The sequence below is a fragment of the Rhinolophus hipposideros genome, assembly GCF_964194185.1.
Source record: "Rhinolophus hipposideros genome assembly, chromosome: 18".
Lineage (NCBI taxonomy): Eukaryota > Metazoa > Chordata > Mammalia > Chiroptera > Rhinolophidae > Rhinolophus > Rhinolophus hipposideros.
This window is the reverse complement of record NC_138064.1, coordinates 42441422-42563317: the sequence shown is the minus strand read 5'-3', so window position 1 is coordinate 42563317 and position 121896 is coordinate 42441422. Positions and strand designations below refer to the sequence as shown.

At 33.7% G+C, this 121896-nt stretch overlaps 1 protein-coding gene across 2 annotated transcripts; it reads right to left on the bottom strand.

The window, feature by feature from the left end:
- Window positions 1-1710: 1710 nt before the first annotated feature.
- On the bottom strand, window positions 1711-69960 carry HGF (hepatocyte growth factor). Of its 2 annotated transcripts, none has more exons than XM_081079258.1 (18): window positions 69659-69960; window positions 62706-62871; window positions 59074-59186; window positions 57332-57446; window positions 52864-53006; window positions 46720-46840; window positions 45255-45373; window positions 32829-33003; window positions 29313-29440; window positions 21361-21463; window positions 17894-18027; window positions 12885-12923; window positions 11570-11666; window positions 8958-9032; window positions 7957-8103; window positions 7053-7159; window positions 6784-6929; window positions 1711-4267 (listed from the first exon to the last, which is right to left on the bottom strand). In XM_081079258.1, the coding sequence occupies exons 1-18, from the start codon at window positions 69744-69746 to the stop codon at window positions 4091-4093; spliced, it is 2193 nt and encodes a 730-aa protein (XP_080935384.1). In that variant the 5' UTR covers window positions 69747-69960; the 3' UTR covers window positions 1711-4090. The 2 variants fall into 2 exon arrangements, with proteins under 2 accessions (XP_080935384.1, XP_080935385.1); XM_081079259.1 differs by having other exon boundaries at window positions 52864-52991.
- Between the last annotated feature and the right edge of the window lie 51936 nt (window positions 69961-121896).

The window sequence follows — 121896 nt, the reverse complement described above, 5'->3', positions numbered from 1 at the left end:
TAGATTCAATACAAAATCCTAAAATTCTTAACACTAAAAAAGAGAGAGCTGCACAATTTTTACAAAAATTTACAAATCTTGGGTTATACTGATAAACCTTCAAAGAGATGAATTATAGAATATTAACAATTATAAAATATATAGGGTTTCATTATATGTAAAGCACTGAGCAAAATAAAGAATATATAAATATTAATAGCAAGACATTGCTGATTTCTCCAGGAGCTCAACCTGGGTGGAGGTGGACTTGACATTAAATACAAAGCAAAACAAAATGAAACAGATCTCATGTAGTCACAGGCAGACTGTTATAACAAGTGTAAAGAAATCTCCAGCAAACCCTGCAGTAAGCTGAGGAAGTGATTTCTAGATAAGGAAGCTAAGGAAGGATTCACAAGGGCCATTACATGACATTTGATGGTTTTTAGGAGTTAGAGAAAAGCCCGATGTTGTCAGGGACTGTTTGAATGCAGGCATGAAATTTCAATGCAAAGTCATGTTCAAAATGATGAAAAGGAAGTGATGAGTGTTCAGGATTATTTGGGAGAGATAAGGGTCCAAAGTTAGTCTGGAGTAACATGATGTCAGATTGATAGGTTTTGTTTGACGTTTACTTTTTTGAGGCAAAAACATACATATAAGTAACCTATAATCTCACAAGTCTTTTGAATTATATAAAGTAGAAATGTCTTTCTTTTGCCCAGTGTTTTCTGTCTTGCTTTGATGTGTTTAGGCAATAATATATGCTTCATAGTACTGTAAACTTTGTCCAAATTACTACAAATACTATTTTTAAAGTCACCTTTCTTAAACAACACATGCAATGGGGATATTTGTAAATGTAAGGGGCAAAAGAAAAATATAGACTGCCTAGAATAATACATTTAATCTGAATTTTACATGAAAGGGTTGTAATTTGGTGAAATGACATAGAAAGTACTTTTAGGACTGTATGGACTAAGGATGGTGCCTGTGTAGACAAATAATGGAACGGAATGAGCGGATTCAAATATGCCCACATATATCACTATAGTAAGAGAAGGGGATCATTTTGATAAAAATGTTTTATTAATAATAATAATAATAATAATAATAATATAATCATGGTTATAAAAATAACAACTTTATTAACTACAGACTCTTTATATACAAGTCATAACCACAGTGTTCCCTTTTTGGGAAAGCATCTTGCTATACCACTCAATAGGCAGCTTATCAATTTCCTATTTACACACAACACAAACAGTCATAACATCCACAGTATTCCATTTTCAGTTTCCTAAAGACAGAAACTTTCTGTGCAAATGGAAATGAACTTACTTAAAATTACACTGTCAAGATTTATAAGGTCCAGAAAATTTTAACATTTCCTTTTCATTAGTAAATTCTTAGTTCAAAACTCAGTTGAATGTTGAAAGATAACTTATTTTTGGACTTTATCATGAAAAGTAATTTATGCACACAAAGACTTTTTATTCAAATTAATTTTATTTTTCAAATGAGTTTGTCTATATATATTGTCGATATTATTGTTTGAAAGTAATCAATTTTTGAACCTCAGTTAATCAATTAAAATTTTTTAGTATGAGATCTTATTAAAATTCTTTACCTCATAATCTTTATATTTCAAAACCAGTATATCTTTAAAAAAAAGAAATGTTTGAACCAATAAGAACATGCCTTACAGTCATTTTTCACTTCTTGACAGTGTTTTGTTTTGTTTTTTATTGTTGTTGTTTTTTTTTTTGTTTTGTTCCAAGAGAATGTTGTGGCTATAACATTCACTTTGTACAGTACCATTGGTACCAACAAAAAATATTCACAGGAATAAGTGAAATACAATTTTGCTATCATATACCATTATTGTTATTTTTCTTGCCTTCCAGTGTCTCGATTTTCCCATGGTTTGAAACACTTAGATAGCAAGCCAGAGCCTGTTAATACTAGAGATTGATTCAATATAAACCATTTTACCGAGGACCTGCCCACAGCAAATAGGTAAAAGTCATTACATATTTTACAATAAAATTAAAGAAGTATACAAAAGGATTATTATTCCTTCTGCACAGCAGAGGCATTATGACAAATAGTTTAAATTGACATTACTATTCCTGGTAGACATAAGAAAATGTCCACAATTATAACAGCATATATCCATCAGTCAAACAGCCAAAACAAAAATAGCACTGAAAACTTCTAATTTAAAAGATATTTTTGTCCATGACTCAAAATGAAATGATTTTTGGATAAATTGGATTTTTCATTTTTTTGTAGTTTATTAAGAAAAGAATGCCCAGGAAATAGTATCTTTCACCAGAGGAAAAAACATGACTATACCCTGTCCTACCACATAAAATCATGTGGATCTTGTTGCTCTTGTTTTCATTGTCAGTTCCACCCACCTCTGTCTATTACAAACTTTCCAAAGAGAGAACTACTTTATATATCATGTCTGATGGTTTATTGGCGGTGTTGTTTTTAACCCTTTAATAAAATCCCTGGCCTTAGTAGAGATCTTTTAAGAAAAACGAGTTAGAGAAATGGGAATACTGGATTTAAATAATTCCAATAATTATTTTTTAAGATTTTTTTTGTACAGGAAGATGTTTTAAACATTCGGAACTTATGCTATTACTCTGTTATTTCATTTCATGACAAATACATGATCTTTAGCTAATCATGACAAATACTAAGTATAATAAATATGATAATTTGGCTATGATGATACAGAGTACAAAATTTGAATGAATATTTCCCATCGCATTAGGAAAGATCTATATAAAATGAAGTAAGATAAAATGAAGATATCTTGCTAAAATATCTCATTCAGGAGATTCAACTCTACTTAAAAAACAATAATAATTGAATACAGAGTTCAGACAAGCCATTTTCTTTCCTTTTACACTTTTCCTTTGCTTGATTAAAGTTTTATTAGGCCAAAAGACTTCTAGGTTGAAAAAATATTGTTATTTTTTCTTCAATATACACTTTAATGCATAATTTGATAAAGGGCTATTTGCAAATCTTTGGCGATGTGGAAATTTTCCTCTGAAACAATTTTTAAAAATTGAGGGTGAGCTAGAAGTCAATTACAGCTGCAAGTCATAGAATTAATGTACGTAAGTGCATTTTAAAAACATAAACAATTTTAAACTTCAGTTACACATTTATCTTTAGGAAAATACATCAAAAACGGTCTTGCATTAAAAAGCATCCCTAAATTTGTAGGAGATAAATAATACTAACACACATTAGAAACTACAAAAACTAACTAGGATGAGAAATATATGTAACCACCTAGATTAGATGTTATTTAACTTTGTGGGTCATGAACACACCTTAAATGCTAACCAGTAGAGGTAATCTGCAGATTATATATGGAGGATGAGCTAGTCATTTCTATCTTGGACCTTTTTTAATATTTCTACTGGTTTTCAGAAATTTCTATTTTTTTTTCTTAAGGAAAATCTGTAAGTACACATTTTCAGAATATTTAAGGGTTACATTAGATACACCACAATTTGAACTCTAGTGCACGCACATGTGTACCCAGGTATGTGTATATGGGTACATGTTCTTGTAAAATGTATGTGTACCAGTATTACAGGATACATGGTAAGGAGAAACAAATGAAATATAATGTATGGCATATGAAAGGTAATATAATTTAATATTGAGTTACACTTTCAGGAAACAAGGTATAAATTGTTTTGTGAGGTTAAAATAATGTTTAAGTTATGGTTTATTCATTATTAAGAAACTAACTTTGGAAAGCAGCGTAGAGAGATTAATTGATCTTTTCCATTAAATCTTTTATCACCCAGCAATCATTCCTTTGCATTTTTAATCCATTCAAGTATCTTCAGGAGATATGTTACTACACTTGCATGTACCTTAAGTCACTTCAACATTTACAAAGTAACACTGACAAACAAAAGAAAACACGCATAAATATTAATGAGTATCTTAACAAACATGACACTCAAGTAGTTGTCTTAGGATTGTTTTATGTGACATTTTAATTCCATGTTCTCTGAATCTTCATGTAAAAGAGTTGTTTTGATGGAAGCTTCAGTCACAGTTACACCAGCTATAACTGTGGTACCTTATAAGTTAATATAATTTTGTGTATCCATTTTGCATAATATGCTACTCGGACAAAAATGCCAGGACGATTTGGAATGGCACATCCACGACCAGGAACAATGACGCCAAGAACCATTCTCATTTTATGTTGTTCACAAACAAGTGGGCCACCATAATCACCCTAGGGAAAAGACGTGTTACATTAGCAACAACAAAGTATTATTTTAGAAATAAAAAAATTAATAATTCATCAACATTTTGTATATAGATTTGTATCTTAAAGGTACATATATACAGAAAAAGAGAATAACTGCAACTGAAATATGAAGACATAAAATTGATGTATGAGACCATTGGTTATCTTTCTATTGAATTAGCCAAGTAAGACTGAGATAAGTACAAAAGTTCAGTGTTCTATCATGTGTAGTATTTATTTATGAATGACATATTTTCCAAAATATTCACTCATCTTTTAAAGTGGGTTTTGCCTTTTTGAATGCATACTAACTCATAACCACTAAAAGCTATTTAAGAAGATAGATTTTATGTTTATTTTGATTTTCTTCTGATGTTCAAAATTTGTTCAACACAGAAAATTTGGAAAATGTAGAAAAATGAAAGTACAAAATCCTCACAGGTAGCCATACAGTTTTAATGAATTAACTGCCTTAAATATTTTCTTATTTCTAAAATGCTTTTTTTTCCCTTCCTCCAAACCTGCCCCTTAATTGATCTTAACAAGTGAAATAAAAACTGGCAGTTTATAAAATGATCCTATTTAACGTTTAGAAGTTGCTTTTCCAGGCATAAGGAAAGAATGTTTCTGCACTTACTGTTTTATTAGTAGTTAATATAGTTATACTTATACCGCCTATTGTGGAAGGCAGCCTATGATTTTATGGCAATTTTTATATAGTAACCCTGTTGTATCATGAGATACAGATAGGGGATAGATGAAAGATGAATAGATTGATTTGTATGTATATTTTTATATACAAATATATTTATACACATTGCTGTATATAATCATTACAAATGTGCTGCATCAGTTCCATGCACCATGTAGCCTCCTAAGATTGGGATGACGGGCTTTTGACATTCTTGTATGAAGAAGAGTTTTTGGGACTATCTTAATTTTCCCACAACAGTGATCTGACAAGATAAAAATAAACAACTGAAAAATTTACTTCTGTAATACAAGTAGAAAGAGAGCTATCAATATTCTATGAAAGGGGGAAAAAATCAAAGCAAGGGTAAAGTAGAAGATAAAACAGTAAAGAAAAACAGTTTATTCTAACAGACTTCATATAAACTATGCCATGTGAGTTAATAAATTTGGTTTTTAAATAAAAGCACCAGTGATTAGTGATATGATCTCTTCAAAGCAGTTCACTTTGGAAAACTTTCACTAAACATAATGCTATTGCTAGATCTCAGAACTTCATGCTTGCAGGGCTCTTAGGGTAAGGAAGGAGGGAAAAAGGAAGGGAAGGAGGGAGAGAGGGAGAAAGGGGTAAAAAAGCAAAAAAGGAAGGACAGAAGGAAGGGAGAGAGGGAAGAAGGGAGGGAGAGAAGGAGGGAGGGAGGGAGGAAGGAAAGGAAGGAAGGAAGGAAGGAAGGAAGGAAGGAAGGAAGGAAGGAAGGAAGGAAGGAAGGAAGGAAGGAAGGAAGGAAGGAAGGAAGGAAAGGAAAAGTTCCTTCTCCTAGCAGATTTTCACTTGTTATAATGATTACAGTAAAGCTGACTTACTGGGGGGAAAAAAATTAAAAGTGGTTATAAACACATAACCTGTTTCTAACCACATCATTTAAAGCTATTCTAAAAAAGATATTTAACTTAGTAAACATTGTTTTTGTTTTCAGGAATAAATCTCAGATACACATACATACATACATACATACATACATATATATATATATATATATATATATATGTCAAACACAAGCATTTCAGTACATATTTATGCTACATTCTTAGGGCATTTTCTGTATGTCAAAAGACATTTCACTATTATTGAACTCATTCTATGCTTTGCTACACATAATATTCTATAATTCCACAGCTCAGGGATTGGAGAGCATGTCTCTTATGTTTAAAATACATCTAAAATAACAGTTGAACAGCTTGTCTATGTAAAACAGGGATAGGAACACTGCCAAATTGAAAGAACAGTTGCCTAACAAATGACAGTGTCCAAGCTCTTACATTCACAACTCTGACCTTCTGGGTTTTTTAAATAGAATTTGTTAACACACACATAGACATATACACACTGGCTTAACCAAAAATACATTTAAAAGTTTAAAACCAGGTTTGTATTTCTTAATAAAATTATTAATATAGTTCATTAAGGGAGAATTTGGGAAGATCACATAAATAGAACAAAGCAAGCTATTGTATCAAATTCATATTATGTAGTTCTAATTAGAACAGCTATCCTTTAGTGTTCTGGCTGTATTAGTTTATTTTATTGAGAGATACATGTCATCATAGTTTCCTGGTAATGAAATGGATAGCCTCACTGTTCAGTTAAAAGAAATATAAAAGGAAAATACAGAGTTATTTTTTCCCAATTCCTCTTTGAACATGTTGGTGTACAGTGATTTTTATTTGAGAAAAATAGACAAAACAAACATGAGAAACTGTACTATTCATCACATACTCCTTATTAAAAAAAAAAAATACTCCCTTTTTACCTCGCATGGTCCTGTTACAATATTTTCAGATCCAGCACATATTTCAGATTCATTCAAAGTCACCTTCCCTTGATGATATTGGCTGCATTTCTCATTCCCCATAATAGAGAGATGTGCTACTCGTAATAGATCATCAGAGTTGATCACTAGATTAGTGCAAAAAATGTACAGTTAATGAGCACAAGATAAGGTGACAAAAATAAGAAACAAATACTATCTTTTTAAAAAATAAATATGATATCGCCTTATCTTTTTTAAAAATAGCTTACATCCAGTGTAGCCCCATCCATAAATACTGCAAGTGGTTTTTTCAGGAATTGTGCATCCATAATTAGGCAAATCAATTGTACTAACAAAATCATCCAGGACAGCAGGTCTGAAAAGAGAAAACATGGTGTAGTACTCTGACTGGATTCAACACAAAATTAATATGTTAAAATGTATTGTTAATATTTAATGACATTTAGAGAGAATAAACGGTTATGTGTCTTAAAACAGAAAGAAGAAAAAGGGAATGTCTAATATATAATGCAAAAATCTATGCCATGTTTCCCTGAAAATAAAACCTAGCCAGACAATCAGCTCTAATGCATCTTTTGAAGCAAAAATTAATACAAGACCTGGTCTTATTTTACTATAATATAAGACTAGTATAATGTAATGTAATGTAATGTAATATAATATAATATAATATACTATAATATAATATAATATGTAATATAATATCGGGTCTTATATTAATTTTTTCTCCATAAGACACATTAGAGCTGATTGTTCGGCTAGATCTTATTTTCAGGGAAACACAATAGTAGGTGGTAGAGAAGTGAGTTATTTGCTGATATTTGAGAATAAATGGTCACTGCTCTTTTTTTAATCATTATTTTACCAGTTAAAGTTATCATATAACCACTGCTCAGTAAGCTTTGGTTTTAGAGCAGGCTGATTAGACCACTGGTCCAACTTCATTTATTCATTTTAGAAAATTTTGAAAATGACTCAATGTGTGCGTGTGTTTACACACACACATACACACATACACACACACCTATGAAACGTGACATATGCTTTTATAATAAAACTACATGAGAGAGAAAGAATAGCCACATAGCTGAAGAAAAACCTTCAACAATTCCAGTCACGGTTAAAAATACAAAACCTTTTAAAAGAACTAACCTAGCAAGCTTCAGCAACACCAGATCTGATCCTTCAGGCCCATATACCAGTTGGGAAACATTCAGAACCTGTTTGCGTTTCTCATCTCCTCTTCCATGGACATCATGAATTCCAAGCCAAGCTTCATAATCTTTCAAGTCTTTGTTTCTAAATAAAAAATCAAAATGTAAAACATAACTTTAAATTGTACAATACTATTCACACACATTGTTATTTTAGCTTATAAGGACAGATAAATTACCTAAATTTAGAACTTGATTCAAAGTATAATGAACAGCAACACATTTGTCATGCGAAATTCTGACTACTATGAACACATAAATATAGGAAGAACCTATGAATTTGTGAAAATCTAAATGGCTATTTCAAAAAACTTTTGATTATGGTTGCTAGAGAGTAAGTTATTTGTGAAAAATTTTAAGGTAAACTACATCACGTGAAGTATAATATTACTGCAAATTATCCTTTTTATCTCAGCTGTGTATGTTTGGTTTCTTAATGAGGCTTGCAGACCTGTACTAACAAAATCAGCGTAAACTTGATGAGAAACAGCAAGTAAGCTTACAAATGTTGCCTCCATATATTTTCCTTAGGCTAATTTTCATTGAAAATATTCCCAGGATGATTCTGAGGCTGGCTTTACATAAAAAAGTAGAAATGAGGATTGAAAGAAATTTTTTGAGAATTTAGAAAAATAATTTTTGTCTAAAAATATAGAGTGCAAGTATGAGGAGGTTGGAGTAAAAACTATTTATGTAATTCTAGCAATTTTTTTCCCCAAATGAGAGTAATGCCAATTGTGGGAAGTATTACCCAGTAAGTAAATATTAATTAAATCAAAGAAAGTTTAGTTAGCCAAATCTGAAAAATAAATTAATTTGTTTACCCCATGCTGGTAAAACTCTGTTAAATGAATACACATCCTAAACCTAAAAGCTAAGTGAAAGCCATACATATTTTTAAATGCTCAAAACAAATAATTGGTTTCAGAAGTACTTTACCGAGAAGGGAAACACTGTCTTGCCGTTAGAATCCAACTTTCCTTTATCAATGATCCTCCGCAGATATGTTTATTTCTTTGAGAAAGAGGAAAGAGAAACAAGTAACATCTGTGCAGGAAGGTTGCCTGCCAATTAATGCAAAACCTATGGCGACGTTTGTTAAAAATAAATTCCACTGAGAGAAAAATGTAGAAATTAACCCAACCAGAATAAAAGGAGTAATCCTTATATATCAGAAAGATATTTGGTGATTATAGTTATTAGCACTTTTCTTCATAATGTAATTACAATTTTATGAAATCAACTTTGTTTTTATAAAAGGAACCCTGTCACTACACATTAAGATCTCTGCATTGTGAAAGTATGTGCTACAAATATAGGATAATTAGAATAAAGAAAAACACAAGCAACAGAAACAATGTAGACTTATTTTAATTTCAGTGTTTGATTATGAAAAATGCAAATTTGAGTTTTTATTTAAACCCTAAAAATCATGTGGTGATAGTGATATATAAAATTTGCACACTACCTCCTTCTTTCATTACCATTATTTAGTTTTGATATGTTAATTTATAATATTACTGAGTTTGAGTAAATTTGTTCAGATTAAGACCAGCAATATATTATTTCATTTATAAACTTAAGACAATTATGCAAGACATATCATGTAGGAAATTATAAAATATTTGTAGAGAATAGTAAATACTAGTACATTTATTTGATGATATCCCTAATCTGTAAATCCATTATTTTTGGCAGAGATGTGAAAAAAGTACAACATTTCACAATTTACATTTCCAATGAGTACAGATGTTCAGTGCTTGAGAGAGTAATAGAAGAAATTTCCCAGACTAAGACCACATTTATGGCTTGTACCACACAGGAGGATAAGAGTATATATTGAGTTTTAATTTCTATTCCTCTCAGTATGTGTTTTGGAAGAATAACTAAACAGCTGCTGTTACTAAGAACTTGGATTTAAAAGAAAAACTATTTTTTTCTAAAAGTTTGTAGTACTCTGATTTGATGAAAAACAGTTTCACCTGCTTCTTCATAGAGACTTTCAAAATAGTATCTTTGTGTAATCTCCTATTGGTCATAATAAATTCAGAAATGCACGCCTCTTTTTTTCCTAGATTTATGAGATTTGCCAAGAATCACTAATTCAGAGACGTGGATTCGTAAACCATTTTCTATAATAAAGAAAATGAAACACTCCCCCTAAATTTTATAGTCTTCGTTAAATCTTCATATTATACAATTAGCTTTAATATTCTGTGAGTTTCAAAATTCTATTTCAGTATTACACACCTAGGAGAATTACACTATACTTTCAACATACATATTTATAAAATTTGATGATTTACTCTTCTAAAAAAAGACATACTAAAAGAGAATTTTAGGCCATCTTCTACTTGGTGTATATCAATGGATATAAATTCTATGTTTGCTAAGAATTGGCTTATTCATAAAAGAAATTCAGTTATAAGTTGTCTCTATTCTACTTTAATATCACTGTGATTTAATTGTAGTAAAATTTATATTTTCTTACTTTACTCTAGGAGGCTAGAGGTAAAGGAAAAGGGAGGGTTTCCCCAAACAGGAGATATTTGAGTTGGTATTTGAAGGATGAGAAGGATTTTCCAGGTATAAAATACGCAACATGCAGTAGAAACAGCAGCACAACGGTTCGTAGGAAGCAACATAGGGTGTCTTGAAAACAAGGGAAAATGTGGCTAGAATTCAGGTGAATTTTTGGGTATGTTACGTGATGAGGTTCCACTAGAGTTAGATGTTGAAAAGGATATTTTAACATTTTGATTACCATATGGTGTAATATATGTAGTATATGTAATATATGTAGTATAATATATGTAGACAATTTTGAGATCAGATTTTAAGTTAACTCCCATTTTCAATATTTAATTCTTGTAATATTGTTACTAAGCTTAATTATTAAGCTTAATAACAACACTATATTTTGCAGTGATTTTACATAGAACGTGTCATTGATTCTTAAAAGCACTGAGAAATAGACATGTCAAGATTTTTTTATCCATACTGAATATTATAATAAACAAGATATGCAACCATCACTGTTGTTTGTGAATATTTTTTCTTAATGATAACGTATTCTAGAATTTAAATTATGGCTATTTAATTAGTATGAGACTGAAAAAAGTAAAAAAAATTATAAACAAATATAAAATTTCTGATAAGACCATGTGTAGGCATGTTAGAAAATAAAGTCAAAATATCTTAGTTTAGGAAATTATTATAATAACATATGCATTATAACTAGTATGGCAATATCAGAGTATAAGTTCTCTGTGTAGCTGTCTTTTGATTAATCAGAACTTGTGTCACATGTAAAACAATGCCAACACACATGTGACCTTTGTGAACATTTCAAGTCACTATCTCTGGAGGAAAAAATTGCAAAATCTAGGGCTCTTTGGCAAGCAGAGTGCCATCAGCCCCCTCCTGTGCCCATCTCCTATGGGTGCCCATCTGGAGGGCACAACCTGCATGACCACATATGGCCGTACTGCTGGGAATATGCCTTTTGCAAATAAGCCAAATACATATGATTTGTGTCTGTTAATAATTACCTGTATTTCAAACTAACCATCCATCCTACATTTGTTCGTGTTGGAATTCCATTTACAACTCGCAGTTGTTTTGTTTTGGCACAAGATATTACAGGATCTAAAAAGAGGACAAAACACAACATTTTGACAAAAACATTTTGAAATACTCTTCCTCTCGGCTTTCTTAAATGCAGTGGTAACTAGATAAATGTAACTATTGTAATTGTGTCAGTAGAGCATTTTTTTTTTTGGGGGGGGGGAGTAAATCTTATTACTATGGAGCCAAATCAGGCCCAAAATGTTTGCTATCCTCATTTAGGTAGATGAGTAACACAGAAAAACGGATCAGCTCAAGGTTAACAGCGTTGCCATGACAGTGACAGTGGCTTTGCTCACCCAGCACTATGTACAAGTTCTTCAGATCTAATGCTAATTGTATTTCCCCCACCAGCCTCAATGTGAAATGAAACACTATTAACTATAGTGGTTATTTCTAAATGTCAATGGAAATCAATAGCTTGAGTGAAAAAAAACACCTGTATTTGGTTTATTACTTCTGAAATTGTAAAGTAAAAATGCAGAGCCATTTTGAAAGAGGTTACCAACATTATATTTACTGAAACTGTATCCAAATGACATTATTATGTCTAAATCACTATACCCAAATGACACAGTACAGAATTCTCTCAAGTAAACATTTCCTGACCTTCCGCTGTGTCCCTTGCCTTATCCTTTCTACTCCTGCCCATGGTCTAAAATAGATTTCCAATAGTTTCTTCAGCTTGGAATAAAGCACGTGGTCTTTTAAATCAAAACGTTTGAATAACTTCCTTTAGCCCAAGAAATATGTAAAAATTAAAAACATGCAACTTTCAACAGATTGTCTTAAATTCAGGATTAACTGAATCTCTCAGATTGCCTCATCCTTTACCTAGTAGAGTGCACAAAGAGCGTTAAAGACAGAGGATGATAGAGACGCTGCGTAACTTTGCAACCTTCAGGTTTCATTTTGACTTTTTCATCTTTGTTTAATTTAAAGGAAATGAAGGCTCATATATACATTTTTGCCTGAAATTAAAAGCAAGATAAATGCTTTCTCAAAGTTAACTATAATATCTATTTTCTGATAGAGAGTTGAATTTTGGTATTTATTATACAGTTGCCTTTGTAACCCCATTACATATGCACATAGAAAAAAATTAAATAAAAATAAATAGATTAATTTACTTTTATGATGGAAGTTAATATAGAGATAAGATATTTTTCTATGAAGAAAATAATGACATTTCTGACAGTAGAGACTCAAATATACTATATATTTTGAAATATTACTTACGGTCTAAATTGACTATTGTAGGTGTAGTATCACCTTCACCTGTAAAAATAAGTACATATATATAGGCATAATCGGTAGATACATATTTCTGTTATATACAACCAAAGCTATATATTAAAATTCAAATATCCATAAATTGGATCATTTACTAAAATTCTTGACATTTTATTCAAAGATAAAATGTAATAATACTCTTTTGAGTAATTATGTATCACTTTTACTGGACAATGTTGAATACACATGCCTACTGGTATCGGGTGATATGAGGAAAAGGCCTGTGTTATGACTGGAGACTCCACTGGCTGCCTCAAGGACTGGCCTCATTCTAAAAAGATGCCTAATATTGTACACCAGGAACATTTCATTAAATAGCGCCAATGCTCACTATTGCTTGCTTGTGCCATTCATATAGATAGACTATGGTTTGTTTGTTCTTTGCTGTAATTTGGCACATTTATATTTTTTTCTGAAAACTACTTTTTTAAAAAATATGGTTGAGTATAATTGAAACTTCATAGGCTTCGGACAACTTCAAAAATTCCAAAAGACAGAAATCAACATTATATAGGAAAAAGAGGGATAATAGAATATAATTTTGCTTTGTTAGAATATTTCAAAGATTGTTTTTTCCAGATGGTAGTAAAAAAAGAGTATGGAAAAAAGAGAACACCAGAAACTGGAAATTAATTCTGACTAAAACCACATAACTCACTCCTTTTTCATAACCTCCCTACTGGGGCTAAATTGCTACAAAGTGAGGCTTGGAAGATACTAGGATTTGAAAATACTTACACAGTAACGAATGAGGCACGAGACACTTCCTGCAGTTTAATGTCTGACTGTTCAGAATTGATGGCATAGAGTTTAGTTAGGTACTGTTTAGACCCAGCTGGTTGTTAATCCCTGGAAATGCCCTGAGCTCAAATAAACTGGCAACAAAACAATAATGGCATATGGATTCCTTTGTAATAGATGCAAATTTAATTGCTATTTATGGAGAATCTCCAAAGAATTAATACCTGTTAAAGAGTTTTTCTTAAGTTCATTTACCAGATCTAGACATTTTAAATGAATAGGGAAAAGGCAAACATAAATTTTATTTCTCTTTCCCTTTAGCTTATCCTGGAGGAGGGTTTTATCTTAGAGCTTAGGTCAGTGCTTTAGTTTATAATAAGTACAAATAAGAATTGAGGCCGAATATGGGTCATTAAAACATCAAGGATATTGGTTTTTCCACTCAAATCAATTACTAGAAAATTCTAAAATAAAAAAAAAAAACAACAGTTATTTATTCCTTATGTTGTCCTTATGAGAAAGACTAGATTATTTATATTGCATATCAAGTTTCCTGTTTCTGAGCATCAAGTTAATAGGTAAATAAAGTATTTAGTTCACCATTGTATCTCACTAAAATATTTAACTTTAAAAAATGTGTAGATATTGTAAATTATGGACTTTAATAATTAATTAATAATTAATATTATACTATTGGATATTATTTCTTGAGAATATATATATACATACATATATATATATATATATATATATATAGTTCCTCTGAGCCAATATTTCTCACAATTTAGAATAAGCTAAAATACCACTTAAAATCAGATTTCTGGAGATTCTGGGTTGAAGGCTGAATTATGAATTTTTCAAATGCGTCCTAGGTAGTTGTGCTGCACGCTACGAGCAAAACCTTAAAAAACTGCTCTCTCAACATTTTTCATTTTCATTTTACCATCAAATACTATTCTCACTTTTTCTCATTTGCTTTTCCACCACAGTACTCAATCTGAAAAACTATATATAACACAAATCTTATTTTGTATTGATTGAACTTTAATTTAAAGAAGGAAAACAGGTCAATGGTAAAAGTTATACCTATGGAAAAGTAGTTCTGTGTGTGTGTGTGTGTGTGTGTGTGTGTGTGTGTTTGTATGGCCTCAGAATCAAATACAATCTTGCTGAAAACAAATGAAATCTTTCAATATATTCTTAAATGTTTGATTCGGGTTCAAAACTTTATGAACCTCACATATTTCTCTAGGCAGATATCTGTGTTCCCATCCTCATTATATAATCTAATGTTAATATGTATTTCTTAAATGATTATATTTGCAAGTATTTACATAAATGTCTCGTCTCTACACTGAAAATAATTTGAAAGTAAGAAATATTGTTTATATTGATGTATAACTAACATGTTATATAGGGCTTTGCATACAATAGAGTTTAACTTCAAATTGTTAATAAATGAATGAATAAATAAATAATAAATACAAACAGAAATGGATATTACTTGCCCAAGGCACTTACAGTAATAGAGCTAGAATTCTTAGCCAGGAACCTAGAGTTGAAGCTCTTAACTATACACTCTCCGTAGTTAAAACTTAAGATTTTTCAAACGGGCATTGAGTGTATATGGGCATAGACAAATGTACAGTTATTTCTACAGTTTTATTTTTACATATTTGATAATCTTAAAATATATGTTAAATATTAATTTTGTACGTAATTTTATAAAGGAATAAAAATCTTTAAATGTTTTTTATGACAAATGTAGAGTGCAAAAATGACTTATACAGTCAGTGCAGTTAAATAAATAAGAACTCAGATCTTCTAAAGATAAATGTTATTAGCCTTTCACCAGTGGGAAAATGTAAATAAATCCTGGCTATAAATATGAGTTAGAAAAATGACAGTGTAAAAATATTTATTGAAATTAATGTTCAGAATACATTGAAATAAAAATGAGTTATCTGCAATAGCATTTAATCAAACACAACACCTTGAAGACTTTCAACTGCACATTACAACTTTTAGTTTTAAAATGTTAGTTGAAAATGTTTTGAAAACTTTAAAATTATTTGAGTCCTGTGTCAGTTAGAGTTATAATATAAAGCACAGTTCCCTTAGATTCTACAGCAACATTTTCCTCTATGTGCTAAAGTTAAGCTACTATGATTTTTATAAATCTGGAATTCTGTAGGGAAAGAACTAGAACCTGTTATAAAGGCCAGATCATTTATTTTGTTTCTTCTTCCTAGATCATTGGATATTCTATTAGCCTCTATTATTCTTATTCATAGAAACTTCATGAAAAGTTACCATGAGGTAAAAGTAATATTTTAAAAAAATAGTCCTTCAGCCATTTAAAAAAAATGTTGTGTGCCTGAGACGTAGGTTTGTTTGCTTGTTTTAGTGTTAAAACTTGAAAGATGTCTTCTATAGAACATTTTCAGGACCTATGAAGCCCTAATATTGGAAAAGTAGAACACCCGGGAAACACTAATTAATTTGAAAGGCGATGATTATAGCTGATGAAATAAAATATAAAAATATGAAAGAGTATTTCTTTGCAACCATAAATATTTATTATTATAGGTAATTTATTAAAAATAGCTTGGAAAGTTCCAAGTCTTAATTATAGATACACTTTATTAACACTGTATTTAAGAAGTTTTCCTTTTTATGCTAAATATCATTAGACATGACTAGTGTTTCCACTTAAGGTAAGAAATTTTCTCTTTAATTTGACATACATTAAGAAAAAATATAGACTTGTATTTTTATTTCATGTTTTACAGCAAACAACATTTCTTCAATCTAATCTCTGATTTTTAAAGTGGGTATTTTTGCTGCTGTTTTCAAGGCACTTGCTACTGGCTTTGTCTCACAAAAAATAACAGTCTTAAAATACACTCTTACTCAACTTACAAAGGTGTGTTCTTTTTAAAAAAAGAAGGTAGATTAACAGTGTTTAAAGATGTTTGCTATAACATGGAGCTGTGAGATATGTAGCATAGTATACAATAAATGCTACTGATGCAGCTTTATAATAAGGCTTTTCCACTCAATAATGCGGACATATTCCCATCTGACTACCAATTGCTTTACATCAGTGTATCTCAATGGAGGTTATTTTGCCCACTCCATGGGGACACTTAGCAACATCTGGAGATATTTTGGATTGTCATGACTGGAGTGACTGGTGGTGCAAGGAAGAGGCCAGGGACACTACTAAACATCTTATATTGCACAGCACAGCCTTCCATCTAGTAGGAAGAGGCCAGGGACACTATTAAACATCTTATATTGCACAGCACAGCCTTCCACGAGCTTAGCACAACATGGCTGTAGTGCTGAGGTTGAAAAATGCTGGTACATTTCCCCAATCTACTTCCAGACAGGGTTACCATTTCAAACTGTAACACAGTATTGATTACCTAGGCCCTCACTAATATTGGGTGTTAACAATCATTTTCTTATTTGCCAACCTGCTAGGTGTAAATTAGTTCTTATGCTTTTATAGTTTCATTTTTCTCACTATTAAGTTTTAATGTCTTTCATTTGTTTATTAATTAAATTTCATTTGAAAATTCATTTTCTTCATTATATCCTGAATTATCTCATCTTTTTCTTACTGATATATAGGAACTCTTTTATATGAAGAAAATCAGACATATATATTTTACATATATCTTTTAATTTACACACTAATACTCTTTTAACAAAATAATCTTGGGCCAGAGAAGTGGATGGAATACTCTAGGCTTCCTAGTTGGCTAAAGAAGAGAAAAGATGATGAAAGCACCACTATTTCAGGTCTGTTCATTGGTCTTAGTGGGCTGGGGGCTTTGCTGAGAGCTTGGCTACATTCAGAGACCGAACAGCTAGTATTCATGGTGGGGCATGGAGAAGTCATTCTAGAACAGTCATATTAGAACCACAGCCATTTATTGTTTCTGGATTCCAAATGGGAATCTCCTAAGGGAGGGAAATCTTCTTTAAATGGTGAGCAGAATGTCTCCTTGTCTAGATGAAAAATGAAAAAAGGTGTGTGTGTGTGTGTGTGTGTGTGTGTATGGTGTGTTGCTCTCTGAAGTGCCTCCTCACTTGGGCGTCAGCTGCAGCCTTCCTATATTATTTCTACATCTGATTAAGATATCAATTTAAAGGAGATGCAGTATATTTAAAATATGTCATCTAAAAAAGATGACTATACTTACAACGAGAAATAGGGCAGTAATCCCAAGGAATGAGAGGATTCCCGGTGTAACACCAGGGACCATGGGCGTCATCATCAGGATTCCGGCAGTAATTCTTATTTAGCTTACTAGCATCTGGTTCCCAGAAGATGTGCCTGCATAAACAATAAACTCTGAATATCACAAGATGCTTATTTTGTCCAACAAAAACAAAATGTCATCAAGAAGATATAATCCTAACACATAACTTTCATTATAGATACAACACATGCATCAACTAGTATAAATTTTGGTTACTTTGTTTGAGATTTAGTTTGTTGTTCTAACGGTTTGGAAGCATGTTTTGTAACTCAAGCATTTGGAAGAGGGCTGCATAATTAGCATAGATAACATGAAAGATTTTGTGACTTTACTTCTGTTTAATAATTGCAGTGGCAAGGTAACAATACCCTTTGCATAGAAATGGAGAAACCTTGACAAAAAAAAGAGCAGAGGATAAAGAAGATCAAAGCTCTAAAATACATAAAAAATATAAGCCATTGCAAAAGCATTTTTTTATGTTTCAGAAACACTTGAAGCATCACTAGCCAAATCACTATGACAAAGTATAAGATATACTGAAAATTAATAATAATGTGCTAACAAAATGGTTAAATTTTAAAATACCACTCGTCATAGAGTTACATAATACAATTTTTTCATAGATAACTGAGTAATACTTTAGCCTTTCTTATTTTATATCTTAACAAAATTTATTACAAAGAAAAGCAAAAATATTGTATGTTATTATAGAAAACCATGGCTACTCATATAACATCAACATTTATATTTACCTCAATGACATTAATGGAGTCAAATTCCACATGGCTATCCTAAGTCATGAAAACTACATCTAACTGGATTTGTTTTGGATTATCCATTACTACAATGTTTGAATGTAATTAATATGTCATTTTAAAAATCAAGAAGAGTTTGGAGGTGGGAATTTGGATTATCTTTCCAAACTCAGGTTCATTTTCTGGAGAAATAATAACAGCAAGCATATATAGTACTTACTAAGTGCTATATTCTATTATATGTGATTTACATATAGAAACTTAGACCGACATAATGAAACCGGTTCTAACATGATGCTATTTTATATTTGAGGACACATGGCTTATAAGCAGTACACCAAGGGTTTGAATACATGACTCTTTCCAGAGTCAATGTTCAAAACCACCATGCTGTATTACCTCCTTACTCAGGTGTAGTTTGTTCTTGAACCAAAATGGTACCACGCAACTTAATCATGCATCAATTTTGTACAAATTTTCTCCAAATGACTTTAAATTATTTCCATAAACCAAACCAAACCCAATTAATTCATTATTATAATCAGAGTGATAGCTGAATAAATATGTCACATATTTCCAGTAGTATGCTGCTAAATGTTTAACTGGCACTCTGAGGTGTGCATGAGGGTAGTCTTTATTTGTTGTTCATACTGATTTCTGTGGTGTAAATAATTTCACTATAAAAATGACGACCTTCTAATGTGAGATCACTGAAGACAGAGTTGGTACAATTGTCTCATATTAGTCCATAAGTGCTAGATTCACCACACTCGATTTGTAAAAATAATTTTAAAAATAGCAGTGTTGAAATCATTTAATTTCAATCATGCCAATTCTTGCTTAAAATTCTTTAATGAATGCTTAGGATAAAATCGAAACTTCTTACCACAGCTTATAGGGCTTTATGTGGTATTGCCACTGGAGAATTCTTTCTCTGTGGACACTGACCAAATTACACTATGTTTCAACCTTACTAAAAATATTTCTGATTTTTAAACACTTCAATCTTTGGGCATTTTCACAAGCTATCCCTTCTGCCTGACGTACTTTTCCTCCTACATTTCCTTTTACCAATTCCTACTTATCATGTATGTCCCAGCTAATGTCTCTTCCTCTAGAAAGTCTTCCTGACCATCTAAGGCTTGGGTTTTTCCACAGCATAAAATATGTGATTTCCCCCTGGCTTTTATAATATAGTCTTGGCATTTCCTGTTCTCTGGCATTCCATACTAGAGTGTGATATCAATGAGTGCAGAATTCTGCTTATCTTCGAAGTCCTAGCGCTACGGTGTCTAACACAGTAGCTACCAGCTACATGTGATTACCGAGAAATTGGTATGTGGCTAGTCCAAAGTAAGAGGTGCTATAATTGTTAAAATACACCATATTTTGAAGCTTTAATATGAAAAAATGTAACAGACCTCATTAATAATTTTTATATTGAATACATATTAAAATTTTAAGAAGCTTTAAATATGTGGTATTAAAAACTATATTATTAAAAATAATTTGCCTATTGATTTTTACTCCTTTAAATGTGGCTATTACAAAACTTAAAAGTACATATGCAGCTTACATATGTGAATTGCCTATTTACATCAGAGAGTACTTCTTAGAACTGTCACTGTTTATGAAGTAAACGAATTGAAACAATATCATCCACTAGTTAGTACATTTTGGAAAAAAGTGAAGGCTTTAAGTTAAAGTGGGACTGGATGCAAAATGACTCAACTTCTCTAAGTCCTAAAATTCTTATCCACACATAAAGAAATATCTTCGATATAGCACTGTGATGGCCAAATGAGATAACTCATGTAAAGCAATTGTGTACTTGATCAAATGACACTAACATTTTTATTTTTTAGTCTAGTACATATATTCTTGGATACTTATTAAATATTGGTTTTTCGTCACAACTATGTCTCATACTTTTGTAATGTCCAATCACATTCGCATTATTACTAGGGTCGAGTGGAAAATAACTTATTTTTCTGTGAATATATCCAATGTCAAAATCTCTAATTCTCTGAAATACATAGATTTTTTTCCAATTATATATACATTCCTTTAATTATAGAAAAATTTTTCCAATTATATATACATTCCTTTAATTATAGAAAAATTTTATATGTCAAAATAAAGGAATCGTGTCTCTCTAAGTTTTTAGTAGTTAATTGGATATTAAGGTATGCATGTACATGAAAATGGTAACTCATTGAAAATGGTAACTCATGATTACCAATTAATAATTAATTATGAGAAATAATAATATAATGTACTATATGAAACATGAGCTTTGCCACTTAATTATATACTGTCTTATCCAGTTATATAATTGTTTTCTCAATATGACCGTATCTTGCTCAAAGATGAAGCCAAAATATGTGCCCACTTTTTGTTATTGTTTCCCATGGCACCTATCACAGAGCAAAACATACAGTAAGTGCTCAATAAATATGTGCTGGATTGACTAACTTATTTAAAAGTTTGCCACTTAGAAAATATTACATTGAGTTCCACGAATCATCAAACTATTGTTTTTGTTAGCTTACAATGATATACAAATAATGGAAAGAAATAGCAATGTACATGAATATACCTATTTGCTGTTATCACTACATACTAACTATTGAAAGAAATATATTTACACACCGGTGTAAGTCTTCCATGTTCTTGTCCCACATTGAACATGTTAATCCAGATCGTGTTTTGGATAAATTGCCCATATAATTTTTGCCATTCCCACGATAACAATCTAAATGTAAATACATGGAAAAAAAAAACACACAGACACACAAAAAAACTAGTGAATACTAGGGAGGATAGAACAAAAACATTTTTATAAGCATATGAGTTCATGAAAATCAACGTAAAAATTAAAGCACTCTGAAATTTGTACAAATCAGAGATTTAAATATTTCAAATTAGAATATCTTTATTTTCAGCCAAATTTCTTTTTTCATTAAAATGAGTTTATGCAGCAAATTACACAGTTTTCAAAGAAAAAAATCAAATAAAAAATTAAATGAGTGGCTCTCAAAGAAATGAGAATTTTTATAATAACATACGTATTTTCCAACATTCTGAAAAATTTACTCCACAGAAAAGAATGATGTAATGAATACTCATGTACTCCTCACATTCTCACATTTGCTCTGTTTTGGCTTTTATCTTTCAGGAGATTCTCGAGTCACCGAAACCAACTGTTTTGCAAATGCTCTTTAACTTCATTTTGTCTTTTTATTTTCTCAAGAATAAAATCAAGTTTAAGACAGGGATATTGCATAGGTGATAGTTTGTCCTATTCAGAGCATTATATCATGCAACATATGATATCAGTTTGTTTCATGATTGGTGGTGAGTTTCATAACTTGGTTAAGTGGTGTAAAGGAAGAACTTCTCTTTGTATATAACAATAACAACAAAATAGTTGTGGCCTTTGAGACAGAGTAAACATCCTATTGTCAAACAATTTTCACAAAATCGCTTCGGCATACTTTGATTAATTTTGCATGAAGTAGTATTATGCTGGTTTTAAAGTAGCTATTTTTTGATTTCCTATACTTTATTTATTAGCTGTCATTCTTGTCAATGAGAGCATTTCCTTCTCCCCTACTCCTTCCATTTAGGTATTAGTAGTACCAGTAGTAGTAGCAGTGGCAGTGATAGTAGTAGTAATACTAGTACTAGTGGTAGAAAGAATAATATAAATATGGATATTTTTTATTCAATGTGATATATAATCTACTCCTGTTATTCATTTTGATGCTCAAATTGTTCCAAATTTAGCCAATAGGAGCCACTTTAAACTGGCTCCTGCATCTTTCATCATGTCCCATGGGGTTTTATTTTTTACTTTTCTTCAATTGAGCAATTTGTGTTCTTTTAAGCATTGATCTAAGTGTCCATATTCTTAATTTTTAAAAAATCATGAAAAGAAATCAAGCTCTTCCAAATAAGTTGCAGTTCTACATCTTAAAGGAAACACTATTACATATTTTGAAATAATAACGTGTATTTAAAAAAGTGATTATCTGTGAAACATTCCTAAGTTTTGTATAAATAAAACCTGTAGATTTGACTATAAAATGTTATTTACAAGTATACATCAACATTGAGATCAGTCTCTGTTTTAAAATTTGTAAACTATAGTATATTATCATTGGTTTTGAATACACTCTGTTATTATAAATAATAGGTATAAATCCTAATAAAATTTAAAAAATAATTTAATAATTTGTCCAGAAATCAGTTAACACAGTGAAAAACTACATACACACTTACATATATGTAATTGTATATATATAAAAGTATATACCTATATATAGAATATACACGTATATACATATATACTACGAATATAAAATATTTGTATATATATTCTATACATTATTATATCCCATTCTTTATTACTAGTAGTAAATTCATTTATTTATTACTAATAGAATATCAATATATACTTTAGTGTCTTGCTTTTTTTTTTGCTTTTTTTTTTAAATTAACAATATACTTGAAAATCACTTGATATAAGTTCATGGAGAGTTTTATCATTCATTCTTTTTCCATTGCCTGAGTTTGTTTGGGTTATTCTGCTATTACAGAAAATACTGCAATAAAAAAATACACATGTATATGTTTTTGCATATGCTGGAGCTATATTTTGATGTGTTGGTAGTGCATTATTGGGCTAAAAGGGGAATGCATATGTTATTTTATTATTATAAAATTCTGTTCCATAGTAGTTTTACCATTTTGTACTCCTGAGAGCAATGTGTGAGAGTTCCTTTGCCCATATAGCTCTGACTAAAGATAGTGCTTTTCAGCTTTTGAATTTTGGGGAATGTATATTTGAGAAATGGAAGTTTCATGTTGTGAGACATCTCAATACTTACTTATATTTTACTTTTCTCTTGTTATATGTGAATTTAAGCATAATTTCATATGCTTAAGGAACTTTTGATATCCATTTTTAAAGAAATCTTTTTGTTCATGTATTCTTTCATTATTTAAATTTTTTGGTCCTTTATTTTTCAATTTCAGCTTCATTCCTTATTAAAATGTTTTCTTTATTTATGATATTCAAAATTTATTTCAATATTGCCAGTCTTTTGAATGTTTGTTTTGTTGTTGTTGTTGTTCTTTTGCCATGGTAGGTTTTTGATGTAGTTTATATATTTTTTTTTTCTTTTTTGCCTCTATATTTTGAGTGTTAGTTAGAAAGCATTTCATTACATCTAAGTTATAAAGGCATTTTTCCAAGTGTACTTCTAGTATTTATATGGTTTCCTCTTTTACATTCACATCTCTAATCCATTTGGAGTTTATTTTCAGGTATAGTATAAGGCATGAATTTAATTTTATCATTTTTCCAAATTGTTACCTTGTTGATCCACTTTCATTCAGTGATATACAATGTCACATTCTTAATATAATGAATCCCAGTAAACAGTCTGCTTCTGGACTCTGTGTTTTGTTCCAATTGTCCATTTATTCATGGGCTAGAACTACACTCTTAATTATAAACTGTTAATAAAGTTATTTAATATCTAATGCTTAATTACCTCTAATCACTTTTTTCCAATGTTTTCCTTGGTATATTTACATATTTATTCTTACAGGAGAACTTTAGAATCAATATGTTTGGAATCAGAAAAAGACTTGTAGATCTATTTAATAACATCACATAAAATTTATTAATTAGCTTAGGTATAATTTATGTATTTATGATGTTGTTTTCTCATATTTAGGATAGTGAATTTTTTTCTACATGTTAAAGTACAGTTTCATGGCTTTTCAAAGTGATTTAAAAATTTTATTACATATCTTTTGTACATATCTTTATAAGTATATTCTTGAGTTTCCATCCATTTTGTTACTAATATAGATGCAGCTTTCTATTTAATTAGATCTTCAAACTCATATATATATATATAATGCTATTGATATTTGTACATGAATTCTATTTGCTGCTACCTTAGTGAAATTTTATACTACTTTAATTCAGTTTTCCAACTATATTACTATTATATCATTTACATAAACAGAGGTCTTTTGCTTTTTTACCCAATCAATATGCTTTCTTCTCTAGTTGTATGCAATAATATCTCCAATAGAATGTTAAAGGGAAATACAATAACTTATATTTACAATGTTAAAGGAGATAGCAGAGATTCTTGTTTTTCTTTCCTTTTACCTTATCACGAATGTCTCTAATGTTTCCTGATCAAGTAAGTGGTGGTTTCTTTATTGGACCATTCACCCAAATTTCATTTAGTATCTATACATTAATATTAACAAATGAGATATGACTATAGTTTTATTCAGTGCTATCTTTATCATGTTTAGGTATCAATGTTATAATTCTGTCATAAAAATAATTTGGAAGTGTTACTTACTGTATTTGTTAAGCTACAGGGCAATTTATTTAGCATTGAGATTATCTGGCCTGGGAATTCATCAAGACATGGTATATTTTTGCTAGAGTAGTTCATTAACAAATTTGTATATTTTGCCTATAAGAATCAATCTATTTAAACTTTCTCTACTAGGGGCAATTCAAGCCATTTCATTTTTATTTTCAAAGTTTTTTTCCATGATGTTTTATAAAATAGCCTCTTATGTTTACTACTTTTCCTATGTTAATGGTTATCTCTCTTGATAATTATATTTTATAATTAAATAATATCTATAACATACATTCTAAATAATTATATTTTATAATTTTTTTAAAAAATTAAGCATATATATGCCTTATATATATAAAAGATGTGTATATATATTGTATATAGATGTATATATGTGATATATACATGATGTATATATACAAGATGTATATATATAGCATATATAGTATATATAAAAAGATGTATATATATATATAATACGTATATATATACAAAAAAAGAACACCCAAATATATATATATATATATTCCTTTCTTGAGACAGCAGGTGTTGTCTATTTTATTAATATTTTCAAAGAAACATTATTTTGCTTTAGTCATTAGTTCTCTTTTTCTTTCTCTGCCTTATTAACATCCGCTTTTATCATTGTTTCTTTTTTCTTTCTTATATTGTTTTTGGTTTACGTTTCTCACCAACTCCTTGAGTTGTAAATTTCATTGACTTGTCTTCATTATTTATGATATTGAAGTAAATATTTAAAGCTGTGAATTGTCTTCTCTCTACAATCAAGTATATCTTATGTAATCTAATAAGTTTGTTTTATTTGTATTTTTAAAGAACTGCAGTTTCAGTTTTTTAAGAGTTATTTAATATTCAAACAGAATAGCATATATATACTAATTCAGGTATGGCAAGATTTGAGAAACTTTCTAACTCATCAATCTATATGTCAAACTTTTATTTTCTATTACATGCAGGATAAAAGCAACATCTTTTTGTGTGTGTATGCGCACATGTATGTGTGCATGCATGCATACATGTCACATATGCATACCATTACCTTGGCAATATCATACAATAGCATAACTGTATGTTAATATTTCACAGCCGAATGTTGAATTGGCTAACAGTGTCTCTCAAGTAGGACCTCTCCATTTTTAAATTGCCCCACAGAGCCTACACATTGTTGCATGTATTATAGACAATATTACTAAAGAAAAATAATGTTAAAAAACAATATGTAAAAGTATTAATGAAAGGGAGAAAGTGTGGAGTAATAGGAAGGTCATTTTAAGGAGAGTTAGATTCAATCCCAGCTGTGTTAATTTGAGGATTTAGGCAAGGTATTTAAATTCCATGAAACAAATGTCTTCATTTATTCATGTGTGTACTTATTAGATAAGCAAGAACATCTGCTTAACTTCCAAAAGGCAGAATTTTCATATTCTATTACCTGATCCTTTGGTGAGTAAAGTATATATATTGTACATAAAAGTATCTTTTTCTCTTCGAGGTTTATAAATGGACCTTTACTCATTTAGAGATTCCAACAGCATAGCTTTGAGAATTCAAGATGCATTTTTTGAAGGCATTAATTTAATTTAATTTTTATATTAGTTTCAGATTTATAAAACAACATAATGATTAGACATTTACATCCCTCACAAAGTGATAACCCAATCTACTATCCCTCTGACATCGTACATAACTGTTATAATATCATTGACTGTATTCCCTACACTGTACTTTATATCCCGTGACAACTATATGTATGTATACATATTTATATATTTAATTATAGTTGACATTCAATATTATTCTATATCAGCTTCAGGTGCACAGCACAGTGGTCAGGCATCTACACAATCTATGAAGTGATCCCTTCGATAAGTCTAGTACCCGTCTGGCACCCTACATAATCTATACAACACTATTGGTTATAGTGCCCAGACTGTATTTCACATCTCCATGACTATTTTGTGACTCCTAATTGGTACTTTCTAATCCCTTCACCTTCTACCCCGTCCCCCAACCTTCCTCCCATCTAGCAACCATAATATCTCCATATCTCCACGTCTATTTGTTTTATTTGATCGTTTATTGTGTTCTTTAGATTCTATGTATAAGTAAGATCATATGGTAATTGTCTTTTTCAGTCTGACTTATTTCACTTAGCATAATATTCTTTAGACATCTTACTGAATGGGAGATTATTTGCCAATGATACCTCTGATAAGGGGTTAATATCCAAAATTTATTTTTAAAAATCATACAACTCAACACCAAAAAAAAAAAAAAAAAAGAAAAAGAAAAAAAGAACACCCAAACAACCCAATTAAAAAATGGGCAGAGGACATGAAGAGACATTTCTCTAAAGAGGACATACAGATGGCCAATAGACATATGAAAAGATGCTCAACGTCATCAGAGAAATTCAAATAAAACTGATCAGCAGAGAAATTCAAATAAAAACCACAATGAGATATCACCTCTCTCCTGTCAGAACGACTATCATCAATAAATCCACAAACAAATGTTGGCAAGGATGTAGAGAAAAAGAAACCCTCCTGCACTGTTGGTAGGATTGTAAATTGTTAAAGCCACTATGGAAAACAGTATAGATATTCCTCAAAAAATTAAAAATAGAACTGCCTTATGACACAGCAGTTCTACAGTAATTCAAAAAACATATGTACCCCTATTCTTATGGCTGCGCTATTCACAATAGGCAAGATATTGAAACAATAGAAATGCCTATCAATAGATGATTGGATAAATAAATTGTGGTACATTTATACAATGACACATTACTCTGCCATAAAAAAGAATAAAATCTTACCATTTGCAACAACATAAATTTTCTTAATACACACCATAAGTTTATAAAAAAAACAATTGTTCTAATTTGCCTCTATCACTCATAAATTATCAACAATTAAGTGAACAACACAGGATCAAAGAATATCTAGTTGGTACCAAACCTCCCGTAGTCATTGGTTTTAATTTTATTTCCAGCTGAGCTTTTAAATCTGCCAAAGAACAGTGAAACTGACTGAAAAGGAACTCATCCCTTTTTCCCTCTACGATTGTTTCAGTTTTTCATGCAAAATGTCACTGAGAAAAAAAGTTAAGGATGGAAGAGTATGTATAGGGAAAAAAACAATCTATGAAATGAAGCTTTAAATTTGGCTCAGCCTTTTTGGGATAATTCAGGACTGACCATGACCATAACCACCAAAATTATATTTATGTGAAATAATATGATTATTTAAAAATCATAACTGAATTCATGGATATCAATGAATACCCAGAGCCCAACATTATTCTTAATTTTTGACAAATGATTTTTTTTTAAACCTATTTCAGTCTGAATTTTCTCTACTACTTTTCCCTGAAACAATTATCTTCAATGGCATCTATGTTTCCAGGTACAATGGTGATTTTCCCAAACCACCCTGCTACACAGCATCTCCACTGCTACCACTGCTAATACTCAGGTCCACGCCACTCTCATCTCTTCCCTGAATTACTGAAACAATCACCCTATGCAATTTTAGCCCAATTACTCTGTAACCTCATCTCCTGTTACTCTATATCTTGCTCATTCTGTACTAGTCACAAGATGTGCTGTTTCTTTCCTTGAAACTTTTCAAGCACTCTCCCATTTCATGTCATTTTCATTTGCAAATTTTCTCTACTGAAAATGCTCTTTATAAATGTTTGCACATCGCACATGCTGTTCCCTCACTTATCTCAGTTCCTCCGTAAATGTTACCTTAATATGTAAGATCTTCCCAAATAATTAAAATATAAAATAGCAATATGCCTTTCTCCTAACTGAGACATTTTTCTTTCTAGCACTTACTATAAACTAACTTACAATCCCCACCTTCTTTTTCATTTTGCTTGTTTTCTGTTTGCTAGAAATTATTTCCATGGGGTCAGAGAATTTTGTTTTCTTTACTGGTATATCTCCAGTGCCTTGAACTGTGCCTGGCACTGGCACACAGTAAAATAAATAAATAAATGTTGAAGAAATGAATATGAAAAAGAAATCCAACTTTAGACTTGGTGACTTTGTTTACTAATAGCCCGCGAAACCAGTACAATGAGAAGTAGATCATCTGTAAAATGTGAACTCTCTTTTAGGCATTTCCCCTGAATTTAATCAGGCCCACACTGCAAAATGTCAACTATTACCTTGTCCACTTGACACGTCACATTTTGGAATTTGGGAGCAGTAGCCGACTCGGATGTTTGGATCAGTGGTAAAACACCAGGGTGACTCAGCCCCATCTGGATTCCGGCAATAATTTTCTCTTAGGTCCCTATTGAGAATAAGTTTGTTAATATAAATTTCACGAGTTCTTACACTGATGGAGTTAACATTTCTAAAACCCCAGAATGTATGCATGTCTGTAAATATAATTCTAAGTTTTAGCTTTAGGGTAGTTGTAACAATTTAGAATTTAATATACAGAACTGACACTGCCCCATTACTAAAATAAATGCTGTCAGATGTCAGCATTCTTTTCTTTCCAATGCCTTGAGTTCCACACAAACACTATTGTTCCATGAAAGAGAGAAATAGTACCCTTCATTCTTCTCATTCTCAAGACTTGTACTCTCAACTGTTACAATTTTTTAAAACCGACCTATTTATTACGTTTTCATGGTCCATATATAATATGAAAACAACATGTATCTCTCTGTAGAAGAAAGACTATTAGTTATGAACTACTCTCATTTATAATGAAAGTTCCACCTATTTAAACATTTGTCACAAAAAAATGATAGCTATTTCTTCCATGAATTCTGTATTTGCTTGATTTATTTAATTTGCTACATAGATTTATTTTAATTATAAAGTAGTGATGTCTTGATTTCTAGAAGTTACTTGACTCTTTATAAATATTTTTTGTAAAATGAGGGCTTAATTATAATACAGAAAACCTAACTACCCTGTTTCCCTAAAAATAAGACCTAGACGGACAATCAGCTCTGATGCGTTTTTTTTTGGAATAAAAATTAATATAAGACCTGGTATTTATATTATATTATATTATATTACATTACATTACATTACATTACATTACATTACATTATATTATATTATATTATATTATATTAGGCCTAGTCCTATAGTAAAATAAGACCGGGTCTTATATTAATTTTTGCTCCAAAAGACACATTGGAGCTGATAGTCCAGTTAGGTCTTATTTTCGGAGAAACATGGTATAGAAGTTGTCAACTGTATATCCGTTATTTTACCAGTGATTTATTAAACATTTAGAGTTCTCAATAAGAAAAAAAAAATCTATATAAATATTCTCTGTATGTAAAGGGATTTTAATGTGAACCTTGTTAAGGTTCACATTAAATGAAATGTTGAATTTATGAGTTGCTTTCCTGAAGAATGCTCTCTAATTTGAAGCAAGTATGTACTTTCTTTTCTTAGGATCCATGACTAATAACAAAATTTATATTTAATCTACTGGAAACTCTATTATTTATATGACTGAGGTCCAAATAGAAGCACCCAAATTGACAATTAGAAACTGAGATTTTTTAAAGAAGAATGTTGGGTTTGGTTATAAAATCAATAAATAATAGTTTATCTAGTCAAAATAGGTCCTGACACAAACTGCGTTATGTAAGGTTATCAGAACAGTGATTGCCAATAAATAAGGCCATAGTATAGCAAGTTTTCATAGTTATCACCCATATTCAAGTCTTTAAACCTTCTTATAAAATGATAAACTTATTAACTGGGAAGATAAAGAAAATCTTTTATTTCTTTTAACCAATTTATATTTATGTTTCAAAAGTTTATGTCAGTACAAAAATATGTGCACTTAATTATCATAAAATTTATACAAATTTGTAATTTTAGATGAATAATTGCTTAGTTAAATTATTTTAAGTTGTTCATTTAAGGCAAGATAATTAAATAGAAATCTAAGGCTAACAAAAGTCTTAGCTTCAGCCCAATTTAAAAATCTGTATATAGAAGTACCTCATTAATCTAGATTAATCAGGAATGAGAGTCAAGGTCTGCCCAAATATTTTTTCTTAGATCTTTCCTCTCACTTGAAGAAATAATTGTTTACAATTACTAAAACAAATTAATGATTAAATGATTCATGTAGATTCATCACAGGCAGTGTAGTTGAGTTATAGTTTTAAATATTGTCATTTGTAAAGAGTTGTAGTATGAGGTGGTGTTTAATACAACCAGAGACCTGACCAGCACACTATTCTCTGCTAGGCCACAAATAGTAAATGCAGCAATATTCTGAGAAAAATGTTGAGTCAGATTTTATCTGTTTTATAACATAGTTCAATTTTTGCTCTTTGATCTTTATATTTGGTTATCTTGACTAAATGACTAGATTAAGAAAGGATGGCTTAGATTCTGACAACAAATAACAGCTAATCTTTTGATAATTTTTAACTGTGAATTGTGCGAATTAAGTTTCTATAATTACTCTTTTTCTTACAAATTAAGCTCATTGGGTATTTGCACATACATGATTTTTTATGTACTGCCAGTCATTAGAAGTTAAGAAAAAGTGTAAATGGCACTGAGACTGTCTTCTGTGTCTCTCTTAACTAATATTTTCTCATTTTCTCTGCTTCTCTACTTTGATGTTTGTTTCTGATGTGTAAAACACATGGGTCAGGAAAAGAGAGTGAATTTTTGTGAAGAAAATGGTGGGAAATAAACCCAGAAGGACAACTACAACTTTGTTATTATAAGGTTATAAAAAAATCATAACAGATGAATATTTACTAAGTAAGTACATTAAATTAACTAAAAAAAAAAACAAAAACCAAAAAACAAAAACATAATATATCTCCTTTCTCCAGTGAATGGGCCAACTAGTACTCAGTTCTCCATCTTGAAATGTTAAGCTCTCTTATTAAAAGCCAATTATATAAAGCCAATATATGTTATTTATAGGCGCTATTTCAGCAAAGCCGCTATGAATGACACGTGTGTTGTAAATCTCAAAAGCAATCATTTTATGTTCCCCATAACAAGGTGGACAATTTAAAAACATTTGGCACTGTGACTGTGTCTGTCCAGCAAAAGTCAAGTGACGATAAGCTCAGCCACACAGAAGGCACATACAATTATATAATTAATATTAAAGGGCAGTTTCTTTGACTTGATTCATCTAAACAACTGTTTTGCTTCTCCATTTTTTAAAGCAAATCTTAAGCAACAGAAAACCTTCCTTTAAAATTTTAAAAATAATTTTGTTTTAAGGTTGAAAACTCAGTGTACAGTGTTGACTGAAATCAAGGTATGTCTCATCTGGTAGGAGAAAACAATACGTAATATCCCCTGAAGTTAATACGAAGATTTAAAAAGGCACTAGTCTGAAATTTACCTGGTTATTATTACCATTTATTTGTTTATTAAATAGAACAAAGCTTCAAAAACAAAGCTGTGATCTGAAACGTAGGGATGTGTTTCCCAAAGCATGGTACATCAACCATCTGATTCAGAATCACCTAGAATGTTTATTAAAAATGCATATTTGAGATCCAAATATCAGACTTAACAAATCAAAATCTCTAGGTGAATCAACCTGCCTAGGCACACTAAAGTTTGAGGATCAATAACACAGAAATTAGTAAAAAATAACTACCCTGCCTCATTTCCCCCAGGGCATACTGAAATTTATAATATTTTCCTAGTTTACTCACTTGCACTTGAAATTTTCGGGAGTTATGTCATGCTGGTGAGGATACTGGGAATCCCATCGCTGACATGGAATTCCATTCCAAATGGTATTGATGGTGCCCCGGTAACCTTCTCCTTGAGCTTTAATGCATTCAGTTGTTTCGAAAGGGACATCTGTGTCATTCATAGTACTGTGAGCTATTGGTAAAAAAAATATATAAACTAAATAAAATCTTTCAACCTGTCAACTACTTCTGCGAGTTCATTTGCATTGGTATTACCAAGGTTTTCTGTCACATAAGTTTTTATAATAATTAAGTGGAACAAAAAATTCAATTTAAAAAAATCATTATTACTATCACACTCAATCTAAAGGAGTGAGTTGCTATGGTGGACTCAACTGTAAAATTCCTCTGGTTATAAGACAGAATATTTTAGGTTGGCTTTATATAGAAGCATTTGAAAAAGCATCATCTAATAATACTTATATTAGATGTAAAATCTCTCTATTCATGTTTATATATGTTTTTTTAAAAATCACTTTTATTACAATGGAAATGGAAAAACAACTATGAGTAATACTGTGACCAAGTAGAGAAATTAAAAAAGCACTTTGCTTTAAATTCGGTCATTAAAACATGAAGAAAAGGAAAATTAATGTTAGTCTACAGAGCACATTTATTTAAAAAATCAATTTATCATTATTACTATCTCCATTACAATTTTCCTTTCAAACACTAAGTTTGTTATTGAAAAATTTCTTAAAGGCATTTACTTCCATAAGTCACTATAACTTATCTATGCTGAATATACAGTATTTCTAAAATAATTGTACAATTATTCCTAAAATTAGTTTTCTTAAATACATATAAAGTTGATAATGGTATGAACCATGGTTTTCTTTCAATATAATAAATATATTCTGAGTTGATATGTTAAAATTTTCTTTTTAATCAACTTGTTGCCATTAAAAAAAAAACACAAAAATCAGGTACTCCTAGCAGATTTATTTCTTGCTTTTTTCTTAGTCCACCTGCAACGCTTACCACACTTTATGAAGGTCATGAAAATCTCAGTGACAAAGTGAAAAAAAGTACCAAATTAAATTTTTACCACAACTTGGACTCTTTCTTTTTGTCTATAATGTTTAATCACTTAAGCAAAATATAATTCAAAACATTCTGGACCAACTGAAATTCATATACATTCTCAAAGCAGATGTGAAAATGTTCATGGGTCAATAGTGTACAGTCAGTGTAAACTCCCCAGCTACCTTTACAATCTATATGGTCATTAAAGATGCCTCTGGGTAAAATTCAAAGTGACATACTCTAGGACAGTTTAAGAATTGAAGAGATGTCTTTGATTCATCCATTCTGGAATTAGACATATCATTTCTCCAAGAGAGGTCAAAATTAGACATGACTTCAGAGGCTAGGATATCTATAAAGTGTTCCATATTTAATAGTATAAATTCTTTTAAAATGCCTCTTCAATTTTATTTAATTTATATCTTTCTTACAAATAATTACTACCTTATGCAGCCGAATGCTTTATTTCATTAAATTCCATGCAAACTACGTAGAGCCTAAGTTTGGAATTATACTATGAAACTTTGTGAAAAAAGGAGGAGTATTAATTAATGACCATCCCAACCACTGGAATATATTGTATATGCAGATTTCCACGAATTGCCCTTATAATAACTTTTCTTCAGCTCATTGTACAATGTGCTTTTTCTTATTTATCTACTTTAAGGAAAAAAAAAATGTGGCTCAGAATTATCCTAAATTAAAAGGAAATTCAAATAGAGATAAGAAAGTGTCCAAAGATTGACCCATAAAGTGGTCATTGAGAGTAGATAGCCTAGAGAATTTACATATAAATGTATGTAAATTTTACATATAAATTATATATTTACATATTATATATATATATTATACAATTACACATTAGTTCAGAAAGAACAAAAATTATTGGACTGGGAGAAATTACTTGTATAGAAAAAGTTAAAAAAATAGAAAGAAAAAGTTGGTGCTGGTTAACAAAATCCTTTATGATTTTAATCTTATCTTCAATCTTATCTAAAGCTCTTTATGTTTTTTGGGGGGGTAGGGAGGGTAGAGCAATTCCACACCTAAAGCTCATTGATGAAACAGAAAATAAGATGGATTTCATAGGTACTGAGGAACTCTATTTCATCAAAACAAATGCCACTAAGCTACTATGTTTCTGATGATTTGTGTTTACTGTTAAATGATTTGAGGAGGTTATGGGGTAGAAGGTCTTTTAAGAGTGATAATCTTAAAACATGTAAAAGGTCAAGCTTGTACTGACATATTTCATATCTAGTTATAAAACGATAATGTGAAAGAAGACCAAAAAAATGTCCCTAGGAATCTATCAATTCATTAGCTTAACATTTTAAGAAGAAACGTTTTGATTACCCCACTTCTTGGGCACAAGTTCCTGGGCAAAAAAAATTGTGACCTTAGTCGGGACTCAGAATCTTGACAATGGAGAAAGGTCCGAGTTAGGGCAACCAAAGCAAAACCACTTCCATTAATCTTCTCACCAACCACACTGCCTGTCTTGGGTACTTCTGTTCTTTTAGTTTCCTACTTATTTGTGTATGTTTTGTTTTGTTTGTTTATTACTGACTCATTTTTTTTTTAACATGGCTCATTAGTTTCACATGAACAGTTCAAAGAAAGTCATCAGCAACTTTTGTTTAATGCAAAAAAAAAAAAAAAAGGAGATGGAAAAGGAGATGGAGATGGGGAGAAGGAAATGGAAATGGAGAAGGAGAAGGAAAAAAACCCATGCAAACAGAATATACAAAATCTTGGTCTTAAAGGAAACCTATCTGTCGCTAACAGTCTGGTTGAAGGATTCATATATTTAGAAGGGAAATATAGTGAAAAATTCTTTACAGAGCAGTTTTTAAAGTTGGAGAGCACAGAATTTTAAAGCTAGTTTGGGGGGCTTATTTCCCAGGCTCAAGTATGACTTTGACACTGTGAACATGTAACTAAAAACCCCAGTCTTGATGAGCCCTGATGTCAGTGAGGGCCACTTTTGGCTCGATATGAGCCCAACACATTTCCCCGATAACCTAGTTGGAAGCTGAGCCCCTCAGAGATTAACAGGCCCATCTCCTTGGACAATAGTTTGATTTGCCAGATACTAACCTAAAAAATGAAAAAAAGGAATATGGTATTCAGAGATGATTAGGGATTTGGCTATTATTTGATGGAATTTCTAAATGTGCAAGCAGGTTGAGAGGCCTGTTTCTCTCACTGGGTAAATTTAACTTCTCATTGTAAAATCATGGCTATGTTGAGGTGAGAGAGCAAATCATTATGCCTACAGTGTCCACGTAAGATTAAACATCAGATGTCATTTCTAGAGTGTGTTATTAGACAAGAATAATTGCATTTTCTAAGTAATTTTTTTCACAAATACCTTTTTAAAAGTGACACTCTTGTAGAAATGACCCAGAACAGTTAAAATATGAAATAATACACAGAACTTTTAACTCAAAAAAAAAAACTTTAAATACACTGCTATTTATAAAAGGGAAGGTAATTAAACAAATATTATCATAGTTCATTAGGAAATCAATACTGAGAGAATTCAATGAATAAGCAAACACATGATCATCAGACGATACTAAGAGGAATGCTAAAATATAAAAGCAATTAGAAACCAAATATTTTCTAATTTGAGGGCAAAGTTTTCAAATTTTGGAGTTTATGAGAATAAATATCTATATTTCAAAACCCTGGGTCTAAGAAAAGGCCACTTGTATAAGAATATTGAGGAAAATATTTCATTGCTGGTTGATCCACTAATATTTGATTGTCAAGTTCAGAGACCTGTATTATTGGCTCTAACTTTGCACCTTGACTACAGAGGTCCCCAACAAGATTTAATTAAAGGATCTTTTACTTTTAAAAGTAGGAATCGTAGAATCATCATCTGAACAATTATATTGAACAGCGTTTTCTAAACTTTCATTGGTGTATTTTAAAACCTTTGATAAAATCTTATCTTAAGAAATCAATGAATATTCACGAAAAGACAATGCAAGTTAAAATGCTTTAATAAAAATCAAAATTTTGGATTTGGATTAAATAAAACTTGGATCATTTGACAGAGTCTAATTTGGAGGTAGAAACTAAAACCTTTTAAAATTGCAAAAATTACAGAATACAAAGAATTACTGCACATTAATAAAAGTACAACATGGTACAGAATAAATAAGACTTTTCACTAGGATTTGCTATAGATTGACTATTTGTGTCTCCTCCAAAGTTATATGTTGAAATCCTAATTCCTAATGTGATTGAATTAGGAGGTGGGGCCTTTCATAGGTGATTGGGTTATAAGGGCAGAACCTTTGTGAATGGGGTTAGTACTAGAGTGCCCCAGCCCCTTCCACCATATGAGGACACGGCAAATAGACAATCATCTGTGAACCAGGAATCAGACCCTCACCAGTTACGAATCTGCCAGCACCTTGATCTTGGACTTCCCAGACTCCAAACTGTGAAAAATAAATGTCTTGTTTATAAGCCCCACAGTCTGTGGTATTCAGTTATAGCAGTCGGAACTATGACAGCCTCAACAAGACATAAAGGATCTAAATAATAATATTATTTTTTGTCTTTTATAAGTATCTGTAAATTTATATATAATAACTTCAAACAACTTAATGGTTATTTACTTACTTTTGTGTTTTAATTCTGTGGAAATAGTACTTATGTTTTTAACTACAAACTAGCAGTATTCAGTATTTTTTAACTATATATTTATTATATTTATTTATATTTATTTTTTATTTATATTTATCATATTTTAACTAGTATTGTTCTTTAACTATAAAGTACCCTCTGAAGTTAGCGCATCTATATTTATCCCACTTGACATTCAGCTGCTAAAAGTAAACGCATAAACAAAACTACATAATTCTAGTGACAATGTATAAGAATAAATAATATAAGCAAAAAGGATATATTTGTACAAGGTACCAAATAGTTCATCAATAAGTAAGTTATTATGAGACTCATGCAGAATTCAGAAATGGGGAGTTGTTTAACAGGTATAAAGTTGCAGTTATGCAAGATGATAAATTCTAGAGATCTACTGTGCAACATGGTACATATAGTTAACGATATTGTATTGGGTACTAAAACTTGTTAAGAGAGTAGATCTCAAGTGTTCTTACCACACACACACACACAAAGGCGGGGGCAAGAGGAAACTTTGATGGATAGGTTTATTACGTTGATTGTGGAAATGGTTTCATGGGTATATGGATATGTCCAAATCCATCAAATTTTATACATTAAACATGTAAACATTTTTACATCATTTATACCTCAATAAGGTTGTTAAAAACTGAAATGTATCTGGACACTTACATATCTAGAAGTGTAAGAAATAATAAGGAAAATAACTAGGAGGAGAAAAATAAGGTAAAATATTAAAAGTCTCGTCTATTTTGTTTGTAAAGGAAAAGCCATCAAGACAATGAGAAACAAAAGAACAAAAATTAGTTCAGGGAAGCATGAAACCTGTGGATGAGTTGAGGTGATGGGAAGAAGGTATGAAGCAAATCTTCCAGGTAGAAAATGTCTTGACAAAAGTCAAGTTTTCATATGAAAACCAAGAAGTGTAGAAGAAATTCCAGGAGACACAAAAAGAAAATGAAAACTACCATTGTGTAGGAAGGTAACATTCATTCATTCAGCAATATTTGTAGACCTTCTGTCATATGCAAGACTATGTACTAAGCACTATGGGATACAAGAGACACGGTTCTTGATCTATTGGAGCTTACAAATTTCAATACAGCTATTAACCAAATAATTTCAAAACTAAATGTAAAAACTGAACTCTAAGAAGCACATGGAAGGAGAGGCTTATGGTGCTATAAATATATAATAAGGAATTTGACCAAGTTAGGGAAGTTGAATGAAGAAATGATAACTGAAGGAATAATAACTGAGTTGAAATTTGAACAATGAGTAACTGTCAACTAGATGAGAAAGGAAGAGAAAATATTTCAAGGCAGAGGAGATGGCAGTTCTGAAGGAACTATAATGAGAATGGAAAATTATGAGGTATAGAAAGGAAACTATTCTGAATGGAATGGAGAGCATGGAGAGAACTGTGGTAACATATGAGGTTAGAGATACAGGTGTGGGAGTAAAAGATAGTTTTGTCTCCTCCTTGTCCTAAGATCAAAGGAAATTATTGAAGAGTTTTTAACGTGTGTGTGTGTGTGTGTGTACGTGTGTGTGTGTGTGTGTGTGTGTGTGTGTGGTGTATGCTAGGGATGGGGAATGCTATACTCAGAGTTTTAAAAATATTATTATTATTTTTTTTTTTAATTAATTTTATTGGGGTGACAATTGTTAGTAAATTTACATAGATTTCAGGTGTACAATTCTGTATTACATCGTCTATAAATCCCATTGTGTGTTCACCACCCAGAGTCAGTTCTCCTTCCATCACCATATATTTGATCCCCTTTACCCTCTTGCAGAGTTGAGAAGGGATTGGAGAGGAAAAATAGTGAATATGGATACAACTCCACTCAGAAGGTTATTCAAGATGAAAAATAATACTCTCTTGGAAAAAGAAGACACTTATGGAGTGTAATGGCCACATTTAAGAGGTACACAGAAGAAAACATTGACAGATCTTGCAGGATCAAATGTGAAGAATGAAGGAAAGGGCATGTCTAAGATGATTCTAGGCTTTTGGAATTTAAACTGTGAAAATGGCAGTAACAATCATGCAAAAGAGAGCTTCAAAAGCAGATTGGACCATACTACACCATAAATGAAGAAAATCAGAGATAAAGATGACAAACGATAGAAGAAATCTCCAACCAGGTGAATTGCCGATGATGAGAGGTGGGAAACAACTGGAGCAGCTAACAGGTATATCCAGGTTCGTGTATTCTAACAGGACTACATCAGCCTTACATGTCTGACATGGAGCAAATCAGTTGTTGTCAGAGGAAACCTGGGCTTCTGGAGATCCTTTCAGGGATCTAGGAGATGAAAACTATTCTCTATATAGTGGAACTTCCAGATGTACTTGATGTATGATATTCCAAAAGATGGACTACAGAAAAATGTGTTTTAGTTTCCAATACAATGAATATTGATTCACCTAACCCACACTTGCAATTTGGGGCTCTCAGTAATGTTAAACTTGTCAAGATATCTTTAGCCCAAGAAGTTTGTGAACAACTAATTTAAACAATCTATGAGATTTCTTAAGGGACATCAACCACAACATAGTTTTTCTATGGCCAGAGAGCTATTACAGTTCACTTCAGGAAAATACAATTAGTCCCAACAAATATTTCTTCCTGAAAAGCTATGAACTAACCCATAGAATGAACTGTTTTTCAGAATATGAAGTCATTACAGAGGAAAATCATAAGAAAGTCAGTACTTCATTTAGGCACTATTCAGGACCTCCAATCTTGTTATGTGTTTGCAATGTCTTAAAATTCCATATACCTGGAAGCCTGTGAAAAGTTATATAGCCAGAGTATAGGTGTGCTGCATTCGTGTGGGCAGGCAACACCTCCTGAAGAATGTGGTATCAAAGAAAACTGAGAAGGCCTGTCCTGAAACACCCTGGCACACAATTGTCAGGTGATGAGCAACGTTCATCCTTCATTTTCTGTGATACACAGATTGTAAGATTAAAAGGTTGGAAGCAAACTGACAAACACGGTTGCTTTTTAACAAATAAAAGCAACTGAGAGCAGTGTGCAAAACCTTGGTTCAGAAAGGTGTGAATGTCTTTATGTCAAGGCAATGCCAGCTTTCACTTGACTGGTTCATGATGAAACTCTGAAATTTCAATTGTATTACAGAGGCTTTGGTCTATTTTGTTTGCTTCTGTATTCCTAGCATTGAGAAAAGCATTTGACATATAAGAGCTACTCAAAACATGTTTATTGAATGAATCCTATAGAAAAGTGACAAACGACCTTCTTTGTGTTCTCTTGTACTCCCTGGGATTGCTGCTATGCCCAAGGCTTTTCACTATCACTAGTATTTACTTATGACTTTGCATGACCTTCAGAGAAGACTGAACTTAGCTGTGCTATGAGCACACACGTCAATACAAGCAGACCTAAACTTATTAGCTCTCTCCTTAAATTTATAATTCTCTCAAATTTGCATCATCTACCCAATAATGTAGAAAATATTTTAGACTTTTCTCTTTTTCTTTCTCTATCTCATCTCCCACTACATGCAAGTTGTCATTATATCCTGGACATTCTACCTCTTTAATATTGTTCATATCCTTCCTCACCCTGCTATTCCCACAGCTTACTGCCTTTGTTCACATTCTCTTTATTTCTTACTGGCCTATTGAAATCTTATCAGACCCACCTGCCTCTTTCCTCAGCTCTCCCCATGCCAATTACTCGGCGTGTATAATAATTCTTCTAGATCAGTGGCCTTCAAATGTTGTTGGCTTTCTGGTTTTTTTGTTTTTTTCCCGTCACTAAAAGAATGTTATTCTAATGTATTTTATTTTGTTGGAGAGTCTTTTATTCTTGGCCCCATTATACTTTTCTAAAAGATTTTTGTATATTGAAATTAATTTTTAAAAATTTCCTAGATTACAAAATACTAAGAGATAAATACACACATTCACTAAACATGCACATATACATAAACACAGACATGTATATATGCATATATATACACTCATATACATGTGAGAACATATGTATATGTATACATACATATGTATATATTCAAATTGTATAATTGTTGGAACCCATATATAAATGATAAACAATGTGTACAGTATTTTCAAAGATCTCTTTGTTTAGTGCCCCCAAGGTTTTTACACACCAGGACAATGCACCACATTAAAATTCAGGAGGGAATGCAGTCTGCCTTTGCTCAATAAAGTAGGAAAGGGTGGTTTTGAATGGGAAGGTAGGGTGTTGAACTTGACTGACTCCTTAGGAAAACATGCATCTTAAGCAGAAGACTTTAGGAAAGAATTTATACTGAAGTAGAGGAGGCAGAATTTAAGCCCTTTGAGCTATCCATGCCCACAGACCTTTAGGAGTCATTGTGCTCCCTGGGGTGTCATTGACACCAATTTGGAGACTACTATTCTAGATCACAAAACATCAGATAAAACCACTCTCTGCTTAATATTTCAGGGTTTCTCATGGGAACTGGATGAGCCACTTTTGGCGCCTACTTGATCTGCCTCACATCAATCTTATCTTTTTTTATCTTCTTCCATTTCTGTTTTCAGCTCATCCCTACCCATATCAACCTAATTACCACATCTTGAATATTGCAGTGATCCTCTACCCATCTTCCCTCACTGGCATAATCACAGCCATTTTGTAAAACTGAAATCAGGATTATTGATAATAGGTGGAAAGCACCTCTCTGTAAGTGTTAAATAAATAGTGGCAATTATCATTTTTTAATACAGATATCATATAATGAAACCAGAGTTTAAAAACCCTCCTTCACCTGTAGAGAGGATAAGTGACATAATTAACTCTTGTGTATTTCTTCAAACATTAAAAACTCAGAATGAATTCAAGCAGTCAGGACTCATAGATAACCACAAAGCTCGCCCATGAACTGAATGATACAAATAAAAAATGACAATATTCTGTTACAATCAGTGCATGTAAATATGTGTGTGGTATGCAGACTACAGTAAAGGAACCCAAGATTGCCACCCACCAGTGTATACTGTGTATAACTCCCTCCCCTTAAGTGTGGGTGGAACTTGTTAATATCTTGGGAGAGTCACCCTGATTATTAGCTTATTAGCTTATACTAGCTTCACAAAAATGAGATTTTGCCAATGTAATTAAAGTCCCTAATCAGTTGACTTTGAATTAAAGGAAAATTACCCTAAGCAGAGCAGATCTAATCAAGCAAGTTCTTTACAAGAGGGTATAGCAGTCACAGGCTCAAAGCAACAGAAAGCTATCCTGTTAGGCTTGAAGAAGTAAACTGACATATTTGGAGAAGGTCACTTGGTAGGAAACACTGGGATTTCAAAGGGCCTGAGGACTTTATTATAGGTTTTACTGTATATGAAAGCCAAAATATTTGGAAGAATATTCATAAAACATTATCTCATACTTTCCAGAATTCCAAAATGTCAACTTTTATTTATTTGAATAAAAGTGTAGTCTCTCTATAATTTCATAAACTAAAATTTCTCTGTAATAAATTACTTCTAAAATATTCCCAAAGCTCAAATGATTATTTTATTCTTAACTATTTAGGTTTGGCTTCTATCACCATTTTCGTAGAATTAAAATCCTATAAATACCACCCTCTGTTTAACAAAGGCATCAGAATTATCGTAAGTCACTTGCATAATTAGCCAACTCTTCCTTGGACAGAATGGGGGGAAAAATCTATGTAATAGTTAAGAATTTTTATATTCTATTTATTTCTTCTCCCAATGTCTTTTAAAAATAACCCAACATTGGTTGGAAAATGAAGAGGAAGGCAACACTTGGATATTTTTGGTGTGTGTGTGCTCGATGGAAGTTGAACGTGCAGGCATGTGTGTGCATGTGTGTGTGTATTTATACTGGTCTTATTTCAGAGATAATTTATAAGAGTACCTAACACACACATAATAAAATGGAAGGAAAACAGTTGGGTTACTGTACCTGAATGGTTTAAAATGATGGAAAGATGAACAAGATTTAAAAAGTCAACTGATGAATCTAATTCAACCTATATAGAGAAACACTGTCACAGGACTCATCTTTTATTTTAAAGGACCAAACAGATGATTCAATTTCTTTGGAACATTGTGTTCACATTGAAAGCCTTCCAGATTCTGCAGTTATTTCACATATGCCAGACACATCCCCTTTCTATGGGCTTTATTTGAGTCGCCCAAAACACTTCCTTTTATTATCAGGTCTAAGTGGAGAGAGATTTACCTTGGCAGTATCATATGGTGGATAACACTAAATTAGGTTTGTTCAAAGGAATATCCCCATCTGCTGTTCTAGGGAAATACACAAATACATGTCCCTATCCTCATAATTGTATAGTTATCATTCTGGATGCTGGTATCTGATTATATGTATATTATGTATCTCTCTACATATATAGATATCTAGATATATATATCTAGATATAGATATAGATGATATAGATAGATATAGATATAGAGATAGAGATAGAGATATAGATATAGATATAGATATAGATATAGATATAGATATAGATATAGATATAGATAGATATAGATATAGATATAGATATAGATATAGATATAGATATAGATATAGATATAGATATAGATATAGATATAGATATAGATATAGATATATCTAGATATAGATATAGATATAGATATAGATATAGAGATATAGATATAGATATAGATATATATCCACCACCCAATTTCCATACATATATATGGATATATCTAATACATAGATACTATCTAATATATATCTAATATATAGATACTCATATATAAAGATATAACTATATTATCAAGTCAATTTATAACATTATTACTTAATTACTAATTTTATGCAATTCTACTGGTCTTAAAGCATTTTAAGACTCAGTTGAATAAACAAGACCTGTACTCATAGAAATAAAAGCATATCTATATCTAATTATTATCCAATAGTATTATTTCAAAGGGTAAAAATGTGTGAGTTGACCATGGAGAAGACCAAGTATACAGATTTGAAGGGATACCACAAAACAAGTGAGAAAAGAAGTTTTTTATCATAAATTCAAGAGGGTGGGATAAAGGACAGTATATAGAAAAGGATTGTAGGACTGTTAAAAGACAGGTTGGAACAGAATGCAGGCTGTGTACAAGAACAGCCATAGAAGTAGGGATCAGCTGCTAGAGATTAAAGCTGTCTGTGAGAATCTTCCATTAGACTTCTACTTCTCCATTGTAGCCTCTATCATGCACCAGAAGAGGTTCACAGTCAGTTGATGGCTCATGTTATGTCTGGGGAGGACAGGCACATGTAGGGAAAGGATACAGGACTGGAAGGTAAGCATCTAAGGTCCTAGCTTTTCCAATCTTAATGGCATTATGATACTGCATATCATCCCTGATCTTTTTTCCTCATTCTCTGTGTTTTTTTTTCTTTTTCTTGATAACATGAGAATGCTTAGGCTTTGCAATAAGTATAAAAGTTTTGTGGATATGTGTGCACTTTCATATTTACCTTTTACAAAATAATGACTCTCTGAAATTCAAAAGTTTGGGTAGGATTATGTAACACATTTTAAAATATTAAAACCTGCACACATTAAAACATCAAGTAAAATAGTTGTTAACCTGTCTCACTAATAACCACCTGCTTAGATCTAGTCTGAGAGGAAAAGGAAGCAATAAATTTGATCCTAACTTACCGCACATTTTAATTGCACAGTACTCCCAAGGGGTGTCAGGGTCAAGAGTGTAGCACCATGGCCTCGGCTTGCCGTCAGGATTGCGGCAATAATTATCATCAAAGCCCTTGTCGGGATATCTGCAAACCACACGAAGAAAAGTGTCATGTAAATCTGCCTGGAAACACCACCCAGCCTTCAGCTCACAAAGTAACTTTTGATGTAGCTCGGATACTACCAGTTGGGGAAAAAACAGGTCCTGTGTGTTTTACCTGATGAGGACTGCTAATAATGGACTATTGAATCTATTAACTTTTACATTCTATCAAGTATAGCAAGGTCCCAAACCAAATCTCCTTTTCACAAAGCCCAATTAAGGATAGATTACATAAACATGACCTCATGTTAAATGCTCATTAAGAAAACAGGTCCTCTTCAATGGCAGGCTTAAAGTTTAAACTGAAAGATAGGTTTCAATAGCTCTATTACTAATGATAGCTCAATTCTGGAACTAGAGACCTTTATAGGTCATGCCCTAACCTCCACCAGAGGAAGAGACAAACCATCACACCACTTTCTCTATACTCCCTCCTCCCTTTAAATTAACGGGCCCGAAATGGTGACTTGATTGTAATTGCTACCATGTCCCTTCTGCTCTCACTTGAAAGAAGAGAGATGCACTTAAAAATAAAGCAGAGTTTTAATTTCATTTAGAAGAACTATAAATAAAAAGATAGAGAAAGAAGAAAGAATAAAAATAACTTTCAGCAATTTCCAGACAAAGGCAGGGATAGAGTTTCCTCTGCAGTTATTTGTATTTTTATTTTTTATAATAAAAATAAGAGAATTTGTTTTTCAACGAAAATGTTTCATGTGAAATGAATGGGCCAAAGTAGACTTTTTGTTTTTTAACCATTTAAGCTCAACACCTACTTCTGAGGAAAAGGTGGACTTTTTGTTTTTTTTTAACAATTTAAGCTCAACACCTACTTCTGACTTCTCCAGACTGGCAATCGCAAAATACACCAGAATAAAGCAGCTAAAGAACTGTTTGCTCTACCATCTCATTCCCTTTCTATGGGAATGACCTCTGTCATATTATCATACATATGAGCCCATTTGACCTAAGTCACTGAAGATGGGGCTCTAGGAGATGGGCTTATATTTGGCAGGAACGCCTCCTGCTACAGCTCAAACTTGTCAAAGTGGTCATTATCGAATGGGCCTCTGTCTGTTTCCTGTTAGTGCTTCCTTTCCACATCCCCTGTTGCTCCTGTGTCCCAGACCATCCTGATTTCTAGAATCTTAATCTAGTCAGACACGCCCAGTTGAAAGAGTAGCCATCATTCTCATATACCTCATCATAAATCCTTTTGCCCAAGACGTTCCAGATAACATCACTTAAAGATTTATATGGCAGTTTTTCATGGAGCAAATAACAGTTTGTAAAAAGAGTCATCGGAAGCATGATTTGGTGGTCTTTTACCTTTCTGGCAAGAATTTGTGCCGATGTGGCGTCTGATGATCCCAGCGCTGACAAATCTTGCCTGATTCTGTATGATCCATGGGACCTCGGTAACTTTCCCCATTGCAGGTCATGCATTCAACTAATAAAATCAAAGTACGGCATGTTAATTGCTTCTGACAGAAAAATCAAGCACATCACTGTTCCATTTAAAGAACAGTAAATCACCGGTTTAGCAAAATGATTTTTAGAAACCCTTACATCTCATTTTAACTTTACATTAGAGCCTAATGTCCATAAAGAGTGACATGAAATACTCCTTACAGAACTGCTCATATAGTTTAAGTGGGTTTTTGTACTCAGTGTCAGACAGGTTGACCATAGGGCCAGAATGCTACCTTTCTAATGTTCCAATAACTGTCTGAAAGGTATCCAGAAACTGGAATTATAAGGCAGAACCTTGAGGATTTTCCCGGTTGGTCTAAAATGTCAGAATATCAGTATCTATACTGTCAGTACAATACGCTCCTCTCTCAATTTAACCTCCAATCACATACGTAGAAACCACACAACTTTTAAAATGAGTACACAGTGTACTCCCACAGCTAATGCCAACATCAGGACCAGATAGAGAGGAGAGACCAATTTTGGACAGAAATCTGGTACTATTCAAAGAACATGGATATTTTAAAAGAAGATACCACCACTCCTTTCTGTTAGCGAACGTCCATGTTGAATAACTAGGCAGGCTTACATTCTTATCTAGCTTAGGATAGAATCTGACCTGCTACTGAACTTCTTGTATTCATTTCTTTTAAAATGTATAAGCTGATCTAATTATGCAGCACCTTACTGATGATTTTGTGTGGTTAATAGTTCTCTTCTGTCTGGCCTCTTCTATCACACTGAAAACTCTGAGTCATATCAACTAGCTGGAAAAGAGACTTCTCAAATGGACAGGTTGATTTGTAGCACAGCAGGCATTCTGTGGAATAAATCATTGCTTGGCTTTCCTATGAATCAGGCAAATTTCCCCAAACACATCATTTGTATCTTGTGATTATTGATCATCTAACTTTAGCTGAAAGGGAGCAAAGATATCAATGTTTAGTTTTATCTACTGGCATCTAGACTAATGAGCATTTGTAATAATTTGGGATACAATATTAGAATAATCACTTTTGAATCTTTGACTTTTGTAATCTAATAGGACATTCACTATTAACTTTCTAAAACATGAGACCATTTAGCTTGATCCATCTACTTCTGTACATGTAGGTTGAAACCTGTGAACGAAAACAAAGGACCAATTCAGATCCTCTTATTTGATACTGAGATTCCCCAGACTACAGTCGGTAAGCTCTTGAACTGTAAACGAGAGGGGTCCAAGAGTATACTGATAAAGGTTCTCTGTTTGGCCAAGGTCATTTCCACATGGAAATGCTCAGTATAGTTTATGCATTATCACATTTCAGCTTTCCATGAGGTACAGATTATTTAGTTCCTTTTCTTAAAGGACATAAGGTTTGATATCTTCACAGAAAATGATGTGACATTTATCATTGTTGTGTGCTCCTTTGTATTGAATGGAAAAATACTATGGTCATACATAAGTATCCACATACACGATTACTAATCTTGTATAGTACTCAGGAATCAGAATATACCTATTCTGCAAATGCAGTTTATAAGAGTATATCTCTTTCTAATGGGAGTAAATAAACTTATTTTCTAGGAAGCTGTACTCTGGGGATTATTATAAAACATTTTCCTGGACTTCAGGGTTTTTAATTTTCTTATGACCACTTTCCAAATTGAATGGAGCAGACCCACGATTCTCCAAACTTTAAGTGCATAAAAAGTCATTTTGAAATCTTGTTAAAGGAAAAAAAAAAAAAAAGAAAGAAAGAAAGAAATCTTGTTAAAGGGCACGTTCTGATTCAGAGGATCAGGGCTGGGGCGTTAATAACAAGCTCCCAGGGATACTAATGTGTCTGGTCCTTGAATCTCATGTTGAGTAGTAAGTTTGTAGATAATTTGTTCTACTCTAAAAGTTTTAAGTGTTTGGCAATAATGGCTTTTTAGAAGAGAATGGATTTTATGTGGTCCTTGAAGGATGGGTGAGATTTGGATAAGCTATAAAAGGGCTAAATAACACAAAATAGTACACTAACATGAATTATCATATTATGTTTGTAGTAAAGTGAAGAGATAAATATGGAGACAGTTTGTAAACCTAGCAAGATTTTTAAAAATAATAAAAGTTAATAACAATAATGTTCGATTTTGATAGGCAATAAAAGTTGTTGTTGGGGTAGGAATTACATGTATTTTGTGATAGAACTGAGATGCTAAATATATTCTAGTTACATATTCTTTTATTATTCAGTACTGTTAACATTTACAAAGAGATTTGGTTGGTACAGTTAGGAAAAAAGGGGCTTACAAAAGTTTTAAGGGACTTACCTAAAACAGAAAATGTCAAACCAGTGTCTAGAACACAGGTCTTCTGACCCACAGCCCAGTGTTCATTTCATTCTCTCTAGTTGCCTTTTTGGCCTACATATTTTAGCATGTTGCCTATATATTTTAACTTGTCATACTTAAATACAGACTGATAACAATAATTTCAGAAAGCCAATCCCCTGATTTTTTCAACATTGTCCCAACTGCTCTTTGCCTTCTTGTTTACAACAGTAAGTTGCCCTCCTATGAGTGTTCCATCAGTTGAAGGATATGGAAAAGGAGCCGTAGGAAAGCAAATAGATGGGCTATTTTTATCCAAGGCTTAAAAGCTGTTGTTTCAGCATTCCATCAAACCACCAGGTTTGTCATAAAAATTACCTCCAGAAAACCAAATTTGCAACTCATGGTCACTTTTCAAACTTCCAGAATTCTAAGAACCTTCTAAGTTGTCCCAGCTCCACGTTAAACAGTGCAGGTGGAAAACAAGTCTACCTACTCAAGGAACCAGGTGAAGTATGATCTATACAACAGTATGAGGGGTAAAGGTTGCCCCTCCTGCTCTGTTTTCTTTGAGCTCTCTTTATTGTAGCCAGTGTATTATTTAACCCTTCTGGCAAGTTCTGCCCTTTAAAACAAATAAATAAAAAAGTAAAATGCTGTCCCAGATCACATAAACAGAAACTAAATAAATATTTCTATTCATAAGTACAATATTTTTTCTAAATATAGTTCTGACCTAAACAGTAGTACAAAACTATAATACACATAAATTGCAACATAAGTAGGATTTACTTAGCATGTTTCTTATCATACTAACCAACTACCTCAAAACTATTGTGTTCTATTTTTCTCAGTCATAAAACTACAAGTGATCTGAGTTTACAGACTAAAACAGATATTTTGAAATTATCTCTCAGAAAAAATCCATGCTAGTGATTACTTAAGAAAAAATGAATGTTTAAAATATGGATAGTCCCACAAATCCACATTTATAAATAATGGTTATATTTATCTTTGTTTTTAAAAGTCTTTCTCCACACAGACTACGGAATTCCACACATAAGATTTTGGCAGTATTATCTAGGATTTTAAGTGTAGGGTATTGAAAAATAATGATTATGGCTTAATAGAATTTGCTTAAATATTTGAAAATAATCAAAAAGACATCTGTTCCAATGACTGGTGATGGCTTTATATTTAATCCTAAGCAAATGTTTAAACAAGAAATTGGATTTTATGTACCTCAGTTTTCTATAATCTTTGAATCAAACATTAATGGTCCTCTTTTCTTTATATAATTATATGAGGTTTTAAATGAAATAAGAGTACTCATTTTCTTTTGGAATGCTTAATATATTTTTAAATTATAAGGAAATAATATTATTCATTGAACATCAGATATGTATATATCTTTTATGAACCAAACTTCCAAACAAATTTCAGACAATTATTTAGCCACGTTCGATTGTTATAAATATTTCAAAAATTATATACTGTTTTACGTCTTTTTCAAAACAACAGTTCAAAATTTCACCAGTTATTTTTCTTGCTTAATTTTAAATATACAAAATGATTTGCTCATTACTACCTCATCCATAATGATGTTACCTTTGAACGTGCCATTTAATAAATTACGATCCATAAATTTAAAAAAAATGGCTCACCCATTATATTATTTAATCATTCTGGATTTTGAGGTTTCTCACATAGATTTGTATTTTAATAGGAATTTATTTCATATGTACAGTATTTTGTATATTTTTATATTGTTTATTTTATCAAAACCTATTTTTCTTTATTAACATATTGACAATGCTTATTTTAGATCTTCTTTATTAAAATCCTGCTAAAACATTGTTCATTATAATGTGAATTTAAATAACACAGCTCAATTCACACGCACTGAAATATGCTTAGCCTATAGGGCAGGTGTTCATTCACTTCTCTCACAGGAGAGTTATTCTGTTCATGTCAGATGTCTAACGGTTTCCAGAAAACACATCGATGCAACCTTTACTGCCACAGTAACCAGTAGCGTCATGTAACACTAACCTAATGAGCAATGCCCTTTTCCAAAGGGGATGCAATGACCTCAAATGACTAAAAGATATTAGAGATGTATAATCGAATGAAATAAGGATAACTGGAAATAGGACTTTTACAATTACTTCTAGCACATTTATTCTATGTTGACTATCAGTCCAGATCTATGCCAGTGTATTTTGATGAAGGTTCTTATAAACCAGAGGTTGAAAAATCACATTTTCACACAGACTAGGCAGGTCACATAAATCTAAGCTGTTTAAAATTTGAACATGTTACCCTCCCTTGAAAACACTTTCTCAGGTCAAACAAAACCAGTAACAGAAGTTGCAATGACTTTCAACCTTGGTAAACTGTGATAATAGACAGTTCCCAAAAAGTAGGTTATTTTCTTCCATGTGTAAATTTAAGACAGACATTGATGACAGACTTATTCATACAAAACAGACTTGTTCATAACGTTATCACAGATCAGTTTATTATTTTTAAAAGAAAAGAAAACAATGAAGAAGTTATAGTAAACAGAATATGATATGGAATGGAAAGTAAGAATTTACAAACAAAGACAGAACTGAATCTAGCACATGAAGTCAAGAACTTTAAATTAACTAACAACAGAAAATAAATTCACCTTCTCTGTGACAATTAACTAACGATCATATTTTTATGTGATAAATATCAACCTGATATTAAATGGATATTTATGGGAGAAATATTTCCTCCCCAAACTGGTTAACAACAAATAGGTAAGATATCTTACTATAAAAACTGGACAGCACTTCAGCAGACCCCCACCCCCAAGCACTTCAAATCTTACTAAATTTCTATTAGAATTTAACCCATGTTTCATTTGGATTCTTAGAATTTTAGTTTCTGACAGAACTAAAAAGCCAGCTATTAGGTAGCCAGGTAACTAAAAAAAAAAATGAAACCACATACAATGTTGAAAAGGTTACTCTTTCTTCTTGTCAGTCATTCGGTTTCCACTGCAAAAGTAAGGACAGTGCCCTCTTATGCTGTGAGAGGAGGTAAAACATAGAATGGATTTAGGGTGTCTGCCTTCAAGACAGCTTGGGATCTCCCGCTTTGATCTCTTCAGGTACTATTCTCAGTGGTGTTCTAGTGTATGTATCAGATTTGGTTCTAGTCACATTTTCACCCAAAGGCACACAAGGGTATCAAATTCCAGTGACTTCCTCCCATATTCTCTTCCAGGTCTATAAACACTTGCCACAGCCCTTCAGAGTAGGTTTGACAAAATTTCTGTGGAAGCAGGAGCTGGATGAATAGAGAATTAGCTTTACTCAGAAAGGGCTACGTTTCATTCGGCTCCTTTCAGGTGATGTGTGGGAACAGATTTTGAGGTATGTGACCTCAAGACAGTAAATGAAGAAGCCCAAACTTTTATTCTCCCCAGAAGGATGCCTTAGGCTCTGTTGAAACTCAAACTGATAACTTGCTCCATTATTTTGCAATAATCTGGTGATAATCAGGTTTTAAGATTTTGAGTAAAATTCTCAAATAATCAACTATAGTTGCATTTGAATGAACAACATATGTATCGTGATTTGATTCGTTTCTGTTAACCTTTAATGCGAGTTGCAGTTCTACAGAAAGGAGGAGCAGAGTGCCCCCACGGCATACAGGCTCATTTACCTTCTGAACACTGAGGAATGTCACAGACTTCGTAGCGTACCTCTGGATTGCTTGTGAAACACCAAGGTCCCCCTTCTTCCCCTCGAGGATTTCGACAGTAGTTTTCCTGTAGGTCTTTACCCCGATAGCTCGAAGGCAAAAAGCTAGTTTTAAAATGATAATCATTACAGTATAAGCACATGCAACTTTAGTTTTGGTCTATTAATTTTACTAATTAATGGGTATGTTTTCCCTGAAAGTAGAGAAATCCTTTATTCTAACTCAGATCTCCATATATATTAACCTGAATAATCATTTTCATCCATTCTTAAAATACTTAAATTTTGTTAACGTAGTTTACTGAATTCCCAATATTCAGCATGGTTAAAAGTGACTCATCTCTGGATTTGTGAAGAACCAATCATTTGAGGACCTAATTGACATTTTTTGAACCACAATTTCAAAGCTCCATGCAAAGACAGCAAGTGACTGAGTGAGGCCAGTTAAGAAAGAATAGAAGAAACACTGCAATCAACCTTGAAATCTCACTATTACACTGCTTATCGAACATGATTACTTGTTTGATTATTGCTTTTATTTTGAAGAATAGCCCCCCCTATTTTCTGCACAATTGAGAAACAGATTGATGAAGTAACAGGAACAAAGGATCTAGAATCGAATTAATCCTGGACTCAAATTTCAGCTCTCTTGCTCACAACTGGAGACCCAGCAGGTACTTCAGACTCTTAGCCTGTTAGCTCATCGGTATACTGAGTATAACCATAACTTATAACATCTTACATCTTATATGGTTGTTTTGAGAGGTTCTAACAGATGACAGAGTCATTGACACTTAATAAATACTAACTATTATTAAGCACACACTACTTAGTAGTCTGCTCTGTCATAGTAAAAAACAGAATTGCTATTCTGTTAAAAACTTTTAGTAATTTTCATTGTGACTGGGACGTGGTGTTTCCAGGTTTATTTAGTTTATTAGGCCACTGGATGCAGAGACTGAAATACACTGTAGTTAAAATCTTTAATGTCCTAGTTATAGTTTTGTTACCAGCATAAAGTATTTCAACACAATATCAGACAAATCCAAAGCCTTTTTTATTCTTTTGTACTGCTTGTGGAACTGGCCTCAGTGATGCTGCATTTGTCTAGTAGATGGCACACAAAAATATCATAAAGAAAGAATATACATCTGTAGGTAATGCTAGTAAATACTGTATTGAAAATCTAATTACATTTTCAATATTAAGTTCAATTTTTGCTATAATGCCTTATTTCTACTTTTACTGATCTCTGAGTTCTAAATAGTACTTAAATTAAAATCCAAGGATTTTAGTCTTCTGGTAAATACCACTCAAATGGGTCCTCTACCCATTGAAATTTCTAATTAACAAATCATCTTTTTTGTTTGTTTGTTTTTGTTAGGCTGTGAAACAACATGAATATGGACATGCATTGAGTACTAAGCAACATTTTGGAATGAAATTCTTTTATTTGGACATGAAATATACCAGACTTAAGTCCTTAGAAATTATAAATTATTGGTCACAAGAGACATTTTAAGAGACTTACTAATAACCAAATATTTTCAAGGTACCTATTAAGTATTATAGACATTATTAAACTCCAAAACATCTTTAGATAAAAAAGTTTATAGCCTTACTTCACTAGCATTCTAAATATGGGAAAATAAAAATTAGACATTAGGACATACGATTGACAAAAATTATAATTGCAATTAAAGCTCATTATGATTTCACAGTTACTAACAATTTTCAAAAGAAAAAAAAGTCATCTTTTGTCTTAGTTTTAGCCCTATTATTCCAGAGTAATTTAGGATACCTTTTGTTAATTCTATTACTTGAAATTTATTTTCTTTCATTTTTGTCAGTTCTCCAATTTTTCATAGTAAATTTAAAATGAAGTACTAATTTTTCTGATATAACTTAGCATCTCATACTTGACCAAGGGATGCAGTCTAGACCCGCTCTTTTCACATATTTGTTTTCATTCAACAAATGTTTATGAGAACCTGTTACACCCAAGTCATGTGCCAGTCAGTAGGCTCTGTAACAAACTTTTATTCACATACATACTATTTTTGGTTCTTTGTCCTTGTTAGCAAGGCTTTAAGAGATAAGTGAAGAAATATTTAAAATTGAGTTATATCCAAATACACCTTGAAATATAAATTAGATCTTCTGGGTGCTAGCCACCTTTCCTTTTCTTTTAATATAAATTGTGTTCATAGGAAACTTGATCTAGTCCATCATCTGCTTCATTAATGAATGCTGGGTGGCCAATGAAGGATAGAGATGTAGATATCAGGTCACTTGATTTTCCGGTTAAGCTTCTATACTAATTTCATCATCTATCATCATCTTCCTATTAAGCCACTTATAAAATATTTTAATTTAGGGAGTCAACAATAAATCACTCCTCTAGACAGAGACATACATGTATTTCTTTTTCCATGTCCCATAAAGTGAATCTTTAGTTAACACTTAAAGTGTTAAAGCTAAGTGTTAAAGTTATCATGCAGATATTCCAATAAGCTGTTAATTGATAATTGTGTTGCTCCCTTTGAATTATTTTTTTTTTTATTTTTTTTATTATCAGTGCACAAGATCCTCTCAGCCCTAAACCTCTACATCACAAGGAATTGTTTGCTGGTAAAAGAGCTGATTGGACTGGGAAGCCTGTTCTCAGGGAGATCTATTTCACATTCACTCCCCTAGCAGAAAATCACAATCATAGAGAATTTGGATTGAAATAAGACCTCTATGGGTCAGTCCAGTGCACTCTCCTCGACTAGGGTAGGATTGATTTCCAATGCTATTCCTTTGTTCATGAAAAACATAGATCTATCTATTTAAATAAAATGTTTTCCTCACTATGCAAGGAGTGTGACACTATGCAAATACTTGTGAGAGGACAAAATCAATTATATTGTTTGTTTTTGCAATATAAGGACAATATTGTGTTCAGAGATATTCCCATATAATCAGGAGTACCTATTTTGGAGAAAAATAGTTGTTTTCTGTTATTGAAACTCTGTAAAGCTGATTAGTTTGGACATGGACTAGCTGGTGTTAATTAGGCTGTGATCACAGGTTTGATCTGAATGTGGAGAAACTAACTCTTTCTTTATATGTGGGCTGATTAACTGGTCTCTGTTTAATGAAGTGAAATCATCTTGCATGATTGTGCTCTCCAGAAAGGCATGAAATGGAATAAAACGTGAATTCATCAAGGCAAAGTCAACTCCCCTATTGCAAAAACAAGTCACAGCATGTGTCCTACTGATCAGCTAAGTGATTCATGCTTTGGTGTTGTTAAAAACAAAGGTTATAGAGATACACCAGTTGGACTCAGAGTCTGGCCACACCATTGACTAGTTGTGCATGATCTTGAAAAGTTGCTAAGGCTCCTTGTGCTTCAGTTTTATCACATATAAAATAGAATTAACAAAACCACTCACTATATGGTTCTTGGGAGGATTAAATGAGATACACTAGGTATGCTGCTCAGCAAGGTACCTGGCACATGGTAAAACTAAATCTTCTAATGCATTTAATAACTAGGGAGAGCTATTTTCAATGACTTTAGTTCCTGTTTAAATTATTTGTGAAATAAGTCTTGAGAACTGTGGCTATATTTAGTTCTCTAGTGGGTAGTAGATATCTGTTTCTCCTCCATGATGATTAAAACTCTCAGACTAATGAGCCAATGGATATTGTTTACTCATCTTTAAATAGCATTCATCTGTTATAATGAACACAATTCTTAAGTGTAGACATTAAGTCCCCCAAAATAAGAAGTTTCTCCACTCATTAGACAATAGGTACAATGAGAAAGCCGGTCAATTTGAGGCATGAGTTTTTAGCAGTTCTCAATTTTGATTGTACTTTGGAATCACCTGGGGAACTCTAAAAAAATACTGGTGCCTGGGTTTCCCCCCAAAAGTTCTGATTTAATTGTTCTGTGTTGATACCTGGGTGGTGGAATTTGTTAAGGGGTCATAGCGACTGATTTTAATGTGCAGCCAAGGTTGAGAACTACCATGGATAGAGAACATCCAGCCCTTGGGTAAAGTCAGAATGTGATCCATCTCTAATTTCTCACAGTAAGCCTCTCCACTCCAGCTGCAGAGGTACTTCCTCAAAGGCAAAGGGCGGGAGGGAAACATCTCATTTAAAAATTACATTTTCATTACTGCTTCACAAACACCGAGATGTATTAATTGAAATTTTGAGGTAGGATAAGGTTAAACCACATCTTAATGATAAATTTATTAATCATTGGCTAAATATCAGTCATGAATTCACATAATCCTTGGCCTAATATAATTTAGGAAAGTTAGCTAAATTATTATAGAATTGTAGACTTATTCTGAAGGACTAACATGAGGTTGCTAATACACATATAGAAAAAGAGAGGCTCTATCCTCTCTTCTTTATGTTGTTCTTACCTGTGTTCATGTGGTATCATGGAATTCCAGGGCTGGCATTTGATGCCACTCTTAGTGACAGATACCGTTCCCTTGTAGCTACCTCCTTTACCAATGATGCAGTTTCTAATGTAGTCTATTGGAGGAAGCAAAAAAAAGAAAAAGAAAGGAAAACAAAAATGCTATAACTATGTATAATATATGCTGTATATATGAAAAAGAAAAAGAGAATTCCATTCAAATCTTTAAGTAATTAACTCTTGTAAATTATCTCAAATCATATTAAAATGTCTTGTCTAATGCTTCTATTAATAGTGTCAAAATAATACATTTCAGAATAATCCAAAACAGACAAAAAGAGACTATTGAAAAGTTTTAATTTTGTGAGCATATACCTGGATAACTGCAGAGATTAATCAAATACTTAAGGTAGATTAGGTCTCTACACTTCGTTGACCGGGCAAACTTAATTTGGCAGAATGATTTGCTCAAATATTCAGCCCATTATAAGAAAATATTAAAAACAAAAATTAAGTGATTTGTAAAATTACGTGATTTGTAATATTGAATTCAGAAGTTACTTGAAAATAATAAAAATAACTAATTTGTCTTCACCTCAGAAAAATCATGTGGGTTATGTATGCGTGTGTGTGTGTGTGAAAGACAGAGATAGTTATATTACGCTTATTTTTTTCCACATTTTTGTTAACATTTAAGCTGCTAAATCATAAAGCAATCAAATTGAAATAAGCTGTATATTCCTACCAAATAATAGTATTTGATAGGAACAATACTTTTGCTTATTTATAACCTATAAGAATATAAAACTCACTTTTGCTTATTTATAACCTATAAGCAATACTTTTGCTTATTTATAACCTATGGTCTTATGCTAGACTATAAATTATGTTTAGGATTTGTAGAATTATTGGAGGGTTAAAGATCATCTTATTTTCTACCATGAATTAATTTAAATTTAAAATCTACCTTATTAACAAGAAAATATCTGTGTAGATTGACAAAGATCAAAATTTAATAACACACTATGACTGAAGAAAACATTAAAATTGAAATAAATACTATTTGTACAAACTATCATAAATATAGCCCATGATTATTATTGTTGGAATGAGAGATTTATTTTGTTTAACTCATATTTATTTATCATTCTTCAATTATTTTATTGATATCATTATGCTTTTGACCAAAGTAAATACCTGTGAATGTAATATCAGGATACCAAAATAGACAAATTAACAAATAATGTGTTCTCAATTTTTCTTTTAAAGATTTTAAAGAATATAATTAGAAATAGATCCAACTAATAGATCCAACTAATTTTTTCACAATCTCCATATTTTTTAAAAATCATTAATCATGACTATAACTTATATTAGTTATCCAAAATTGTTAAAATTCAAAATACTATAGTAAGCTAAAAATATACTATATCTTAAAATAATAACTTCAGGTGGCACTTTCTAAAATGACATGGAGAATACCAGTTCTGGGAGAGTCTCCTAAAAATGAACAAAGAGGGAAGGGATAATCTAATTGTAAGAAGTTTGGGAAATGACCTTTAATCAAAAGGACAATACTGAATATGCTTGGGAAATACTTGCGTCATCTATCTTAATGGATGAATTGAATGCATAACAGATCCAGTACATACTAGAAAAATCAGGGAAAAAGCATTGTGGCAAGAAATTACATGTATGTTATACTTTATTTCACTATGAAATATTTAGGGAGAAGCCAGTTACCTTTGTTTTCATAGAGGTCAAACTCATGGCCAAATTCTTTTTTCACTCCACTTGACATGCTATTGAAAGGGAACCAGAGGCATCGTTTTCTTGTTTTATCAAAAACAAAGGCCCTAGGGGGAAAAAAAATCTGAATGAAAGAAGGGATACTACTATTTATACGGGTTTTAAAGAATGGGCACATAGTTTAACCAAAGAGGGCAATATAAACACATTTTTAAGCCAAAATGATAAATGCAAAAATCTCTGAACTGAGAATAGTAAAATACTTGATAAAATTTTCAACATATTAAATGTCACCATTTCTTACAATACAGGAAATGATGTTGGAATTCCGAACAGTTTTCCTTCCATAAAAATATGGTGTTAAAACTCCTTGCTGTGTTCATTCTAATTACAATGTCACCATGTACAAGTATCTTACTTATTAAGAGAAATAGACAGGTTTTCTAAGAATATGATTTTTTCCTTCGAGTCCATATATTTTTTGAGAACAAATAATCTTCTTGTAAACTTTAGATATTTCAAATTAGTCATTTATATCTTAGTATTTTGACAACTTTTAAGTACTTTTAAATGAGAAAAAGTAACTTTTATAAAACAAATATAAAAAGGCAATGTTTTAAAATATTTTATCTATCTTTTTTTGTATTTACTATATTTTATTTTATATCTAAAACTGCAAAAAATATATTCATAAACTTTGTACTTTGATTTACATATGGATATTTTGAAATGCCTATCTATAAAAACATCTAACATCTAAAATAATAAGTAAGAGCTAATCATAAAAGTATACTTTTGCAGCTGTATCAGAATAACTTGTAAGAGAGAATTGGCTAATAGACTTGAATTTGGTCTGGTAAACTGTAAGCTAATGCAATACATGTGGAATTCCCTATTTCCCTATTGTAGGGTGTGTGGGGAGGAGGGTGTTAAACGACTTTGAAGAAATAATAATTAGATAAAGAACACATATAAAAATAAAACTGACCAAACATTTAAAAAGAAAACTTAAAGTTACAGAATCAATAGCCTCACATTAACTTCACACTAAAACAAAAAATGTACCACACATATATAAACTACTTTGACCTGAGATCACCTTGCAGATGACTCACGAGTGCCATCAGGAACATTCCAGATTTCCCTCTATGACTACAAATGTAACTCCTTCTGAAAAGTGGGGGGCAGGGTTTCCAGTTTTCTGACTTCATTCACTCTTTTCTCTCCTTCCATTACAATGCCATATTCTTTCAAAAAAGCATTTCCTAATATATCATTTTACACCTCCATAAGGACTGGATCCAAACTGTCAAATTCCATGAGTTGCATCTTCTTTTAAGATTGACTTTAAGAGTCTTTCTCTTAGCCTTATTTTAATTATCATCTTTGTTTCAAGAATTTATTATATCTTGTTTTCTAAATCATGACAGGAGGGCAATTCCAATACTAGTTAGTCTTGGCTAGAAGAGGAAAGTCTATTTTCTTCTCTTGAGGTAATTAATGAATAGCAATTTTCGGAAGAGCTTAGAATCAGGCATTCTGGTCATCCTTCTGACACAGCAAAGAAGAATTTCAATCTCTAAAAAATCAATATTGTTGATTCTTTCTCAAGAGAAAACAGTGTTTGAAAATGTTTCACCCCATGCCCACTGAATCACAGATGTTTTCACACAGCTCTGTTGATATTTTCCAAACATTGTCCTCTGTTTGCCATTGTTTTCCAGTGATTCTAGTCCATGGCAAGTCTGCAAACAGATCTTTTAATTCATTAAGAACCTAATTTCAGACTATCACAGTATGCCCATTCAATTCTGAATAACTAATATATTTAGTGATTCCAAACACGTATGTTAATATGCACATATTGGGATAAATGGATGAGAAGGATGATACAATTTCTGGGCAGAAGAACTCTGGCTGTCCACAGTTGTTATTACATATGGTTTTCAGTACACGTTGCCATAAATTTGGAGACTAAGTTTAACTCAACCAGAATATGGTAGGAAAATATGAAACCTCATAGACATGAAATATGTAAAGATTTATTAATCAGGTCACATGTGTCTCTAATGCAGCAAACTCATTTTAGTTTCTTCTAAATAAAACAAAGGGAAAGGTTTTTTGTTTTGTTTTGTATTTTAATAGGCATAAGGCTGACTAACGTGAAGATAGAAAGGTTGCAATACTTGCCTTGGACTTGTGGATGCAGGCAGGAAAGTGTACGTTCAGATCCAAAGTTAAAAACCAACGAGATGTGGTTCTCCCATCCCCTCTGCCCAGCCCTTCCTACCCCAAAAGGGGAAAATACAATAAATCCAACTTCATCAGTTGCCAGAATAACATATCCATAAATCTACACAGCTGAGATGTTGATTGAGAGTAGTTTTCTCAAAATTATTTTTTAAAATCTCAAAGCTTTTCTAGGAAAAACAGGGAAAGAAACAGAATTATCTAACATAAGGATATACTTGCAAAGTCGATCCCCCATTGCCCTTGCCATGCAATATCTCTCTGAAAGTGGCAGTTTGGATATAAAAATATTTCCAGAGGAGCTGTGAATGAATAGAAAAGAGACAGTCTCTCCTCTCCCTAACTCAGCTGAAGACCTTTTCTGACAATGTCCTTTGTCCACAGGTCCGTGACACTCTAAGAAAGACAAGATCAATTTAGGACCACTTGCCATGACATTACTAAATCTGTGTTCACATTAAGTGTCGTGACCCAAGTGTAATAGAGTAGAATTTAAAACTCACAGGGTGTCATGCTCAATCCTGTAAAACATGGGATGAAATAGAAAATGAAAGGGTGGAAAGTGAGGGAAGTCAATGTTTATGAAGAACTAGGAAATGCATTTTATTCTGGCAGTTCAGAAGACTATTCAGATGAAATTGTCACCTTGATGGCCCAAAACTCCAAGTTTTATCTTCTGGGATCCCTGGCAAAGTAGTCAGGAATTCTTCCCTGCGAGGTTACACAGGGACTTTCAAAAGATAAGAAAACTCACTCTTTGAGTCTGCTCATGCCTCTGTGAATTATCCCCATCACTTTTCACCTAAAACTTCATCATCACTACTCCTAACCTTGTTTAAACAGCCTCTGCTGCTGACACCAATCCCTCTAGTTTTTAATCTAATTCTCTCAACACCTTTTATTTAAATCCCTAAAGACAATGACATATGTTGCAGTAAATTTTGGCTGTTGTCCAATTTATATTCTGAAAATTCCTTCACTCCCTTTGCAAGAAAAATAAAATAAAGACAATGTCTACTCTGAATAGTACATTTTCAATGTTAGAGGGATGAAAGTCAATCTAATTGAATTTTAGTTCCTAAAGTTCAACTATTTATAAGATGAGAAAACATCAATTTTATAACCAAAGCCATTGTGGATTCTAAAAGGTATCAGTTTATATGCACTCCCTTACTCATATTTCCACCAACTGAGAGCTAAGTCTTCTGTCGTAATGGGTTTAAAACTCAAGCCAAGCTTATAATTCTAAAGGCAAATTACATTGACTAGAAAAAAAAAAAAAAAGAAAGAAAAGAAAAGAAAAAAGAAAACCAGGATGGTAATAAATACATGTTATATTTGATAAATTATCCTAAAAACAAAATGAAGCAACTTACTTGCAAGTGAATGGAAGTCCTTTATTCCTAACACATCTATTGGCACATTGGTCTGCTGTGTTCATTTTTTTTGTTTTTATCTTCAGTAATGGGTCTTCTTTAAATAGAGTAGTCTTTGCTGACTTTTTGAATTCATGAAGTGTGTTTCTTCTTTTCTTCTGTCCTTCTATTAACAATAATTTAAAAAAGGGGGGGGGATAAGCTTTTAAGGCTCATGTAGAAAAAATGTCCTTAAGGATCATCTACAAGATAATGATTTTATCTGACAACGTATGAGAAGACCTCCAGGGGTTCGGGATGGAGTGAGGTAAGGAATGATACTCTTAGATAGTTAAGAACAAGAGAGAAATATTGTAATCAGTAAAGAAAAAATAACTTGTTATGTAGAGCCACTCATCTACATTCTTTTAAATGAAGGATGTTTTTAAAAATTAGGACAGAGTTCACTCTAAAGAAACAAATAACATGATATTCTCCAAACAGTATGCAAGCAAGTGCCAGGACATATCATATCAGGCTGTATAATTAAATTTGTCATTTCCTTCTATAATTGGTCCTTATATGAGTTATGGTATTAATTAGATAAGCCAATTTAGTGACAGGTGAGAAACTTCTCACTAAATATGGTGTAGTGAATAAATTCTTCTGACTTGCTCTTTAAAGTAATTCATACTATTCATATTTTAGCCCATCTCATTTTCTACATAAGTGTTTTCTGTGAGTTGAAGCACTATTTCTTAGTATCATTGAACTGTTTGTCTTCAAATCAAGCCAAATGCTGCAAATCACATGTATGTAAAACTTCATCCTTTAATGTAGCAATATCATTTTTCTTCATGAAATATTCTATGAGGCCCCTTGATAGCATGAAGCCTCCTATTAAAAACCTACAAACAAAACTGAAATATCCTAAAAGACTTACTCTTATGAATAACTTTAGGGTATCAAGAACTCTACACTCAATTTGCCTAAAGTTACCTGCTTTCTAATGACGATCATCATTTCCATAAAGGTCAAAATGTCTAAGAGGTTGCAGCTGTCGTATAATGACAGGCATGGTTGTGCACCTCTTCTGCCTGTCAATTCTTTTGAACACCCTTAAACAAAGTCAGTAGTAATCTGTTCATGTTTAAGATGCAGAAACCAAGACACCAGGAAAAATTGACCACTCAGAAGAGCTGATTCAAAACCCAGCTGTCTAGCTTGAGAACCCCCTTCTTAAACACTTATGATGACGTCTTTCTCTAAGAATTGCTAAGAAAGTACTTGGAAATATGGCTTTTACATATTTTCTGAAGATTTGGTTTAGAGATATCAGTATGGAATAAATGTATGTAGACAATAGAACTGGAAATGCACACCTAGTCTTATATATGTGATGAAATGTGTCAAGAATAGAGGGTGAAAATTTGTATTCAGAAAATGTGGAAATCTGGCTAGTGGAGTGAGGTACCAAGAATGGCATTAAATTTGCCAGCAACCACTGTCTCCAGCTGGTTGTTTAAATAGACAGATGCTACTCATTAATGTCTATCCTAAACTGAAGTCCACAATAAACAAGAGAAAACATGAAGTCCTCTAAATTTCTGGTTCTCTATAAAACTCCAGAACACAAGCAGCAAAAGACTGGTACTAATTTCTGTAATAATGCCTTCATCTTTAATTTTTCTTTGCCCTACAACATGGGATAGCTATGGTACACAGGTTAATTTAAAAGGCATTTTGACATAGAAATTCAATCAACCAAATAATCCTTCAACATGTTATGTATTGAGTGTGGACCAAATGCTTTGCACGACATTGGCAGACACATGATAATTCTGGCATTCTTATTAACTTTCCAAATGACTTTGTTTAATTACCTGAAATGCTAACATCCCAATTACTGAATCTAAAATATGCAAGTTATATTATATTTGAACTAAATGAGCTATTTAAATTATACTCATTAAGTAAATATTTGAAAATCAATTTGGATAAATAACATTATTAACATGCAATGATTTAGTTTTAGTTTTGAAATTTAATTTTTGGCATATGTGTGAAACTTATTCTCCCAGGCAAAAAAAGTGGTACAATTCTTTTCAAATTTTGGGTTCTCCCACAGGACCATGAGAGAGAAGAGTATGTTTCTCCATTAAGAGATTCTCCTTCTTTTGACCTTAGTGAACTATTTCTTAGGTGCTATGACATGTTTCACAGCATAATAATCATCTGATTTTCCTGTATAAATAGGAATATTTCTTAGAAACAAATAGGTGTAGACCCTCTATTTTTTTTAAAAAAACTGTCCACCAAAATGCAAGAATTGTATATATGTTTCTCAAATTCTGTTAACTAAAAATATAGAACTAAAATTGGCCTCATTTATAATGTATTTATTATGCATATCTAAGTGAGAGAGAAGAGTATAAAACTAAATTTAAAAAGTCTAAGACAAACATTAAATTCAGATATGTATTTTCCTAGAGCTCCTCATCAATTTTCTGTTTTTTTTCTTAACACCATGCAATATGAAAGCAAGCATTGAGGACTACCATAGAGAAAGAAGGTCTCTTTTGGATTGATTGTGTTTGGTTTTTTATCTCCTCAGTTGTCCTATTGAAACATGTTAATGTGTAGCTGTACCTCATAAAAACAATCTACTCTTGCTTGCTGATAAATTTTTCCATCATTACTTTCATCTAAAGATCAAAAAGCATTCTGAAAAGCAAATAAATCTATGATTTCCCTTTACTAGATAATAAATAGGAGTGAAAAGCTTGTCTGGGGCTACAGAGCTAATCAGAGGCAAATGGAACCAGATACCAGATTCCCTTTTCCCTATGTATTTCTAATGACTTAGAAACTTTCCTTTATAATTCAGTCATTTCTACTAGATCAGTAACTAATTAATCAAAAATGTGAAGTTCAAGCTAATTGTACATCATGTAATCCACATATTTATAAAATTAATTCCTTCTTCAATAAAAGAGAAATTCAAAACAGACATCATTCAAAAATGGCATCTGAAAATAAAATTCCTTTGCTGAAAATAATTTTAACTTTTTCTTTCATATGTGTTAACAATCGATGCTTGTTTTACTAAAAACAGTTAAAAGACAAGCTTAATTTGGAAAGAAACTGAAAAATATCTTTGGATCAGATTTTTTTCCCTACTATATTTTTATGCATGACTGTTAGTTGAAGTTTATAAACAAAATATTGAAATAAAATCAAAGGGTGAGAGATCACTCCAACTTGGTCATGTTTTCCTGTACTTTAAATTGCAACTCCTTTTTCCTCTTCTCTCAGTATGGGAAAACATTCTGGAAGCTATATTTCCTGAAGAGCCTGAAATCCCTATTTCAGAACTGAAATCATTAGGATCTTAGTGAAAACCTATAAACAGAGAGTAGGGTCAAATGTATCAAGGTGCTTGAAAAAAGACACATTTCTCCCTCTGGTCCCTGGGCCTCACACTCATTTCTCTCAGTACCTCATATATTTTCTTCTCTGTATGGACTAACCATTTACTTCAAAGGAAAATCATGCAAGGAAAGGATTTGCAGGGTGTAGAAAGAAGCAGGAATCTGGCTCCACATATTCTGAGAAACTTACCACATGATTAGTGATTAACAGCTTGACGTGGCAAAGTGTTAAGATGAAAGTACACAAATAATTAATGGAAGGGAATGGTTGTGACTGGAGATTTTAAATTTCTCAAAGACAAGAATCATAAAAACAAATCCATTTTGGAACTATGAATATATGAAAATTTAACTGTATGAAAATAGCTCCTTTTCATAGCTATTATCTAGGACTTGAATTTCACCATTATCTCTCCCTTTTTTAGAGAAGGTTAACAGTATCACAAGTAAAAATGTCAAGAAGAAAAGGATCATGTCAGATTTAAATCCAATGTTGGTACTACAGAAGCAGCATAATAATCTCCTCCAAAGAGATTTCCAAAACAAAGTGATGTTCACTGTGAGATTAGGAGGTGCCCTAGATATTTCCCTCCTTCTCTTTCATTTCACTTCCTTGTTCAGTATTTCATTGGTATAGAAGCCTCCTCCTGCTCTCTTCCTTCACTGTTTGTTTTTGTCTACCACTCTCCGTCCACATAGCCACCAAAACAACCACACTGAAGTATTTCTGTCAGATATCTTGTCAACTCAAAATCTTTTAGCAGCAGGCCATGATGTTCAGAATAGTTTAGCATGGTACTCATCGCTTTTGCATGCATGCTATCCTATCTTAGTTCTCTAATCACAGGTCATACTACTATCCCCTCAGGTCCTCAGTACACCAGCCCACATGGTTATCTGCCCTTTCTTATGCTTTCTCACGTCTACAGCTTTGGTCACAGTGTTCCCTTGGCTTAGGGACTACTGACTGTGTGACAACCCATCTTTTCTTATTCAACTTGGGTACCATAGACTTTCTAAACCTGGTTTGATCTTTTAACCTAGAAAGGGAATCTCAACCGCAGTAAAACAATATTTCTAAAACAGAGTTTTTCTTATATTTCCTAGCAAAATTGATTTTTAAAGGCAGTTTCAGTTGGTTTCACTGCTGTTGGCTTCAGTATAAATATTAAAAAACAAACAAATAACATATTTTATTCACATAGATTTGGGTAGGAATACCAGCTCATTCCCTTAACTGAGATAATAAAATAATTAAAATAGTTAACCTTGGTTTACTCATGTTAGAGTAGTCCAATAATGCCAATTTTATTAAAATTAAATAAGCTTTGTTTTAGAACTTGGTCCATAACAGCTGCCCAGTAATGTAGGTTTCTTTCTCATTTGTTCTTTATACCCCTCCCACCCACAGACTCCTGGACATTAGGTGCTCAATTAATGCTTCTTTTGTTACAGAGAATTGGATATTTGTTTCCACTGTAGGTAGAAGTTGATAGAGGATAATTTTATGTAGACCAACTTCTACAAGAATGGCTTGAGTTCACTATATTGAACATTCCTTAAGAAACTTTTCTATAAATTATTTCCATAATATATTCTACTGATAACTGGCTGTCAAGTCATTATAATATCCAGTTCTTTTCTAACATTGTGCTATTTTACAATACGTGCAAATATAGACTCACAGGATAAATCAAAAAGTATAACCAAAGCAAGCAACAACAACAAAAAAACTTCTAAATGTTCAATGTTAGATGATAGAAAAAAGAACAAACTTTCTGTATGTTCTAAGAGGGGCTATCCATGTTTTCCATTTTGAAGAACGTTACAAAAAAAAACAAACAAAAAAAAACAACTATCAAAATAGACTTGCCACCCAAACAAAGGCAGACCCTCTTTTGATGACAATTTTAGCATTATCCACTTCAGGAATTATTCACAGCATATCTGTAATTCCCAGTTGGCCTCCCTTGCCTGCCAGCATACTCTTGGGCTGCATTTTCCCTATACTCAGGAAACGCAGTCATTTCAACATTAGCCAAAGTGAAATATAATTACGAATGTATATCTCCTGCCAAAACTTCGTGATGCATGCCAAAAACAAATAGACATTGTCTATGGTTGATCTACTGTTTGGGTTTTCCACACTGTGTTCCCCTTGCATTAGCACAGATATTTCAGGTAACATACTCTACTTCAGAGCAACATCATTTTAATCTTTAGCAATGAAAACCCTCAAAATATTAACCATGTTTTCAATTTATGCTCAAACTCCCCTAAACCAGCAATGTCTTATAAGAGTCTAAATGACACATCTCACGCATGATGCCCTGCTTGATTCAAGTAACTTCTTTTTCACCTTTTCAGAAATCTTACCTAAATGGTTTCAAACTGACCCTCCCAGACAGTGTTGTTTTCCAAAAGGGCCACTTTGCAAAATAGAAGAAAGCCAGATGGACTGAATTTCTTGACATTTAGCAAATTATTTATGCTTTCAACCCTTGTATTACATCAGAAACTAGATCAGAGGTCTGATGAATTTCACATTTAACTTATCTCAAAAGATAAGCCAATTCTCTGTTTTAGATTATACAATGGCCATGTCTACCATCTGGGCATTTGTTTCATGCTTTTATTCCCCTGTGCCCACCCATGATGCTCACCACCTTGTCCCGTTGGCATCCCAGCCACTGCAATGATAATACAACCAAATGCAGATGTTTCCTCCTGCCCTTATAACAACAGAAACCTTCCCAAAGCAGCAAATGAAATCTCTCAACTTTCCGGCAGTACGAACTCCCAAGCAACTCCTTCCCAACCTGTAAATTCAGGGGAGAACATGGGAAATGGAAAGGAGAAATTCTGCAGCTTTTATCAAAGTCACACAGTTTTTGCCTTCCTTGCACTACAGTTGCAAAAGGGCAGGCAGGCATCCATACCCAGAAAGAATGAGATCTCAGAAGAGAGGCTTTCTCTTTCATTTTTATAACATGCATGTACTCAGAGTTCAATCTGCCTTCTCCAAATGAAAACCTGGATAAAACCATTAATTTGGCTCTAAAAGGTGACTGAGTGATGTGGGGTAGTGGATTGTCATGGAAAATTATCCTCTGGAAAAATATGAGTCCCTGCTGTACTGACCACCACTCTCTTCCCGTTCAGAGGAGACCTTCTGTTCAGCTTTAAACTTGTCCAAACCAGCCAAGTTCCAGCCCCAGTTAGCACTTCACTCCTATCCCACAGTCCTCAACTATTAAGCTAATTGAGAGGGGGCTGGCTCAGTAGGGGGAGAGGTGGGCGAGACATACTAAAGGGATGTTAATTATCATGTTAAATGCTTTGCAAATAGAAATAGAATATGAAAAGAAAGGACAATGAGTGGTTAAAAAAAACCACCACCAACAAAAAAACCCAGACTAAATACAGAGCTGAGAAAGGATGCTGGGAATAGGCTAAAGGGAGAGAGAGTAAAGGGAAAAGGAAAGGTTAGCAAGAGAGAGTTAAAATAATAATAATAATAATGATGATGAAGAGAAAACGAACCTGCATAGGGGATGGCGATGGGAAGCAGAAGGAGATGTAGGAGGACATGCTGCAGCAGCAGGGCTGGCAGAAGTTTGGTCACCCACATGATGCTGGACACGCTGTCGGATCCCACTGGAGGAGATGCCTGGAGGAAAGAATCCTGTTCCGACTCAATGCCTAAAAGAGCCAGGCGGCTCTGAGCTGCTTTTTATTGCGATGAGCTAAGTTTGTTGTGTGATTAACTGGAAAGATCTAGGTCTGAACTCCCTCTTACGGTAAGAAACTGTTTAACAACAGCCCTTTACTCTCTTCCACCCCCCCCCCCCTTTTCCTCACTACCCCTCCAACTTCACCAAACAGATCCCAGCTCCCCGCCCCCCCTCCACCCCCCAACTCTGCTTAGGAAAGAAACTTACAAAGAAAAGGTCACCTGGCCTGTGGCCAGCTTCAATTTGGAAGTTCGAGCTCCAGATCCCAGTGGCTCCTATCCGAGTAGGGAAGGGAGGAGCAAGGCTCAGCCCAATAGCTAAATCCAGGCACAGGCAGAGGACCAATTCGCTAAATTTAAACAGAAAAATACATGTGTTTACATATCTATTTGGGAAAAGAGGAAGGGGAAGCAGCATGAGAAGAAAGCGAAGAGCTGCCTTTCAGTCAAATGCGCCTTAGCTCCTGATCTGTCTAGTTTCACAGCTGGAGCAACCTAGGGATTCAAAACACTGACACGGGTTCCCTAGAGTGTTGGAGACAGGGTGGGAGGGGAAGGCAGGAGGGAGGCCGAGCATACAGGCAGGTCCAGCCCAGGTGAAAAGAGGTTAGGTAAGAAAAGGGTGTGGTATTGTGCAGTGAAAATAAACAAGCAAAAAAGCACCCACAATGTCAGGTGGGAACATTGTCCCTGCCCCATGGGCTCAGAGCAGGCAGCTTTTTTCAGAAGCTATGCTAAGCTCCCCCCAGTCACCACAGAATGTACCCAAAGTGCATAAAAGAAACTTGTCTGATATGGGGTTTGTGATCAAATCTGGTCATGCACTTAAAATGTCTAAGAAATTGGGATGATCCACTTCTTGTCCTCGATAGATAAATGGAGGTTCTTGGCTTCACGTAGGAAAGAATTCAAATGTGAGCCAATATAGAGTTTAAAGTGAAAGTAAATTTATGTAGCAGAGAGTCAGTAAGGTAAGACCATCCTGCAGATAAAGTGGCGGTCTCTCCTATATTGTTTCCTGTTTCTATGGAAAATGTCTTGGTATGGGGCTTCTGCAAGGTACAAGAAGAATAGGGGCAGGTTTACTTTTAACTTTTATAAGGAACATCCTGTGGCTAGTTTGTAATAGGTTTAATTATGGGAATGGCCATTACAATGGACACTCTTCGCTTAATAGGCTTCAGTTGGTCTGTTCTGTGTGAGTGATTACCATCTGCCCAAGTTCTGTGTCTGGCAGCACGTAAGTAGCAGGCTTGGAATTCAACTTCCTAAATTTCTTCTTTTGTAAAAATAGTCCTCAGGCCCCTTCCCAATATTATTTCCCTCCTCGGAGATTTTATTCCTTTAATCTGAAGTGATTGTTGGAAGGATGAAGATCGGTCTTCTGTAACTTCGTCAAGGCTGAGAAATGGCAGTAATCCCTGCCTGCCGGGAATAAAGATCTCTGGAATCCTGTTCTAGAGGCCCCAGGGGCTGACGACATGAGTTTGGTTTGTGACTGGAATCAAAACAGGTTGGAAGTCCTGTAAGATCATCATCTTCAGATGAAATAGTTGTAGCCTGAAAGATACAAACATGATAAGGTTAAAAAGACAAGGGCCAAAGATTAACAGTAAAACTAAGGCTACTAGGGATCATAAAAATGGCAATACAGGTAAAGCCAGGAAACTACCCCTTAAATGTGTCTTGTAAATCTTTATTTTCTTTGTTATACTGATGTAACCATTCAGCTTGGTCATATATGTTTTTGATGTTGGTTCCTATGATTCCAGAACTGTTGACATAAGTGCAACAGGTTTTATTAACAGCGCATACACCCTTGTTTGGCTAGAATATAGTCTAAGGCTAATCATCGGTTGTCACAAACTACATTTGCTAATGAATTTAGAGAGGTCTGTAATACCCCTAATGAGTCTGGAGCGTCCCTAATGACTTCTCCTGCTTCTGTAATTATTTCTTTCAGAGTGATTTCATGATAAATAAGTAAATCCTCCCCATGGGCCAAGGCCTAGATGGCTCCAATCACCTCTGTGAGGATTAGGCCAAAAGTTCTTTGGATCTTGGGTGTATCTTGGTTATGTTAAGAATGGTAATGCTTGCCAGGGCTATGTTTCCCAGAGTGCAATCCTCTCCCCCTCCCCCACCCCCATGTTGGGAATTGTGTAAGTGAGAGTAGAGTCCTATCTCAAGGGGCTCTCTGGGGCCTTTAAGAAAATTGTTAAGGGGTGTCTCAAAGCCAGTAAAGTCTTGATGGAAGTTTGATTTATTTGATTAAATCAGTATAGGAATGTCCTGGGTAGATTTAGGCAATTGCGTAAAGGCCTGAGAGAAGACTGGATTCAAGGATCCTTTGTTGCCGGAGGCCTGTGAAAGGAGGGTAATATTCTTTGAAGAGTGTAGCCTAATTTCCAGGAAGTACAACCAGCCCCATCAGACCTGGAAAAGCAATATATGAAGGGGTAGTATTGGGGACAAAATCAACTTAAAATTGAGCTATGTTACAAGGTTAGGCTAATTTAGTGGTTTCAATATTGATCCTTCTCGTGGGAGGGTTACCCTTGACTTAAATTAGCTAAAATTTTGTAAGGGGGTCTATGTCACTAGTATGGGTATCATTGTAACAGGGTGTGTATCCCACATTCATTTTACAATTTAAAGAGGTGGTAGTATAAATAAACTTGTGAGTAATGAGGTTGGTTATGTGAAAACAAAGAGGGGGCGGTGAAGCCAATTGTGTTATAAGACTGGTTTTTGGCCTTCTAATATTTGAAGTGGTATTTAGGGTCTGGAATATTGTGCCACTACTTATAGGATAAGCTCTTGAGTTAGTTTGGGCATTTCCCAGACTTGCAGATTTCAAATAACAGACCCAGCAATTAGACATTTTCTCCCTTAGTAATAATCCAAGAAGAATTGATAATCAAATTATTTTTCTATGGTAGACTTAGGCAGTCTGTTAACACAGAGTAGAAGTGTATAACATTAAGTAAAATTTTTATGATGAGAGTGGATAGACTACCTGGGAAGGCCTCTCAATGTGTCTAACTTATCTGTTTTCCTTCCAAACAGAAGCTTGAGGTCTTCTTTGTGTTCACAAGAGTAGGTCAGACTTTTTGTCCAGCTTTCTGGAGGAACCTGCAGGGACTCATGAGAAAAAGGTTTAATTTGAGATGGCTGTACCCAACTGTTGATTCCTTGTAGTTTGACAACAGTTGGAATACCGAACAGAACTTGGTAGGGCCCCTTCTACTTGGGTTGAAGTTGATTGTCTGGGGATCCTTCCTCCCAATTTTTTAATAACACATAGTTTCCTGGTTGTATTGGAGAGTCTAATTGCATTTTAGAAGCACTAAGTACAATGTTATTGCCGTACTCCTGGAGTGCCTTTTGACTTGACCTAGATTAATGATATGAGATAGTATCTGTTGAATTTCTTTATTCAAATATAAATCTGAAGTTACGAAGGGACTTCCATAAGTCATTTCTAAAAGGCTTAGCTTCAAGGTGTACTCAGGGGCTACCTGGACCCTTAACAATGTGATAGTTAAGAGTTACCCATGTCTCAGAATTTTCGTGGCAGCATTTAGCTAGGACTTGGTTAGCTTTCTCTACCTTCTCCTAGGATTGGGGCCTCCAGAAAGAGTGAAGATGATACTAAATTCCTAAAGCAGAGGCTACTTGTTGGGTTATTTTAGCAGTGAAAGAGAGCCCGTCGTTGCTCAGTAAGCTCCTTTGCAATCCAAATCTAGGGATAATTTCCAGAAGTAAAAACTCAGAAACTTCTAAGGCTTTTCAGTCCTTGTCGGAAAGGCTTCTATCCACCCAGTAAAAGTATCGATAAATACTAATAAGTACCTAAATCCTTTGCATGATGGCATTTGGGTGAAATCTATTTTCCAGTCTTCCCCAGGGAATGATCCCCTGTGTTGTACTGGCTTTAACAATGGAGAGGGGATCAGGTGGCTCTCTGGGTCATTACGAGCACAAAGTTCACAGGCTCTGGTTACTTCTTAGTGGTTTAAGATAATCCCTTCCCTATGAAGATACGGGAGATCAACTTATGTAATGAATCTCAACCTAAATGGGAAGAGTCATGTAAATGTTTAATAACTTTTCATTATTCAGCTCTTTAGAGGAACAATCATTCTTTATCAGTGAACCATCCTGATGGGTCTGGGTCGAGAGTGAAGTCTCTTTGTTTTGTCCATGTAGTTTCTTCTAAGGTGTAACTGGGTGTGTAATTGGGAAGTGAGACATCTGGTAAGAGGGCTGCCTGGATGAGGGGAGTAGCTTTTGCTGCAATTTTGGCTGCTTTATCTGTTAGACTGTTTCCCTCAATTATATCTGAATCTCCCCTTTGATGTCCCTGGCAACGAATGATTGCTATCTTTTGAGGTTTATTTACAGCTTCTAAGAGCTGTAAAATTCCGGCCTTATGTTGGATTAGGGAGTTCTTTGCAGAAAGGAGACCTCTTTCTTTCCAGATGGCATCATGTACATGATGACCATAAACCCATCTTTTGAATAACTGTAAATATCTAGTCTAAGTCCTTTGCCCAACTATGGTGCCCTAATGAGGGCAATAAGTTCTGCTTTTTGAGTGGACATATTAGCTGTTAAAGCACTAGACTCAATGGTGTCTGATAAGCTCACAGTCGATACCCAGCCTTCCTGAGTCCTTTATCCATAAAGCTGCTTCCATCTGTAAACCATTCAGCATCAGGATTGAGCAAGGGTCCATCTTTTAAATCCAGCCTACTTGAAAAGACTTGTTCTATAGTCTTAACACAATGGTGGAAGGGAATTTCTAGATCAGGTATAGGCATTAAGGTGGCAGGGTTTAATGTTTGACAGACCTTGAGAATAATATTAGGAATGTCTAGCAAGAGGGTCTGATACTTTAATAATCGTCCTCCTGTTAACCACTGTTGTCCCTTTGTTTCTAACAAATTTTGTACTTGGTTGGGGGTCAGTACCTTAAGATGTTCTCCTAAAGTAAATTTGGAAGCTTCTTTAACAAAAGTTACCTGATCTAATTGTTTTGAGAATAAGCAATTGGCTTTGGAATACCCCGTGATGGTCTTAAAGCTACTCCCTGTTTTTCAGCTATGTAAAGGGTAAATGGTTTTTCTAAATTCAGGAGACCTAAAACAGAAGCCATTCCTAACTTTTCTTTTAGGGGATTGAAAGCAGTTTCACATAACTTGTTCCAAAGTGGGGCTCAGCAACCTTTTATGGCTTTATACAAAGGCTTAGTTATTATTCCAAAATTGGGTATCCATATTCTGTAAAACCCCACTATACCTAAAAAAAGTTCTTAATTCTTTCTTTATCTAGAGGATCCAATTGCTAATATAGCTTCTTTTCATTTGGGAGCTAAAGTTCGGGATCCCAGTGTTAGAATATAGCCTAGGTATCTAATCTTTTGGAGAAAAAATTGTGCTTTTTGTGAGGACACTTGATATTCCCGTTCTCCTAAAATGTTTAAAACTTTGACAGTATTAGAGTCACAACTCTTGTTGGGCTAGTTATTAGTAAATCATCTCCATATTGGATAAGATAACCGTTTATTAACTTTAAATGTCTAAGTTCTTTGTCCAGGGCATTTCCAAATAAATAGGGGCTATCCTGGAAAGCCCTGGGGTAAGACTGTCCAAGTGCATTGGGTGATCTTTTGAAAGAGTTGGGTCAGTCCATTCTAATGTAACAGATATTGGCTATCAGGTTGTAGAGGGATGCAGAAAAAGCCATCTTTGAGATCTAGGACTGTAAACAATTGGGTATTTTCTGAAATTTGAGTCAGAAAGGTGTGGGGATTAGGCATGGCTGGATGAATTGGGACTATAGTTCCATTTATTGCCCTCCGACCTTGGACAAACCTGTACTCTCTGTTAGGCTTTTATACTGGTAAAATAGGGGTATTACAAGGTGACTGGCAAGGCTTTAGTAGTCCATATTTTAAAAAAAATCAAATCCAATAAAAAAATTTAATAGTGGTTGTATTAATTTTGAGTAGGTACTGTCTGTGCCTTAATTTTGAGTGGGTACTGTTTTCTATGGGGATAATTCTCATCATATTTTAATTGTATTTTAATAAGAATGACATTGATAGCTTTTTCTGTGGCCCAAACCTTAGGACTGACCTGTGAGATAATGTTGGGCGGTATTGATCCTGTAAGGGTAATGGAGATGCAGTAATGCACGTGAGGACTGGAGTGTCAAGGTGGATAGTGGCTTGTAAATGTTGTGACAAATCTTGTCCTCGTAGTGGGATTGGGTACTCTGGCATGAGCAAAAATTGATGGGTGAACATATGATCTCCACAAATACAATTATTGGGGTTCTAGAACCGCTTTGTCTTAGGTTTGCCATTAACCCCAGTAATTAGACAAGTTCAGGGGGACATAGGCTTGGAAAACTGGGTTACAACAGAGTAAGCGGCTCCTGCTATCAAGGAAGAACTCCCCACCATGTCAAAAGTTACCTGAGGCTCTTTGGTGGTGATAGATGTTCCGAAGGAGGGGGGGGGAACCTCGGGCCCAGTCAGTCTCTTTCCCTTTCGGCCAAGATTGGCTTGGGAGGCCCCATCTCTCTTTGGAGGTGGGGGGAAGTCCCATCGCCAGTATCCTTCCTGTTTCCACAAGGGACAGGAATAGTTACATATGATTTTTATGCTCTAGGTCCCGAGCTCCCGTCGCGTAGTTCTATTGGGGTTCCAGTCTGGGATTGCATTTCCCTCTCCAGGAAATGTGGTCCTCATTGCAGGCTGCAACGTGGTGCACATGCCCCCTAGCGGCACCAGCAATTCTTTGTTTTTCTTCTACAGCCCAGTAGATAGAATTTGCAAGTCTTGCCAAGTTAAATCAAAACGCATAGTGAGCTTTTCAAATTAATCAGTAAATTTGCTGGAGTCCTCAGAGAATCTGCCGAACTTCTCTTTGCATAAGGCTAAGTCTGACAGAAAGTGGAACATGTACTCTGTTTTCCCGTCAGTGTTCCCAACTAAGAGCATACCTTATTGTGGAGACGGTGGTACGAGGCTCCACTTCTGGTGGTGTTAGTGGGGCTAATTTCCTCAGGGAGCTGTGGATACAGAGAGCTCAGGGTAGTAGGGTAAGAAGGAGGACTCCCAGAAGTTAAGGAGGACGAAGGTGGAAGGGCCATCTTGCTAGGTCCCCCCTCAGAGTAGGAGGGGGTAAGTGGGGGAGATTCCCACCTGATGGCCCAGGGTTGTTTGGGCATCTCTGGGGTAGGGCTTCTGTAACTGGGTCATTTGGTAAATCTGGGCCCAGGAGTACCCGTTCGTGGTCTTAATATGAGCAAGACACATTTTCCAGCTATTCCGGAGATTAGGGTCTTGGTAAAAGTGCATGAAAGCCTAAACACAGGGGATATCTTCCCTTTTCCCCCCGTCTTTTGCAAAGGAGATATAATTGCAAAAATAGTACTGTAGCTTAATGAGCCATTTTTTTGGCCAGACCTCTTGATCATCAAGCTCATATTGAGGCCAGGCAGTATTGCAAAAGAAGATTAATTTCTTTTTCTTTAAGTTATCAGTTTGAGGGTGTTCCAACGAGCCAAGAGGCAACCCGGTGGAGTGGTCTTTAGGAATGCGGGGTGCGCCGCCTATGTCTGGGACTGAGGGAAGAGTTTTGGGCAGAAAGAAGTTGGGTTTGCCAAGTCTGAACAGCATGGTACTTGTAAAAAAGGGAAAGGAGATGTTGGTCAACTGAGAACTGAGGGAAATGACTGCTTAAACAGTGTTGTAACAGGGATCTTAGGGGTTGGAAATCAGAGGTGACAGAGGGGTAGAAGGGCCCTATGCAAATACAACAAAAGTCTACAAGAAAAGCAGACAGAGGGGGTAGAAGTGAAAGAATGTGATGAGAACATCAAGCTGGAAAGCCAAGGTGCGAGCCCTGATGGGGTGCAGGGTGCACAAGGATCAAGAGAATAGCAAAACTAAATGGAAGAAAAGTGCTCTCCTAGAGGGTCCATAACCTATTGGATATTGTGCCGTGGGGAGGGGCAGGTGTATGCTTTCACAGTGTTCCTTGTTGCACGGACATTTGCTTGCAGTCAGCAGTGGGGCCTACTGCCAATCTACCCCGTTCTGTAACAGACTTATTCTTTCACGTGAGTGTTCCAGTGGTGAGTGCCCTACTGGCTTTTAAATGCTCAACCCATGCCTACAGAAGGTGGCAGTTTTCCTCTGGGAGGGAGAGAGAGAAAGAGATAGAAAAGAAGACTAGCTGTTGGGGAAAGAGCTATCTTAATGGTTCCACCATGTGGGTGATGTCAGGCTGAGAAACCCGAAGTACACAGGATGGCCAAGCCAAAGTCCAAGGAAAATGACTCTCCTCATAGATTGTTCTGGCATTCCAGAACCAACTGGGAAAATAAAAAGAAGAAAGGGATCCTACGAGCAGTGTCTCATTGGTGTTGAGAGCAAGGAAGTCCTGAGTCACTTGAACATAGGAAAAGAGAGGGGAGGGAAGTTAAGGTCAAGAGCGGGGGATTGAGTGATCCCTGAGGTTCACTCACCTGTCCTGATAACCGAAAGTTGCTGCACACAGTCTTAATTTGTGGTCTATATGAGGGTCATGGAGTCCTGATCAATCTTCTCCAGAGGAGATGAGGAGCCTCTTCGTAGTCAGCCAAGATCAGGCCAGCGTGGCGAATCCGCCAGAAAGGAGACTCAAGCCCTGGACCAAGAAGGTTCTTGGCTTCATGTAGAAAAGAATTCAAATGTGAGCCAAAATAGAGTTCAAAGTGAAATTAAGTTTATGTAGCAGAGAGTAAGTAAGTAAGAAAAAGATCATCCCACAGATGGAATGGCCGTCTCTAATCGCCAGTGGAAGAGAGATCCATTCAGCCCTTTGGGCTAGGGTTTATATGCGTTTCTTGTTTCTATGGAAAATTTATTGGTATGGGGAACTTCTGCAAGGTACAAGAACAGGGGCAGATTTACTTTTTTTTTTTTTAATTAAAGTTTATTGCACTGACAATGGTTAGTAAATTTATGTCGGTTGCTGATGTACAATTTTGTAATACATTATCTACATATCACAATGTGTGTTCACCATCCAGAGTCAGTTCTCCTTCAGTCACCATATATTTGACCCCATTTACCCTCATTGACCACCCTCCTCCCCCCTTTACCCTCTGGTAACCACTAAACTATTGTCTATGTCTATGAGTTTTTGTTTCTTTGTTTGTTTGTCTTCCTTTGTTGCTTTCAGTTTTATATTCCACGTATCAGTGAAATCATATGGTTCTTGTTTTTTTTCTCCTGACTTATTTTGTTTAGCATAATAATCTCAAGATCCATCCATGTTGTTGCAAATGGCACTATTGCATCTTTTCTCATGGCAGAATAGTATTCCATTGTTATATATACACCACATCTTTATCCAATCATCTAGAACAAAAAATCATCTGAGTTACTTTTAACTATTTTCCCTGTGGCTAGTTCATAATAGGTTTAGTTATAGAAATGGCCATTACAATGGAACCTCTTTGCTCAGCAGTTGGTCTGCTTCAGTTGGTCTGCTGTGTGATTGATTAATATCTGCCCAAGTTCTGTGTCTGGTAGCACGTAGGTAGCAGGCTTGGAATCTAACCGCCTAGCTCCTTCTTTTGTAACAATAGTTCTCATGTCTCTTCCCTGTATTACTTGCACACATACACAAACACTCACACATACAGGTATATATCTATATGATGAATGTCTGTGTGATGTGCATACCTTCTAAGAGTAACTTTCACTGGAAATCTCTCAAGCTTTTTCAATTTATGAGTAATGACTGGACCTTTCTTCTCCAGCTCCATCCCTCTGTATCCACCCTCCAGCCTCCCAAAATCTAAGTGGAGGGTTGAAGAGTTCAGGGATGGGTGTATGTGTGTGTTGGGGGGATTACTCACGTCTGTAGAATCTTTGTGAAATCCTTGCCCAGACCTCCATTTTATTGAGAGGATTTGTCTTGCACCGCTCCTGGTGATGCTCTGATTATTTTCAGCAAGTACTTGCTTTATTTTTTAATGGATTTGGGGGATAGTTGCCCCGTGTGTCTCTGAGATGAGTACAAGTAGGAACCAGCATCTCTGTTGACAGAGGAAGGGTAAGTGGGCATGATGTGGGAATGACTCTAGAGTAGTGTACAGATGTACAGAAGCGGTAGAGGCGAAATTAAAGCCATCCACCTGGATGCCATCCCTTTTGTCAGCTCTCATTCTTCCTCTTCCACGTCTAGCCATTCTCACCTCCAGAAAAGAAATCTAAGGTTGTGGGATAGCTAGAGAAGGTGGAGGTTAAAAGAATTACTGTCGATGAATCCACTTTATATTACCTTTCCTTATTGTTAATCTTTCTCTTTGATGATTTTCTTCTTATTTACACAAAACCAAGCAAACTTCAAAATCATGTCAGCCTCTTCCTGATGTCCCAAGTATCCATGTATCCATTTTACTTTCCTTTTTACTTTCTATTACACTTTTTGGAAAATTTCAGTTTCAGTGTATTCCCTGACCATGATCCTGAATTGCCCCGCGGCATGTCCTGTGCTTTATTAGGGATTTAGACTCCTTTTAAAGAAGCTAGATTTTTCCATAAGTAAATTCTGATAGGTGAAGAATGAAGGAGAACAGTATTTCTATTTGTTTTAAGGAGATCAGTCTCTCTCTCTCTCTCTCTCTCTCTCTCTCTCTCTCTCTCTCTCTCTGTCTCTCTCTCTCTCTCTCCCTCTCTCCCTCTCTCTCCATCTCCTTCTTCCTCTCCCTCTCTCTCTCTCTTAGAGAAAACAGTATCAGGTCTGTAAGTATAATTGTAATTATCATTATAGGTTGGGGACAAAATGTATCCTGGATAAGAGATTATTTAAGAGGTCACACATTTTCACCATTTTTATTGTCACATTAAATACAATAAATGCTTAAAACTATTTAGAATTATGTATCTAAGTTTCTCTTTAAACAGGTTACTTTATTTCTCTATGTTGAAATGACAGCTCATATGCATTGAGTTTTTAGTGCATGCTAAGCATTGTGCTAAGTATTCTTTAAAAGATTGTTTTATTTAATCCTTGCAATAAACTTATATTAAGAAAAAATATTATAATTCCCATTTTATAGTTGAGGAAGCTTAAGTAAATTATTTCTATTCTTAAATGACTTGCCTGAGATCCCAAAGGAATAAAAATTCAGGTATTAGATTTGAACAGTTGGTCGCACCCCATAAGATGGGTAAATTTCTGTAAACACCATGAGAAGAACCATGTGTCTTTTGTTCAAGATTGAAATCACCAAAATTAGCCTAAGACTGAACATAGAGGAGAGGCTCAGTAATAATTTGCTAAATAAAGCAATATGTAAATAATTTAAAATCTCCCAAAACTATAATGAAATATACCAATGAAATCAATTAATCGTGCTATTAATTTACTTTGTCTTGATGACACATTGTCTTTGTTCTTTCTAAATTATAATAATGATGTTTTCCCATCCCCTTTATACTCCTTAGGTATTAGTTAAACTGTCTGTATAAATCCCCAAAAATGTGTCTGAAAAATTTTTGGTAAAACAGAAAGTCTTGTTAGAAGAATACTTTAAATGTTAAAATTTGTATAATTACTTAAATGCAGGATGGATACTAATTGCCCATATAATGTTTTAAATCTGTTATAACATCAAGATCTCTATTATCCCATGTAAACTGTATGGATTGAGTGGAAAAATATACATTATCATATATTTTTTTAAAAGGCAGCACTTGGTTCAAAAGAAAAGAACAAACAAAAAAAAACTTTGTCTTCAAAATCCCCATGTTTCTCAAGCACAAGTGATGTTTGCACCTACGCACATCAGGAAAAAGCTGATGTGACTCTGTGCTCTGCAGACCACCAATGACTTCTGTGCTCTTGGACTAGTCATTTCATTTTTTAAGTGACCGGCACTGGTGTGGTGCCATTCTGTTTGCTGCTACTACACGTGGTCTCAATTCCCAGCCGTCTCACTTACGAAGTGTGTTACTAATTGAGAAAGTTCATTAATCTCCCTATACCTCAGTTACCCTACCACTAAAATAGGGTGCTAACATGCCAAGTACTCTGCTAGACGTTTCCAATGCATTATCCCACTTACTCACTCACCCCCTATAAAAGAGATATGTCTATCGAACAGGTGTGTGTTATTATTGTCACTGATTTATAGACAAGGAAACTGAAATTTAGAGATGATAAGTAACTCCTTTTAGGTTAAACTGCTAATAAAGTGTAATTCTAAGCCACAGCTGTCAGGTATCAAGTCACTGTTACCAACTACTATGCCACATTGAAAGAGATCCAGATTGAGAGATTTTCAACATTCTTCTCAGCTTTAAAATTTGATGATTCTATTTGTCTGATATCTTTATTGACTGCCATAATGCTTGTGTTCTAAGAAAGAAGCATCTGTGTAATCTTTGATATTACTTATCTTTCCCATGCAACTCTATCTTCTTATTCTTTCCTTCGTTATTGGTTCCACTCTCTAAATGCTTGTGTTCTAAGAAAGAAGCATCTGTGTAATCTTTGATATTACTTATCTTTCCCATGCAACTCTATCTTCTTATTCTTCCCTTCCTTATTGGTTCCACTCTCATCTATAGGCCTCACCACTGAATAATTTTTGTTGACTATTTTTAATGTAGGGAGTATTGCAAAAATTCCTTACATTTCAGACTAATTTCCCTTAGATACTACAGCTCATTTTAGAGCATGTGCACAAAATGTTGATCAACACATTAATTTGCCTTGACTTATATCAAAGGTGCTATCGTCTGAAAGTTCGTTTCCTCCCAAAATTAAAATATTGAAATCCTAATTCCCAAAGATGATAGTGTTAAAAAGTGGGGATTTGGGGAAGTTCTTAAGTTGTGAAGGTGGATCCCTCATGAATAGAATTAATGCCTTTATAATAGGTGCTCCTGAGAGCTCCCAAGGCCCTTCCACCCTGTGAAGACACAGCAAGAAGGCACCATCTATGAACAACAAAACGGGTCCTCATTAGACATCAGTTTTGCTGGTGCCCTGATCTTGAACTTCTAGCTTTCAGAATTATGGGTAATAAATTTCTGTTGTTTATAAGCCATCCACTCTATGGGATTTTGTTGTAGTAGCCCAAATGGACTAAGACACAAGTATCTTTAACAGGAACTCCTAATGAAAAGGAATGTATGCTCTAGGGAGGGAAAATGGTTATTGGGTAATTGATTTTCAGAAAACAAAATTTAAAAGTGTGTCTAATATCTACCACTGAGTAGTATGGTTCAACTAAAACTTTGGATTAGAGAGATTACATTTTTAACTATGTTAAACAGAGTGAAACAACAATGAGGCAAGCAGGTGTGATGGCTATTTATTTGATTTTTTTTGTTTTTTCAAGTGTGGGTACAATGGCCACAAAAATCTAGACCTCTGTGTTGTCAGTATGGTAGCCACAAGACATGCATGGCTATGTAAATTTAAACTTAAGTAAAATTAAAACTAAACTTTCAAAGTTGCACTAGCCATATTTTGAGTACTTAATAGTCAAATATGTATGGCTATTGGCTCCCATAGTGGGCAATATAGAATTTTTCCATCGTTGTTAAATGTTCTGTTAGATAATGTTGATCTAGTCTAAGATGACAGGTATGTTACCTAAATGTGATTATGGGCTCAACCAGAGGGGCAGAGCAAGACAATGACTATTAAAGATGTAATAAAAAGAGGATACTCAATAAATAACCTGTATGTTGATGACATTTACTTTGAATTTATCCGTTTTCTTGTGTTCTCATTTTACATAGTCTAAACAAGGAGAACAGGATTTTGATTGCTTTGTCTTTTGAACATAAAGTAAAAGTGACAGCAGACAGCTCATTGTTTGGAAGATATGTCAGACATACATTACAGACACAAGCACAGAGAAACTGGTCATGAGAAAAACATTTTTTAAGATAGGTATTTTTAACACCTGTCTACTAAGGAATGTGATGAAATCCATACATTCAAATACATATAGGTTCTCTGGGAATGTGGCAAATCTGTCTATTACATTAGAAGTGATCCAATTGAAAGCAACTGACAGCACTTTAGGACATAATGTAAAGGTTTTCAAAATTAATGTAACATTGATTAACCACTAAAAAGACTCTAATGTTTACTCAATCAGATTGTAGACTCAGCCACTCGCCCATGACTTTTGCCACACTCCCAGGAAATCTGTTGCAGAACTTGTGGTGAGACCACAAGGCAACATCCAGGAAAATGACAGTAACAGTTGAAGTACATCATCACAAGGTAGAAATTGTCAAGTGTGTAAAAAAGCAGTTGTTTTTCTTCTTTTTTTCCCTAGAAACATGTCATATATACTCAAGCAGAAATCATCATTTTCCTTTGTGCAGTTAACTAATGTTGATGTGGCAGTAACACAGAGCATATTAAAAGAAATTCTTCCAAAACCAAAAGGACAGTCATGACTAGAGTTGTCCTTGCCTTTCAGGAGTAAAGGATGTTGAGAAAACCAGGAAATCTGAGCTAAAACTAAACTCTGTGATGCTGAATTTTCAGTTTTCTTTTCTGAGGCTCGAGGGGCCATTTTCTAAATCCAGGGGGCCTAGTTAAGTAACACTCATCACCTTGCATTTAGAGGCCAGCTTTTATGTCTTTCCAGGTGTTAGCTGCTTTGTTAAATCTGGACTGCCCCCAAACTTATAAAGCCTAAACATTCCACACCTGGTATGTCGGACATGGGGATATTAGTAAAATGTATAAATTGGGGGATCAATTTCTTTTTGCTGTATTTAGAATCCAATGATGATAAAATTATTTGTGTCAAAAACCTGAACTATCACAATAAGGTGCTTTTCAAAGCAACTGTTTAATCCATTTATTTTGTATCTTAAAAGCCACATAATAAAATGGAGGTTTCCCTTTTATTATATGTACATGTTGCATGTTTATTGTGGTCTTGGGGATATCTGAGGGCAACTCCATTTACCAGATGGTACTGAATACCAGGAATTACATTTCAAACTTGAGAGAAAAAGCTTCACCTGGTGGAGCACTGCTTTTGTGTGAGTGTGTGTGTGTGTGTGCATCTGTGTGTGTTTCTTTATAATACACCATACTGCACACAGCTCATCTGGTCCATTGGCCCTACTTATGAATTACTTAAACTATTTAACTAATCCTATGATACTATGGTCCCAAAAAACATAATAACCTTGGTGATTTTTTTTTTTTAATGACTGAATTCATATCTAATTTGTTCATAATAAGGTGGTATGGTTTAGGTTTTAAAAGAAGATTATACTTAAATTCCTAATCTATGAGCTTGGTACTCCTCATTCTAAATGGTAGGGTTCTTGGCAGACTTCTTGCCTCTCTTATGATTGGGATATTAGCACTCCTTGGGCTCCGGGAGACTTTTTAGAGTTACAGGACTATCAAATTGATCAAAAACATCACTTTTCTCTAGCCACGTAGCGCTGAATATAAGGAGGCAAATTCATGGTTCCTGAAACTGTCTATATTATTTAATTGTGCCATGTTTTTATGTTTTTATAATTCACAATAATATTAGGGGGAAAATCCCAGAATTATGGAAATTGCTGATCTTAAAAGACAGATGAAGAATGTTGCTCAATGTTTTAATCTAATCCAGAATGAAGAAAAATAATTCTAGAATGAAGCAAATATTCTCACTCTTCAACTCTAAAACAGAATTATACCTCATATATTGAATAGGTGATGACATTTAGCAGAACACCCACATGGAGGACACCAAAGTATAGTTATCAAACTTTTTTTCCCTGATAAAAGAAAAATGTTCATAGAATTTTCTGAATCTCTTTTCCATGGTTGGATTATTTTTTATTGTAAACTTTTATGACTAAGAGAGGTTACGGACTTCTCTTTTAAAAGTAAATAGAATATTTTCTTTATCTCTATCCCAAAATAATATATTTATTGTAGCATTTCTTATGTTTAAGCATTTACTAATATTTTTTCCAGTTGTTTTTTTCCTTAAAAACAACTTCCTAATTCTCCAAAGTGTTATGGTTGTTGAGAATCATCCTAAGAGTTAGTTATAAGAAAACGTCATGCCCTGCTTAATATTTAATTCAGGGTTTCTGTACAATATATAGCTTTAATGCCCCATGATTTAACATTTCTTGTTATGTATTTATTTAATTCTTTCTTAAGGTATACAAGGAGATAGTGCAAAGTCAAGACCAGCTACTTCAAGTCCTAATTGCACCACTTACTAACTGAGAAAACCTGGACAAATTACCTCACTGTACTCCTCTGCAAAAATGATAATAACAGTTATAAAATAAGCGTTGCAACTGTTGTTTATAATTACATATATTTGATCATTATTAATTATAGTAACAATGGAGAATAGTCATTCAAAGCACATGGGAAATATTTAGGAATATAATATAAGTTTAGTTATTTTTGTTGATACTGAAACATTTAAGACACTTTTTTGGTCATTTAATATCTCAGACAGAAACTACCTGAATTCAAATACAAAGTGAAGACATTCTTTTGGCATAATGACATTAGGAAACATGTCCCTAATGTTTAACAGTTATTTAATCTGAAGTGTCCTTTAGTGTTTTACAATAAATTTTAAGTGGCACTAGATATGAATTTGTTTTGCATATGTGTCCATTTATTAACTAATTTAGGGAAGCAGAAAAAGCTGCAGACTTCCAAGTTATAAAATATTGCTAGTAAAAAAGTATATATTAATAAAATAATTTGATATTTTAATATGTAAAATGTTTTGGGTATGCTCAGCTTTGCATTGGCATCTTGCCTGGATAAATGTCATTAAAATAATTTTCTTGATTTTACCTAAGGGAATTATAGCATCCAGAAACTATCAGTGTTTGCATTTTGCTCCATTAAGTCAGTAAAAGAAGAGATTAAATACCAGCATTCTTTATCCAAAAGATTCTTATTGAATTGATTTCAGGGGTAGCCAGTTAGCTCAGTTGGTTAGAGCGTGGTGCTAGTAACACCAAGGTTGCTGGTTCGATCCCCACATGGGCCACTATAAGCTGCACCCTCCTTAAAAAAAAAACAATAATAAAGCATGAATTGATTTCACAGTGCTAAAACATTAACTGGTTTTTTTTCCTATTTCCAAATAATTCAAGCTAGCCACTCATTTTACATTCAAGTGTATAGAGTATATGATTGAATAGATATTGTCCATAGAGTCTATAACAGCATTGGGAATATCTTAGTGACATCAAAACTACTTAGACTCTAAATAGACTTTATTAATTTTTACCTAATGTATTCAAAATGTTTGATGTGTTTAAACAGCATGACAAGATAGTAAATTAACTATTTAATTTGATACATATAGACACATATATACACATACATACATATGAATATGTACATAAAATCTGTTGGTTAATCCATCATAAACTACTCTAAGGAAAGCCAGTTTGCCATTTACTGTCAATTTACAAAAATCTGTCAATTTACAGAAGAAGAAATCTGTCAATTTACAGAAGAAGAAATTGAAACTGAAAGCAAAGTCCTACTTTTCTAGAACTTTCAAAGACCCCCATTTTCAGATACCTATCTTTAGACATTGATTTAAAACAAAATCAAAGAACCACGTCTACTGACACTCTGTTATTGGCATTTGTTTTAGCTCTAATAAATACCTTCTTAATAGTATATGATTTGTAATAGCAAAACGTAGACACTGTTATACATTGACATTAGAATTTATTTTCAATTATAAAACATTGAGTACTATATAAGCATATAATAATAACTTATAATAAATTCTACATTGATATCTTTAAATCTTTTGACTTGAAATCTTTTATGTCAATTAGATATTTCTGTAGCCCTAACCGAGTCCTGTAAATTTTTGTACAAGCAATGTCTATGTCTAAAAATCTACATATACTTTCCTTATATCTTTAATATATCGCTTCATACATATTTCTATTCATTCATTGATTCAAAACATTTATGGAGCACTCTGCTAAGTGCTAAAGATAGCACAGTGACATTGTATGTTGTGGTAGGAAGAAGAATGGCTCCCCAAAATGTCTATGTCTTAATTCCTCTACCTAACCTTACATAGCAAAAGGTATTTTGCATATATATACATATATATATGTGTGTATATATATATATATATATATAATCATATATATATGTATATATATATATATATGATTAAGATTAAGGATCTTGTGAGATTATCCTGGGTTATAAAGGTCGACCCTATCTCATGAGTTTTTTTTTAAATCAGAGAACTTTTCTGAGCTGTGTTCAGAGAGAGAGCCATGATGACTGAAGAAATGTCAGAGAAATGCAAATTGCTGATGAAGGAAGGGGTCCACAAGCTAGGATTGGGGAGCAGCCTCTTGAAGCTGAAAAAGGCACGGAAACAGATTCTCTCCTAGAACCTCCAGAAGGAATATTGCCTTGCCATCACTTTAATTTTATCCTAGTGAGACAAATGTCAGATGTCTGACCTACACTAAAAAGGTAATATGCATTGTTTTACATCAGCCAGTTTGTAGGAATTGGTTACAACAGCAATAAAAACCAATACATATGTATATGTCTTACCTCCCTGAGTAGTTTATAAACTCTTTTAAAGGTAGGAGTTAAGCCTTACATTTCCTTATATCTTTTCAAATTAATTATTTTTAATATTTTCACTTATTAAGTGGTCAAGAAATCTTGATTGAATGATATAATAAGGAAGTTTTAAAAAAACATTTGCACTCATTAGGTTGTGATGGCAATCTTAACCTCATAGTGGTTTCTGCCTTGCTCTGGGCAATGATGCATTAACTGCTCTCTGAAAGAAACATTTTGCAATGTGTTGTTTATTCAAGTAATCAGGAGAAAGCACAAAAATTACACTTGACATTGCAGGAAGATTAGCAAACAATAGTGCTGTTTTGAAAGACAGAGATCTGTATCTTTGAAAGGGGAAGTTGCAAAACTGTCTTTTCCTTTATCTGTTCAGATTCCTAAGGAAGGAGGATTTTACAACTAGTATTATCCTTATTGGAGGCTCCTTTCTATGTCTGGCACTCCTCCAGTCCAAGTTTATCTGATACCCTAAGGCTTCCCGGAGCCTCCTCTGGGATGTAAATCTAAAGTTCCTGTGCAAAATGTAACTGAAAAGATGATGTAGCAGTGCAAAAAATTGCCAAATAATTTATTTAAAAAGAGCAGAAAAATAGTTATAGGAATTACACAAAGTCTGTCAAACACAGATGGGTTTTGCTAAAAGTCTTGGCCACATCCTCTGGGACCTGTGGGTGTCAAGTGGATAACTGAAAGTATTTTTATCCCCCACTTCACCTTATTGGCCCATTTACTATTTCTTGGATGACTGTTGTATTTGCACATCTTATTACAAACATAAATCATAAGTTAAAACCTACTCCAATTCTTGCACCTGCTGGAAAATGACATTAATAATCTTTGAGTGCCCGATGTATTAATAAATATGAGGTCATGCTAAGAAATAGGAGACATGATCCCCATCCAAAGGAGGACTTATCGTCTACCTAACAAGATAACCTGAGAGAGCCACTAGAAATGTATAAAATTATTTCACGTATTTTTACATTTAATTTTGTGTTTCCATTCTTTGTATTACTTTTCTCGTGATTTTTAAACTGTTAGGTAAGTAAGCAGAACTGGCTATTCTCTTCCTTTTGTTATGGGAGTCTCAGTTCTTCTTGTGGACATCAAAGGTCAGTAAGCTGAATAGTATGCAAGCAGGGTTTATTATTAATACGTTCTCAGGGAAGAGAATGGGCCTATCCGATGTGGAGGAGAGAGGCACAGGCCCTGGTCCCCTTGTTCTGAGGACTTCTGTAATTTGCTGGGTGGAGTGAGTGATTGACATTGACTTGGCGGGAAAGCTCTTCCACAGGAGGGAGTGACCTCCTAAGATGGGTGGAGGTCTGTTGACTCAGATCCTTATCTTTTCCAGACCACCTCTTGTCATCTGTTGTTGTAAAAGCAGGTATGTGGCTGGAGGAAGTTAATCAAAGCTAGTTATGAGCATTTTCTGTAGGCATTATTGTCCCCTTACTGCCCCTCCTCCTGCTCCTACATTTTCTAACTTCTACCTAACACTTTCATCCTCAGTTATCCCAGTTTTTGGTCATCATGATGGCTAGTCAGTAATATTCACCCATTTCCAATTCCTACAACCTTATTATTTGCACTATATTTTCTAATTTAAAAATAAATAAAAATACCATTTTCATTAATTTAAGAAATGTGCGTAGGGAATCACTAGGTCTTCTCCCTTACTGAGTTTTTTGTAAATAATTTTTTTTTTTTTTGTAAATAATTTAAATTGAATAACTCCAGATCGTAAATAATAATAGACATTTATTGGAGCACTATTCTAAGCACTTTCTGTATTTTATACTTAAATCTTCACAACAAACATGGATAAGTACTATTATTATCCTCACTTCACAGATACTGAGTTTTACTACATACAGATAGTATTGACAAATCTAAGATTGGACCCAAGCATTTTGCTTCGGAGGCTATCTTATAACCTCTAGCAAAAAAAGAAGAAGGAAAAAAAAGAAGACTGAAATACTTCACAGCAGTCTAAAGGCAGAGGATAGAGGTTTTCCTCTAATTGGAATTTGAATTAAATGTGGAAAATTGGGAGAAATCTGTCTGTTAATAATTTGACTGATTCCTCCATCTAGTAGGTAGCAGTGTGGATTAGTCACTTTTCTTAATCATTACTCAGGACTACCCCATCCCCTGTATACATCTATATAACTTTACGTTTTTTCTGAATCCTCTTGGTGGTTGCAAGTTTCTTAGATATTGAAATAAAACATTGATTCTAAAATCCTACTACTACTCATTGCTATGAATGACACCTTCAACTAGTAGCCATCCATCCTGTTATTTATTCAAAGACAAGAAATCTACTGTCATTTTAGGTAGTTCTTTCTGGTGTTGAACAATTGTGCTGTTAGAAAATTCTCCTTCACATTGATCAGAAATCTGTCACCTTACAACTTTCAAGTATTTGATTCTGATTCTGCCTCTCAGAGACAAAGAAAATAAGATTACTCCCTTTCAAATACATAAAGATATGTACTACTTTTTCAAGTGATGCATCTCATTCCAGTCCTTTTAACCTCATTTTCAGCTGTTATGTTCAAATGTCCACTTAAGTCACCAAATCCAGAGGAGACTGGAACACCATGAACATGGTCCAATCCACACATAGTGGAACTCTCTATTTGTGAACTAAAAATTAAAGAGATGTCAGTTGGATTCAATTATTATAATGCAGAATCTGCCATCTATTGAGGGCTACTATAGCCCAAGATTGAGAAATAATTGTACATAACACCATACCATTTAATCTTCATGACGACCCCTTGAGGTGGGTGATGTTGAGGAGCAAAACGCATTATTTCTATCCAGATGCAAATTTTCTTTTTCCACATTTTGTTTCCTGTGGTCTCTCAGTGCCCACTCAGTATCACTTCTTCAAGGAGCCTTGTGAAACTTCTCTTACATACTTTGTAGATATTTAGAAACAATAAAATATAAAATGTACGTAAATGTATTTTATAGCAGTATTAAAATGATGTAGTAAAACTATTCCCACATAATAAATCCTCATAATGCAGCAATTTTAAAGTGTGATTTTTCCCATGTAATCTATTCTTTAATGTCAGCTCATATATTAACATGTGATTTGATTATGTAATATTTACAGATAAACATTTGGTCATAGAAGTTTTCTTCTTTTTTTTCCAAAACGGAATTCTACCATACTAGGTAAAAAATACATATCATTAAGAAAAAGCTTTCTAGAACGTAAAAATAAAAACAACTATACAAATTTCCTTAAATCACAAAGAAAAGCCTTTGAAATATTTACCCGCACTTAAAACCAGAGACTTGATTTTCAACTGGAATAAAATTTAATTATCATGCCATTAGCATCAAGAATAACTGTCCAATAATGTGTTTTAAATTAACTAAATGACACCTAACACTCTTTTCACATCTACTCCAGAAACTCCTGATCTTCATAGTTCACAAAAATATAAACAGACTTGTCAGACCTTTCTAAATTTATTAAGGTTTGGCAGAACGCCTGCAGGAAAAAAAAAAAAAATCATATTTCAGATAAAGTTTAAAATGAGGAAGAAAAATAACCTCTTGAAAGTCAAGCAAAGCAGGTTGCGGCTAACTGGTGAAATAATGAGTTCCTTTAGTATTTATCTGTCATATACTTACCATTTGTTTTTTTTCTTTTTTTCTTTTTTTGGAAACAAAGTTCTAAAACAGATTTACTGCAGCCTGAGTTCTGTTTATTCTGGAATATGTAATCAAAATCTTACTGAGGTAAATTTGTGTCATGAAAATGAGGGAGGAAGATGAAGACAAGCACATTTACTTGATGATGCTGTCACGTGCACTGATGCCTTGAATTTGTTTTCACCTGTATTTTGAATTTATATGGTACTTGGTATATCCCTCCTGTATTGTGTTGGCTTAGCTGACTTTAGGCTTTGAACATTAGACTGTGGCTATTTCAGAGTAAACAATGAAACAATGGATAAAAAGTCTTACAATATTTATAGAAATAAAATACATTGAAATCATCATTCTTTAATTTTCTTATTAAGAATTTAAGAACATATTAATGAATATTAATGTGCATATACATACACATATATACACATTCACATATTCAAAATATGTCCAAAGACATTACAAGTTGTAAATTCACATATATGCCTTCAAATAATTTATATTTTCATGTCATTCTTTAAAGGGTTATCTCCCTAAAACTGTGTTTGCTGTTATTTATAAAGATTTTCATAACTATTCATTAAGGATTTCTGGCACTGTAACATTTTTTAAAGACAAATCCACTTGAAAACTTAATTACTCAATGTACTTGATTTAGGAATGAAAAATATTTTTTTTTCAATAGCACAAAAATTACCCAAGGGCTTACTAATGTGGTACATTAACTGTGTCCATTATTAACCTAATTTTCTGCTATTGTGGTTAAAAATGTACATAGGATTTAGCCCTGTAAATAAAGGATATGAATTTTGTAAATGGATATATAATTTAAACGGATTATTGTTAATCATAGAAAGGAAAACAACTTCTGAAAAAAATAGAATTGTTTTATAAATTATTTATTTTACTTTAATTCTTGAAATAAAAACAAAGACAGGCCAACTTTTTTACCTCCCATTGAATATAACAACAAAGACGTTCAAGATAACATAGTCAAAACTCAAACAAATTTGGAGACTAAACTAACTATTAAGTACATAATTACCCCATGAGTTACAGATTGAGTATAAGTTTCTCTAAAGTAAAATTTAAATGGAAATAATTAAAATGTAATTTAAATTTTCTGCCAAGAGCAATATTGTTTTCATTCTTGCTAATCTTTTCCAGCTCTTGAACTACCACTAATGTTACACTTACCTCCAAATAGGACTACAATTTCAGAAGAAAATGATAATATATAACAGGCCAAATATTGGATTCTGATGTTAGAGAAAGATAACTTCACTTAACTATTCATATGTAGCACATATTATTATATTTTTTCTATTGTTATTATATACGTATTGTACTATATAAATAGGATATAAAAAATATGCAAATTATTATTTAAAACATCACCATAGAAACATTTCAAGAATGTGTGGGGACAAAAGAAAAAAATACTGTAAGTTTTTAACTTATTATTTATCTTTGAAAAGGACTAACATACAAAGTAGTGTTAATAAGTTAGCATTTAAATAGACTTTACATATTTTTATTATCTCTGAAATTTAATCAGTAAATTACAATTTAAATTGTTTTGTCTTATACCACAAATGTTCACCACAAAGCATTTTCTCGCTTGGTTTCCATGCTGTTATATTATCATATTTTTACTACATGTTTTTATATTTCTTTCTTATTACATCAGTTTTGTCCCACACATCATATCTTTCCTTCAGAATACTTTCCTTCAGAAAACTCCTTTATTGTCATGGTTTAGCTGCTTAATGACAAGGGATATGCTTCATTAAATAGTGAATCCTCAGTTTTTAACTCAGAGGCCCCAATACATTTTAGCTGAATTATCTACATTCATTCCTTTTTCTTTTTAAATTTTCCTATAAAAATTATTGTGCGCTTACTATCTGCCAATAATACTTCTAGTTTCTGAAGATACACTGGTAAACAAGACAGTCAAAAGTCCGTGGTCACCTGGAGATGATATATTAGTGGGAAGAGACAACAAACAAGTAAGTAAATAATGACTAAGGTAATTCAGATAATAAGTGCTATGAAGAACATAAAAAACATCGGTATGCTAGAGTGATAGGAAAGGTAGGGATGGAAAATTTAGATTGGACTAAGGAAGACTAAGTGGGAGAGGTGACAAGAGAGTAAGACTGTAGTACGGCCAAAAGGAAATTGTTTGGGGAAATCTGGGACAGGACTTCCAGGCAGAGGGAACAGCAAGGATCATTTTAAAGCTGTAAGTCCAGAATGAGCCTGTCACCTGGCCTAACCCCTCAAATACTTTCAGTTACCTTCTCAAGTCCTCTCAATAAATATTTGGATATCAACTCAGAATCAGTTTAACAGATGATCGTATTAACTCCTCTTTAAACTTGCTGTCCTTTTTAACTTTAAAATGTTTTTTGTGATGTTACAATTTTTCAATTCACGAGGTCCAGAATCTTAAATTAGCTGAGACCCACATCCTTTCTTTTTAGGAAGCATCAGCCATTATCCTTTTAAGATGCTCTCCTATTTCTTCCTTCTTACTTCCCTGGATGTGTCAACATAAACCAGTTACATAACTTTCTTAAAGCATAGTTTCTCATCTGTAAAACAGGTAATAATTATATACACTTCTAGTGGAAAGAACATGGGTTTTGGAAAGAGGCAAACAAATTTAAAATGTGGCCCACCATTTATATGCTATGGCCTCAGGAATGCGACAACCTATTTAATCTCAGTTTAAATGGGTTATAAAATATAACCTTATTTTACCTTATAAAATAAAAATGATGTACTTGTTTCACAAGTGAAGATACCACAGTGAAGATACCATACAAAAAGAACATAATGAGTATTTAATGAATGTGAGTGATCTTCCTTGTCCCTTTTGCTTATGCAATTTTTATACATTTATGTATATATATATAAATGTATAAAAAATATATATAAAATGTGTAAATGTATAAATATATATATAAATATATAAAAGTACTTTACTGATGATGTAAAATATTTTGTCAATTTTTCGTTTTTTCCCTTATATTCTCATTGTCGCAGTGTCACCATTTGATCCAAATCCTCATATCTTTTCACTTGAATTTCTCTCTAATCTTTGGATGCTAAAATGAAAAATTCTGAATTCTTTTGCCTTTAGTTCTCTCACGTCAAGCAAATTGAAATTAGGACATTAGAACATCGGGCCTGGAAATTTTGTCTAGAATAGGTTATAGGAGACAGAAACTGTCATTGAGAACAGAGTTTTGGCAGTTCAAGTACCATTTTATTCTTGCTCCACCACAAATAGTTCCTTGGGAATGAATGCCTATGCCCTGTATTAAGGTAGAAGGAGGATTCCAACACTCTAGTAGAAGGAGGATCTTCTCCATTCAACTGTGATATCCTGGAGGTCAAAGCCAGGTCTCATTCGTCTGAGTATCAATAGTGCTTAGCACAGTTCCTAGAACATGGTAGGTGCCATATATATATACATATACATATATATGTACAGACATATATATGCTTTATATATATATATTTTTTCCACATGATGCTGATATAGTCTTGAGTGAATTTTCAAATAAGAAGAGTGGGGTGTGTCACTGAATGTGAAACCACCACTACTTCATCACATTGCCCATGACTGAATTTCTAAGGGTTCAGAGAATTATATGGAGAAATCTGTGACCACTGGCACTGAGTGGTTTGAGTGAATGGTTATTCTGAAAGGACTGCCATCAATGAGCCAACTGAACAGGGAGTCCTCTCTTAGTCCTATAAACTCCACACCACCCATGATCAGGAGCTTGGCAGCTTCCTGTGCAGACTTTTGCCAACAGAGTGACTACAATATCATAAAGCAGGTCATAGCCCTCAAAGATCAAGAGAGAATGTCTTTTTGAAGCTATCATTCCCTGCACTGGGAGGTCCAGCAAAGAGGGTCTTTTGCTGTGGTTGCTTTATTTGTTTTTGGTTTTGTTTTGTTTTTGCTTTAAAAAAAAAAAAAAAAACTCATTTCAAGGCTAGAGAAGTGGATTGCCCATAAAGTAACCCCAGAACTTCATGCCAGAGGAATTTCTGACAAAATGAATGGTTTCGAATATAACAGCCTGCTACCAAGTTCCCAGCTTGCAATCTCCCTGGACTCTGCAGTCTCAGATTAACTCTCAGCAAAAAAAAAACAAAAAAACAAAAAAAAAAAACCCTCATTCTGATGCCTATGCTGTCCTTATTATCTGCTCCAATTCTATGGACCCTCCAGGCTGGGTAAGCTAATTTGGATAACTAGATGTGTGGTCATACTTAAAAGCCATTTTGTTCAATTCTTTCCAAATATATACATATATGTATTTTAAATATAAGTGGAAAGTAGCAAAGTCTCATTAAAAACCCAAATTCAAAACTCTGCAGAAGGAACACAGGAAGTTTTACAGAGTAATTGAAGTGATTACATGCAAAGCACTTTCCCATAATCAAGTAGTTCCAAAGGAGGTTAGAGGGTGATTGACAGTGTTGGCCACCCTTGAAACTACATACTGATTGGAGGAAATAATTACAAGCTGGGAAAAAGAGACCCAGTACGCTACATTTCTTTATTGTCAGATCGAATCTGGGAGGAGAAAGACAATAGAAGAAAATAAACTTTTTTGGGGAACAAGAAAGCAGGAGTCCCTACTGCACCTACCACAGATTTTCCTCTTCTTTTCTTTTTTTTTTTTTTTGTTAGTTCTTTTATTAATTTACCAAACACTTAACTATGCTCCAGGTTGTAAGAAGGATCAAAGGATGTGATGCCATGAAAGACCTTCATGTGAACTGTAAACCTATAAAAAGATATAAGCTGTCCTTGTGGATATTAACTATTTCAGAAAAGCAATTAGGGCCAAGTGACAAGCTCTGATACCAGATTAAGCCTGATGTCTTTCTGCCAGAACATACATCTATATACACATATGTGCAGACAGGTGCAGAGCAATTTTAGTTGAAACAGGTATGGGGTCACTTGACTCCAAGAATTTTAGAGTTTCAGAAAAGCACTTGAAAGCCAGTAGGTTAAGAGAAAGTTTTCATGTATCTCTGTCTGCTGTTTGTGCTTTGGCCCCTCAGAAGCAGCCAGGCTCTTTTCTTAATGTCTTGGAAACATTTCCCCCCTTTGCCCTTTAACTTGTTTTTTCACTCTGATGCTCCCACCTTCAATTCTTGATCTTTTTTATTTTCTTCTAAAAAAGCAAAAGCTTGACCATCTTCCCGGAAGAGTCCCAGATTCACATTTATCTTTTGATATCCCCCAGTTGCCTATATATAACAATTACAAACAAAAATACAATATTGAATTATATCCTTTTTTTTTATTACTTATTCAATGTGTAGGTTTCTCATAAGTCCTAAGAAGCTCATGAGATAATTATCTACATTGTTTGGAATAACCTATCACAAGTGCCCAGTCTTAGGAGTTAGCTTTAGAAGGCTTGGATCCTGGCTTTAGCACTTAATTACCATGACATGCAAATAAGCTACTTACCATCTTCATTTTCTTCATCTATGAAATGGTAGTAATACTCATATTTACCTCTTATGGTTGCTTTAAGTGTTAAAAAATAATGAATGTATAGTGTTTAGCTTAGTACCTGGCATACATTAAGTCCTCAATAAATTTCAGCTGTTTGTATTACTAGCATTGTAATTACGTACTTGGGGAAGTCTTACTAAATAGAATTCTGTTGAATAAAACTTAAAATAGGTCTATGTTCAACATTTTTTTCCCAAGGGGAATAAATGGAAACTTTTCAGAATGTCACCCATTCACAGGAATGCATTGCTGAAGCCAAATGGGAGGGAACTAGAAAATCCTGAATGGAACTGGCTAAGCAGAAAGTATATTAGTCTAAACAACAAGCTGGGTGATGTAGGGGAATAAAGCATTAATAAGAAAGCATTGGCTTTGAAATCCCTGGTCACCCCTGGTCAAGTTGGATGAGCAGAAAGTGATGTGGCCCAGCTGCCTTCCTTGCCATTGCTCCTTCCATGTTGCAAGCATGTTCTTAGTATTTAATCCTGTGTTTAGGTATTCTGTTCCATTGTACAATTAAATCTTTCTCTAAAACCTTTAGTTGGCTTTGTAAATTAATTATTGGTGGCAGAATTGTGCTCTAAAAATGTATAGAACTTGGATATTTTTAGAGACATAGATAACCCACTATTTCAGTGTAAGGACTGGACCACCAGTTCTGCTGTGTGTTGAGTCACAGCAGCAGAGCAGTGAGTGAGTCATGAAATGCTGAGCAAAATTAAATTCTACCAAAGAGAAAACATGTGACATTTACAAAAATGAAACATGTCGTAAATAGCATACACAATGAAGCACCTTAAAGAGCTTCCTCCTTTTAATCGTGTTTACGCAAATTTTTTAATCTTATACATTTTTCTAATTTTGATTGCATTCTCTCAACAGTCTTGTTAATTAAACTATGTTGGCCATTGGTCTAACACCATCTTATGTGTAAAAAGAAAAAAGCTACTTTATAAATAAACTGACATCTTAACTGTTTCTTTTGTATGTGACATATAAGAAAACAGCAAAAATACTGAACACCCTTTTAAAAAAAATAAACTGTATAAATTATATAATCTGGAGACATTTATGATCACAAAAGCAAATAAATATCTCCAGGTTTAGTATAGTGGACATGACTGGGGACAGATTAGAAGAGAGAATATTTCTAATTCTTCGGTTATTCTCCCTAGTTTTAGAAGCCCAAGTAGCTAGGATGCAGCCACTCATTAAACATATATTTAATGGATTTCTCCTATGGCCCTGAATAGTTATAATCATACAGTTATGCACAAAACTTGCAAATGTTTATTGTATATACCTATGTGTGTATATATACAATAAAACATACATATGTGATTTATATATGCATATATTATATATACGATATGTATTTATATCAGCCAGCAACTACAAGGTTCTTTTTATGTGCCAGAAATTGCTCAAATAACTTTTCCCATTTAATAATTTAAACAACCTAATGAAGTAAATATTATCTGCCATTTTGGAGATGAGAAAACTGAGACATAGAGATGTTAAATGAATCTCCTAAACTCGCACAGCTATTAAATGGCTATAAACCTAGGTAATCTGCATCAACAGAAGATGGATGAAAAGAAGAATTTTAACCATAAAAAGAACGTTTTTTAATCATGAAAAAAATACAACACTGCATTTGTTTTTTTGTGAATCTTAGCTGCTTGATGGTAGATAACAAATTTCTTTTTGCTTGAGTTTGAGCTTTAGGAGTTTATGTTTACAAGAAACATTTTAATCGTTAATGATAAAGCTAATTTCTCTCTGGTCCTTAAATCACTTTTGTATTGTATCAGACAGAGGTCTTGATCATATTATAATACTTGGGATTTATATAAGTTTTATTAAAGATTGTCATTTTTTAATAGTCACAGCGCTCCCAAAAAGAAACTTAATCAATATTCTTCAGCTCAGATTTGAAATGTTTCATGTTGTTTTTCCATTACATCAAATTACTTCCCATGTAGCAAGGTAAATGTTATTTGTCCATTTAATAGATTAGAAAACTAGCGTAAAGAGGTTGAGAAACTTGCCACATCTCATTAAATTGGACACAGATGAGATTGAAAGCTGAATCTCACATTTCTACTCCGGAGTTTTTTAGCCATTTCATGCTACCTTCTCACATCATACAGTGCTTCAGATTGTAGAAACCAAACATAACACTAGGTTGGTACTGAACCTAATTGTTTTTAACCTTTTAAACTGAAATTACTTTTGCACCAACCTAATATAACCATGGGATTTAGATAGTAGTGGGTAACATTGCTGTCCCAGCAGGTGTATGCCCTTCCCCTCTGTCCATCCACTGTGTGATTTCACCTTCAATATCCAGCACCCAGGACCATTCTGAAGGTGACTGCAAAAGCTTGGGAATTTTTATCTTTTTGGAATGACCCATAAGCAATCTTGAGTGTCCCAAACTCCCTCTCCTGGGGAAAAACCCTGAGGCATAACTTCGACTTCAGAGTGCCCTGACATCAGGCTCAAACTAACCTCTGTGAATTTTGCTTGAGATGCTTCCTTTGTTTGGCTTATTCCCCTTCCCTGTCCTGTTTCTCCCCTCCTTTACCACTTTCCATAGAGCGCTCCCTTCATGAATCACTCATACAAGTATCTCTGTCAGAGTCAGCCTCTGTGAAACTTAACTAAGACAGATGGGATTTGTTTATTATTACTAAAATTGTTATTTTCGTAATAATTAAATGTTTGCTTTCTGTACCTTCCCATGGACTACAATACTCTTATATCACATTCTATTTCTTCCGGAGTGGTAGATTTGAGTTGGTAACTACTGAGCACTGTCTATGTGGATATTGTGAAAGTTCTCCTAACGTCTAGTAGTAGAGAATGCATTGTTTTCTCCTCACACTCACTGCCTCGCCTTCTTATCTGTTAGTGGAAATTTCTTAAGGAAGAAACATGTCATTTTAACTTTCTCTCCTTTTTACCTTATATTAAATAAGTCCCCCATACCTACCTGTTCATTTATTTTTTTTTCAAGTAAATTTTACTACTTTTTATTACTACTTTTTTACATTCTCATTACTTATTTCTTGTACTGCTCTAATAACATTCTACATTTCTCCATTGCCTCGACTATCTATCCTCAAATTTATCCTATACTGGGATGATCTTGAAATATGACCATTATTTCTTTGCCTGGGGAACTTGACTTTCCACATGAATGACTTTCCAGAATCATCAGAGAGCCCCTTCCTAACCCAGTTCTAATCAAAATCTTCAGTCTTATCTCATGACAAATCCCTCCACTCAATGCAATGCCAAAGCTGGTCAGAACCGCTGGCAAGCTTCATAAACACACCTTGCACTTTACATATGAGTGTCCCTCTGCCTGAAATGCACTTTTGCCAGTACATTTATTTATTTATCATTCTATTTGATCTCCCAACACCACCACTGAATTATCTTCTCTGTCTCCACTGGACAAAAGTAGTTCTTCCCTCCTCATTTGTACAATGAGCTGGTCTCAATATTTCTCACATGGTTTTTTCTAGAGTATGTCTGTCTCTCTCATTTTAGGCTCTTAGTTCCTTGAAGACAAGGACTTTATTAATCATCTGTATATTTTCAATTTGAGGCATGTACCAGATGAACATAATATAAATGTTGAAAAAACAAATGGTAAATATATTATGAATATATACATATATATTAAGTTTTCTATTAATTCTGGGGCCTAGATTTATAAATCTCTGCAGTTACTTTCTTGAATTCAGAAATTGTCCAACCTATATCCTAATTCCAGGAAACCCATTAATAATGTTCCTCATATGTATGATTCACTCACAATCTGCTTGCGCACAATATTGTGAGTTTTATTTCTTTGTCTGCAAATGGGGAAAATTATATCTACCTCAAAGATAATATGGGAAACAAACAACCACCTCAGGGTTTACAAATGCACATGTTACTGTTGGCAGTAAAGAGTGACAGCAAGAGAAGCAAGAGCCTTTGAGAGAGTGCCATTGGAAGGCCAGCCCCAGGAGGGGAGATTTGTCAATTATATTTATACAAACCCATTATTTTGGGGGAAAGCCCTAAGTCTACATTTCAGTAAACAGTGCTCATCTACTTAAAATGTCAATAAAGATGCCATATAGTAATCTTTCAAAGAGCCAAAATGAAAATATATTCCTCCAGAATCTTTAGTGGTTAATAATTACATCAGATTGAATCATCTAAAATATTCCATTATATGACCAACAGGTTACTATAAATTTGGTTGTTTCCAAATTTATTGTAAATAATTCTGGATTAAATATCTCATCTTCTAAAACAACATATTTTCATTAAGAAACATGTTGTATAAACATTGTAGATTCTGTGTTCTTAAATGTATTTATGTCTGAGAGAATGATATCATTTGCTTTTAAATATTCTTTGATTTCATACAATTCTTTGATTCCACATACAAAAGGAAAAGATGTACAAATTGCTCTGTAAATATTGATTGCAAGTATATATATATGCTTTGCTAAATCAAAATGCATGAGAACATTTAAACTTTCCAAACTTAAATATTAACATACTTAGCCATGCCTGTAAGATTCTTTCCATAAACTCTACCTCTTTTTAAATATATATATATATATTTAATATACATGTACATATATATGTGTGTGTGTGTATATATATATATATATATATATATATATATATATATATACACACACACACATATATATGTACAAGTAGATACTTGGAATAAAATACCTTGACTGATCTTGATCTCCCTAAGTAATACTTTAAATAATTTCATTTCTTTGTTAAAAATGTGAACATTTTCAGGTGAATTGTATAATGTACATTGTTCAGTAAAGTTCATGAGATGGTAGTAATAATAAGAAATTTTATTTAAATTACTCCCAGTGGAAATTTAGACATAAGTTAGAAAATAGTGAAAGCTCAATAGGAAATATATTTACCTTAAAGTGTAGCACATATGTATCTTTATATTTGGGGAAAATAAGCTGTAGTTATTTATAACAGACTAGTTAGACAGTAGCTGAAAAGAATCTTTGTGCAGAATTTTAAATCCATTTAATCAGTGTTGGTTAGAAAATCTCCACCAGCCCCAAAACATGAAATAAAAATGTAAATAAAGATCAAAGGCTTTGCACAGCTGGCAATGGTGGCCATTCAATTCACACCAGGCTTCATTGAGCAGTTAGCAAAATCATGTTTAATAGCTATGCTGAGTGTCAGTGTCACTCTGAAAGCAGTGTATGGTTGGAGATCAGGGAATGAAAATGGAGAAGGGATTATAAAGAAGAGAAGTTGAAAACATCAGCAAAATCCCCAGGAAAATCTTGACCTACAGAAAGAAAAGTGCTTTAAAACTTATGTCACCCTTAATAAGTGGGTTCCTTTTGCAGACAATTATTCAAAACTCTTTCTTGAATTAGTAAACATTTTGATTTTTCAAACAAAACCCCAAATCATTATCAAGTAACTTTAAGATTTGACACACTGTGTATCATCAGTTTCTCTCTTTAAATCAGACATGCCAATTTCAAGTCACTGGCTACGAATCAAGAGTGAATTATGTCTCACTTATATAAGCTTGCTTTATGCACATAGTCTTCATTCATGGAATCATTTCAAAGAACATGGCGATAAACATGAATTGAATATTTCCAGAATGAGCTTATCATGCTCAGCAACAATGGGTGAATCACACAATTTGAGAAATAGACCATGCCCCCTTCTCTGTATAATGCCTTTTAAAGTCTGTTCGTAATGCATCTGGTGTTTGTTCTCCTAGACTGAAAATAACTGGTAGACCACCAGTAATTTAAATTGTACCCTGTTCCAAGAATATTTGACATGTGGTCCCTGTGGAAGAACTAATGCAAAAAACTGGCTCTAACCCTGGAAATAAGGTTACTATAGACACACAGAAGGTTGCAATTAACTAATATCAAGAAGGTTAACCTGCAAATTTCTCTCTTAAATACATACTAATCTCAGTTTTAAACCCTTTTATGCAGCTAGAGAATGAAATAATAAGGGTTATAATGTTTAATTTTAAATTTGATTTCTTTTCCGTGAAAAGAAAAATAAGAAGGAAATGTCACATTAAGTTAATAGTTACCAGTCTACCAAAGAACACACACAGTGAATTTATTTAATGCCTAAAGTTTATAGATAGATGACACAGAGAGAAATTCTGTCTGAAGACCATGATAATCTGTTTTATTTTTATTTTAACATATTTAGAAATAAATAATTAAACTTGTATATTTTAAGGTCTTCTTCCATCATTCTCCATCACTGTGATTTCCTAGTGGGTGGGGAGAAAGAATAGACTTAATACAATATCAGAGTATGAAGAGTTAGAAATTATATAATTTAACCACTGTACTTCATCGATTAAGAAACTAAAACCCAGATCACTGAAGTGACGTGTTGCAGTATGCCCAGTCAGTAATTGGCAAACAAGAACTAGAAATCTGTTTTCCTGATTCAAAGTCCAGAACGCTTTTTTACAATACCATAGTGTCTCTCATAAAATATTCTGTTTGTATCTCTGTAATTGATAAAATGTGGGCATACTCAACTAGAGGGTTTAAATAGAAGCATGTAACACTCGGTGACAATTTAAACAAATTCTTGCATAAAAAGCATTCCATTTTAGAATTTAAAAAAAAAATTAATGGAAGGGGGCAAAGAGAATGGCTTTGTAATTAAAAGAAGTGAACTATTTATTAGATTTTTTTTTAAATAAAACCTTATCGTGAAACATTTAAGACTTACCTATGAAGAATTACTTTAGATTCATGTAGACTGTTTGGAACAAAGCACATAAACTAGAACAGGGAGGGACATGTTACTATAGGTTCCTATGAATTACGACGCTGTCCGTCCATGGATAATAGGATCAGTAGAAATCACTGTGATGTTTTCTTTTTTACTTAAGAGAACACGTTATAGAACCACATACCAACCTAAGAGAGCAAAATATAATTAAATAAAAATTGAAAATGACATAGAGTATTAATTTATATAACAAGAAAAATAAATTTGTCTATAAAATAATAGAGTTTAATATATAATTATCCCTAAGTAAGTAATTTGTTGATCATTTTAGTCATTTACATGTACCCTATAACCCTTCAGCACCCTCTCTCCCCAATGACCACCATCTCTCTCATGTCTTCCATGTAATTTTTTTCTTGGCTCATGATATGAAAAAGTGGATCACTCATTTATTTCCTCCATCTGAATATTAAATAATTCATAACACCATTAAATCCTAAAACTGTAAATACTGCTGCATGAAAATTATTATTGATTTTTATAATATATTCAAAACACAATTGAATAATAAATTTGACACTGAAGATGTGAACAATTTTCCTGAAGTGCAGATCTTCAACATGAGCAGGGATCTGAGCATTTGAAGGACTTAAAACAGCATCACTAATGATAAAGTTAATAGTCCCCATAAATAAACTCGCCAGTATTAGATAATGCTACTTTCTAATCATGAAATTTTGACATATTGTTGAAAACATTTTACTCCTGGAGATTTGATCTTGAAAAGTGTCAAAAATAAGAAACGATATAAAATATGAATAAAAACAATATTCAGCATATATGATCAAATTAATTTCCAAAGTAGGTCTAGGCTACTTCTATTTTTGAGACAAAGTCACCTTGAAGGAAATATATTACATTTCATTTCAACTTTCTCATCAAAGTCTTCTAGAATGTGAAGTGATAAAGTAGCTATGAAACAATAAATAATTGGTGTGACTCAATGCATTTTCTTCAACCACCCTTTCCTCACATAAAAAACATGGAAAATAATAATGTCTTGCAGAGTTGTGTTGAGTTTCTCAAATAATATACATAAAACGTCTGATGCAAAAGAGAAGTTTAATAAATGATAGTATTGTTAATGTTACTGGAGGACGTAGGCTTAGCAAAGGTTGGGGAAAATTTCAGACAGAGGAAAGGAGTAGGAAAACGCCACAATGTTTCTAAGTTTGGCTCTATTAAACATCATCTTGGCAAGAACAAATCATTTGTACAATGCAGCATTTCTTATGCAGGTGTATGATTTATATACATACGAGTATAACTAAATCTGGCTTTACACATGGTTGACTATGCAAAAAGGGGCTTTTTTTTTCCAGGTGATTTGTGATCATGGTATCTGTGTATAAAAGAAAGTGGAATTGTTGAAGACTCATGATAGTAGGAATTGTGGAAATTATGATGTTAAGAAAAGCTTGAAATATTTGAAAATAGTTTTCTGAAAATGCCATTATACCCAAACCCATTAGTTTTTAAAAAATTAATGTAGGTATCTAATACACTATGGTCAACATCAATGTGCAAAAAATACTGTTCTTCAAGGAGTTACATAAGTGGAAAGAAGTCAAAAACTAAAATCATAGACGGTATGCTATCACATAAAGATCCATGTGGAGGAGATCATTAAGTGGGGTAAAATATCAGTTATTCTCTTGCTATCTTTGGGACCATAGATAATACACTGGGCCTTAGTTTTATTAACAATTATTTAGGTCAGCATGTCACTGATTTTCTATTATTCTATTTATTTTTAATGTTGTTGTTTTTGTTGTTTAGCTATGCAAGCCTTTCTTTTAAAAAGATAGCTTACTCATATGCCTGTATTTAAGACAGATAAAACTCTATTTCTTTGACTAAAACAGAGATGATATCCTGGTATTCTTCTAGCTCCCAGATTGGCCTACATCCTTCATCCCAAACATCTTAGAGCCACTATGGAACCCAGTTTGAAATAACTTTGTCAGGGGTCTTTTGATAATAAAAAATATTTGATTCAATGGTTCATTTAGAACAAGTGCTACACTTTCCTTAAGAATAGATCTCCCTTATTGATTATTCAAAGACGAATAATCACCTTCTCCTACTTATTTCTAAAAATAACATTTGACATAAATTATCTACAGTTCTCCAGAAAAGATGCTAGTATGATATGAAATAAATAACAATGGGCTTTGAGCAACAAAATTTGGTTTGGTTCCATTTGCCTGCATTTATAACCTAGGTGACCTTAGGCAAATCTAACTTCTCTGAGCCTCTATGTTCTCCAACATCTAATGTACACAAACTGTCTCTACTAACTTCAAAGTAGTGTTGTGAGAGTTCAATAAGACAAATATATAAAAGTGTTTTTAATATTTATAACATTCACATTCTGTACTACAACTGTAATTTCCACAGAATTGGGTAATGAATTTTTGTCCAATATTCAAATTGATTGCTGATTCACTTCTTAATTTAAATATTTGAAAATGACTACCTCTTTTCATTAAAAAAAGTCAATTTATAGAGTCATAAGATATTACAGAATTTTAACTTGCAGTGGTAAATATATATGTATACTTTAATTACTAATTATTCCCTCCTAGGGAAGTAAATATTCAGATATAATAAATAAATCTGAATGGCATGTCTTGTTTCTTACACTGGTATTGATATGGCAATTAGAATTCATGGGAACCAGATCACTTTTCATGTACAAGCTCAGAAATGCCAAAAATGACCTAGAAGTTGACATTCACCTTTTTGGCTTTCCAAAAGCCAAAACTGAAGCCAAAGGCAATTAGCAGATTTGAGCAAAATTTAAAGACTGAAAGAGAACTTCGGTGCATCTTTAAATGTACTTAAACTTCAGGAGTCTTTTCTTGTTTTTCATTTGTTCTTTTCTTCATTTAGTCTTATTCTTGGTTTGGGGAAATGATCATCGTTTCAAATCTCTGTGAGGGTAATCCATAAAGATTTATTTAAGTTTGCCTCTGTGTTCTAATCAGGGAAGGGCCTCTTCGCTGGTGTGTGATATGAAGTCTCACAGGGCTTCTGCTCACAAGGTCTCTCTCTCAGTTTAATGCACAGTGTGGCCATCTAGAAATGCTTAGTTTTTCAACAATGGGAGATATGTATATGCATATACATATATATATGTATATGTATAATATAAATATATATATATAGATAGATAGATAGATAGATAGATAGATAGATAGATAGATAGATAGATTTTTTTTTACACCATGCCCCACAAGTAATGTGGTTGTTCCTCATTATAAGTCCACTCTTTCTTCTTAGGTCAATTTTATTCTTATTAATGTTTACCTTGTTCTCTTATTTTGAAGGTGTTTCTTCTCTGCAACTATCTAGTCATCTTTGGTCTCCTATTCATTTTTTAAGGAAAGGCAATTAAAAATGTTCTTGGCATACCTGTGTATACAGACAGGGCTTTGCCTTAAAGTGCTCAGGCAAGGAGCTTTCCCCTCTCTGCAGGGACGTAAAGCTTGTTCTTTGGACATTTAATTTCTCCATGGAACAATTTCTAATTAAATGTAATACTGATACAATCACCTTTCAAGTTAGGGTCACTCCAAGGTAAAAATGAAAACAGACCCCTCTTTATCCTCTCCACATGTAGGAGGATGTATCTATATAAAATATTTTCCCAGAAAAATCCATGTTCTGTGATGATCTTGTTATTTTTTTATCAAGATTTAACAAATGATTTATTTTGAGAATTAAGCAATAGAAAAGGTTAAGATTGATTTAGTGGGAGAAATGATGTTTGAGTAGCTAAAGAAAAGCCACATTATAAGTAAGGTGGTCCAAGCATAGGAAATACCAAGGGAACTTCAAGATAAGAGACTTCAGTGTTTATTGTGGACGTGAAAAATATGAATCCGTGTGTCCCCATGTAAGCATATCCTGGTACCTCATCATGACTATTTTTAACTATAGAAAGAACCGATGCATTGAGGAGAGTTGGGAATGTGTGGAGAAGGCAGCCGATGCTGAGAAAAATTAGTAAAATCAAGTCTCACTTTAACCTGTCTCTTTCTCACACATTTCATATTCAAAGACCTAAACAAAAGACCTGAAACAAAAAATTGCATAGAAGAAAGCATAGGTACTAAACTAATGGACCTTGTATTCAAAGAGGATTTTATGAATTTGATTTCACAGGCAAGGGATGTAAAAGTCGAAATAAATGAATGGGATTATATCAAACTAAAAAACTTCTGCATAGGGAAAGAAACCATCGACAAAATAAAGAGGCAATCAACCGAATGGGAGAATGAATATTTTACAAACAAAGCCTCCAAAAAGGGGCTAATATCCAAAACATATAAGTAACTCATACAACTCAACAACATAAAAACAAACAATCCAATTAAAAACGGGCAGAAGACCTGAACAGACAGTTCTTCCAAGAAGACATACAAATGGCCAACAGATATATGATAAAATGCTCAACTTTACTAGCTATTAGGGAAATGCAAATCAAAATCATAATGAGAGATCACCTTACACCTGTTAGAATAGCTATCGTCAACAAGATAAGAAATACCATATAATCGAGAAGCTGTGCAGAGAAAGGAACCTTCATGCACTGCTGGTGGGATTGTAAATTGTTATAGCTGTTGTACCAACGGAAAACAGTATAGAGGTTTCTCAAAACATTAAGAATACAATTATCATATGACCCAACAATCCCTCTCCTGGATATCTACCCAAAAGTTCTGAAAACATTTATCCATAAAGATATATGTACTCTGATATTCATTGCAACATTATTTACAGTGGTCAAAACATGGAAACAACCAGTGTCCTTCGATAGATGAGTGGATAAAGAAGATGTAGTAAATATACACAATAGAATACTCCTCTGTCATAAGAAAAGATGAAATACTGACATTTGAGACAACATGAATAGATCTTGAGATTATCATGCCAAACGAAATATGTCACACAGAAAAAGTTGAGAACCACATGACTTCACTCATGTGGAATATAAAACTGAAAGCAACAAGGGAACAAGACAAGCAAACAAAGAAACAAAAATTCATAGACACAGACAACAGTTTAATGGTTACCAGAGGGAAAGAGGGAAAGAGGGATGGTAGAAGAAGAGGACATGGTGATGATTCCATGTCCTCTGGAATCTGGGTGGTGAGATTCCAACTGACTGGGTGGTGAGCTCACAATGTGATATATAGGTAATGTATTATAATGTAAACCTGTATAATTTTACTAACCATTGTCGCCCCAATAAATTTAATTATTAAAGAAATGATAATAGTAAATAATAAATAAAAGGAAAAAGCTATTGTCCATATGTCAGGTGGTGGTGAGAAAACATAAATAAATAAATAAATAAACAAACAAACAAATAAATAAATAATTCCAAAGTGTGATCTACCTAGTAGTAAGAAATCCCTTCTCAAAAGGTGCTCAAAATAATAAAAATTCACTATAACACTTCAATGTGTGTGACACATACAATTTAAATTTGGAAGGCAATAATATCTGATTGTATAAATTATATATGTCATATATATAATATATGTACATACTTTTATATATGATATGATATGATATGCTCTTATGGACATCATTGCATATGAAGGCCATATTTCCTGGTTTATTCTCTCAGTACACATTTCCACAAGTGAATTTTCAAATAAAAAAATAATAAATTAAAAGATATTACCATATAACTATTATCACTTGAATGGATTTATTGTACAATGAACTCCCCAAATCATTAATAGTCTTATAGACTATATATATATAACTCCCATTTGAGAGCACACTGATTTTCTTTTGGGAAATTGCCACTCCTACTTTGTGATGCCTACTTTCCTACTAGGGAAGCCAGGAAGTTCCCTACATCAGAGCCTTCCCCTCACTGCCCCATATGGTAATTGTATGGGTTTGTGGGCCACCTAAGCTCACCCAGTTATTCTCTGATAAGACTTTAAATACTGAATATCTTACAGATATGGAACGATTTTTTAAAATATCCGACATACGTTTTGCTTTTTAGGAGTGGTTCTTTGTATCTCTCTTTCCCTGAAGGTGATAGGTTTACTCTCTCGTCTTTCCTTCGCCTTTTCCCTGTACTCTGGTCAACAAATAGAGGTGAGGGAGAGAGAAGACTCTGATTCTCTTTTAAAAGTTTCATTTTCTCCTGAAAAATTCTGTCTATGGGTGCAATGACATGTGGTTTCATTAGATCATTAAATGTCACTCTCATTTAATTCAATATTCCCTCTCCCCTCAGAATAATTTGCTGAACTACACTTAATCTGGATCTGACAATGTCTACTAGCCATTGACATAGTGGGAAGGGATGGGGGTAGACCATGATGGCAAGAGAAGGAAAGCAGCTCCAGATATCAAGTGACTGTCACAAGTTATAAAAGCTAAGACTATGGAAAAGCTGACTGATTCATTAGAGTGATACTGTCTGAGAGAAAATGTCAAATTCCTTCTGCTATTGAGACACAAGTTGCCTTGTTATAGCAATAGATACAGAGACAGCAAGAAAGTGGGACTTACTGAAGTGCTAACGTCTGGGAGAGGCTGTCAGCCTGTTCCAGGAACAGAGATTCTAAAAAGCCTGGTTCCTCTTGGATCCAAGCCTGGCTTTTCTACCTTCCCTTTGATTCTGGGAGCTCCCTCAATATCTTTTCAATAAATGTCCTCAGGTTACCCAGAGGTGGTTTCTGCTGCCAGAAACTGAGGACTCACTGAATCAACACTGTACAATGTCACTTAAGAGATAAATTCCTGAAAATTAGTGCTAAGAGAAAATCTGTTTTCCTGATATTCTATTGTGCTTCCCATGAGATAGTTTATTCTGTTTTACTTTTTGCTTAACAGCTAGGAAGTTTAGGAGTAGAAAGATAACTATAGTATCTATCTTTAAATTAGAATTTTTTGAGGGGGAATGTCTTCTTTTTCTTCTATCAGAACATCTTTACTATATTTTAATTTTTACCTCACTAATTTTTGCTACATAGTTCCCATTATCACAAGTTGCTTCTCTTATGCTTAAATAGATGTGTAAATAAAAAACAGAGCTTTAAAAGAATAACCAAATCAAAGATAGAGATGGTGCATTTTTATTTCAGAATATTAAACCCTTGTCCCATTTCCATCTATTCTGCTGTTCTTCTACACATATCTCAGAAGAATCAGCCGTTAAGACAAATATTTTTATTCAGAATCATGAATTGGTCTTTAGGTTTTTTTTTTATCAGATTTCTTTTAAACTGATATTTTCAAATATGCATAGACATGAAACTTTAGTGTCAATAAGTCAGATTATCATGAACGTCTGCACAATTCTTTTTTCCCCTGTGATAATTAATGTCATTGGATCTTTTTCTTTATATTTAAACTCTTCAGTGACACTCACTGATGATTAATGATCCACTGGCTCGTGCTGCCTTAGAACATGAAAGTCACCGAAATGCCTTTCCCCAGGAGAGCAATTATTCTGTGGAACAATATCCCCTACCTGGTGCATTGAAGTCCCCAAAGCTGGCTGTTAAACTTGCAGTTGTAATTCCTGAAAAAGTCCAGAAAGCCAAGTTTTGAACTGCTGGGGGTTTTATGCACAGTTTCATTTTACCAGAATAACTTATTTCTTTTCGGTCTTTCCTCGCAAAGATTTTGAATAAGTGGTAGGAACAGCAAAACTTGAATTATATGTGTTTCTATTAAATCCAAGGATAATTAACTGGGAGCTATGCATCTTCTAGCTTTTTGGTTTGTGCAATTAATTATACTGCTGACTTAGAAAAAACAAAAACAAAAAACACATAAATTCAGGCATGTGTATGTATTCAGATTCAAAATGGGTATACTCACCCATTTTGATATTTCAATTTGGGTAAGACAATTAGAAAGAAGATGAAGCTCAGGCATAGAACTTCAATATATTTTGAAACAGTATATAATTTCTGTAATTCTGTGTGTAAATCTCTGGTCTTTGAAATAAAGGATGTTTCCTAATCTGATAATATCTTTGTCAACAGAATATTCAGAATATTTGGCTCAGGATAAGTACATAAAAAAGCCAAAATTATTAGACTTGTAAAATCTAAAGAAGTTATAATCTCCTTGAGATTTGATATTGGGAGCTATCTTGTCAGATTTTCCTATCTGGTGATAAAAAATAATAACGCATGTTTAATGAATCAGTCAGCCAATTAGTAGAATAACACTTTTATGTGCCTTCACTGTTTTTATGCTGTGAGAGGCACAAGTGCAATTAGTTCTACACAATGAGTATTTATAATCTCTTTGGTAAGGTAAACACACCATATCCATTAGAGCACAAAGAAAGACCAGAGTATATGATACTGGTGAAAATCATCTGAATTCAGGAAGTAGAGAAATCATAAGCGTCCTTAATCATAGAAAATGGGGGACATTGATTCTGAGTTGAGCCTTTAAGTATGACTGCAGTTTGAATGAAAAGAAGATGGGTAGAAAGGAAGGAAGAGAAAATTATTCGAAACAAAGTTTTGGAGCAGAAATAAGGTGACTTGTGTAGAAGGGTAGATGGTAAATGGCCTCCCTTGAGCTGAGAGTAAATGTTAGACTATCCTAGAAAAAAAGACGTAAATTAGAAAGCCTCAGATTCCCAGAATAAGTGTTTTGACTAGCTAGTGGCTCTGAATATTGACAAGCCACTGATCTAGGGCCAGAGCGGCAGATGATGGAGTGCAGGCAAGGGAGTCATCTGAAGGCTCTGTCAGTAATTTAAGTCTGAGGTGATGAAAGCCTCGAGTAGTGAGGTAGCTGTGGGAATCAAGCAGGGGAGGCAAAGATGAAGGGATAATAACTTTGGGGGCCAGTTCATAATTAGACGATGAAGGAGCAGAATGAGTAAAAGATGTCTCCAAACTTTAGTCTCTTTCCGATGACTAGAAGAATAATAGTATCTGTTAGAGACACGATGCAGTTAGGGTTTGATAAATTGAATGTAGTGGCAAAACAGTTCAGTGGCAATACCTCACAAGCAGTTGGAAATATGACTCTGGAGAAATGCTGTAAGGTCCAAGATATACATGTACGTATCTTTTGAGATAAGAGTTTCCACGTCTCTATGACACTTGGATGAGTGCCATACAAATTAATAAACAGGAACCTGGGAAATCGAAACTGATCTCAATTTTAATATAAGTAAAAATAAAATATCATGTTAAGACATCTAATTTATTCAAACTTAATATTCAGTAATCCCAGATAACTGCCTCAGACACTTTGTTCATCAGTAAGCTGGAGATAATAATCTTGGCCTTTCCCAACTCAGAAGAAAGTATCTAAATGTTTTCATTGCAATTATATTTTATACTTATTTTTTAAATGCCTGGTTAGTCAATAAGTAAAATATATTTTTTTGTGTTTGGATTTTGTATTATCTATTAGTGATATAAGATATATAATATATAACTTTATATGGCAGTTTCTGACTGCTGTACACACCTACATCTGTTACTTTGGGGGCCTGTTACTTTGTTAGATAGCTACTTCAACTAGCCAGCTATGGAGCTTATCTTCTAGGTTATTGTAGAATATATCACTCACCTTATCCAATTGATGAGTAACATAATCCAACTGATGTCTAACGAGTCTACTGCAACTCACCACCATCTGCCCAGCACTCTGCTTCTCCTATCCCAAAGGCCTGTGGGGAGCAGTGGAACGTAGCTACACTGACATGTGTGTGAGGAGGGGAAAGCACTGAAAAAAGGGTGCCCTGTTCCCCAGATACCTTCTGGCGGTTAGCAACCATAATATTGCACAGTTTTTCTGCTGCAATAGAAAAGAAGTGGAATGGAAAGAGAAGGGTGAGGCATAGAATAAAACTGAGGGGAGTAAATCATGGGGAAAGGAGAGAACAAGCTTAAGTCCTTTTCAATCCTTAGCCAAGCATTCTTTTTATCACTCTAACATTCCACTCATATTTCTCAGCCCCTAATCTGTGATACCTGAATCCTTCTGTGTCTCCCCTATTTTCTATCTGGAGTCCTAGTTTCATAATCTTTAGGTCCAAAGTTTTGAAGATGATGCCACTAGGCTAGAGTTGGGGGACAGTCTTATTTATCATCATCTATCAACATCTAGAAGGACACAAAGAGATGAAACAGTCAAAATGCAACAGTTTCCTGCCCTTTGCCCTCTTGTACGACCACAGCAGTGACCTTCTTGATCTCTAGAGTCACTATTATAAAAGAAATTGATGTTACTAAAAATGTGAAAATTTTATTGTCCTTTCCTTGTCTTTCATTATATATGATGCATTTTCAAAGATGCCTTAGCATTTAAGCCTTGGAAATTCTTATTTCACATTGTTCTGTTCATGATGTGTTTATTATAGTTTTTAATCTATAGGCCAGATTTTCTGATTTCATGTTTCTTTTTAATTTAATATTTTAGATCGTTTCTACAATTCTGTATGAAGGGAAGCATTGAGCCAAAAAAGAAAAAAAAAAAAAGATTATTCTTGTCCCAACTCTGCCTCAGCAGCCTCGGGCAAATCACGTTGATTTCATTTTTTTAAGTGTGTATCATCATCTCTGAAATTCAGTTATCTCAATGTAATCTTGGGATAATAACATTTATCTTACTGGGCTTTTGTGAGCTTTAATTAAGTAATATAGTCAGAGCATTTACTAACTACTATTATTAGACGATAGCTTTAATTCTATATTCTACTTTTGAAAGAGAAAATCACAAATGTTTCATAATATGGGATGACTTCAGTAGTAGATTCAAATAATGAAATTCTTAATGAAATTAAAAAATCAAGGGCCAGCCCAGTGGCTTGGGCGATTAGAGCTCCATGCTCCTGACTCCAAAGGCTGCCGGTTTGATTCCCACATGGGCCAGTGGGCTCTCCCAACCACAAGGTTGCCAGTTCAATTCCTTGAGTGCCACAAGGGATGGTGGGCAGCGTCCCCTGCAACTAAGATTGAACAGGGCACCTTGAGCTGAGTTGCCACTGAGCTCCTGCATGGCTCAGTTGGTTGGAGCGCGTCCTCTCAACCACAAGGTTGCCGGTTCGACTCCCGCAAGGGATGGTGGGCTGTGCCCCCTGCAACTAGCAATGGCAACTGGACCTGGAGCTGAGCTGCGCCCTCCACAACTAAGACTGAAAGGACAACAACCTGAAGCTGAACAGCACCGTCCATAACTAAGATTGAAAGGACAACAACTTGACTTGGAAAAAAGTCCTGGAAGTACACACTGTTCCCCAGTAAAGTCCTGTTCCCCTTCCCCAATTAAAAAAAAAAAAAAAAAATCAAGCCACACTGTGAATTAAATATTATTAAATTCAGAATCTCTTGATTTTATAAAGTTTTGTTTTTTTGAATAGAGAGAAAGGTTGTGTTTTCAGACAAGAAAACAAGTTCAATAAAAACAGAATTAACAGATGTCTGGAACCTCAAACAAGGTGATAGACACCTCCACGTACTCGGAAGATAAAGGCAGTAAAACCTGCTGGGTCTGATCCACTGTCAACTTGTCACAGGCTGAACTTTTCCTTTCCTAGTTGCCCTTGCTTCACATTTAAGTAGCATTTTAGTCCCATCACCAAGTCAGTATCAGGGTAACAGAAGCATTGGGAAACACCCCGGTGCCTGCTTTTGTGGGTATAATAGAAAACAACTAGATGGTCGGTCATAATGTTGTTGCAAGTGAACTTGTAAATATAATTTTTAATGTAAGTTTAATTTTTGTTGATTATTAGAATGATGATGATTAGAAATAAAAATAAAAATGTAATTATAATAAAAATAATTCAATACTAGAAATAATTGTAAAGATTTACAGCTTGCATGTTATATACATATCTCTTTTCTTTCACCATATATTAATACATTTGGGTACTAAGTTCATTTTGTGCATAGAAGAATTGTAAAATGACTCTATATTCAATTGAAATTTAAATATAAATATTTTAATAATCGAGTGATGTAATATATTTTCCATTTTAAATAAATGTTGCCTCAATTTTGCTAAACCTATGACCTTCCTAAGGGCATTTCCATATTTAATTAATAAAATGTATAATTGGATGTTTATTTATCTGAAAATTAATATTATTTTTCCCTATTCACATTCTAAGGGAAACAATCATGTTTTGTGTTGTGATTTCTATCATAAAGATATTTACAAATTGTTTGCAAATATCCTACTGTATTCTCTGGCACCAACAACCTTGAAGGGAAAAGATGAGATTTCCTGTATTCCAGAGTTTGGCACATAGAATTTTTTTTATAAAGTATTTATTAATTTCAGAGGCTTGATCTTTAATATGTTTAGAGATAGAGAAAGTACGTAAACACTGGAGTTGGACAGAGTTAGTCAATTCTCAGCTCAGCTTCTAGGGCAAGTCATTTCATTTCCCTCTGCCTTATCTGTGAAATAGGGCTAACAATGCCTTTCTCAGTGCTTGTTTGAAGCAATCACCCAGGCAGTGCATGTGAAGACTGAACACGTGACTTCACAAAACTGTTACAATGGTATCATCTTTACACCCTTCCTGTGCTTGGCATTGTCTTGGGAACAAGGAGGTTAAGGGCCTGAACATGTGCACACACACACAAACACACACACACACACACACACACACACACACACACTCACTATCCTGTCCTTAGGGCTAAAACATGCAATAGCATTGTTCTGAAAGCCTCTATTTATTTTCTTCTAATGAAACCAGTTTACACATACAATCTGGATGTCCATCGACTATAAAAGCCATAGAATTAGGCTAGTTTTCACTTTGGACCTCCTGTATCTTACTCCAGCAGTCATGCCACACACAGCCTACCCTCGAGATGGTGCAGCAGGGACAAGCTTTACTCTGCACTGAACTGCACAGTGGGGAAGAGGCATCGTCTCAGTTTCCTATCAGCTGGTTTATAACAACCTCCACTCAGGTCTCACTTCGAAGAGCACAGATCCAAGGGAAAGTCATTCTGTTTGGGACACTTCCCAAAATATATTAGACTGAACATTAGAGCAAGTTTTAAAGGCAAAAGAAATATTAGAAGCCTAGCTTGCTATGGTGCTTTGGGATTATTGGCAGCCTGCCAGCGGGCACCTTACATACTCATGAAAGAGGCCTTCTTAGGCCTTTAAAAAATAGTTTCTTCTATAACTGGAATGAGACAACACAGGGCTGAAACTTCACTCTTCAAAAATAAGCACTGGGTGGGCTAAATTTAGCTTAATATGCTGTCACACCAGAAATAACGAAATTCATTTAGGGAACTTCTCAAGGGTTTATGACAAAAATATATATTTACAATGGTATAATCTTTATGTGTTGGTATTTTCTGGAGTTGGTTTTGCCATGCTGAAAGAGTCTGGTTTTAATTAAATACCAGAACAATGGTCTTTTCCAGATGAAAAGAGAAGCAAGCAATACCGTCCTCAGAATAAACCTGGTGTCTTAGGGATTCAAGAGTGAAGATAGACCATGAGACTTGCTTACAGTAGTCAGGGAAAGACATTGAACTTATCCCACTAGTCTGTATAATCATGTGGTCCATCCAAAACCTCCGCTGACCACATAGGGACTGCCTGCTGATGCAGCAGGATTATTTTTAAGTATTATTTAATAGTCTTGAGTCCCTTGTTGAACAAGAATAATTCCTCTTTTTCTCCTAAGTAAGGCGACTCATATCTGAAGGCTCTGAGCCGATCACTAAGACCTGATCCAGTAAAGCTTAACTTGTGGAACAAAGTTCTACTTCTCAGACAACTGCTCCGGCATCACACAAAGACTACCTCAGGGATAAAGAGCAGACAGACAATCCTGAATATCTATCCAAGAGCATTCATTTCTGTAATTCCCTACCAATATTTTGTGAAGGCAATCAGCCACTGGATGAGTGGGTCAGCCTTGTAGACTGTAATGTTTGGGGACTCTCACCACCAGCTAAAAACACAACGGGTGTATGCAAACAGAGGACCTAGCATCACTGGGACCAGCACTGTTGATCTTTGGAAAGAAGGCAGCTCTGGTGAGACCGGGTTCTGCCAGGGTGCGACTTACTCAGTGGCTTCACAATTTGACAGTTCCCTAAGGGACTTATCTTCTATTCATAATTGGGGAGAGTAGAAACTTTATTTGGTAAATACACCAAAAGTGGTCTATAGCAAACATTTTTATCTAGCTCACAATCAACTCTGGATAAACCAGAAAAAAGCCAGGCATTTATCAATTTACAAGAAAGACAGTTGTACTGGAAACTGACAACATTGCCCACGTGCTCAGCTCATTTTCTTTCTGTAGGAGACTAGCATGGGGAACAAAACCATAATTGGAAGGGAGAAGCATAAAACCAGAACAAAGAGGATTACCCATCTCGTGTGAGCTAGGCTGCATTCATGGATCAGCTAGGGAGCTTGTTAAAATATGGATGACTGAGCCATATTCTGGAGGTACGGAGGGGGGCACGGAAGTTGTATTCTCAAAGCACCTCAGACTAGTCTCCTGACACCCATTTGTGTTTGGGAATGACACAGATTATTCAATGTGTGCTGGGATTGTTCTAGGACAATCAAATGTGTTTATCTCCACATCAAACATAACAGCCTCCTGAGTAAACAATTCATATCCTTATCTCCTCTCTGCTGGACGTAGTTAAAAGAGCAGTGCCAGTGAAGTTCCTTCTCCAAACATCTAAGAGAGTAACTGCTTGTCTAAACAACACCTTCTGTATTTACATTTGCTGTTACCTTCATTTGATTTATTTTTTTAATTAAAGTTCGTTGGGTTGACAATGGTTAGTAAAGTTACATAGGTTTCAAGTGTACAATTCTGTATTACATCATCTATATATCACATTGTGTGCTTACCACCCAGAGTCAGTTCTCCTTCCATCACCATATATTTGATCTCATTTACCCTCCTCTACAACCCACCTCCCCCCTAACTCTCTGGTAACCACTAAACAATTGTCTGTGTTTATGAGGTTTTTGTTCTTTGGGGTTTTTTTTGTTTGTGTGTTTTTAGTTTCAGGTGTACAAAACAATGTAATAGTTAGACATTTATACCCCTCACAAAGTAATAACCACCCTCCCCCAGTCTACTACCCCTCTGACATCGTATACAGCTGTTATAATTCCATTGACTCTATTCCCTATGCTGTACTCCACATCCTGTGACCATACATATATATGTATATATGTATATATATACATACATATACATATATACAATCACCCACACATATATATATACATATACATACATATATATATATATATATTAAATTATAGTTGACATTCATTATTATTCAACTTCAGCTTCAGGTATACAGCTCAGTGGTCAGTCATCTACACTGTCCATGACTTGGTGTCCCTAATAAGACAAGTGCCCATCTGACACCCTACAAAATTTTTACAATATTATTGATTATATTCCCCAAACTATCTTTCATTATAAACTGAGATCTATTCTGTTTCCTTGAAGGCAGATTTCTCAGATAATAGTTATATTCATGAAGCACTTAATTATTATGTACATGATCTAACGCAATGTAGTTTACATACATTTTCTTACTTAGTTTTCACAATTGCCCTGATAATTTATTACTATTTTACTGATAAAAGAAATGAATTTCAGAGAGTTAACTGATTTGCCCAAAGTAAAACTAGTAAAATGGAGAAATGGGAAATCAAATATATTTGGGGTTAATTTAAATCCCAATGCCATAACCACAAGGCATATTGCTTTGTACATTGGCTTTATATTTCAACTCAATAAGGACACTATTAATTCCAAACACTTATGTAAGTCTCTCACTATTTCTCTTTCTCTCCAAGTATACCCTGTCTTGAGAATTGAGGTTGTTTCACAGTACATTTACCTGGTTCAAACAAAGGAGTCAGACATTTTATGTATGTATGTATTTATGTATGTATGTATGCGTGTATGTATGTATTTCAGTACATTTCCTCACTCTACTCATAGTCTCAATGATAAAATATTTCAGTTATATTAACAAGTGCACATTAATTTTAATAGAATATTGAAAAATGTCTAATATTAGAAGAGAGTTTTTAAATAATTTGTTTTTTAAACGGAGATTAAATAATAACACATGATAATTTTTATTAGGAAGAGATACACACCTGTGATGGAGTAGAAAACGACTAATAAATACTGAAGGAAATGTGTTCTTAATTCACCTTAGGGTTCTTAGAAAACATATAAATTTCTTAATTTTGAAATGCAGAAGTTCAGGAAGCCCTCCCTTCTCATTTTTGTTTCTTCTCTTCCACATTCATGGTGGTAAAATCAGATTAGATAAAGAATATTTTTGGTAAGAGAAGGGCAATGCTAGCAAAGGACGCATTTATTTAACTTTAGTGATACTCCAATTGGAAACATGAAAATATATTGGAAACATATTTAAAATCTGTTCAGCAATGAAAAGTAAGGCACTGTGACCTGCCTTCAAGGAGTATTGCCTGGAAGACTCCATTATTTCAAGAACATTTCTTCTAAGGACCAGGTCATGAACTAGGAGACTTGATAGAGAATGGGAAAAAGGTGAGGAGATGACGGGAAGAAAGACAGTGGAAAACTACATTCAAAAGACTACAGAACATTGTGGAAAAAAATCTATTTGGGCTAAACATTAACTCAGTAGGAAAAGAAAATTAATGTTTGACATCATTGAACAGCTTCTAGACTTCATTAGTATTTTAGATGTAAAATTAGTTATCTTTCTATAGCAGAAGACTATACCTAAATGTCCTGCTAGATACTAAAGGTATAATTAGTTGAGATTAGTTTATGTTATCCACATTTTCTTCTAGCAACTTGTTCAGCAATAAAAGTAGTGTCATTAAACCTCAAATTCTGCCAAGCACTCACCTTTTAATTTTGCAAAAATATCAACCTACTTGACAAATATCCAAAAGAGGAAAAGCATTTATTCTATCTCTTCCCTAATTTCACACTTGATTCTTCTTCCCAATTTGATTTGCAAATTCTTCAACTTTTATTCACTCAACAAACTTTCATTGAATAGTTACATAGTGATTGATCTGCCTGTGGATTAGAGTTTTACCACTTGATGAGTTAATAATAAATAACTTTCAAGACTGTTTAATGTCTCTATACCTTTACTCAAAGTCTTTCTTCTTGCTGTCATGTCTTACTGTTTTGGTCCAAAAATTAAACATCTTTAAATTTTAAAACTCAGGCCAAAAGTTACCTACTCTCTTCAGCCTCTCTTAATCC

Coding starts and splice junctions, on each gene's coding strand:
- HGF (XM_081079258.1), bottom strand. CDS start 69,746: ATGTGGGTGACCAAACTTCTGCCAGCCCTGCTGCTGCAGCATGTCCTC. Junction 53,007..57,331: donor ATGATACCACATGAACACAG/GTAAGAACAACA, acceptor TTTTAAAACTAG/CTTTTTGCCTTCGAGCTATC. Junction 7,160..7,956: donor GTGTTGCTGAAGCTTGCTAG/GTTAGTTCTTTT, acceptor TTCTCTTTTCAG/ACCTGCTGTCCTGGATGATT.